Consider the following 142803-nt stretch of genomic DNA (forward strand, 5'->3'; position numbering starts at 1 on the left):
CTGTCGAGTGCATGATGAGCTGAAACTCTTGTCGCAGAGCGAGCACTTGTAGGGCTTTTCTCCGCTGTGGACTCTGTAGTGACCCTTCAGTTCTCCAGCTCTTCTGAAACTCTTCCCGCACACAGAGCACACGTGAGCTTTCACGCCGGTGTGAATCTTGAGGTGCAGTTTAAAACAGTCCCGCCGTGAGAAACTCTTCCCACACACAGAGCAGAAGTAAGCTCTCTCGTTGGCGTGAGCCATCATGTGCTTCTTCAGATGTGAGGCCAGGATGAACGCTTTACCGCACTCCTCACATTTAAAGGGTTTTACTCCGGTGTGACAGCGCAGATGATATGAGAGCGTGTCCGGCTGCGTGAAACTCTTCTCACACAGATGACACGTGAAAGGCGTCGCTTCAGTGTGAATCCGTAAGTGATAGTTAAGGTTTCCTTTAAATGTGAAGCTATGTCCGCACTCGCTGCATGTGTACGGCTTCTCTCCGGTGTGGATTCTCATGTGGGACTTCAGGTTTTCTTTAAGTGCGAAACCCTTTCCACACTCCACACACACGTGAGGTTTCTCTCCGGTGTGACTGCGCATGTGATTGCTCAGGATGCATTTACGCATGAAACTCTTCCCACACTGATCACATGTGAACGGCTTCTCTCCGGTGTGGATGCTCATGTGAATCTTGAGGTTTTCACTCAGTGAGAAACCCTTCCCACACTCGGAGCACGTGTAAGGCTTCTCCTCGGTGTGACTTCGCATGTGTTCGTTCAGGAGATGTCTGCGCGTGAATCTCCGTCCACACTGATCACACAAATAAGGTTTTTCTCCGGTGTGAATCTTCATGTGATCATTCAGGACTGTTTTACGCACAAAACTATTTCCGCACAGATCACATGTGACGGATTTTCTTTTCTGGGAGATTTTCTTGTCAGTGTGTGAGGAGGTCACAGATTCTTGATGGTTTTCCTCTGTATCGTCTAGTTCTGGACGTTCTTCTTTCACCTCCATCAGACCTAAAGTGAACACATTAAATAGTTCAAATTAATTTCAAGAGACAAAAAAACTGAAAAAAAAAAAAAAACCTGCTATACAAATCCAAGAAATTGTAAATGATTTTACTATCTACTTGGAATAAAATAATTTAATTGTTTAAAAAAAAGATTCAATTCAATATCAACTTTTTATTTTATTTTTCACAAATAAAGAACAATAAACACGAATAAAAAGTAACCACTGTAACAAGTAACAGTCAAATGTTTCCGCTCTCATCAGATGTAACAAAACATCAGAGCGCGCGTTTGTTACAGTGTTTCAACCGCGGGAAAACGTCACATAACGTTACATTTGAAATTTATCTGTTCATTAGTTAGACCTTATTTACTCAACCTTTTCATAACATATGTTTGAATAAATCTGTTATGACATTTAGATGAACAAAAAAAAAAAAAATACATAATGTGGCATAAATGTTTGAGTATTGATTATTATATCTGAAGTACAGCAGTTGAATGTAATGTTTTGTGATTTGCTTTTTCATTTTAAATTAATATTTATATTGTACCGACAGACCGGAACCTATTGTTATTCAAAGATCAATTCTTGACATTTATTAGTGTAATGTTCATTATACATAAATATTAGTATCATGAATGGACACCAACCGCTTTGTTCCTCAGTGTCTTCATCTTTCACTTTACAGGGTTCTTCCTCATTTATATCCATGAACTCTGATTTAATGCGCTCCATTTTTTTGCAATGAAAATTTCCGCAGATTTGATTAATGCTCCATAAACCTTTATTAATCTCGTTCTGTTTCCAAATCAGTGCTCCAGATGTGTCTTCTTCTGCCTTTTAGATTAAGTATAGCTCGCCATTACCGCCACCTACTGGACTGGAGGATTTTATTTTTACTGGAGGGTTTTATTCCACTACAAAAATACAGCATTCCAGAGAACAAGAGAATACAGAAAGAAAAAATATGCAAAAATTAAAATGCAGTTTCTTTAAAATATATTTTATATTAAGCAGATTATTTAGGTTGTTAGTGGTAAATTTAAATCAGAGGCACAATTTTTTTTTCAAAGTCAAGAACACGTGCATAATTTTTCTGTGATAACTGAAACATTTCAATGAAACACACACAAACACAAAAAAAAACTCCCCTGAACACAAGAGGAAATATGAAGGGCAGTCTGATTGTTTCAGGAGATTGTCGAGGGCCTTTTCCTCCATCATAAGGAACAGGGCTCTTCCACTGGCCCCGGAGCAGATGAGAGAACTTCTGTCTGAGATTATTTGGATCACCTTCATTACAGGATACTAAAGTAAAATGTAACTTTAATTTTTCTTAATAATGTGTTTATATATATATACAGTATATATACTGTATATTTAAGTATAGCCTGTTATCCACGTGGAAGGGCCTCTTGTAGGGTTTCTGCTCTGTAATATACATGTATCTTAGTTCATTTCAGACTGGTCAGAAGAGTGTGAAAATGTAATAATGGTAGGCTGGAGGAAACGTCCAGTGCCTATCAGAGAAAACTCCAGAAGAATAAGAGTCCATCATCTCTGTATGATTGGAGTGTCACACTGGAAGACAAACACAGAGAAATCTTTAAATATCAATGCTACAACATCATGAAGGTCAATTACCTTAACTGATAACTACTTACAGATGTCAAATCAAAGGCTGCTCCCAAGACAAGATGTACTGGAAAACAACAACAAATGAGAATATTATCCCTGTAAACAGCACAAAAAACAATAATAATATTCAACAAACAAGATATTCATACCTCCACAGACAAGGGCCTTGTTGAAGTAAATCTGAAGACTATAATTTGACCAGTTTGGCTCTTTGACCTGGGCCAACTTCCTCTACAGCTTACTGGGCTCGGTCTGTATATGGAGGTCTCCTGCAGCTGTGAAGTCCAGTATTCCACCCGACTTTGATGGCAGCTACAGCGACACACAGTAGTGCTTGATTGTACAGAGCTACGGTGTCAAACACCTTCATCCCTTCTCCTTCAGAGTCAAGTTTTTCCAACTACAAGTCCCACCTCACCTTTAAGGCTATGGTGGGCAAGTCCCCTCACGGAGCCCTGACTTTTGTGTCAGCACTCTTTGAGGGTTCCATGAGCGACTGAGAGGTGTTTCGTCTGTCAGGGATTACATCACTCTTAACAACTGACATGGCCATATTCTTGGTTGATGACCATTGCCAAAGACCGCTACCAGCTCCAATCTGTTTATGTGCCGCCCACGTTGTGCACGTTGTCCATTGTCCCATAGGCTGGGCATCCTTAACAAACAGCCCCCTAACCTGTCAATGATGCATCTGTTGTGACAGTCCCGCGGCAAAACAGACCCCTGGTTGAACTCCTTTCCAAAGAAATTCGTCAGACGTCCAGGTTTTTATCGTTAGAACACACCTCCGTGTCACCGAAATCGTTGATGCGGATAACAACGGGGCGAAATCCATTGGCTTTTCGTCCACCTTTGAAATGGGCACATTTGAAGTAAGCCTAGTAAATCACAGGGGAAGTTGCTGCCATTAGACCCAAAAGTCTGAGGCACAAACTAACAGTCACCGTGAAGTGGCTAAGGCATGACTTGAAAGACTGAATGCGAGGGGGAGACATTTGTGTCCTCATCGTGCAAGTTTCCACATCTATCTCCACAATAAAAGGTTATTCGCTGGAAGGGGATCAAAACACCCTTTTTGGAGATTCGTGCATAAGCCCAGGCTGCTTAGGTGATTTAGCACGAGATCTCAATAAAAGCATGCTTGAGTCTGTAATTGTGCTAATACCAGCCAATCGTCTAGGTAATTATCACAGAAACGCCCTGGAGCTGCAACGGGACCAGAACTGCATCCATCCTTTTTGTTAAATTTCATGGAGCCAGTGCTAATCCGAAGGGAAGAACACAATATTGATACGCTATGCCCTCTAAAGTGAAGCTGAGGAACTTCCTGTCTCTTGATGATCTGAATATGAAAACATGTGTAACGAGTTATAGTGAATACAGTTTGAATGTAATACATTTTTCTTTTTCACTAAAATCCTTTTATTGTATTATTGATTTATTTCTGTTTTTATTTGAGCAGTATATGTAGATACTGTTGTTTATTTATTGTTGATATTAAAGCAGGAACTTATAGGTAGCTCAAACCCACGGATTGGACGAAGGAATGCGATCATGCATTATTTAGTCTCAAGGAGAATTTGCTACAAAGTGTGGTTCTGGCACATCCTGACTTCACTCGACCTCTGATTCTTGCAATAGATGCTTCGTTAGACGGTTTGGGAGCTGTATTATCTCAAGTGCCTGCAGGTGAAGAGTGAGCTCATCCAATTCCATTCGCAAGTAAGACCCTGAGCAAATCACAGAGGAACTATCCAGTTCATAAGCTCGAGTTTCTGGCACTTAAGTGGAGCGTATGTGAGAAATTTAGCCATTGGTTGAAAGGCCAAACATTTACTGTTTGGACAGACAACAGTCCACTCACATACATTATGTCCAAGGCAAAACTCGATGCTTATGAGCAACGTTGGGTGTCAAAACTGGCAGCTTACACTTTTGAGCTGAAGCATATAGCAGGGACGAAAAACTTAGTGGCAGATGCTCTGAGTAGAGACCCTTTTGTCAAGATTGTGAGCGCCAGGCTAATGAGGGAGCGCTATCGTGATTTGCTTGTGGAAGCCGAAGAGGTTGATGGAGATGGAGTTCGAGAAGCTTTTCGTCAAGGTGCTCAGAACCTACAGTCCTGTCTTGCCTCCCCCTTTGACAGCACCACTGTCAAAGCCTGCTTAAGTTTACATGATCAGTGGGAAGAAACATCAAAAGCAAGAGCTGTGCAGATAATTTAGTCTTATCAAGATCTAGTACCTGCTGGTGCTGATACCCTTCCTATGATTACTGCAAACGAAATCAGGGTCTTGTAAGAGGCTGATTTGGTCATTTCAAAAGTTATGTCCTTTATGAATTTAAAGCATCAACCATCAAGGCGAGAAAGGGCCAATATGAATTCCAGAGCATTATCTCTTTTCAGGCAATGGGATAAACTTAAGATTGTAGATGGAATACTGTACAGAGTCACACAAGATCCACACAGTAAACATAAGCAGTATCAGTTGGTCTTACCTTCCAGCCTTAAGGACCAAGCTTTGACAGGATTACATGACTTGGCGGGCCACCAAGGGCAAGCAAGGACCACCCATCTCGCCTGCCAACGATTCTTTTGGCCAGGAATGGGGCATGATATTTGTGGATATATCAAGTGCTGCCAAAGGTGCATTCTAGCCAAGGCTCCAGAACCATCTGCGCGGGCCCCCCTTGAAAGTATCAAGACCTCCATGCCTATGGAGCTGGTATGTCTGGATTTCTGGACTGCTGAGGATGGGAAAAAACGTTCTGTTGATGTGCTTGTTATGACAGACCATTTCACGAAGTTGGCTCACGCCTTTCCTTGTGCAAATCAATCAGCAAAACAAGTCGTAAGGAAACTGTGGGACCGTGTATTCTGTGTGTACGGATTCCCATGTCGCATCCATACAGACCAGGGAGCCAACTTTGAGAGTACCCTTCTAGCGGAGCTTTTCAAACTGTCAGGAGTTGCCAAGTCTCACACCACTGCATACCACCCAATGGGAAATGGGGGGGTAGAGATGTTTAATTGGACTTTGGGGGGTATGCTTCAAACTCTGCCTCTAAAAGAGAAGCACAAGTGGCCAGAGCAAATTCAAACGTTGACCTTTGCCTACAATGCTACAGTCCATGAATCAACTGGGTATGCTCCTTTCCAGCTTATGTTTGGTCGCGTACCAAGATTGCCGGTGGATGTTATGTTCAGACAGGTATTACATGACCCTGTAGTTGTTGATCATCGTACTTACCTAAAATCATTGATGTCGTACCTCCATGAAGCTGCTGAGATCGCACAGCCACATTCTGAAAAAGAGCAGAGGAAACAGGCAAATGGTTACAACAAGAAAGTCAGAGGGACATGTCTGGATATTGGGGATCGTGTGCTAGTAGCGAATAAAGGAGAAAGAGGAACGAGGAAATTAGCAGATAAGTGGCACCCTGTAGTGTACACCGTAGACACTTACAAACTCAAGGATGAGAAAGGGAATGTGAGGATAGTTCACAGGAATTTGATGTTGGACATAAGTTTCCTACCTGTTGAGTCACCTGATGAGGAGGAAAGCTTCCTGATTTCTGCAGGAGAGTCAGAGGATGAGTCCTGTAGGGCTAGGAGTGAGTTCTGTGTCGAAAACGTCGATCCACCAGACCTGGAGGAGAGAACCATGAGATGGGTTAATCAAGAGTCTGAAAGCCCTCTAGTCCAGAACTTGGATGTTGAGGAAGCCATGGGCACAAATCATAAAGAGAATAGTAACGGGGATCTTCCTCAAAGTGAAACTGAAACCAGTCCAACATCTCTTGAGGTTAACCTTGACAGTGACATGGATACACAAGTTCAGGCTGACATTCAAATTGACACTGACACTCAAGTTCCAGTTCCTGATGTTCAGGGTGTCAGAACAAGGGCAGGTAGAGTTGTGAAGAAAGTGAACAGATTAATTAAGTCAATGGTGAAGAAGCCTTTTAACCTCCAAGGTGTAGGGAGTCATTTGAAGAAGAGATCTGGATCATTTCTTTCTCTGTTTTAAGAAGTAATCTATTGTATTTTGTTTTGTGTGATGGAAAGACATAATGACTCCAAACAAGAGATTTGAGGGTAAGGTCATATTATGGTGTACCAGGCATCGTAATGTTCCAAGATGATCTTAGGCTTGATCACCCTGAGGTTTTTCTTGACTCATTAATGGGTAACTCACAAGTTGAATTAATGAATGTTTCATTGTGGACCTGTACCAGGTGATGTGGAGTCAGTGAGGATTTTAGTGAAATCCGGAAGGGGTGAATGTAACGAGTTATAGTGAATACAGTTTGAATGTAATAAATTTTTCTTTTTCACTAAAATCCTTTTATTGTATTATTGATTTATTTCTGTTTTCATTTGAGCAGTATATGTCGATACTGTTGTTTATTGTTTAGAGACTTTTATTATAAAAGTTCCTGTTGGCGCACTACTGACGCCATTTTCAAGCCAGAGCGCGCTTCTCTTCAGTTCGCATTGTATTTGCTGATGAGAGGTAAGCGTTTGTCAGAGATCTTGATTTTATCAGTGAATTAAGTTTGCAAAGTGTATAAACTGACTAAATATTCTATTATATGTGCTTCTGTGACTGTATGCAGGGTTGTGTTATACATTTTATGCGTGAGTGGATTAAGAATATGAAGTTATATCGTGTGGGCTGTATGATATGGTTTTGAGTCATTAATTAGCTAACAAATATTATATCATACAGGAATGTCTTTGGAATGCCTATGAGAGAGATTTGAACTTTATTCATATTAATCCTCAGGTATTTCACTCTAATTGTTTATTTTCTTTTATATTCTTGTACTATGTTAATACTCTGTTTCAGTGTTGATTGTGTCTTTCTCAATTGTTAAAGTGAGTTCGCATTGTATTTGCTGATGAGAGGAATGTCTTTGGAATGCCCATGAGAGAGATTTGAACTTTATTCATATTAATCTGCAGATGGAGTAAAGTTATTGATGGGTGTTACTGTCAATAAATCCCCTTTGGTGAGCAGAAGTGAACGTGTCCTGAGCCTTCTTACACACAACGCAGTTGATATTAGCAGTGGTCAGAAAAGGACCGGTTACACATGCATCCTTCAGATCGATCGTGACAAACCAGTCATTTGGTTGAATCTGAGACAGAATAGATTTTACCCTCAAAACTTGAATTTGCTCATCCTGAGTGCAAGATTCAAATGGTGTAAATCCAATATTGGTTGTAAGCCACCATTTTTTTTGGAACAAAATATCAGATGCAAAAACCTTACTCTATCTGAGTGGGGTATACTTCTTCTATAGCCCCTTTTTTCTCATCACAGCACTGCAGTTTCTTTCGAAAAGGCTTTAATGGCCTCAAGACCTGTGATGTCTTCACATAGAATTTCTGAGCATGGAAAGCTCATGCCGTAAATAAGAACAGGGAATGCATGTGTCAAGGTCGCTGCGTTTCATTGTATGTAATCCTGAAGCGTGTTTACGGCAAGATTTATTCCAACAGGATGCACAATAAGGGCCTGCTGCTAATAAGAAAGCGGCAGTTTTGTAGGCTGTCATAAATGGGCCGTCTTTGTCAGACCCTTGGGCAGTCCCCCGTTTTGAAGCTCAATCCTTTCTTTATAAAGTTCTGGTGTAGGAGAAGTAGAGTATTGACTGTAAATTTTGGATATCATCTAAATTAGCTGTTGGCTTTTGCTTTCCCTCTCTTTGTTAATAAAAGGATTATATGAAATAATGTCCCCCCTGAGCACTACTTTCAGTGTCTCCCATAGGAGAGAGGGGGAGACTTACTTCTTTGAGTTGAATTTAAATAAATTGTCAATTGAAGAGGATACATGTTTCCAAAATGAAGAATGTAGAATTAAATCGCCATATGTGGGTCGTAAAATAAGATGGAATGAAGAGATCTAATAGTAAGGGAGCATGATCAGATTCTACAGTAGCAGAATATTCAACTCCCTTTACTGAAGAAAGGAGATTTTTGCCATTTTAGAAGTTGTCTGCGGTTTTGGGTTGGATCGGTCCAAATTTAGGTCCATTACACAGTTTAGATCACCACCTAAAATCAGATAATGTGAATTAAGGCTAGGTAAAGCAGCAATCACCTTATTTACGAAATTCTTATCCCAATTAGAGGTGTACACACTATTTCAACACCAGCAAGACCTGGGTATGAAATAGTTTTCCAGACACCATGATTAAACGACGCTGAGGTTCAATAGAATTCTGATACAGTTATTAATGAAGTAACCAGAAAGAGAGCCATAATGACAGAGAAACAGAGAGCTTGTGTGAATTAGGGTAATGTACCTCTATGTTACTAAAATAAAGGATCACTGCACAGTAAGTCAAAAAATCTTAAATCTTAAATGCCAAGGAGAAGAAATAAGTTTTAAGAGGAGACTTAAAAACAGATAGAGTTGGAGAAGTTCTGATATGAATTGGGAGACTATTCCACAACTTATAGCCAGCAACAGAAACAGCATGATCACCTCTCATCTGAGTGCTCTTGCCTGAGTGTATGGATGTAACAAATCAGATAGGTACTATTGAGCCTGATAATGGACAGATTTATATACAAACAGTACAAGTTTAAAATCAGTTCTATATTTGACTGGCAGCCAATGCAATGAAATAAAACGGGTGTGATACACTCATGTTTGCGCTTCCCATAAAGAAGCCGAGCCACTTCATTCTGAACCAACTGTAAATGAGAAAACCATGACTGAGGAGCACTGAAATACAATGAGTTGCAGTAATCCAGTCGTGACGTTACAAAAGCCTGCATTACCATTTTAGACTTCTTTAAAGATAAAAATGGCTTCACCTTTGTCAGAAGACGAAGATGATAAAAACAGGACTTGACCACCGCAGTTATCTGTTCCCTCTCGAGGCGGTAACTCAACATTACGTCAGCTGAGACGTATATGGGAACTTCTCCCTTCTCCACTTTTGCTGAAATCTTATTGGCTCACGCCAGCTGGGGACAGCTGGCCAATTGACGCGAAGCATGCAAATACTGACAGGTTCGCGGGCAGTATAAATTGCATGGGCACGAAAATTACGTCAGAATCTCTTTCTTCACTCTATGAAGTTATCTTCACGCTTGAAGTCTTTTATCTACCATCGTGGAAGTTGCATCAGAGGATTACTACCGTTCCTCTCCGCATCCGATGGCAGCTACTTGCCAGATTTGTGCGGGTCCCCTCGACCCGCAGGACCCTCATCTGTTCTGCGTCTCCTGCCTGGGCCTCGCCCACGCAGAGGCAGCTTTCTCGGATGACACGTGCGCCCACTGTGCCGAGCTGCCAGTGCGCGCCCTCAGAGCCAGGAGGGAAGTGGCTCGGGCAACGGCAGGGATGAGACCCACTGCCGCCAGCGAGCCGCTGGTGGGCTCTCCCCCGCCCCAAGACGAGATCGGCGCTGTTAGTTTCCCAGACGATAGCTCCCCCCCCCCCCGGGCCGTCGCAGACTTCGTCTCCTTCGGAGCTAGCGAGGCAGACGACTCCATGTCGCTCTCTGCATCTGAGAAGGATTGGGCGACTCAGTCAGACCGCCCCGACCACGAGGGCCCTGCAGACCTCCAGGAGGAGCTCGTCAGGATCCTAGGCAAGGCCGTCACGGAGCTGGACCTCTCCTGGAACGCACCTGACGAGCCGGTAAAGAGCAAGCTGGACACATGGTTTCTCCAGTCGAGCCGCCGCCAGGCCGCATCGAAGAGAAGCACCCCGTTCTTCCCAGACGTACATGAGCACGTGGTGAAGTCGTGGGCTGCACCCCAATCGGCGCACACCCACTCTGCCACGCAAGCCATGTTCGCACACGTAGACTGGGCGGAGGCCCACGTGTATGTGCGCATGCCCCCCGTCGAGGAGACTGTTGCCGCGCACCTGTGCCCGTCTTCCTCAGCGTTGGGTTCCGACCGCAGCCTGCCCTCCAAGCCGTGCAGGTTTACAGCTCGCCAGGCGGACAAAGCCTATGCTGCTGCAGGGGAGGCAGCTTCTGCCCTTCACGCCATGGCTATACTCCAGGTGTTCCAGGCGAAGCTTCTTCAGTCCATCGATGACGGCGCGGTTGATACTGACGTCATAAGGGATCTGCGCGCGGCAACCGATCTCGCGCTGATGGCTACCAAGCGCTCCGCTCAAGCCATCGGCCGCTCCATGGGTTTTATGGTCGTCCTTAACAGGCACCTATGGTTAACCCTAGCTGACCTGAAGGACGAGGATCGCAGGACGCTTCTAAACGCTCCGGTCACTCCCTCCGGCCTCTTTGGTGATGCCGTGGAGTCGGTCACGGAACGTTTCTCCGAGACTCAGAAGCGCGCAAAAGCCATGAGCCACGTGATGCCTCGTCGCTCACTTCAGCCCTCATCCGCGAGGTCCCGCTCTTCATCAGCGCCTCGTCAGGCCCTAGGACCGGCTGGACAGCCCGCCGTGATGCCTCGCCCCGAGCCGAACGCCCGTTTCGGCCGAAACAAGCAGTGGTCAGGGCCTGGGAAGAGGCATCGGAGTGGGAAGAAGAGCCCGCGCCGCGAGAGAGCCAGCGCATCATCCTCGGCTGCAAAGCCATCCTCCTGACGGGCCGCTCAAGAGGAAGAGAGAGCGCGCTGGTGGCCCCACCCCCAAGCGCCGTGTTCAAGAGCTTCGTGTCCCCCGGGTTCCTTTGGGCGACAAGCTAAATGTGTGTTTAAATGCTGTTTGTGTGAGTTCCACAATAAAAACATGTATCTCTTCACAAAGAGAGCTTTCTCTTCCTCGCGCACCCAACACTGTGTCACTCGCCCTGTCTCAGGACAGTGCAGAGTCACAAGCAATGATTATAATGGCCTCTCGAGGGCGCGAGAGTGCCAACAGCACACTATGCCCGCCACGGGCCGCCCCCCAGCCAGTGCTTCTAACCTCGCGGGGGCGGGGCCCAGGTCAAAGTGCACCCAACACTGTGTCGCTCGCCCTGTCTCAGGACAGTGCAGAGTCACAAGCAATGATTATAATGGCCTCTCGAGGGCGCGAGAGTGCCAACAGCACACAATGCCCGCCACGGGCCGCCCCCCAGCCGGTGCTTCTAACCTCGCGGGGGCAAGGCCCCGGTCAAAACAAGCCTTCAGTGGCTACAGTAGCCTTAGAGCTAACGCGTCCGCTGTGTCATTTTCTGGACGCGTGGAAGGCTATCCCAGGCATTTCACCGTGGGTACTGGGAATTATTCAGCAAGGATATTCTCTTCAGTTCAAACGCAGACCTCCCCGATTCAACGGCGTGGTCCCGTCACTGACTTTGCCCCACAACCTTTCAATTCTGAGACAGGAAGTTTTCAGTCTGCTCGAGAAAGGAGCGATAGAGCGTGTCCCTCCAAGCGAGCAGAAAAGCGGTTTTTACAGCCGCTACTTCGTGGTGCCAAAGAAGGGTGGAGGACTCCGTCCTATTCTGGATCTGAGACCCATCAACCGAGCACTTCACAAACGCGCATTCAGGATGACAACACTAAAACAGATCTTGATGCAGGTACGACCCGGGGACTGGTTCGCCTCAGTGGATCTAAAAGATGCGTACTTTCATATTCAAATAGCGACGCACCACAGACGCTTCCTCAGGTTTCCTTTCGAAGGCACGGCTTATCAGTATTCGGTGCTTCCGTTTGGCCTGGCCCTGGCTCCCCGCACGTTTTCAAAGTGTGTGGACGCAGCGCTTTCTCCCCTCAGATAGAGCGGAATGCGCATCTTGAATTATCTGGACGACTGGCTGATTTTGGCCCACTCAAGAGATGTGCTAATCAGTCACGTGGAAACGCTGCTCCGCCATTTGGATACGCTGGGACTGCGTGTAAATATGCAGAAGAGCGTGCTTTTACCGAGTCGGACTATAACATATCTGGGAGTATGTTTGGACTCGATGGCGATGCGAGCCCATCTTTCTCGGGAGCGCATGGAGACAATTTCATCGACTCTGCGCCATTTCAGACCGGGCAGGTCGGTTTCACTGAGGGATTTTCAGAGGCTTCTGGGTCTGATGGCGGCGGATTCTTCAGTGTGCCATCTGGGTCTGTTACATATGCGACCACTACAGCTTTGGTTAAAAGCTCGAGTTCCGCCGAGGGCGTGGTCGTCGAGCCACAAACGAATTACGGTCACTCACAGTTGCGTCAGCACTCTGAGACCGTGGAACAGCACAGATATGTTCAGCGCAGGAGTTCCTTTGGGTTTAGTGACTCAGCGCACCGTGGTCTCGACGGACGCGTCAACTTCAGGCTGGGGAGCAGTGTGCCTGGGCGTACCTGCCTCAGGCCTGTGGTCGGAGTCACAGAGGACGTGGCACATAAACCGTTTAGAATTGGAAGCGGTCTTCCTCGCCCTGCAAGCTTTTCGGTCGAAGCTGGAGCGGCGACATGTACTGATTCGAACCGACAACACGTCTGTGGTCTCGTACATAAATCGCCAGGGTGGCGTGCGGTCCAGAGCTCTATTCAATCGAGCAGCGAGTCTCTTGTTGTGGGCGGACCTACACTTTCTCTCCATAAGAGCGGCGCACATCCCCGGTATCCTGAACCGCGGAGCAGACATGCTTTCGAGGAACGGGATTCCTCAAGGAGAGTGGAGGCTTCACCCAGGATCAGTTCGAATGATTTGGGATCGATTCGGCAGGGCGGAAGTGGATTTATTCGCCACAAGCGAGAACACGCACTGTCAGACGTTTTTCTCGCTATCTCACTCCCCTCTACCGGGAGATGCTCTGACATCGCGTTGGCCGGAGGCCAGGCTTTACGCGTTTCCTCCGGTGAAGATTCTGCCTGTGGTTTTATGCAAAATCAGGGAGGAGAGAGCGTCAGTTATACTCGTGGCCCCGAACTGGCCGAATCAGCCCTGGTTCGCGGATCTGAGAGAGTTAGTGATAGCTCCCCCATGGCAAATCCCCCTCAGGAAGGACCTGCTGTCTCAAGCGAACGGCACGATATGGCACCCCAGCCCCGAGCTGTGGAACCTTCATGTGTGGCCGCTGCGGGGACCTTAAACGAGCGGGACGCCCTGCACTCACGGGTGTTGAGTACGCTTACGGAGGCTCGCGCTCCATCTACGAGACGCCTCTACGCTCTGAAGTGGGGAGTTTTCAAAAAATGGTGTGAGAACATCCAAATCGACCCGGGGACCTGTTCCGTGTCGGATGTTTTACGCTTTCTACAGCACAGAATGGACTGTGGGAGTTTGCCGTCCACGCTTAAGGTGTATGTGGCCGCTATTGCCGCTTTTCGTTCCCCGATTGACGGGCAATCGATCGGTAAGCATGGCCTGGTAATCAGTTTTCTCAGGGGAGCGAGGAGATTGTGTCCTTCACGGCCACCCTCCGTGCCGCCGTGGGATTTAGCTCTAGTTTTGAGGGCTCTAGCTCTACCGCCGTTCGAGCCTTTAGCTTCTATTGAGGTTAAGGAGCTTTCCCTGAAGACTGCCTTGCTTCTTGCTCTCGCCTCGTCGAAGCGCATTGGAGACCTACATGCATTTTCGGTGAACGACGATTGCATCTGTTTCGGACCTGGCGACTGTAATGTCACTCTCCGGCCGAGACCAGGTTACGCCTTATCTGCTGAGCCGTCAGCCTCGCACGATGCTGTTGCTCAGAGCGCTGTTTGCCCTGTTAGGGCTCTGCCGATGTATATGGACCGCTCGGCCGCCTTTCGTCAGTCGGACCAGCTGTTCGTGTGCTTTGGTGGATGTAATAAGGGACGTGCTGTTTCAAAACAGAGACTTTCTCACTGGATAGTGGACGCTATCGCGTTGGCTTACAAATGCCAAGGGAAGGATTGTCCCCTCAACATCAAAGCTCATTCTGTGAGGGCTATATCTTCCTCCTGGGCCTGGGCTAGAGGTATGTCTATCCAGGATTTATGTCTTGCTGCTGGCTGGTCTTCCCAGAACACATTCGCCAGGTTTTACAAGCTGGATGTACCCTCTGTAGCGTCACATGTACTTTCGGTGAGTTAAGTTTATTCTGAAGTTTATATTGTAACCAGCTATACAGTAGTTACCATGGTTGCTAACTCTGTGTTATGGTTTTACGGTTTATGCAGTTGTCACCGCAAAGCTGTCGACTCTGTATTTAACTCTAATGCTTGAGTGCTTATGTGCTATGTCTGCCCTGTTTAGTGCAGGCTTCACGTTTAATTGCATAAGATATGCAAATTTCGTTAGGGTCGGAGCAGATGTCTCATTGGTCTAGTTCCGCCTATTAGGTGCGAGCACTCTTAGCGACACGGCCATTGGCTGGAGCTGTATCGCTTATGCGTGGAGGTGATTGACTCCGTTCAGGGCTTATCTTCACTTCTCTCACGGCGGGATTTTATACAGTTCCCATATACGTCTTAGCTGACGTAATGTTGAGTTACCGCCTCGAGAGGGAACGTCTCCGGTTACTATCGTAACCTCGGTTCCCTGAGAGGCGGGAACGAGACATTACGTTAGCCGCCGTGATCGCTGTTTGATCAGCTGTGCTAGAGTTCAGTCGTGATTCTGACGTAATTTTCGCGCCCATGCAATTTATACTGCCCGCGAACCTGTCAGTATTTGCATGCTTCGCGTCAATTGGCCAGCTGTCCCCAGCTGGCGTGAGCCAATAAGATTTCAGCAAAAGTGGAGAAGGGAGAAGTTCCCATATACGTCTTAGCTGACGTAATGTCTCGTTCCCGCCTCTCAGGGAACCGAGGTTACGATAGTAACCGGAGATGTTTTTCAAATTTAAGATTATTATCGAACCAAACACCAAAGTTTCTTGCACATGTAGTTCTATGAGAAGTAAAAAGTTCAGATTCAAAATAATATACACAGTGGTCATTTGAGCCAAACAAAACAAATTCACTTTTAGTTTCATCAAAGGCATAACTGAACCAGAGCCATACTGCCCAGGGTTAGTAATTAGCATAGTATTGTGATTAGCTTGTGGGCATCTCCGTTAATTGTCATCATCAGCAGCTGTCACTCATTACCCTCTCTATATTATGGCTTGTCTCACGTCTTGTGTTTGTGAGGGCGTTGTTTCATGTCGTTAACCATAGCTGTGTCCAAATTCAGGGTCTGCATCCTCCTTAGGATCCTTCCTACCCGGTTGAAGGAGGATGGGTCCTCCGACGACCGCAAAAACCGGAAGTCGGTGTTTGTGAATTTGGACAGCCTACCTTTCTTTCAGTTCCCTCCCTTACCCGTTGCTCATATCCTGTCGCCTAGCAACCGTGACAGCGCTAAGCAAGACGTGGGTGAAGAGTTCATCGTTCTCTCCCCGGAGCTTTTTTAAACACTTCTGTCTGCTCTTTCGTCCTTAGAAGCGTTAAAACAGCTTCAATCACTAACAAATAAGCTGTGTGTAAGGGGATATTCACACAGGCAGTAAGGAAGAAGCTAGTTTACAAAAGTAAACTTTTTTTTTTTTTTTTACATATACACGTACAAATGTAAAAAAAAAAAAAATGCTTAACGCTAAAACAAAATGCCTAACTAGAAAACCGCTGAAAATATATATTTTTGAAAAGCCAGTTTTTAAAAAACATCGAAAATAATAGAGGTCGGGATCGTTGCGTCACGTCGCAATGCATTGTGGGAATCGCGGTACAGAAGTAGATGTACTGTATAGTAGGCATTAGGTAACGTTGGTCATTTGGTCATTAATTTTGATTATTTTTTGGGAAATGGTTCAGTATTGCTGTATTGTGAACTGCTGTAATCGGTTTCATGATCGACAGGGCAAACGCATCGTGAATCATATTAGTTTTCAACATTTTCCTACTTGGAAAAAAAAACACAAGGTGTCTGAAATCACCAAGAGGCGTCAGATGGCTTGGGTCGCCACTGTACGGAGGGAAACCATCACCTTCGATAATATTATAATACATAGTTATGGTGAGACATGTTGTGTATGGTCTCTCTCTCTCTCTCTCACATACACACACACAAACTCAGACACAGACACATTACGCTTTCTCTAGTTTTTGGCCAGTAAGGGAGTCAGTTTAGTGTCTGTATTTTTTGTTTAAACATTTTCTTTTGACCCAATCCTGAACTTAATTTGCTTTTTGATATTTTTGTGCTGACTGTATTTAACAAATTTGAAAAACTTGTTTAAAAAAATAAATAAAAAAACTGGAACGAACTTCAAAATAGGAAGTTAAGCGTCTTGTTTTGATGAATGGAGGGTTGGTTCTGAGGTGAATGTTCGTCAATATTATACCGGATTACAGAACTACCGGAGGAAAACGGTGGATTTTTGCAAGTATGATAGGTGAGTAATTACTCCTGAAGTGTAACAAACCTGCATAGACAAGCTTCATAGCTCGCAGAATCTGATAAGTGTGTGTGTGTCACCACTGATGCTTGGTTAATGTTAACATTTCCTTAGTGAAAAAGATTGTTTTCTCCACGTTTAATTTGCAGATCCATTTATGATCTGCAGGTGAGCCTCCAGTGACTTTTTAAAAAGTGAAAGTGACATTTTTAAATTGATCGGAGGTGTAAGCGCTCACTCCACAGACCCGGTAGGATAAATTATCAGGGAAACTGAGGCTTGGTAAACTTTCATGTGTTCATAGGGATCGATTCCGCCTACAACCTCTTTTTTTTAAGTAGCGTTGTTTGGCTTCATTATTAAGTTTGTCCGTATAGGTATAGGCAACTTTTTTTGTCACGTTCTATAACTTTTTCTGGAGACTGGCTATTATCTTATTACAAACCTGCTTTGCGATGCCTCTAAAATGGCCGCCGTTACCCACAATGCACCATTCCATGACGTCTACGCCCGAGCTCTATACTCCTCCCCCTCTCCGCTACCGCTCGCTTCGTCCTGCCGAAAAGAATTATGGGATAGGTAGGATGCGAAAGGATCCACCACACCCATCCTTCCAATTCGGGGAAAAGGAGGACGCATTTGTGGGCCGCATTTGAAGGATCCTACGAATTTGGACAGCCTTCGTCGCGGCGCTGTGACGTAACATCCTTCAAATGAGTACTCCGAAGGATGTAGACCCTGAATTTGGACACAGCTCATGTTTGCCTTCTGTTGTGTTCTGCATTTGTTGGATGTCCGTGTCTTCCCCCAGAACCTCGTCCACTCTTCGCAACCACCACAATCATCACGTCTTACCTTCGGCTCGCTTCCCCGCAGTTCCTGTTCCACCCTCTCCTGCTGCCAACTCACCACATTCCACCATCTTGGATTATCGTCTTCCCAGCGTTGTTTGTGTTCTAGTTTGTTTTGTTTTTGTCTTCATTAAATATTTGTTCATACTCGCACTTGTTTCCAGCTTCTCCTTCACCCAGTCATCACAAATATCCTTCAAAACTCTTAAGAGAGCTGACTCAGTACTGTGACAAGATTTAATACCAGATTGACATTTTTCAAAGATTTAATTGATAGTCAAATAAGACTGTAGTTGATTTAGAACTGCTTTCTGTCGAAAATTTTGGAAAGAAAAGTCAAGTTTGAAATAAGATGAAAGTTAACAGTAATGTAAGAACCAAACTTGTTTGTTTTTTTAAGATGCACCGTGGCAAGTCTAGTCACCAAGTAAAGTGCCAGTATAGATGCATTTGTTAATAACAGACAACAGTTCAGGGCCAACAGTCTCAATAATCTGTCCAAGGAAACGTTAAAGAATTACATCTTGGGGACACATAGGTTTCAGAGTAGACATAATCTCAATCAGAGTATTCAAGTTTACAGGCTCAAACACAGACCGGAGGAAGGGGTGATTGGAATATCAAGTAATTTTTATGCCGACAGATGAACCAAAGATCTAATTTGGGAAATCTTATCATTAAAATGCTTTGCATTTTAAAATTTCATATGAAACTTGTAGTTTGTCTTTTTTCCATTTATGTTCAGCCTTTCTACAGGTCTGTCTGAGAACGAGTAAAATCATTTTGCCAAGGTATTGTTTTGTTTTTTTCCTATTAGAATAGGTAGTATTTAATAGACTTAGATGTTCATCAGCACCCAAGTGATACGTAGATTAACTGATATCCTGATTAGGACTAAGATGAACGTACATGGAGGAAAATTGAATGGTCAGTGAGTATACAAGTCCATCATGGAGGTGGACAATGTCTATGAGTAATTCCATCCATATAGGTTTACGATCAGACAAGCCTGTATCATCGATAATAATGTCCAACATAAACCATGGGATAAAATCAAGTCCAGAATGTGGCCCTGAACATGAGTTTGTCCAGACACCCATTGCAGAAAGTCAAAAGTGTCCAGTAAATAAATTAAGAAAATCTTTTGAAAGTGGCTTATATTTAAAGCAGACGTGAATGTTAAAACCCCACAAGATCAGGATTGTATCATGATTGATGACAATTTCCCCATGAATTCAGCAAATTCATTAAGAAAATCCTTGTTTACATGAGGTGTCCTAAATATAATTGCAAAAACCACTGGGTTGTCCAAAGCGAGTAAAAACAACTGACTTCAAAACAACTATGAGTCCAACTGATAAAGAACGACAGAGGTGAGAGTCTATAAAAACATTTTTGCTAACCCCCTGCACCCCCCCCCCCACCACCACAGTCGGATAACCAAGGACAATTAAAAAAATTGCAGCCCTGTGGCACCAGCTCAGTGAAAGGACTAAAGTCTACAGGTTTAATTCAGGTTTCTGTGATGCATAGTTTATTCAAGGCATGTAAAGTAAAAAAGTTTTGTTTAGCAGAGAGTGCGTGTTATATAAAGAGGAATCTCCCTGAAGCTGCGCTGTCTGACACAGCGGTCGAAGATTAAGGGTATTCACTCCACAGTGGAGAACATGGGGTGGAGGACAGTGTGAAGACATGTAGAGGATAGTGGGTACCACAGGTCGAAGCCATTGATATGATGCATCATCCAGCCGACTCACTCGAGCGTTGCATTTACAGGTCAAATCAGGCCTTTTAGACAATGGAGACGACATCTGTGCAAAGGATCTTAGTCGAACAGCAATATATATATATATATACACACACACACACACACACACACACACATGTAAGCATTCATTTAACATACTCTAACAGTGAGTTGTTCAATGTGCATCTCACCTGATTTCAAATGTCACATCACACTTGTAGCTAGTTATTATTTGATGCAAAAAATTTACTCTAAATCCACGTCAGACGGTGGGGGTGGTAATTTAGTATGCAAATTTATTCAAAGAATATAGGAAATGAGAATACAACTCATAACTTACAAACAGATTTAGTAAGTATTAAAATCAGCTTCAAATATAGAAAATACAAATCCCAATATTAATATAGTTTTAAAAGCAATCCATATATGATGGGTGTTGCCCAATTAAGAGTAATACAAAATGCATTATAATATTCAAAAGGAATCAAGATGTTAAAAATAATAATACAAAGTATACAACAATACCTGTATATCCAAAGTCAAAAGTTATACTAATATTCATATAATAACAAATAATATAATAATAATCATATCTGAGATGAATAAAACCTGAGAGAAGTTGAAGTATTCAAGTGAGCCCGGAATCAAAGATAAAGAAGAAGGTGAGCAAAGACTAAGTCCAGCTAGAAGGGTCCAGTCTGAACTCAACCTGAGCTAAACCAGGAGGGGTACATTGCCTCCTCTTATAGCTCTGCCAAACAAAGGAACTCGTGATTAAAACTAAAAACCGTCTATGCAGCAAATATCAAGAGGTGTTAAATCATTAATCCAAAAATATCTGATGAGCTCTGCAGTCTGGTTTCAGTTCCCTATTTCAGAACAGTCGGCAGATAGTTGTTGCTTGTTGGACTTTGAGCATTGCTCAGAAGACTGTAAATTAACCTCAAATTTAAATACATGATGCACATACGTCTTCTAAGGTCTAAAGTTCAACTGAGACCTTCAGAAACAGACTGTTCTGTACTTTTAAGCACGTAGCCAATGCCCTCAAGACAGAGGTCCAAATTTGGGTTACACCATTATTATTATGAAGTTTATTTATATCTGCTTGGTTAGACGCTTAATCACACTTGTCTAAATAGTCTTGATTTGATCAAAAATACAGTAATGTTATAATAAACCTTAGTATGCAAAATGAAGTTGTATTGGGTTAAATTAGTATCAGCATGACCTAATTATATAAATGATATGCTGTAAATTTGTTAAATGGATGTAACTGAGGGAAGAATAAAGAACACATCACTGTGTTATTTTATTGTTAAGACATTTTTTATTTATTTTAGTAGTTTAATTAAATTCCTGATCAATCACACTTATGAAGTGGCATAAACCTGTAGGAGTGAGATTGCCGATTTAAGTGTGAGTCAGTGAAACTTTACTGCCACTGTCAGTTTTGTTTACAAACCATAAAATATTAATTGTATAATTTATTACTATGCATACAGTATGTTGTAAAACATAACCTGCTGTAAATGTAAATATAGGTGCAGCAAAAACACTAAGTTTTCATTGGTCTAAACTTGTTTTCATTTTACTGCCATTCAATAAATTGTTAAAACCTGTACAGTACATGTGAACATCCTGTTCTGATCTTTATCTTGGACACGTAAGCAAAACGAGTACTGTTCCTCAAAAGGAATCAAACTGAAATTATAGTCAAACGTTTGCCTTATATCATATTGAGAAAATAACTGAATACAACAGTAAAGTGATAAATGTTTTGAAATGTAATGTATCATGATTGTAGCATTCAGTTGTAAATTTCAGTTAACGAAATAAGAAATACAAGATCACATTTAGTTAACTAACAGAAATTGAATTTGAATAAAAGCAGATGCTACTTGAATACATGTAGTTTCTGTGTCACATTCTGTGTTTACACTTCAGTCTGCACTGAAGCCATGAGCACGATTCTGGCATCTTCTGCTATGTCATTCAGAGCTCTCTTCAGCATTTCTGAGACTGTCATATATGACATTCCTCCTGCCGCCACAGAACCAAGTAAGGGTACTAGACTCACAACATACTCAACTGCATTTTCAGCCAGAACCAGGGATGCAGCACCCGCTAAGGATAATATTGAAGCTGGATTTATCCCACCACTCAGTGGCGATTTCATAAGACTTTTGAATTCCTCAATGGTCTTTCCAGATCTTTCACAGAGCTTCTGCAGGGAAGGATCATCCAGACCAAAGACACTGTAGTATGTTTCTATCTCCCTGGTTATAATAGCTAAATCCGCAATAACTGAAAGACCAGGAAGAGGGACTGTAGCCACCAAAGCAGACAGTAAGGCAACTTTTCCAATGTTTTCCTCTAATACTTTCTTCTTTTTCTCATTGATCTCCAGTGTGATATTCGGCAAAGCCAACAGCAGCACAAATCTCTTATGCTGTGGAAGCTCTTGCTCCATTCTATCCTGCAGAAGATTTAAATCATAGTTGCCGAGCTCAAAGCTAGAGATCAAAAACACGACAGCATCCTCTATACCGATGTTTCTCAGACCTAGACAGAAACAGGAAAGTGCATCATGAAATAAGTCAATACATTTTTTATAATAAACTATTAACAAAAACCATGTGAACCAACTGAACAACCAACCTTTTTCACAGTCCTCTCGGATGGAATCCAATGTCTTTTTCTGGTCAAAGCTTTTCTTCTTACTCTTCTTCTCAGCATCAATGCTTTGGTCAATCTTGGAACGAACAAAATAAAACCTTTTCCCCATTCTCACGATCTCTTTGGCCAGCAGAATGTGGCATTCTCTGAACCGATCTGAAGCGATGATGATGAAAAAATCATAGCGTTCAATCTTAACAAGTTTAAGATACTCATCGGCTTTGAAGTTTGGTGTTCCAATGCCAGGAAGATCCCACACTTTCACATTTTTATATTTTGGGTGAAAATAAGCTTCAGGCTCCATAGTGGTTTCTACAGGGCCAGTTTTAGCAGAGTCCTCTTCTTCATCCCCTAAACCCCTGAATGCATTGACAAAGGTAGATTTTCCAGAACCTGACTCCCCCGTCACACCAATGTTAAGTTCTACAAGATCCTGTTTTTCAAGGACTTCTCTGATTGTGTTTACCGCTGTTGGGAGATCCTGAGTAGATATGGATTCTTTAATATCTTCAAGGTCCTCCAGAGTTATTATATCATAATCATCAAACATAGCCATCTAAAAACAACAACAACAACCACAAAAAACATGTCAAATTCAAAAATGTTATAAAAAGAAATTGCTCTATAACTAACTTAATCTTTATACCCTGATATTGTGAGAATGAGCATTATATTCATTTTAACATTATGGGAAACTCAGTTTCTCCAAAATACTGAGGCCTGATTTGACATTTATGAGCTGCATAAACAAATGGCATTTTGTCTCAGTCAGTGCTGAGCGCTGTTTCCTCAGAATATTTTGACTGAGAAGTGGCAGTACTGTAGCATGGTCAGCTATGCAATGCTCATTCCCGTTATCTCTGGGAACTGAGGTTATATTAGTAACCAGAGTTTTCCCTATAAATACGGTTCACTCACATACTACTCCAATACTATGGGGAACAATATCCAATAGTGCCATGCTACAAGCGCAGAGCGAAAAGCCATCCTGGTTTGTGTGGGCTAATATTAGGCTGGAACTAACCTAGAATAAGTGAGGCCCAGGGCCAAAAATGCATCGGTTGTTTAGGCGAACAAAATCTGTGGCTGAAGGCTGTGAAACCTAGAAATGGTAGACTGCGAAGTCCAGCTGGCTGATGCACAGATAACACCAATGGAAACACTGTTGGACCATGCCTATGATGAGGCCATACCCCTGGTGGAGTGGGACCTCACTCCAATGGGGCACTGTAAGCCCAATGAGGTTTAAGCCAACACTATGGCATCTACTATCCAATGGGATAATCTTAAGCTTTGTAACAGACGGCCCTTTAGACCGGCGTCCTAGCCACATGAAGAACTGCTTCGCAAGACTGGCTAGTGAGTTCCACATATATCCTGAGAGCACAACTGAGCAGAGTAATTGTACACCATGCTCATCCTCCAAAGCAGGAAAATCAGAGAGGGTAATAACCTGTGCTCTGAATGGAGTAGAGAGCACCTTAGGCACATAGCAATGCCTTGACTTGAAGATGACTTTGCGGTCATTAGTCCCAAACTCAGGGAAAGAAGCACTCACAGAGAGTGCCTGTGGGTCACTCAATCACTTAAACAATGCAAAAGCCAGCAGTAGGACGGTCTTAAGTGAAAGAGTTCTCAATTAAGCAACAGGGCCTCAAAGATCCCTGAGGACCATGGATAGGTCCCAGGACGGAACATTAAGGACGATTCAATCTCCTGGCTCCCCTCAAAAACTTCACAACTTCATGAAGTTGTTCTTTTATACTGACTGACTGGTCAAGGGAGCTTGGTTTTCCACAAAAGCTGGCACATATGCCTTAAGTGTGGAAGGGGTGTGCCCCTTATCCAGCAGCGTTTGTAGGAATGACAATATGGACGTAATGTCACAAGACAAAGGGTCATCCTTTCAAACGGCACACCAGCCAGAGAAGACAGACCACTTGAGGTCATAGAGACATCTAGTAGACAGGACTCTGCCCTCTGAAATAGTTTTGATGGACCTTGAAGCTGCAGAGGGTCCTATCAAGGGGCCTTAGATGCTGGGGTGAAAAATTGCTCCATGTGCCTGAGAGAGGTGATTCTTTATCAGCAGCTGTACTAATTTGGGGAACCACAGTGATTTTCACCAGAGTGCCCTCTGGTTTAAATTGTTCAGCACATGCACTACCTTCAGAAAGTGCAGGTCTCTCTATGCCCATATGAAGAGGCACCCAACCATCTTGTAAAGAGGCCATGACCTAAGACCACCTTGGTGGTCTATGTCAGCCAAAACTGTCACATTTTCCAAATTGACCAGAACGTGGCACCCCTTTCACAGGAAGATTTTGAGTGCCAGAAAATAATGCCATTATTTCCAGGCAGTTGATAAACTGGCATTGCTCCAAGCTGGACCAGGAGCCGAATGCCGGTCTGCCTAGTTCAGTGCTCCCCTACCTGAGTTGGAAGCATTTGTCATGGTTATCTTCATTCTGGAGACCAGCACCATCTCAGTACCTGTCTGATACAGGCAAGGGACCTTTCAACACATCTGTGGGTTATTCTGAGGTAGAGGTGTCCCGAACATCTAAGTTGAGTTGAGACCTGTTTCCAGTAAAGCGATTCACTAGCTGGGAGACAGGGAGCACTTGGCTGAATTGATCCTGAGCCCCAGGCATTCCTAGTGGCTGAGGAGCAGAGATCTGTGTGCACAATCTTGTGCTCCGACTTGGCCATGCCCATGCATTTTTTAAAGGTGCGTGGTGCCAGGGACAGTCAGAATGGAGAACTGTATATTGTTAAGCTACTCCTTTGAAAGCAAATTTCAAGAACGGTCTGTTATGAGGGGATATCTGGATGTGAAAGTAAGTATCTTTCAGATCCACTGATAAGAAGCAGTCCCTTAGTCAAACATGAGAGAGGATCTATTTCAAAGTCAACATTCTGAATGGCCACTTCATCAGGGCATGGTTCAGGTGCCTCATTTTGAGAAAGGCCTGAGGCAACTGTCCTTCTTAGAAACAATTAAGTAGTGGCTGTAAAAGCCTGACTCACTGAGAGCTGATGGGACTCAAGCGCCCTTGGCCAGACGATACTGTATTTTTGGGATCAGAGAACATGAGTATCTTTGCCCAGGACTGAAGTTTGTCAATGAGGCCTGCAACTTGAAGAGCTACTGGTGAAGGCGGCCGAGACTGAAAATTGGACATGGACCAGGAAGGGGGCATGCCAAGACCTAGTAAGCTCATTGTGAACTTCAGGAAAGAACAGAGCAGGTCTCTGACTTGGAAGTCACTGGCGGCACCCAGCCTGCAGAAACCATTCATCAAGCCAGCTGTGGCAGTGTCATATGTAGTAGACCACTACAAGCTGAGCTCCTCAACAACCTTTATGAGGATGAATATAAGTTCAGAGACTAGACTGGTTTTAGCATCACTTGGCTTTCTATGCAGCAAGGGGACAGGTTCCATCAAAAGCTGTCAATGACACAGTATCATCAGCAAAATCTTCCTCAAAATCTTCCCGCTGTGGGGGGAGTGAAAATGCGGGATCTGAGCCAGTGTGAGTCACTCTGACCTGTCTGCTTTGCCCCATAACTCCAACATTTTCTCATACGAGGCTCCTGAGAGGAAGAAAACCGGAGTCCAAGTGCAGGGTTGCTATCTTTAAAGAAAATCATCCGCACGTGCAGAGAAGCAAGATTCATGCTCTCACAATAAGAGCAGCTTGTCTCATTGAGGAGTGCCCTGCATGTGCCACATTCATGGTGTGATATTTTGCAGCAAACATCAATAGAAATAAGCTCTTTTAAACAAGATATGCTCATATAGTCTCGCTGGATAGCCACATGTACTCTTTGCTTGAAGGGTCTTTCCACTGCTGGGGCTCTTGGGGCTGTTGAGTAGTAGGCTTATTCGTTCTTCTTTCTTCATTCAGAGTCCAGCTATGAGATGATCTTTGCACAGAAGGAAAAAGATTCTAATGTTATGGCATTTTGACAGCCTGAAATGCCATTTGGTCATGCAGCTACATGAATGTTATCAAATCAGGCTTTCCAGAGTTTCCCCACTGTGTTAAGGTTAATGCAGTGCTAATGAACAGTTTTAGCCTATTTTTTATTTGATGTCCTGTTTTATCTGTTGGGAGGTCAAATGGTCTGTCAACTAAACATTTTATTATGCAGTTACAAATATACAAATAAATATGTACAAATATATTTAACTTATTTTTCAAGTTCTAAATTAATTGCCCTGCACGCTTCAAAGTAATATTGTGCTTCTGCAAATTAAATATGCACATAAATCTGAAATGTCCTCTATTTCCAGCAATTGACATTTCAAGTATATTATGTAAATATATATGCATATTCCTATTTATACAACTGTACAGTAAATAATGCACAAATCTGTACATAAATCTTATTTTCCAGATTTTACCACATTATTATTTTTTGTTTTTTCTTTAGACTTATTAAATTGTTCTTTCTGTTCTTGTGTCATATGTATGTACAGGTGCTTCTCAATAAATTTAGAATGTCGTGGAAAAGTTCAATTATTTCAGTAATTCAACTAAAATTGTGAAACTCATGTTTTAAATAAATTCAAAGCACACAGACTGAAGTAGTTTAAGTCTTTGGACTTTTAATTGTGATGATTTTGGCTAACATTTAACAAAACCCCACCAATTCAACAAATTAGAATATGATGACATGCTAATCGATTCAAAATACCTGCAAAGGTTTCCTGAGTCTTCAAAGTATCTCTGACAACCATTAACACTCTTCACAAGGAGTGTAAGTCACAAAAATTCATTGGCAATAAGCTGGCTGTTCACAGAGTGCTGTATCCAAGCATGTTAACAGAAAGTTGAGTGGAAAGAAAAAGTGTGGAAGAAAAGATAAACCAACCGAGAGAACCGCAGTCTTATAAGGATTGTCAAGCAAAATCGATTCAGTAATTTGAGTGAACTTCACAAGGAATGGACTGAGGCTGGGGTCAAGGCATCAAGAGCCACCACACACAGACGTGTCAAGAGATTTACTGAACCACAGACAACATCAGAGGCGTCTTACCTGGACTAAGGAGAAGAACTGGACTGTTGCTCCGTGGTCCAAAGTCCAAAGCAAGTTTTGTATTTCATTTGGAAACTAATGTCCTAGAGTCTGGAGGAAGGGTGGAGAAGCTTATAGCCCAAGTTGCTTAAAGTCCAGTGTGAAGTTTCCACAGTCTGTGATGATTTGGGGAGCAATGTCATCTGATGGATTTGATCCATTGTCACTGCACCCATTTACCAAGAAAATTTGGAGCACTTCATGCTTCCTTCTGCTGACCAGCTTTTTGAAGATGCTGATTTAATTTACCAGCAAGATTTAACACCTGCCCATTCTGCCAAAGTGCCAAAAGTTTGTTAAATGACCATGGTGTTGGTGTGCTCGACTGGCCAGCAAACTCTCCAGACCTGAACCCCAGAGAAAATCTATGGGCTATTGTCAAGAGCAAAATGAGAAACAAGAGACCAAACAATGCAGATGAGCTGAAGCCCACTGTCAAAGAAACCTGTGCTTCCACACCACCTCAGCAGTGTCACAAACTGATCACCTCCATGCCATGCCGAACTGAGGCAGTAATTAAAGCAGAAGGAGCCCCTACCAAGTATTGAGAACATGTACACTAAATGAACATACTTTCCAGAAGGCCAACAATTCACTAAATGTTTTTTATTTATTATGAGGTATATGGGATTATTTTCCCGCCAAATGTATTGCAGTCACAGATCGAAAAATAATGCGCATAAATAAAATATTTAAAAACACGTGTAAAATAATAACGCACAAAACCGAAAAACAAATGCAATTTTTTAAAATAACAAAAAGCGCAGTCATGGATCGAAAAATAATAAGCGTAAATCAAAAATGTAAACGCATTTAAAATTATATTGCACAAAACTGAAACATGAATTCAACATTTTCCAAATCTCAAACAAAATCAGGTTTCCTGCTCATATGTTATTTTTTTGTGTGCTTGTGGTTTTTTCCCCTTTGCTTTTGTTTCCACGTTCTGCGCTTGCGTTTCTAAAAGTTGCAGTTTGAGTTTCATGTAAATCAGGGGAGGCTTCAGCGTCACCATTGGCCGCAAGTTCTAGATTGACATCTGCGCCTCTAGCCAATGAGTCCAAGGGGGAGTTGACGTCACTCCAATGCGATTCGTGGCTGCTGTGGCAGGCGTGTGTGTGTGTGAAGTAGAGGGTGATGGTGACACAGGAGTGGGTTTTCAAATCTCTCCCGTCCCCCTCCCGCGAAAAAAGATCCCTTCCCGTCCCAATCCCACGAAAAAAACTGGGGGAAAATCCCGTCCCATTTTCCCGGAATGACTCACGATCTCTCCCTCTCCCATGTTGTATTTATTTATTTTTTTCTGCCGGAATCTGCCAGTTACAGTGAAACTATACAGCACAGATCACAGCATGCCCACTTTAGTTAAATAATTTTTTTGTTATTTTATTGAACTGAAAGCAGTCTTAAACAATGCACATTGTGCATTCCACACACGTTTTCTACTTTATTATTTTTCATTTGAGCATAGACATTGCTCTCTGAGAGTGGCACTCTCTATAGATTTATTTTTCATACATGGAGTTTCTCGCTCAAGTTCACATTTTAAGAGCAAGTGAGAGCACTGGTGCCTCCATCTGTCCTGCTGTTCAGTGTCCACACACACTTCAATAGCGCACATTTCTGTAGGTCAACATTAGATTGAGCGGCCATATAAAGTTATTACTACATATTTATTTTCGATGAAAAGCTATATTTGAGGTCTATGAATGATAAGTGGGCCGTTACCGATCTCTGCTTTCCCAGCCACATTAAAGCAAACAGGAGGACAGCATAAAGACACAGGGCGAGTACAATTGAGTTCAAAATTAAAATATATAGTTTATACTTTATTTATTTAAAAGGTAGGCTATATTTGTGTAGAAAGTTGGGGATCAAAGTGTTATTACGATTCCAGGTCCCACCAACATTTTTTCCTGTCCTGTCCCAATCCCATGATAGTGATTTTGTTTACAATCAATGTCAGTCTCTAGTGTGATTGGTCTTAAATATTTTGTTAGTGGGTGACAGAAACATTCCCTTCGTGTGATATTTAATGCGCATCTTGTCAGTAAAGCTGGTTGTGTAATCAGCGGTAAATCTCCATCACCTGCGTGCTTTCACAAGGAGCATCATTAACGTTCGACTTGAAGCAGCTGCACAGAATGATCAGCAGCTGCTCCTTGTGAAAGCGCGCAGGTGATGGAGATTTACCGCTGATTACAAGAACCGGCTTTACTGACAAGATAAATTAAATATTGCGTGTGATTTATCATGCAGCCCAACTGCCTAAAATATAAAGTATTGGTAAATAAACCAAACTAACAAGACACGTGTTAACAGGATATCGGCCTACTCGGACTACATAGTGCTTGCAGAAAATATCATAATACACAAAGGGAATGTTTCTGTCACCCACTAACAACATATTTATGGCTAATCACCTGAGATCATCCGGGATTTGTCTGCTGACGCTGGTTATCCATCTTCACACGCCTGCCACAGCAGCCACGAATCGCATTGGAGTGACGTCAACTCCCCCTTGGACTCATTGGCTAGAGGCGCAGCTGTCAATCTAGAACTTGTTGCCAATGGTGACACTGAAGCCTCCCCTGATTTACATGAAACTCAAACTGCAACTTTTAGAAATGCAAGCGCAGAACGTGGAAAGAAGAGCAAAGGGGAAAAAACCACAAGCACACAAAAAAAAAATAACATATGAGCAGGAAACCTGATTTTGTTTGAGATTTGGAAATTTTCATGTTTCAGTTTTGTGTAATCCATGACTGCCCTGTTTGTTATTTACAAAAATTGCATTTGTTTATCAGTTTTCTGCATTATTATTTTACACGTGTTTTTAAATATTTTATTTATGCTTATTATTTTTCGATCTGTGACTGCAATATATTTGGCAGGATTCTAATCCCATAGTGGTATTCTAATTTGTTGAGATTGAATGTGAATAGGTAGGTTTTTGTTAAATGTGAGCCAAAATCATCAATTAAAAGAACAAAATAATTACATTTTGACATTCTAATTTATTGAGAAGCACCGTATGTGTCTAAAAAAAAAAAAATTCCTTGTGTGTTTTCACACTGATTCTAAAATGTAAATCTTAAATGAAAATGGAAAAATAAAACAATAAATTGCTATTGTTTGAAAACTGACTCTTACATGTTTTCAATCTCACCTTTGATTCAGGAATTATAAGACTGAGAAGACAGTGCTGTTTCCTTCACAAATGTCAAATTCACTTCTGTACAAAGAAAAGTTTGAAGTAAGTTCAATCAAGATGTGCAAATAATTGCAAAATGACCCTTCAGCATCCATGCGACATTTATAGAGAACCGTTTTCGACACTTAATAATAAAAAAAAAAGGTCATTGCGATTTTTCTTTTATCTCCCGGTTATTCTTTTTTTTTTCAGAATTGCGGGAATATCATCGTGACAGATATTGTAAACTCGAAATTACGAGTCATAAACTCAGAATTAAACTTTTTGCGCGATATAAACAAATCTGATTTTTTTTCTCTCTCTCGCAATTGTGCGTTTATATCTCGCATCTCAGTTATGCATATTCAGGCTATGTCTCGTAATTCTGACTTTAGCTAACTTATAACTACAGTATTTCGCTGTTCTGAGAAAAAAAAATCAAAATTACGAGTTTATATCGCGCAAAAAGTTTAATAAAAAAACATTCTATAAACATTTGTAACATCAGTGAAACAGTAAAAATACATTAGCCTGTATCTTTCTTACCAAATTCTTCTGCGCAGCAAGGAGACCCGTCTGATCTGAAGTGAAGCTTGTGAAGCCCGGAGCTAAACTTTTCCACTTAATCCAAAACAAGTTCAGAGCATACGCCCAATAAATACTATCACTTTCGTTTTCACTGCTATGGATCACACCAAGCCGGCATTTCAACGTTGATTCAACGTTGAAACAACGTCAGGTACCAGGGTTGAAACAACGTTGAATAACCTTTCGATTTTGCAAATTGGATCAACGTTGAAATCGCGACGCTGTTTCACCGTCTTACCTGCATTACGGGTGAATTAGGGTCGTGATGCAGACCTGGGATGAAAGCTGAATGAGGTGTTGATTTTGAAAAGTTAATCAGCGTTGATAACACGACGTTGTTTCCCCGTCGTACCTTGCACCGTGTGTAAATACACCTAGATCCTAGTTGGCATTTAGATCAACAATGTACATGCAAGGCTAAAAATCTAATGACTGGCAGCAATGGCTTTACAAACAACTTCAATAAACTACCACATGCTCAAAATTGTCAAACAGCAGTTTAATTTTGGAAACATACTGTATAAAACAAATGAAAATAATCCCACACTTTATTATGCAGAGTATGCATGGAGGTAATGCTAAAAACAGGTAGTAGAACAATCCAAATACAGTAATATATTAAGGTTTTTGTGAAATAATTTGGCACATAAATGCATATTTTTTTGCAGCACTTACAAGACAAACCCTTGTACCTTTATGACTGAAACCAGTGGATCTTTTATTTTGGTGGAAACCTACAGTTTCTGTCAAAAACATGTTTTAGTAATGTGTCTCATTACAAGAGTTGTGTACATTTGTGCAGTGAAAATGTGTTGAACAGTTCGAGAAGGGAACCTTCCACCAGTTGATTTCTAATGGGAACCCCCCGGACTGTGTCTTCTTTACCGTGGGGAATGCAGAATGAGATTTCTACCGCAGGGCACTCTAAAATGTTAGAACCAGCAGCCTCGTGTATACAGTGTGGTTGTGCTTCGGGTGATCCTTGAAAGTGTCCCAGCGCTAGGTCCTTTCTGACGCCGTCCCCTCCACTCTCTCCCACTTGTGCACTTTCTGTACCGTCCTGTATAAACATTTACATTTAATCATTTAACAGACGCTTTTATCCAAAGCGACTTACAAATGAAACAACAGAAGCAGTCAGGTGTACAAGCGAACAACAACAGTATACAAGTGCCATGACAAGTCTCAGTTAGTCTAGTACAGAACGCATAGCCAGGTTTTTTTTTTTTTTTTAATATGAAAGACAAGAAAAGAAGGAAAAGTGTTAGCATTAGTTGGTTAAGTTCCGGTGAAAAAGATAGGTCTTAAAATGTTTCTTGAAAATGAGTAAAGACTCAGCAGTTCGGATTGAGATTGGGAGGTCATTCCACCAGCTGGACACAGTCCAGGAAAAGGTTCTGGAGAGTGATTGTGAACTTCTTTGGGATGGCACCACAAGGCGTCGTTCACTTGCAGAGCGCAAACTTCTGGAGGACACATAAGATTTAACCAGTGAGTTTAGGTATGTTCACAATGTTTCACAATAACTTTGATATTGTGAAATATATTTAACTGAAAACTGAATGCAAAATAAATCACACAATATTTTCACTTTACAGTTCAGTAACAGTGAGGTTGGAAACAAAGTGGACAACACTATTCATTAAACACTTATTTAATGTACAATATTAACAAATTATTCACAAGCAATGTTTTCAGAGCCCCCAGTTACACTGTTTTAATCAGAACACTAGCAATACAGTGTAGTAAAATAAGTAAAATCTAATTCAGTACATTTTTATTAAACTAAGCACAATCAAAACCTATCACAAAAGGTCAAAGCATCTCTAGCAGAAGTGACAGTGCAATGTAGCAGAAGAACAATTTCTTACCAATGTTTCAAGAACAAGCTGGATCCTCGATGACTCTACAAGGGGAAAGAAGAAATGGTTTACTGAAAAGTTCTTAAAAAGCAGGATTTCATATTATACCATTTCTTTAAACCACTGGTTCTCAAACTTTTTATACCAAGTACCACTTCAGAAAATATTTGTTATTAAATATTAAGTTGCACCATAATGACCAACATTACATTTCAGCAGCGTAGTAGACCAAACTATTCAGCTACAGGTCTACAGTTAAAAAATGAGGCAGTTTTATTCTAATAAGAATATTAATTGTTGTCAGACACTTTACCATGGTAAATACAGTTTGAACATTAACACTACAACTGTGCTTACATACACAGGTAAATGAAAAAAAAAAGTTTAAATTAAAATGTAATTTTAAATGTAATTATGTAACAAAAGTTACAAAACTGTACTGTACTTTAACTGTAACATACTTAAATGTGCAAAAAAAAAACTTACTCAAAGATTAAGTTAAAATATATTAACATTAATTAGTTTAATTTAGTGATTCACCTGCATAACAACTAGAGGGGGCCTGACACCTGAGAACCATGGCTTTAAACAATCCTTTTATTTTTTTTTCATTTTCATTAATTCATTAAAATTATATTATTTAAATACCGACATTTGCACTTATATGTTGCAGAAAACACTTTGAAACTAATATAAGAATACAAACATATATAACACACCTAATGCATGGGATTCATATCAGGAAAATATGGGAAAATCTCTAAAAGACAGACATTAACACATAACTCACCAGCAACACATTAGGTGAGCATCTAACTTGATCAGCTGTGATAAAGCAATGCAAAAATAGACACACGGGTATTTATTTATCTGCAGGTTACATGTCATTTAAACTACCCATTTGTAAACTCTGGTAATACTTTACTATTTTCAAAAGATGATAAAGATAAAGTTAGCGATTTTCTTACCTCATTTTGCCAGGATGTTTTCAGGACCTCGCAGAACACCTGACCCTTTGTTCTCCATTGACATGTCACGACTCAAATTCGCTCAAAATAAATAAAAAATGTACAGGCAAATATGAAATAATTCGGGACCGACCGAGCAGTCAGTTATAACGAGCAGCAGCTCACAGTTAGCCGCCTCACTCACAGAAAGACGACAATAACGGTCATATTTTTAAATGTAGAAAAGCGCGAACCGATTCATTGTCCAGTTTCCTGAATGACAGCCAGATTAACCAATCATGATAGAAGTAATAAAATAAAACTACCAATGGGAGTTGTTTCAGTGTGATAAAGCAACGAAATGTATAGTTTTTTTGTTTTTAATGATGATAATATTGAACATATACCTTTAGATTTTAGAATAGGTATCATGACTAAAATATTTTTAAATGCTATTAAAATAATAATTAATTTAAATAATTTAATATAAATAATTTAAAAGCTTGTTAACCTTTTTCTACCATTTAGCATTAAACATTTTTAACGTTGTTTCATTAAAACAACTGACCTTATTTCAACCATATTTCAGTGTTGAAAGTTGGTCATGTGCTGGAAGTTTTTCAACAGTTCATCTTTAAACGTTGAATCAACGTTGTTTCAACGTTGAAACCACAACTGACCTTATTTCAACCATATTTCAACGTTGAAGGTCGGTCATGTTCCGGCTGGGCAGTAACACAGAGGCTTATCTGCGCATTAACACTCAGAGGCAGTGCTACACACATTTTTACTGCAGTGTAGCCTATTTTTATTTACTGAAAATATTTTGCTTGTGAAGTGTGTTGTCTGTGCACATCGATTTTTTAAAAGGGACAATACACATTAATTAACATGAGTAAACACGTGTAAATGTGCGAGATTTAGTCATTCAGGCTAATTTTCATCTGCAGTCCCTGGCAGGTTGATGGTAAGAACCATAATCCACAAATACACAAAGCAGAAACAAACATATTACAAAAACCAACATACAAAAAAAAAGAAAGAAAGAAAGAAAGAAAGAAAGAAAAACACTTCAAATTATGCTGACCTATTTGATTATCAAATAACCACCCTTTTACCAATTCAAAAAAAAAGAGCAAAACCTGTAATATTGAAAATACTGATTGCCCAAAAGTACTTCTTCTATGTGGTATTATACAGTCCACTCTAATAAATGCTGTAGTAAATTAATTTAAATTTTTCCTGATCAATTTATTAAGTGGAAGTGGAGCCAAACCATGCAGAATTTTGAACACAAGTAAAATATCAGCAAATTTAATCATATTTTCCCAACTTAAAAACCCATATTTAGTTAAAATTTATACTCATAGTTTCATACGATGGTATGAATTAGACCTTTTATTTTCAAGTCTTTCGTTTGATTGCAGAATAGTCCCAGCTGTCTGTGTCCAAGACAGTAATTCATATGTGAAAAAAAATCATAGCATTAATGTATAACTTTGAGGCCTCAGTGGTTAAATTATTTCTAATATATCTAAAATTTGCCAAATTAAAATGTATTTTATTCCCAACTATTTTAACTTGTTTTTTAAATGTTAGTTGTAAATAAAGTATTATACATAGATATTTATACTCTTGAACTACTGATAACCTTTTACCTGCAGCTGTGACATCTGGATCCGGATCTCTATTTTCAGACTTAAAAAAAAAAAAAAAAAAAAAAAAAAAAAAACATGCATACAGTTTTGCTAACATTAAGATGTAAACACAAGTTTTTTTTAACCAATTTGTAATCTTATCCATTTCTGCTGATTCATTCATCTGCCACTTGTTTTTTAGTTTTAGCATGCAAGTATTTGTATCAACAGCATACATCTGACAATTTACAGCAGACGCACAAACATCAGTCAAATAATTAATATACAAACTGAATAACAGACGACCTAATATTGATCCTTGGGGTACACCAACTGAATTAATAAGTGATTGTGAGATTTTATTGTCTACTCAAACACACTGTTGTGTTGTCTATCCATTAAATATGATTTTATCCTTGTTGGGAAATTATAATTTAGCAACTTTGTAATTAAAATCTGATGATTTACTGTGTCAAATGCTTTCCTTAAATCCAGAAAAACAGGTCCCACCACACCACCTTTATATAATTTCGCCTTGAATGGTACTTTCGAAAACCAAACTGCATCAGATGCAATGACAATGATGTGTTATGTGAAATTATTTGTTCAGAGATCTATTTTTCAACAATTTTTTAAACTGCGGGAAGAATACTAATGAGTCTATAATTACTAATTGACATATTATCTCCCGATTTAAACACAGATGTAATAACTGCAGAAACACTCCTTCATTCATAAACTTATAATTTTTAAAATTGGAGGATTAAGTGCCTCTTTATAAGTTTTTTTAAACATTATATCCATTCCATACACATCTTTTGCCCTTGAACTATTAAGAAAAGTAATAATAATCTTTATATTAGTATTTGTCAGTTTTTTAAAAGTCAAAGTTGATAAGTTTAGATTTATAAGTAAAGCTAAATCTTTTGAATCAAATACATTCTTAGTTGAAGTTTTTGTAGAATCTATAAAATGATCATTAAACACTTCAGCCACCTTTTTCTGAGTCATTAATCATATTTCCATTTATATTTAATTCTATGGTTTTATGTATCCTCCATGTAGCTTTATAAGTAATCAAATTGTTTCATTTAACCAAGGTAAATATACTCTCTGTCCTGGTTTTAGTTTTACTTTCCTTATATAACTGTTTAGAATTTTTTGAGTTTCAGTCATAAAAGATGTACAATTTTGATCTAAACCCTCATATGTTAAATGTGTCCCAGTCTATTTTTTTTTTATTGTTTTTCAAGACTATCCAAATTACTTTTAGGAATTTTATACTTTTCAGATATTAAATAAAATCTGATTTTAGTTATCTTTCTTACAATCAAAATTATATTATGGTCAGATAGTCCAGTTACCAGATTAATGTAACATCACCTGGTGGAACGCTGGCCTGAAATGTAGTCACCGTTGTTAAATCAACAAAGACTCACCCACTTGACCAACATCCAAAGTAGGATGTCAATTAAATCACTGTCAATTAAATGACCATATCTCAAGGTAATATCCTCTGAAGTCGAATGCTGATACACACTCCCAGCAAATGTAGTTTGATGGTGCCAATCTTGACCCATCTCGTCCACACATGGGCCCGGATTCAGATGCACATCCCCTGCATCTGAACAGGCAAAAATGTGTTGATATAGGTATGAAGGACGTACCAAAAAATTTGAACAGGTGATCACATTTTCTGTATATTTTTGTCACAGGAAATAAAAAAAGTCCTGCAACAGGAACTATATTCACACAGGAAATCTACTCTTACACTATTTACAGTGCATTCAGGCTATAATTTTTTTATCAGTTTATGTGTTCCCTGGGAATTGAAACCACAACTTTTATCACTGCTAAGGCAATACTCTACCTCTGAGACACAGGAAAACTTTCTTGCATAACATTTCATTAATAATTGTTATGGGATCACGATGCAGTCATGAGGCCTTAATGTTACGTTCTGTGAAAATAAAGGCCGTATTTGTGTGCCATCATGTGCTTCACCATATGCCTGCACATTCCATTCTCATACAGATTTTCATACACGCAGATGAATAATGTTACACATAAATGGCTATACTGATAAAACTTGAATGATTTAAATTTTGATTAATACAAATCTACCACAGAAGTAGTTGAATGAGGTCAGTTCTATGTTGAATGAGGTAGTGATCAAAAGTGTCTAGTGCAGGTCACTGTTTCTTGGTGGGAGATAGGGGGAGTGGAAGGACCTGGGGATATGGGAGTTGAGGGGCGGTGGCAAAAGAGATGAGGGGGTTCAGAGTCATGGGGAAGAAGAGGGGGAGGGGGGGCAGGTTTGGGAGGGAGTTCAGCTTCCTGACAGCCTGGTGGATGAAGCTGTCCTTCAGTCTGCTGGTCCTGGCCTGGAGACTCTGCAGTCTCCTCCCTGATGGCAGCAGACTGAAGAAGCTGTGTGATGGGTGGGTGGGATCACCTGTGATGCAGAGGGCTTTACCCACCACCGTCGTGTCATCTGCAAACTTAATAAAGAGGTTGGAGCTGTGTGACAGTGTGCAGTCATGGGTCAGCAGAGTGAAGAGGAGGGGGCTCAGCACACATCCTTGGGGGACCCCAGTGTTCAGTGTGATGGTGCTGGATGTGTTGCTGCCGACCCGTACTGCCTGAGTTCTTCCAGTCAGAAAGTCCAACAGCCAGTTGCACAGCGAAGTGTTGAGCCCCAGCTGACTCAGCTTGTAGATGAGCTGCTGAGGGATGATTGTGTTGAATGCTGAACTGAAGTCAATGAACAGCCATCTGACATATGAGTCCTTTTTGTCCAAATGTGTGGGTGCTGAGTGGAGGGTAGTGGACATTGCATCATCGGTCGAGCGGTTGGACCGATATGCAAACTGGAAGGGTTCCAGGTGGGGGGGGGGCTTGATGTGGTGCATGACTAGCCGTTCAAAGCACTTCATGAGGATGGGGGTAAGTGCAACAGGACGGTAGTCATTGAAGCTGGATGGAAATGGCTTATTCGGGACTAGAATGATGGTGGTAGTTTTGAAACATGTGAAAACAACAGCCTGATTCAGTGAGATGTTGAAAATGTCTGTGAAGACATCAGTGAGTTCTGCTGCACAGTCTTTCAGTACATGCCCAGGGATGTTGTCAGGACCCGGAGCTTTGCGTGCATTATCATAAAATGATCAAATGATCAAATGTTATGTAGTAATTGTGTTAAATGCATTAAATACATGTGATGGAAATATAATTAATTGTATTTATTATAAAGTCAAGGCAAGCTTTACTTATATAGCGCTTTATACAGTACAGATTGTGTCACAGCAGCTTAATAGTGTCACATATTGTGTCAATGATGCAAGAGGACAATAGAAAACAGTTTCCAGCTAAAGTCATATCAGTGTTGATTCCGTGATGTCATCATCCAGTTCTTCTCTCTTCAGTAGTGTCTATGCAATCAGTCAAGCGTCCCAAACTAAGCAAGACAAAGGAGCCAAACCTCCATCAGTGACAGAAATGAAGAAGAAACCTCAGGTTCAGTCAGGGGCCAGTTCCTCTGTCCAGACAAAACCAACATTACCACAATAGAATGAAAATGATTAATTCCTTTAACACTTCATTGATTTAATAAAGAGTCATAAATATCTGTAGATTATATATTTCTTTTGCCAGTTTTCATATCTGTAAAACATCATAATCTTAGTTGTTAATGAAAAGCATTACAGTGAGTCATGAATAAAGAGTGTCAGGACATTTGTCAAACACAGACACTGTCTCAGCGACTGTACACAGCCAGGTTGGAAGTTACTCTGAAAAGGTAAAATGTTTTCACCATAGTAATGAGAGTAGACTTGCTAGACAGGATTACAACACTGTTGGGTAGAAATAAAAACAGTTCAAAAGAATCCCCAGAGTAGAAACTGTGATCCAGAGAAAGAGAAAAGAGGGATGTCAGAGCTAGAAATCGATCTTCATTAGAACACTTTCTATAGTCTTTTTTTTTATTTTATAAATCCTGATATGTGTGTGACTAAGTCAAACCTGTCTGGTTGACACAGATGTGTTTTGTGAATGAAGAACAGCAAACTGGAGATGCTGCTGTGACCTTTATTTAACTCCAAACGAAACATGATCTGAAACATACTGCACTTCCTTAAACGGCATCAAATTAATATAACATCTTGCCCTATACAGCACATTTAGACAAGATCCGAATAAAACACTCATCTAAAGGTGATAAATGTTTTAATGTACATATTAAGTGTAATTCAACAAGAAAGGCCAAAAGCTAGAAAGACATAAAATAGCAGAAATAAATGACATTTTTGAGCAAATACACATTTGCAACAAAAGTAACCCTACTTGATTCTCTAAATAAGGTTAAATGTGCTGTCAGCTTGGGCACCCTTGTGTTAGAATGTAATTTATTCATGCAGCTACACAAACAGGCTTCAGTGTTTGGAGAAACGTTTTCCCCATAGTGTGGTAAATACAATGCTGGTTCCCGTTATCCCAAGGAACCAAGATAACATTAGTAAACCATAGCACTTTATTTAACAGTTTATAGACAGTTCTTTGATTCAAAAGTGGCTTGTTAAAAAAACATGTTAGCAAAAGGACATCAGATCATGTATCAGTTTATACAGCAGGGATTATTACAATTAATTTGGAGTGAAAGAAACTCCCTTAAAATATACTGATTCCATTTTTGTTCGTCTAAAATTTACTGAATGGTAAATCTTCATCAAGACAGAATTTATACAAGATACATCAATATGGAAGAAATAATTATTTCTTATGGGTATCAGCTCACAAAGCAGTGGAAGGAAATGAAGAATGGATGATTATTTCATGTCTAAATATTTCTGGTTGTTCATATAAATATATTTTTATTTTACCTTTGATTATCACTGTAGCATGTTTATAATTTTGTAAGTAAATTATTAAATTCACTCATTAGTGAAAGTGAAGTGACATTCAGCCAAGTATGGTGACCCATACTCAGAATTTGTGCTCTGCATTTAACCCATCCGAAATGCACACACACAGAGCAGTGAACACACACACACACACACACACACACACACACACACACTGTGAGCACACACTCAGAGCAGTGTTCATCATTTATGCTGCGGCGCCCGGGGAGCAGTTGGGGGTTCCATGCCTTGCTCAAGGGCACCTAAGTCGTGGTATTGAAGGTGGAGAGAGAACTGTTCATGCACTCCCCCCACCCACAATTCCGTCCGGCCCGAGACTAGAACCCACAACCCTTCGATTGGGAGTCCGACGCTCTAACCATTAGGCCATTAGCCAGTAACCTCACATTTGCACTTAAAGATGTGAAGAATGACTCAAGTACAGTGCTCATGCTTTAATAAAAGAACCTCTACTGTATAATAATGAAAACACGGATTCTAAGAGTGTAGCTCAAATATATTTAGACTTTTTGTAAGTATAAGTGTACATAAATGTCATTTTAAGTATATTATCGAGGAGTACATAAAAAGCTAACTAAAAACATACTTTCCTAATTTTATTTTAAAATAAGTATACTAGTAGCACATTTGAAGAAACTTATTTTCCGTAAGGGTACTGTTCACATATACAATCCCAAACGATAAAGTAAAACAAAGGTAATTGCTGGTGGGCATTGCTTCTTTCTGTGCATCAGTGCAGTTTTGGAAAGAGTGAATCTCCTGCTGCACTGAAACGTTTTGTCTCCAGTGTGAATACGTGTGTGCTCTTCTAGGCTTCTTTTACTTGTGAAGCTCTCTCCACATTGATGGCATGTATCTCATTATTTTCCTCTTCAATAAACTCCATCTTTATGACACAGCTCCCTGTAATGCGGAATGGAGGACCAGATCTGTAAGAAAAAATACAAAAATAAACTTTGTATGTGTAATATAGGCTACAGTATTAATATATAGAGAGAGAGAGAGGGAGAGAGTTCTGAGTCCACTTTAGTTACAGAGATACACCTTATAGACATTACAATTATTCACGTCTAAACTATGAGAACAATGATTTAACTAAACTAAAACCGGCACTTACCAAACACAACAGAAGAGGTCCAGTTGTTATTGTTCTTCTTCTATGGACTGTGTGTGTTGTTGTTTTTTTGTCGGTGAGCAAAAAAATTAAGATGAATTACTGCCACCTACTGAACTGGAGGATGGGACAGGGCTTAAAGGGACAGTTCACACAAAAATAAAGGAGTTCCCCATAGCTCACTCCTAAGCCACCCCTAGGTTTATACTTTATTGGACTAATGAATATCATCCAATCACTGACTTATAAAGCTTAGAAGAGCCAGGAACAAAACATTAAATTAATATAAAAGTGTGAGACACAAATTATCACAACGAGGGCTGAGAAAGATTTCAAATGTATTTAAATGTGCTTTAAGGAGTTTATCAGATATTAGATGCTTTCCAGGAGAAATGCTAATGACCTATAGGTGAATCATGCAGTATATTAAAAGTAGAGTTTCAGGCTTGAAGACAGTTTGCAGTAAATACAAACTAAAACAAAAACTGTGTCCATCTCCATTTCAGGCTGCAAAGCAATATCATTATTTTTATTTTAAAGGGGTTGATTATTTTCTATAGCCACTGTATGATTTGTATACCGGTTAAAACACACAGACATTTAATAAAAATAAACTGTGTTTTGCTGTGTATTTTGTGGCAGTATATAGTTTAATGTAGTAAAGGGATATCTTTACTAAATATTTAAAATGTGAAGTGTGAATTCTACATTGAAAGCTAGCATAGATCTGATGTTTGCAAACCCAGTGCACATATATGAAAAAGAAACTGTATCCACAAGAGTTTCTGAAGGTGAACAAGCATTGCACTTTTATTAAGTCTTTTGTTCAGAGCGATGCACTGAAGCTTTTATTTTTTTGAAGTGTCCAACGTTGCTCCAAACTTCTCTTCTTGCACAGAAAACAACTCTCATCTATTCATCTTCACTCTGAAGAAATGCTTTTAAACATTACACTCAGATGATGTTTGATATGTCAGCTTCTGTTTAGACAAAACACGATATAATAAAAGATACAGTAATCGACAGATGTTTTATTTTTAATACAATTATTTTTCTTTTATAGAGTTTGTCAGCTGGACGTTCACTAACGCTCAAAAGTCTGGAGTCCGTGAGACTTGTGATGTTTTTTAAAGAAGTCTCTTCTGCTCATCAAAGCTGCATTTATTTGATTAAAAATACAGAAAAAAATAGTAATCTTGCAAAATGTTATTACAATATAAAATAATGTTTTCTATTTTAATACCTTTTAAAATATAATTTATTTCTGTGATGTGCAGCTGTATTTTCAGCATAATTATTCCAGTATAAAGTGTCACATGATCTTCAGAAATCGTTCTAATATACTGATTTAATATTATAATCATCAACGGTTGTGCTGACAAATATTTCTTTGGAAACTGTGGTACTTATTTCAGAATTTTTTGATAAATAAAAAAGAAAAAGAAAAGCGTTTATTCAAATGCAGCCCTGATGAGAAGAAGAAACTCCTGTAAAAAAAAAAAAAAAAAAACTTAAAAAAATCATTCTGCTCCCAAACTTCACCTTAGTCTTCTCATATAAATATTAATGTCTCAGTCTGATGTGTTATTGTGGCAGAAGCTCCTCCTTCGGGTGAATGGTGAGTGTTTGAGCTGAGGAGGACTGCTCCCCCGGAGGCCTGAAGAGGAACTGCGTCAGCTTCGGACAGCTCTGGTGTTTTAGGTGTCTCAGTAAGTGGCTGAACTGACTGAAGCTGGCAGCACATGAGGGACACTGGTAGGGCTTCTCTCCGGTGTGAACGCGCTGGTGTTTCTTCAGGTTTCCAGACTCGGCGAAGCTCTTCCCGCAGCACGAGCAGGTGTAGGGCTTCTCTCCGGTGTGTGTCCTCTGGTGCATCTTCAGCTCGCTGGCTCTCGTGAAGGCGCTGCCGCACTCGGAGCACACGTGAGCTTTCACACCCGTGTGCTTCTTCTGGTGGTCTTTGAAGTAGCAGAGCCACAGGAAGCTCTTCCCGCAGAAGGAGCACACGTGGGGTCTCTCGTTGGTGTGGATCCGCAGGTGTCTCTTCAGGTGCGCCGCTAGGATGAAGCTCTGTCCGCACTGATGGCAGCTGAAGGGCCGCTCTCCGGAGTGAGACAGCAGGTGAGTCTTCAGACTGGTGGCGTGTGTGAAGCTCTTCCCGCACTGATCGCAGGAGAACGGCTTCTCTCCCGTGTGGATCCGGATGTGATCCGTGAGGTTGGCTTTATGTGTGAACCTCTTCCCGCAGTGCTGACAGGAGAAGCGTCTCTCTCCCGAGTGAATCCTCATGTGATCCTTCAGGTTTCCCTTGTGTGTGAAGCTCTTCCCGCACTGGAGGCAGGCGTAAGGCTTCTCTCCGGTGTGAGTCCTGATGTGATCCTCAAGATGACCTCTCTGTCTGAAAGTCTTTCCGCAGTGAGGACAGACCAGTGCTGTTTTCTGCGTGCCTTTATTTCCAGTCTCTGAGCTGTTTATGATCGCACAAGGTTCTTCCTCCACTTCATTCAGCTCTTGACTTTCCTCTTTCACCTCCACCGGGTCTGAAACAAACACAGAGTTCTTCTGGTGCATGCAGTGTGTTCACACTAAAAACTAGAACAATTAAAAGTGCACTCTGAATGGCCCTTTGAAATAATCAGCATTGAATTACATAAATGATCTATATAAATGAGTAACATAATTGTAAACCAACCTTTTTGTTCCTCGGGGTCCTCCTTTAATATCGTGAATGGTTCTGGATCACTCACGTCTCCAATCACCACTCGGACAAACTCCATCCTTCAATGGTTTACAGTGATTTCTGCCTGTTGGCCTCCTCAGCTTCACTCTGGCTGTGGGAGGAGCTTCACTTCAGCTGTGGGAGGGGCTTCATTTCAGGTGGGAGGAGCTTCACTTCGAATGTGGGATGAGCTTTACTCCAGATGTTGATCACATGTGCTGTGGAGATCCAAATCTGACAAACCAAATATAAATAATGAGAAAATCGGTGAATCTTCAAGTAATACTACACAATTACAATGAGTTCTATATAACTGTGTTAAACATAGACTTTTGTCCTTTTTAACGCAAATGCATTGTAAATAAATGACACACTAACTATACATATCTATATCTATATCTATATATCTATATATATATATATATATATATATATATATATATATATATATATATATTTGTATGTGTGTGTGTGTGTGTGTATAATAGTAAATTGTATTTTGTTTACACTACATTTAAAGTTAAACTAGACACTTAAAATCCAATTCTGCAATAATCTGATTGTCTTCTTTAAGAAGAGCCCATTCTTAGGTCTATATCCAAAATTAATGTTTGGAGAGTGCACTTTCATGTCTATGTTTAAGGGGGCTGACAGTTAAAGAGTTAAGTACAACAGAATATATTATTTATTTTATTATGTGGTATAATATGAACTATAAATGATGACAGGTTACAGTCACATCCAAACTGAATGCTGCAATGCTTCACAGAATAAAACCTCCAATACTTCACTCGCTTTAAAACAAGACACACACACACACATATATATAGTGACACAAGAATAGTGAGTGTGAAGATTATACAGTGAACTGATCTTAATAATAAACGCTGTAGATTCGCTTCATTCTTGATGTCAACAGGCCACAGATCATTGCATTAACACATTCCCCAATTAAACACATCCACTACACATTACTGAGGCACAATTACTTCAGAAATATTCCGTGTTTTTAATAGCACATTTGCCAAAACTATAATAAACCTTTAACGTTTCATTTCGTTTAAACACTGAAGCGCCAGAAACCACAAACCTTTCGTCAGCGCACGCAGCACGCACCGTCTCCGTGACGTCACGACGTCAAGCTAAAATAAAAGCCTCTCGTTCAAGAGCAACAGTTGTTTAAATCTTCATCGTGTCTTCTGTTATGTCCTCTTCAATTCAAAATTCTTATTTCATCCCTTAGAGGACACTATATCCGATTTCTTTATGAGTTTATATAAACGTGATTTTATTTGAATACTATATTTGTGAAATTATATTTGTGATTAAAATGAAATGAAGTGTTTCTTTAACATATTATATATAACATATTGCAATATATTACATTTATTTTCAACATCTTAATACTCAAAAAAAAGTTTAAATGTAAAATATATATATTATTATTATTATTTATCGTGCTGTTACTGACCATATAACTCTACTAGAAAACTTTTTTTATTAAAAAGTTGCATTTTCAAATTCTTCTGCATTAATACAGATCTAACCTGAAAGCACATGACTGGTTATAATTATAGACTTCAGAAATCATGTTATTGTCCTTATGAATCGAAATATGCATTCAGATGTTTTGAAATGCCAGGCACTTCACAATATTCATCAAAATATATCAATAAGGGGATTTTTCTGTCATGAAAACAAGGCTGTTAGTGACAGAAGTACAGTGTCGAACGAAGCAAATGTCCAGTCTTCTTCCACAACCGTGGCTTACATTTATTTTAAATAAGTTAATCTGAATGTAGGATTCAAAATCAAAGCAAATCATTCTCGATGAGGTTCGGCAGTCATCTCAGAGAGGATCAGAAGCACACACACATCACAGACTCCTGTCCTCGCTCCGGACTCAAACACGCTTCAGGTGTAAACACGCCGCGCTGGATCCGGATCCGACTCCGATATTAGCTCGGATTGATCCCTGACTCTGGACACGGATCATTACCCAGCAGTCTGTCTGAACGCACACATGAGCTGATTCTGTGTGGAGGACAATGACTCATAAACCCGTGTTTCTCCTCGGTTTACTGCTCGGTGAGTTCCGTGCTGATCTACAAACGCTCTCTTTCCAGATGCATTTAATAAGAAAAACTGTCCCTCTTCTCGATCTTAATTAATGACATCACACGTTTAATCAAACACATGTTTGTAGCTTATCAGAGAGTTTGAACAAGATCTTGTTTAAGAATCACATGTTCTGAGCTAGGATTAAGTTAGATGTATTAACTCTTCTGTTATGAGCACATTTCAACCATGTTTTTAATGTGTGGGCTCAAATTGACGCCAAATATTTAAATACATAAATTAATTACTCAGATTTGATAATATAATTTATTTTTATTTACTTTACCTACCTGATATTTAAAATATTTTTAGGACAAAGCATAACCTTTTTTATTGCTTCATTTACATAGAAAAAAATATATAATTTTTTTTTCTTTTTTTGGGGGGAAATGTAAAAATGCAGAAAGTTTTGTGTGATAATTAGGGGCATGACATTACAGTTTGCACAGTACAAGAATTATTATGTCTATGGAAAATATTCATATAATATGGAAACTCAACAAAAATAACTTTGATAGATGCTTGTAAAAATGTGTGTGCTGTACAGTTCTTGTAAACACATAACTGTATGAAATAGTAGATAAAGGTATGAAACTCAAATAATGTTATTCATGTGCAGTAATAGTAAAATGTAAATTGCTTTAGGCTGGGTTTGTGTGTGTGTGTTCCTCAGGTGTGTTCGGAGCAGACACAGATAACACTGAGAGCGTGAGGGTCATGCTGGGAGATCCGGTCACTCTTCACACTGACCTGGACACAGTCCGGAGAGACGATCACATCGTGTGGGTGTTTGGACCGGACAGTCCACACAACCAGATCGCAGAGCTCATGAAGTGGTCCTACATGCTCTCCATATACGTGAGCGGAAAGATGCCGTTCAGAGACGCCCTGAAGCTGAACCATCAGACCGGATCCCTGACCATTAAAAACAGCAGATCCGAACACTCTGGACCTTACACTTTAACAATCACCCATGACAGAAAGACCTCCCGCAAGAGGTTTGATGTTGTAGTCTATGGTAAGCAGATATTTCAGCCGGCCAACGCTGTGACTAACGGTCAGAGACTCACGGATGGTTGTGTTTATCCCAGCTCCGCTCCCGGTTCCCATCATCAGCACCGACTCCTCTCAGAACTCCTCCACAGCTTCAGAGCGATCTGTAGGTCCAGCGTGTGTCCTCATGTGTTCAGTGACCAATGCGTCCCGGGCCACTCTGTCCTTCTTCAAGGGCAGTGATCTGGTGTCCAGCGTCAGCGGCTCTGACTCCAGCGGCTCGCTCTCTCTTCCTCTGGATGTGGAGTATGATGATGGAAACAGCTACAGCTGTGTGGTCAGTAACTCCATCAGTAACCACAGCACGCTCCTGAACATCAGTGATGTCTGCCAGCCGCGTCCAGCTGCCTCAGGTGTGCTCTCGTCCTCTCCTTTAACTCTTCTCACACCACACTCGTCTGCATGTGAGCACTGACGTCTAGAAGCAGAATTCAGCCCAGCGTTCAAATCCTGTCGTCATTTCCTCACCCTCTGCTGCTTTATATACGAAAGAAGAAAATGTCTGTACAATCTAGCTGTTTTCTTCAAATCAAAATATTTTTTTTTGCCATTTTTGACCACTCACTATTGTCATATAATGCAACAAAGAATGCTAAAGTGAACAGATGTTATAACAGAGCTTCAGTCTCGGTGTAAAAATATCATCATCGTGCTGCCGTCTTCCTGAAGTCATTTTGACCCTCCCGTAATTTGGCTTCGAATCTCAGGTGAAACTTGACATTTTGTCCCTACTCTACAAAATAGTGCATTACTCAGTAACTATACATCTGTGACATTTAATATTTTGGCTTTCCATCATTTATGCATGTCTTTCTTCTTAAAACAAAAAACAAAAAAACATGTGGAACCTCAATCCAGTCTGGCATCAAACATGATTGGTTGTTGCAGGTCACATGACCTCAGATCACAGTGTTGTCATAAATAGAAGAACCAGATGTAATTAATGCTTTGCCACATTTGATTTGGGCTCTGAATACAGGACTTAATCAGTTCCTCAATCATCTGAGACAGCAGAAGTTTAATCTGTGGCAGTAAATGCACAGAGGAATGCATTGGTTAATAGTTGTGTGTCTGGATCTGTTTATGTCTCCAGACGACTCTCTGCTCTTCTGTCTGCTGCTGATTCCTGTGGCTCTCACAGTGACCGCCGTCATACTGTGTGTCTGGAGAAAACACAGAAAAACAGAAGAAGAAGAGCGTGAGTATCACAGACCGCTCACTGCAGCTCAAAGATCTGTGTTTAATGTTTCTGAAAGAGTCTCTTCTGCTCAACAAGACTGCATTTATTTAATTAAAATACTGTAAAAACAGTGAAATATTATTATGATGTAAATCATCTGTTTTCTGTGTGAATCTGTGTTAAAGTGTAATTTATTTCTGTGATGCTCCGCTGTATTTTCAGCATCATTCCTCCAGTCTTCAGTGTCACATGATCTTCAGAAATCAGAATAATATGATGATTTACTGCTCTCTGATTAAGTTGAAAACCCCAATGTTTTTGTGGAAACCGTGATATATTTTATTTTTCAAGATTCACAGATTAACAGAAAGTTATTTTGTAACATTATAAAATTTTTGATCGATTGAATGCATATTCTAGTATTAATTTATTTTGTAAAAAAGGATTTTGCTAAAAAAAAATAATAATTCTCAAATGCTTTGCCAAATGTCTGTATGTTTGTTTTGAGCAGCTGATGAGAACTGCTAGCGCTGTCGAGAGCTGAGGATGACCAGCCTCGAGAGAAGATGAAGAGACCTGCCACAGACTCACAGAACTGTGTTTTAATAACTATCTGATCTATTTATCGCTCACCAATGATGGAAACCATGGTCTGATGCAACTGTTTTTACAGAATCCTTCGGTTGATCTGAACTGAAGAGTTAAAGCAGCGTGGCTCATTATATTGGACTTCTGTGATGATGCTGGAACATTGTTGTGAAGGGAAACGTGATTGAAGATGTTTTAATCCTCACTATAAACTATAAACTTGTTTGTATTTTAAGATCGTAGCCATTGCAGTAGCTGCTCTTGTTCAGAAGGAAAAACATTTGTCTATTTATCTGTCGTTCTGTCTATACTTCTGTTGTAATCTTAATTTGTTTTAAATAAATGACTTAAAATCAGTTTAGTCATTTGAGAGTGTTTTTGTAGATGAGTGTGAGGCTCAGACCTTTATGTAAGTTCAGTATCAAAAAACAAACAAAGAAAAGGTTACGATAATGTTTAATATTATTTGTTTATTAAACTGCATAATGCAAAGAGTAGATGATATATGCACTGGAGTGGAATTAAATGTATTTTTGTCTCTTGTTTTATGTATTTGAAAATATAAAAGACACAACTCCATATTTGAGCAGATTCCAGTAGGCGGCGCTACCGCCAGCAGGCTTCCCGCCAAAAGCGTCGAAGAAGAGATCAGACATGGCGGCGTCCTGTGCGGCACTCATGAGGGCTCGCGCACTGGTCACTTTAGGGAGAAAACAGATTGAAATCAAGAAAGACGTCTGGTCAAACTGGACGTCGGTGTGTCATTACAGGACTAAGGCTGGTGTCACACATAAACACCGGCGTTCTTCGCCGGAAACGGATCCAGAAGGTAAGACGCGTGAGGTCAGCCCATACAAACACATCTCAAGACGCGCGTTATCATCTTCTGACATGTGCGTGCAGGTCCAGATCTGCTCCGAGAGTTTCCCCAGCCGAAGAACCTGCTGTTCGCCACTCTGTCCAAGTGTCTGCGTGTGTCGGATCTGTCGCAGTACATCCAGTACAGCTGCACCGATGGAGAGGTCAAGGTGAGATCATTCTGACTGTCTGATGACGGTGTGCAGATGAATTTCTCGTGCTCCTGACCTGTTACACACGTGACGCGGGGGTACTGTGTTGATTGTGTTTTGTCAGCGGGCGACAGTGACGCTGCAGTGGCCCGTGAGGCTCGAGACCGAGGGCTTCGGCGCGCGCAGGGTGGAGGCGGAGCGTCAGGCGGCAGCTGCGGCTCTCTACAAGCTCAGAGTAAGAGAGGGTGACCTTCAACCCAATATTAACATTTGCTTGATGTATGATGAGCCTGAGGCCATCCCAGATCAGGATGAGTTTGTGTCTTCATCAGGTTTGTAGAAATGTAGCACTGCATCAGTGTCTCATCAATGGATGCTCTGCAGTGAATGGGTGCCGTCAGAATGAGAGTCTGATAAAAACATCACAATAATCCACAGCACTCCAGTCCATCAGTGAACATCTGGAGAAGACAAAAGATGAAACACATCCAGCATTAAGATGATTTTACTCAAACACATAGAGTCTATAATCATAATGACACTTCCTCCAGTGAAAAAGTGCATCTGCTGTTGTCTCTCACAGATTAGTTTAGAGCTGTTTAAAGTGTTATTATGGATTATTGGAGTGCTGTGGATTATTGTGATGTTTTTATCAGACTCTCATTCTGACGGCACCCATTCACTGCAGAGCATCCATTGATGAGACACCGATGCAGTTCTACAATTTCTACAAACCTGTTCCCATTGCATTCAGTGTCACTCATCTCTTGGTGAACTATATGGTGATATTCTCAAGGCAGTGGTTTATTTTTTATTATATATATATATATATATATATATATATATATATAATTTTTTTTTTTTTTTTTTTTTTTTTTACCATGAAATAATAACCAGAAATGGAGACACAAAGGTTTCATAAAACTTTTTCCAAATCTATTGAAAACACATTCTGATTCACTTAACCAATACAGTGCAAAAGTAATTTCACAAATAAGGTTTGTTTTCTGTGTGGTTTACAAAAAAATGATAGATTATTAGACCACTATTTGAATGTTTAGCAATCCTGAAGATTCTGCGTTGTGTGTTTAGGAGCTGGGCGTCCTCAGTCAGGGATCGTCTGTAACAGGAATGACGAGACGGAAAGGGAGGCAGACGTCTGTCTCGGAAGATGAAGAGGATGGTGCGGTCCTCGATCGTCTTAAATATCTGCCATCCCAGAAGAAAACCCAGAAGGAGAGAGCCCAAGGGTAGTCTAATTTTATTATTATTAGTCTATTATTTTAAGTTTGTCATTCCAGTCATATACAAGTGTGTAGGGGAATGATATGCACAATAAGATTGAAGTCACCATATATTCAAATACTCTTGTGCTTTGGAAGTGTAAACTGGGCACATTGAACATAATATGGTGAAAAAAAAATCTGTAAAATTTTTTGAATAGATCATGGTCAAATTATGCTTGCAAGGATGTGCACTTGGTTGTTGGATATATTAAAGATGTTTTCATGTTAACATCAGCTTGTTAGTGATGTAATCAAACACAATGTGCCTGATTAATAAGGCCTAGTGATTTTTGTGTATGTTAAAAAGTGGATGGGGCCTAGGAGCGAGCCCTGAGGTACCCCATTTATTAATTTACACGACTTGAGTCATATCAGTTATTGTTTCTGTAGAAGTATAAGTTTTTCTCTTATGTTGAACACAAAAAAGTATATTTTGAAGAACTAAGCAGTTGTTGGTCCCCTTCCACTTCCATAGTAGGGAAAGAAATACTGTGGAAGTCAATGGGGACCATCAACTGTTTGATTACCAGCGTTCTTCAAAATATGTTCTTTCATGTTTAACAGAAGAAAGAAACTCATACAGGTTTGGAACGAGATGAGGATGAGTAAATGATGACATAATGTTCATTTCTGGGTACACTGATGCTGGATGTGTTATAGGCCTATAGAAGAGGATCCAGCAGTGACTGAGGCGCTCTCCATATTTCCAAAACCCAAGGCAGTTCTTGGCAGCGTCATTCAGGTGGCCACGTCATCCAACAGAGTCAGAGTAAGTTATAAACGTCTCTGATCAGCGCACACATCTGAGAGAGAGAGAGAGACATCGATTTCCTGTTTAATCCTGTTGCTTTCATTCCTCTGTGTTTCCGTCTCTCTGTCCTCCCGTGCAGGAGCTGCTTCAGTACAGAACGACCGGTGGAAAGGTAAAGACGTGTGAGTTGACCGTACGCTGGCCGGAGGAGATGACCTTCACTGCTCATGGCCGTCGCAGACTGGAAGCAGAGACAAACGCAGCAGCACTGGCTTGCCTCCGGTTTAAGGTTGGGATGAAAACATGCACGTACAGACATCTGATCCTGAATCAGACGACACAGCTCCTGCTATGATTTTATTGTAGTATGTCACTGCTGCAGGAAACACAACTGTAATCTGGTTGTGCATCTTGTCAGAAATATATTAACACAAGTTATGTGCACCGATGAGCTTCACTGAATCTGAGAACGGTCACTTTGTCCACAGGAGCTGAATCTTCTGGATGAGCAGAACCATCCTCTGACTCACGCCGGGTACCATCAGCGGGATGTGCGTGAAGCTGGAGAGAGACACCGACGGCCCTGTCGCGTCCTGATCGCCTCGGATCTCCAGCGCAGGATTCAGGAGTACCTCACACAGGTCAGACACACACCGTCTCACTCCCAGCCTCGGCCAATCACAGGCACAGAGAGGAGGTTTCATAATCATTCATGTTAGAATACAGATGGATAGATGATTTTTGGCTTGTGCTTGAACTCTTACAACTTAATTACAAGTCAGATGGAAACCAGTGATGTGCAATAATGACACACAATTCTCAATAGTTTGTGGTCAAGGGTTAAACAATATTTTGCTGAGTGTTATTGTGCTGGTTTAGGCATGTCATGGAAAAGTAAATGACATTAAAACTGCCAGTAGGGGGCAGCAAGTCCATGTATTAATGATTGATTCATTGAATCATTCATTCAAACAATTTGTTCAAAATAACCGATTCATTTAGAAACAAAGCAAGCGAATATCTGTATGAACTGATATTTGAATCATTGACTAAAAAACGAATCCGTTCGGCAACAAAACACTGCACAAATGTTCTGATCCGGCTTTATTTGGAACTATCTTCATTGGCTAAATAGATAAAAAATTATAATGTGTCTAAAAAGCATGCAATTTACTAAATATTAATAAATTGTTTGGTAAAATGTTGTGTAAAATCTATGAAGTCAAGCTCAAGCACTAATATTCAGGAAAACACACTCTTGCTTGTTTCACACCATGAATTAAATGTGCATTTAACTGCATTCAGGTTTTTGTTGTTGACGGTTTGATGTGTGTTGTAGTATCCCGTGCAGGCGGAGGTTCAGAAGCTGTGGGATGAAGAGGAGCAGCGGTCCTTCAGCACTGGTGATGAAGAGGATGATGACTTCATCACAGACGCTATCACTGGTAAGCCATACCGTGCTTTACGCCCCGAGGAGGCGGAGTCTCGCAGCGATCACCTGCTCAGCCTGTGGATGAGGGCGGGGCCTGGCCGAGGGGTGGAGCTTCCCGTGGACTCGTATAAAGAGAGCGTGCTGGAGGCGGTGAGGTCCTCGCAGGTGGTTGTGATCGCAGGAGAGACGGGCTGCGGGAAGACCACACGGATCCCGCGCTTCCTGCTGGAGGGGCAGGTCAGGAGAGGAGAGGGGGCCGAGTGTAACATCCTGGTCACTCAGCCTCGCCGGATCAGCGCCGTGTCTGTGGCACACCGAGTGGCGCAGGAGATGGGACCCGCGCTCCGCCACTGCGTGGGATACCAGGCAAGAACATGCTTCAGCTCTCAGTCTGTCTGTTTCATGTTTGAGGGTTTGTAACCCTGTGTGTGTGTCAGGTGCGTCTGGAGTCGCGTCCCCCGGAGCGCAGCGGTGGAGCTCTGCTCTTCCTCACCGTCGGGGTCCTGCTGCGCAAGCTCCAGTCCAACCCCGGTCTGAAGGGCATCAGTCACGTGATCGTGGACGAGGTGCACGAGAGAGACGTGAACACAGACCTGCTGCTGGCGCTGCTGCTCTCCAGCATCAAGGACAACCCAGCGCTGCGAGTGCTGCTCATGAGTGCCACCGGAGACACGCAGCGCCTCTCGCAGTATTTCGGAGGATGCCCGGTGGTGCGTGTGCCGGGGTTCATGCATCCGGTGCAGGCCCGGTTCCTGGAGGAGGTGCTGACGGAGATGGGTCGAGCGCCGCCGAGGAGAGACCGAGCGGTGAGTCTCAGACGCTTGCTTCACGCTGTGAGGACGTGTGGTCATCTGCAGAGTCACGAACCGTCTTCCTTCTGTTCTGTGTCTCAAGGAAGAAAAGGATGTGGCTCCTGATCTGGATCTGGTGGCTGATGTGATCGATCACATACACAGAAACAGAGAGCCAGGTAAAGATGCTTCAGACTCATGTGATCCTCTGCAGTCAGGTGGTCGCACAATGATCACAAAATCTCTCAGTCTATAGCCCTGATGGGTGCCGTCAGAATAAGCGTCCAAACAGCTGATAAAAACATCACAATAATCCACAGCACTCTAGTCCACCAGTGAACATCTGGGGAAGACGCATTAAGATGATTTTAACTCAAACACATAGTATATAACACTCCTCCAGTGAAGAAGTGCATCAGCTGTGGTCTCACATGAGTTCAGAGCTGGTTCTTGATCTGCAGATGTCTCTCCTGGTTCAGTCCAGGCTCTTCTTCCTCTCGTGTACTGACTAAGGTGTTTGTTCTCCTCTGCAGGAGCTGTGTTGTGTTTCCTCCCAGGATGGCAAGATATTAAAGCTGTGCAACAGAAGCTGGAAGAGAAAGCATCCTTCAGACGCGGGTCCCAGTTGATCTTACCGTGTGAGTACAGCGGCAGCCGGTTCCTGGACTCTGTGCTGTATTCGACTCTGTTAGATGATGGGTTTCTCTCTAGTGCACTCCAGTATGGCTGTCGTGGACCAGCAGACGGTGTTCCAGCGTCCTCCAGACGGACAGAGGAAGATCGTCCTGACCACAAACATCGCAGAGACCTCCATCACGATCGACGACATCGTGCACGTGGTGGACGCCGGCTGTCAGAAAGAGCAGAACTACGACCCCAGAACCAAGGTCCTCCACCCGTCCTGACACTCTGAACACACTCTGAACACACACACACAGAACACACTCTGAACACACACAGGAGAGAGAGAACTGAGAAGATTCTAGAAGAAAACAAATGAAACTTAGAATATTACTTCTAACTTATATTTATATATGACTCCACAGACTATTTAAGAAACACCTAATAGTACTCCATAAATACCAGAGACAAACTGACCTGAACACAGAACTTTTATTTTTATTTTACTTTTACTATTACTTGTTAAAATATTTATATTTATAAAATTATGAATATATATTTAGTATTTTCCTCTATCTCTCACAGTTTTGGACTGAGTTTTGTTGATGAAGGTGAATGTATAGATCTATTGACAAACCATTGCAAAAAAAGACAATGATCACTTCTTTTCTTCTGAAGGTCAAATTAATTTAATTTGAAAACTTTTCAGAGTAATATTTGATATTCTGATGTTTTGTTTAAACTATGTAGGTTTCATTAATTTGGGCCTTTTTGAGCAATCATGAGTTATAACTTAATTTTAATTAATTTAATAAAATGGTATTAGTTCTGATGGGGTTAATAATACTGATAATTCCCAGATTATATTTTCTCAGTTTTTTAGTTAATAAAAGAGGAGTAAATGCAGTAATAAGATGGTAACATTGACTCATCAGTGAGAGGTTGCTGATCACATACAGTCTGGATATAATTATTAATAATAATCCCTTTAGTGTGTCCTGGGATGCAGAGATGGCAGGTGTTGAGTGTGTGTGTGTGTGTGTGTGTGTGTGTGTGTGTGTGTGTGTGTGTGTGTGTGTGTGGCCAGGTGTCCGCTCTGAACACGGTCTGGATCTCACAAGCGAACGTGACTCAGAGAAGAGGGCGAGCGGGCCGCTGTCAGCCGGGTCACTGCTATCATCTCTTCCCTGGAGAGCAGCTGGAGAACATGGCAGTGTTCCCGGTCCCAGAGATCCTGCGCACCCCTCTGGAGAGCGTCCTCATCCAGGCCAAGATCCACTGTCCCCACAGCAAAGTGAGCGGGACACGAGCCTCTGGTCAGCTGTGTGTGAGGACTGAACATGTTCTGAACCGGTTGTTGTTCCTCTGCAGGCGGTGGACTTCCTGTCACGAGTGCTGGATTCCCCGGACACTCAAGCTGTCCGAGTCGCTGTGAAGAACCTGATGGATATTGGTCAGTGTTTTTATACAGTAGTGTTAGTGTAGTGTAATCTTTTAAAGCATGTGTTCAGTGTGAAATGATACAGGCTTCATTCTGTCCTGTGCCTGAACTAAAGACGGCTCTGTGTTCATCCTGATAGTCCTGTTGTAGACAACTCGTGTGTGTTTGTCTTTCATTCATTATTTATTTTAAGTTTTAGGTGAGTTTATTTTTGTACTTCAACATATTTAATTTTATCAAGGAAACGTGTCCTTTTTTGTGTTCTTTTTGTGTGTTTGTTGTTTTAGTGTATTGTAATTTTTGTTCATATTTTACTTTGATTTTATTTTTAGTTTTTTTTTTCTGTATTTTATTGTATTTTTGTTTTTGTCATTCATACATTTGTATTAATTTACTTATATTTTTAAGTTTTAGTTTATTCTCTTTTTTCATTGTTTTAGTGTCACTGATATACTGTAGTAGGTTTTCTTATTTTGCTTGAATTTTATTGATCTTTTTAAAATCTGTATTCATTTTAATTTTAAAGTTTAAAGTTCTGTTTTTGTCTATATATCTATATATTTTATAAATTTTTTTTTTTTTTTTTTTTTAGGTCTCTTTTAGTACTTAAACTTTCTAATAGCTGCCAAGGAAAATTTCTCTTTATTTTTAAATGTTACCGCTCTTCGTTTTTTCTTCGATTTAGTTTTCGGTTAGTCTCTGTTAGTACGTGATCTGTCCAGTAGCGGTCGAGGACACATCTCGTTGTGTTAGTGACCCGTGCTGACCCTGACAGAAGCACAGCTGCCTCCCTCACATCACGGCTGTGTGTGTGTGTGTGTGTGTGTGTGTGTCAGGCGTGCTGGACGCGTCGGAGAACCTGACGCCGCTGGGCGAGCGTGTGGCCTGTGTGTCGTGTGACCCGCGTCTGGGGAAGGTTCTGGTTCTCTCGGCTCTGTTCTCCTGTGTTCTCCCGGTCCTGTCTGTGGTGGCCTGCCTGACGCGAGATCCCTTCTATAACAGCATGCAGAACCGGGCGCTCGTCTCTAAGGTCAGAGAGCCCTCACACAGCAGCGCTCGACTGATTCTGTGCCTGTGTTCATCTTCCTGTGGTCTGCTGTGTGTCTGCAGGCCAAGGCGTCTCTGAGCGGCTCCAGCTGCAGCGATCACCTGGTCTTCAGTCGGGTCGTCCAGAGCTGGAGAGAGCAGCAGGGACAGGACAAGCAGGAGTTTCTGGACACACACACTCTGTCTGGAGCCAGTCTGCGCTTCATACACGGTGAGACCGGCACGCAGTCAAAACATGACGCTAAAACTAGAGGGTGACACGGGATTTCAAATCTGGGGGAAAGTCCCGTCCCAAAACCAGAAGAATGATTCCCATTTCCACCCACTCCCGGATTGTATATGTTTTGGCTGGAATCTGTCAGTTACAGTAAAAGAAAGAGAATACAGTAGCATGCCAACTTCATGATCTGAGCCTGGTTTGTCCTGTTTCCTCTGACAGGCCTGATGCAGCAGTTCAGTGAGAATCTGTGTGAAGCCGGTCTTCTGGAGGCTTCTGCTGAAGCTCTGCGTCTGTCGTCTCGTCTGAATCTACACAGTCATCAGGAGCAGCTGGTCAAAGCCGTGCTGAGCGCCGGCCTCTATCCTCACCTCATACAGGTGCACACACATCACATCACTTCTTATTTCTGATTTGAAAAGCATTGCATTCATTAAACGTGCACTACAGTGAAGTTATTTCTGGTGCAGAAGGCTGAATTGTAAAACCGTATAGATTTGTAATGTATCTGTATCTGATAACTGTATCTGACCTTCAGGTGAAAAGAGGCACAGTGACCAAAGGGGGAAGATTTCGTCCGGAGAGTGTGTCGTATCGTACCGAGAGCGGCCCTGTGCTTCTGCACCGCTCCTCCGTCAACCGGTAAACACACACTAGTACTGGATCTAGTTCTGGATGAAACGGGTCTTATTGTTTTTTGAGCTCAAAACCTGAGTTTCTACAGGAAAATACGTTTTTGAAGACATGATACACTGAGCATTACACACATTGAATCAGAACTACGTCTGTTTTCATATTGAAGCTTTATAATGCTTTCTTATGATTGGTTTACCTGTTTATTTCTCATTTTCATTTAGTTTCATGATGTACTAAAATAAGGAAAGCTTAAACTGAAATAAAAATTTTAGACGTTTAGACAGAATTTAAATGACGGTCTAATCTGTTGGACTCTCTGATTCTGGATGAGCATCGTTCGAGTGTCTGTGCACTGTTAAATCATGAAGCGGTTCTTCTTCTTGTGTTGGTGTCTTTCAGAGGAAATCCGGATCTGTCGAGTCGCTGGCTCACCTTCTTCTCTGCGGTCAAATCAAACGGTCAGGTGTTCATCAGAGACTCGTCGGTGGTTCATCCGCTGGCCCTGCTGCTCCTCACAGACTGTGACCTCAGCGAGAGAGGTCAAGCACAGCTCCAGTGCTCCCCTAGTGGAGGAAAACTGACCTGTTGATTAATCAATTACTGAGATGAGACAACACTGTGACTATAGCCAACGGTCACTATCATTAATGAAAAAAGATGAAGCTAAAATCTAGTTTCAACCTTTTTTTTTTACTTTGTAAAATTCAGACCTTCACAAGTTTGTGTGCGGTTGCCAGATACCAGACATTTAATCCCCCACACACTCAGAGCTTCGCTCTATAAATAGATCAGTTTAACCAGTTTTCCTAATGTAGAAAGTGTTTATATTTCTGATAATATAATAAATCCGTAAACCAGATGAGGTTTAATACAGCATGTGTGCTTACCGGAGAAAGTGCAGTTATTTTCATGCAATTTCTCAAATCATAATTTTGTGCAGAATAATTGTGATTATTAGTTTAACTATTATGCAGCATGACTACGTTTTAATTGACTAAAACTAGACTAGCGTATTGGTCAGTGTATGTGTGCTCTGAAATGCTGTCTGTGTGTGTTGCTCAGTTGTTGGAGACGGTGTGGAGGTGGTGTTACCGGGTCACTCTCTCATCCGATGGGAGTTTCCTCCTCACGTCTGGGAGTTACTGTGGGATCTGCGCACGTCCCTGCAGGCCATGATCCACCGCAGACTGCGCTCCGACCGCAGAGCCTCCTCGGACGACTGGAAGGACCAAGAGCTCATCGCTTTATTAGTGGAGCTGCTGAATAACACGGATCCGGAGTCTGCCAGCGATCAGGAAGAGTTCAGCACAGAACACACTGGATCTGAGCGTCTGTAACATCCACATTCCCAACACTTCTGCACATCGCACACAATCAGGGCTCCATCAGTCAAGCTGCTTTATTTATTAAGTTAAAGATTGGTGGCATTTCTCATCAGCAGACCATGCAAAACCCCAGAATGTTTTTGCACCGAGGTATTTTCATAAAGTTCGGGAGACTTGCATGAGAATACATCTTCACTTAATATCAGCGTGGCTGAGGATGAATGAAAACTGCTATAATACTAAACTCTTATGTCTGTGAGGGCGGGACAAATAATGTAACACTTTGCTTAATTTATTGTCCAATTAAACATGTTCAAAACATATCCTGGTCATTTGATGCAAAAGTATTGTTTTTCTTCTACTTTTTTATTTTTTTTAAGCCTTAAACTTGACTTGTTGAAAATGTTCAGGTGGCTCCGTTCAATTGAGCATTTGAACCAGTTTAACATTTTCAATGAAACTATCAACAAAAACTAGGATTTCTGCACAGAAACACCGTTCTAAGTAAGAAGCATCTGGCTCTCAGAGTCGATTGCATCTGAAGCAAATGAGTTTCTGACATGAGACACATGCACACACTGTGTAAAACTGAATTTAATAATACATCTATGATTCAGTGTAACTGAAATCTTTCGTTTCATTGCGTTCCATGTAAATGCATCCTGACCTACCAACACAGAGATAATAACATGAGAAGCTGTTAATGGAAAAGTTTCGTCATACAAACTACTGAATTATAAAATCAGTCATGGATTAAATTAAAATGCTTTCTGCCATATCTTTACAAATCCTCAGAAAGGGAGGGAGTATCTATAATTACAGAAGAAGAGTAATGAGATGCACTGTGTAAAAGTCAAATATTTTGAATGAATAATTGTTAATTTTTCAGTGAGAAAAAAAGTGTAAAGTGGTCCTTCAGCTATTTAATTCAATATGATCTCCCCTCCCCATCATAAAAACACAAATACAAACAATACCAGTCAAACATTTTTGAACTGTTAGATTTTTTATGTTTTTAAAGTCTCTTCTGCTCATCAAGCCTGTATTTATTTAATTAGAAATACAGCAAAATTGTGAAATATTTTTACCATTTCAAATATCTGTTCTGTGTGAATCTGTGTTAAAGTGTAATTTATTTCTGTAATGCCCCGCTGTATTTCCAGCATCATTCCTCCAGTCTTCAGTGTCACATGATCTTCAGAAATCAGAATAATATGATCATTTACTGCTCAAGAAACATTTCTGATTATTATCAATGTTGAATGTTTTTCAGGATTATTTGGTGAATGGAAAGATAAAAAAAAATCAGCATTAATTCTACTAAGCAGTTTTCAGAATAATCAGAAATGTTTCTGACCTTGACAGTGTATTTTACTCTGCAGTCTATGAGACCAAAATATCTTAAATTGTGTTCCGAAGACGAACTAAGCTCTTAACAGTTTAGAAACAACACGGGGTTAAGTGATTAATGATAACATTTTCATTTTGGGGAGGATTATCCCTTTAAGATTCCCATTACTGGAAGCAAGTTGCCCAGCACAACCCTTGAAAAACAGCCCCATACCATCATCCGTTACAGTTAGCACAATGTAATCGGACCGCTATCATCCACCAAACTCAGAGTTGCCCATCAGACTGTGGTATTGGTCACCCCACAGAACAGGTTTCCACTTCTCCAGGGTCCAGTATCGGTTTATTACACACTCCATATGAAGCTTGGCATTGTATTTGGTGAAGTGAGGCTCCTGCACAGTTTTTGTGGTGATATTAGTGTTTTTCACTATTGTTTGTAAATGCAGACTAAAAGGCTAGTGCTTGATTTGAAACACATGTGGAAATGAGTCTGATTGAAACACCAGAATTCGGTAATTAAGAGGTGTGTCCTAATAACCTAAGAACAAATTATTTTAAATGACACTCTTCCTGTGTAGTCAGTGGCTGCCAACAAAGCTGAATGCAAACCAAATAATTTTGATACTCAAATGTCTCTTTACAGCATGACTGGGGTGGAGCTTAAAGTTTGTCTAGGTTTAGTGTTCCCTCTCGAGAATGGTCTCTCGACCTGGCGTTAACGCCTTGGGGACTTCTTTCCTAACGTACCTGAAATCCTATTGCAAAACGCCAATGAAGTTGCAACTCTCACTGGCCAATGCCAGCCAAGACGGTAAATGAGGGTGGGCCCCGCCACTATATAATGCACCAGATTGGCGGCATAAACTCAGAATCTTCCTCTTTCATTATCCTTTGGAGACGGCTGTTGAGAAGACTGATTTCCCTCTTGGGGACGACGAGGTCGCTTAGGCGTGGGCCTCCGCCTCAATCGGCTTGCACTCACGCTGGTGGGTCGGAGATTTTCACTAAAGTCGACAGAATGGAAGCCCGTGAATATACGCACATTCCGACCATCGCTGCAGACCTCTGCCTCTCTGAAGACAGGTGCTACGCTGCCATCTACGCCTTGCCGTTTGACCGCACATGTTTCAGACAAAGCGTACACTGCCTCGGGAGAAGCAATTTCAGCTCTGCACACGATGGCAGTGCTCCAAGTTTTCCAGGCACAGCTTCTGAAATCGGAGCATGGGCTACATGGTTGTGCTCCACCGGCACCTGTGGCTGGCTCTCACAGAGCTGAAGGATGCAGACAGGAGGGCGCTGCTCAATGCTCCTCTATCTCCATCTGGCCTATTTGGAAGTTCTCAGAGGCACAGAAATGCTCTAGGGCGATGAATCACTTCCTGCCGCGGCTGGCTGCAGCACAGCCTCCTGCGTGCAGTAGATCCTCATCTGCTTCTAACCGGCCTTTGAAGCGACCCCCCGCTGCTTCCACTACATCAGAACCAGATCTGCAGCCATCTGTTCGCGCCAAAACTCCGTGGCAGAGGACACCGAAGGAAAGGAGTCACAGCTCCGAGAAAGGCTGGAAACGTCCCGGGGAGCTCCTCCGTCAGATCAAAAACCTCGTTCCTGATCCTCCATCAGTGATAACGGCCTTACAAACAGCCATGAAACCGTCAATAGAATCAGGCTTCCCCGTGTATCTGGCAAGGCTGTTAATGTTAAGGGCATTTCGGTTTGATTACGGAACATCATAGAGAACGGCTACATGCTTCAGTTTCGGCGCAGACCACCCCGGTTCAATGGTGTGGTCATGTCGACAGTTCCAGCTCATAATGAGCTGGTTCTGAGGCAGGAAATTCTCAATCTCGTCACGAAATACGCAATAGAAGTGGACCCGCCGAGCGAGAGAGAGAGAGAGAGAGTGGGTTTTACAGCCGGTACTTTGTTGTTCCCAAGAAAGGTGGTGGTCTCTGTCCAATATTTGACCGAGACCCATCAACAAGCTTTCAAAATGACAACGCTAAAGGAGATACACAGATTCGACCTGGAGATTAGTTTGTTTCGGTGGACCTGAAAGACGTATATTTTCATATCCAGATCGCCCCTCGTCACAGGCGCTTTCTGAGATTTGCGTTCGAAGGTATAACGTATCAGTTCATGGTAATGCCGTTCGGGCTAGGACTAGTGCCTCGAAAGTTTATAAAATGTGTGGATGCAGCACTTTCCCCTCTGAGAGCGAGCGGAATCAGCATACTGAATTTTTGGACGATTGGCTGATCTTGGCAAATTCAGAGGATGTGCTCAACAGCTACAAACGCGCTCTGTTACGTCACCTGGAGAGTTTGGGTCTTTGTGTGAACGAACATAAAAGCGTGTTATGCCCCAGCCAAACAATCATATCTAGGGGTGCAGTTGGATTCTATCCATGAGGGTGTGTCTGAGCCAGGAGTGCATACAAGATTTAATGTCTGCTTTGAACGCATTCAGACTGGGCCGTCTTCTTCTAGAAATGCTAACGGCTCCCCCATGGTCGATCCCGCTGAGACGAGATTACCTGTCTCAGGTAGACGGCTCGATACGGCACCCCAACCCAGAATGGTGGAAACTTCAGGTGTGGATGTTGTGCGGGAACCGGTAAACCCGGGTTCGTTGTCTCAACACGTGACGTACACTATTACGGAGGCGCGAGCCCCTTCTACGAGACGCCTGTACGCTTGTAAATGGACAGTGTTTGAGAGATGGTGTGAATCGAATGGTTGGGACCCGGAAAGCTGCCCCATGTCTGACATTCTGGATTTTCTGCAACAACTAATGGACGGTGGCAGTATGCCCTCCACGCTTAAGGTTTACACTGTATCTATCTCAGCTTTTCATGCTGCTGTTGACAGGTGCTCAGTGGGGAAACACGATCTAGTGATCAGATTTTTGAGAGCCACGAGAAAATTAAAACCCTCCCGCCCCCCTACAGTGCCATCCTGGGATCTGGCTCTGGTGCTGGGAGCACTAGCCCTCCTGCCATTCGAGCCACTTCAGTCTGTCGGCTTGAAAGAGCTCACGAATAAAACCACTGTGCTGCTTGCCCTTGCTTCGTGCAAGCGCATGGGGGATTTGCAAGCGCTTTCTGTGAATTCGTACTGCCTTCAGTTTGGACCAGGTGATTGTAACGTCACGCTGCATTTTGGCATTTGGCTGCATGCCTAAATCGCTCTCGACACCGTTTAGAGCGCAAGTGGTGGCTCTTTCTGCCTTCTCTCCAGAATCGGAGACTTCATTGGACATCGGCCCGAGTCAGGTGTTGTGTCCGGTGAGGGCTTTATGACTCTGTCAACCGCACGGCTGCGTTTCGGCTATCCAAGCAGCTGTTTGTATGCTTCGGAGGCAGCGGCTGTCACATTGGGTCGTCTAGAATATTGCTGTGGCATATTCTAGCTGTGGTATGGAATGTCCTATTGGTGTTCGAGCCCATTCGACGAGGGCTGTCACCTCCTCGTGGGCGTGGACTAAGGGAGTTTCTATCAAAGATATTTGTATGGCGGCAGGATAGTCTTCGCAGAATAGCTTCGCCAGATTCTACAATTTGGACGTGCAGTCATTAGCCTCACAGGTCCTATCAGTGAGCACGACACGTGGTTCTTTCACTTTTCCCACGGATTTGTTTTATACAATGGCATGTCAAGAGACAGTTCTCGAGAGGGAATGTCTCCGGTTACTGTTGTAACCTCGGTTCCCTGAGAGATGGGAACGAGACATGGCATAGGCTGGCGTGTTCACTGCTCTGATCTGCTGTACTGTCGACTCAGTCGGAAGATTCTGAGTTTATGCCGCCAATACGGCGCATAATATAGTGGCGGGGCCCGCCCTCATTTGCAGTCTCAGCTGGCATTGCCCAGTGAGAGTTACAACTTCACTGGCATTGTGCAATAGGAAGGGAGTTTCCAAAGCGTTAACGCCATGTCTCGTTCCCGTCTCTGAGGGAACCGCGGTTACAACAGTAACTGGAGAATTCAAGTTTAAACTCCGAGTTGGTTGAACCATGAAACGGGCCCCTGGACTATAAACTGAACCCAGACAATAATTTCTCTTCTGTAAGCTTATGCTTCAGGTGTTGCATTTTTTGCACCAACAGTATCTGTAATCCACACAACACACAATGCTATAAAAAAGCTCCAATACTTAATTTTGACATATTTCCTAAGTTTGTTTACATTAAATTAAATTCCCATACTGCTTTCCGCTCGTTTGCTTCGCACAAACTTTATGGCTCATTTGAAATCTTTTTAAATTAAAAACTACATAAATTAGTTCATTGTTAAAATTACAAATGACCTGCTTCTTGCGTCAGATCAAGGCTGCATCTCATTGCTAGTTTTACTTGATCTTAGTGCTGCGTTCGACACCATAGATCATGACATACTCATAGATCGATTACAAAACTATACGGGTATTCAAGGGCAGGCTCTAAGATAGTTTAAATCCTACCTGTTCGATCGCTACCATTTTGTTTATTTAAATGGGGAGTCATCTCATTTATCACCATTAAAATATGGAGTGCCACAAGGATCTGTCCTAGGTCCTCTGCTATTTTCAATATACTTTTTCCCCTTGGTAATATTATTAGAAAATACAGGATTAGTTTCCACTGTTATGCTGAAAATACTCAACTATATATATATCTCAACGAGACTAGATAATTATTCTTTAGCTTGGGTTAAACTAATTAATTGTACTTTGTTGGAACAGCAGCTACGCTAATCATTGCTATATTTGTTTCTATGTTTTGCTGCGGGATGTCTAGGATTTACACAAACTCCAGTCTGGATCCAGAACACCTGAGAAAAGATGATGCTGACCCTCAGATGATGCTAACCCTGAATCAACAAACAGAACTAAGAAATATTGCTACAAGTGTGACTGCATCATATAATAATTGCACTTATAAGCTACTACTTAATATTGTAGAAAATTAATTTTCTGTAAAGATGCTTTGCAATGATTCGTATCATAAAAGGCGCTATACAAATAAACTTTGAAAAATTAAAATGCTAATTATGCAATGTCTATCAGCCTTAAATCCAACTCAGAAAAAACTACAACCCTGTTTCTACTTTTATACATATTCAAACATTATCAGATTAAATAGTTTCAATTCGTGGCAGTTAATCATCAAGCCGTTAATCATTTCAGTTAAAAAAAGCATGACTGTACACCCCCACAGAGGTAAAAATCTCTCATATTTTCCACAAACTTAAGATTACTCTGAAGCTTCTCCGTTTATTATGTTTATTCACAGCAAAGCCATGGAGAAATGCAGGTAGACTTTAAACACAATCATTCACAATACACACATATTCAATGCAATTATAATTCATTTCAAAGCAATTGTTCATTAAATAACACGCTATGTAAAAAAATAAAATAAATGTTTTTCATAACCCTGTATCTGAATGTCTTCGATGAGAATTCTCAGTCGATTAGATAAGGAATAATTAACCATAAATTTGACATAACATGCATTTATGCAAGTTTCATTCAGTTGTTCTTCTCACCATGTACTGGCCTCGTCACATAATGACATACAGTCACATTTAAAACTGAAGCCCCTAAAATAGAGCTTGATGAACATATATTAAAAACAAATATTTGTCCTGTTCTAGTTCTAGCAGACATGAACACCGATTTACACTCCATGAAGTGAGGGAAGAAGATTCCTAAACAGATGCACGAGCAGAAATTACAGTACAAGCTGGTGAATAAACAGCAAGAGAAGCACAGTCTGCAACTGGACTGAAAACTAGAAATTCTAACATGTGCATCGTCTCCTTTGTTTTTTTTTTAGCTCAGACAATGAACCTGAATAACTCCTGGTGCCTAATACTGCTCAACACTTAAAGGCGTCAGGAGAAATCACATTGTCCTCGATCTTTTGACATATAAGAGGTCTTTGTACAACTAAAACATCCTTCAGGTTTCACATCTTAAAACATTCTCCTCCTTATAAACAAAGCATTTAATCGAGCTCAAAAGCCAATCCACGTCACGACTCCTTCAAGGGAAGCCAAGCAACAAATCAGCTGGTCAGTTACTCGTTACTGTAAACTAATAGAGATGAAATATGCTGCAGAACCACTATGAGAGTTTGAAGCTTTGTTTGCAGTAACTCTTATTAAAACTAAGCATTGTAGGTCCTCACGTGTTGTTTGAATGTGAATGAATGGGAGATTATTTTAGGGGTTGTGTCTCTATCTGTGTGTATTACAGCACAGTTTCACTGGTTCAATCTTCTTGCTTTTTCCTAGAACAGACACAGAGTAAATATTAGCACACGCAGTGTTTCTGCACAGGGAACAGGTGTAGATGAGAGTGAAATCACCTGCTGAACGCCGCTGTGATCGGGAGGATTGGGTCGATCTGTGCTGCAGATTTCACAGCCGGGTCTCGTAGACTTATTTATGAATGTACAGGAAGGACAGGACCAGCCTGACTAAAGACAGAGAGATGATTTGAACATTAAACTGGAAGACAGATCCATATTCGGGGATACTGATCCATGTGTTTTCTATGCTTTGTAATATTTAAAGCTGTCTGTGGACGTGATCCACTTATTTACAAGCTGTCTGCATCTGCTAGTGTCTAGAAATGGAAAATGTGAATGTATCTAATTATTACCTGTGTGTTACTTGATTTCAGTTTGGATCCTCCAAGTTGCAACATTTCAAGGTTAATGATGTCACTGACGCTGGGTTTCTCTGGGCCACACCCACTGCTGCCTGCTGACCAATCAGAAGCACACACTGAAGCAGTTATAATGGTGAGTAAAACAGCGGACAGAGGAACATCCACACACTACCGTTCAGAAGTTGGAGTCAGTATATTTAGCTTTTGTTTAAAATAAATACTTTTTTTTTTTATTCAGCAAGGCTGCAATAAATTTATCAAAAGTTATAATGTTACAAATGATTTCCATTTCTAATAAATGCTGTTCTCTTGAACTTTGTTCATCTGTGAATCCTAAAAAATATCAGTTTCCACAAATATATTGTGCAGCACAACTGTGTCCAACACTGATAATAATCAGAAATGTTTCTTGAGCAGTAAACATTATATTATTCTGATTTCTGAAGATCATGTGATACTGAAGACTGGAGGAATGATGCTGAAAATACAGTGGAGCATCACAGATATAAATTACACTTTAACACAGATTCACTCAGAAAACAAATATTTTAAAATATAATAACATTTCAGAATTTTCACAGTATTTTTGATCAAATAAATGCAGCCTCGCTGAGCAGAAGAGACTCCAAACATCTGAACAGAAGGATAAGTGCTAGAATAAAAAGCCGCCTGATTTAAAGGCTTGTGATGATACGGACACAATGTCCTGAACAAACCAGGAAACACTTAAATAATTCCACTGTCACAAGGAAAAAAAGTGTTATGTTGCATTTTTTCATACAAGTAAAACGTCCTGTATTCACTCATCTTTGGCTGAGGAGCAAGTATCGAACACACCTGTGCTGCTGTGGCTCAGGCGGGGGGGAAGCGTGCTGTATCCTCTCCAGTCGTGGCTGACGGGGCCGCTGGGGGCCGGCGAGGGGCCGAGCGTGGTGTTCAGGGGCATGGACACACCGTTCTCCTGCTGCTGACCGAGGCAGTGCCGAGCAGACAGGAGGTAGAGGAACGCAGTGTCACCGTCTCTGTAGATGCCATACGACGCTAAAGAGCGTCCGTCCGAGCACAGACACTGAGCGATGACCCAGCGCTGCACCCTGGGGTGGAAACCATACTCAACAAACATCTGCAACAGACAAACACACCGTCACACCAGCAATCACACATCAGATCCACCTGGAGACGGCTTGACCTCACACCTGCTGCTTCAGAGAGGCCACGGTCACGTGAGGGACGACTTTCACTGTGACACAGCAGGAGGACGACGCGTCTTCTATTACCACAGCCAAGCTGAAATACAAAGATTACATTCAATCTGCCACCATCAGGATCTCTCTGTATACTGGTTTAAAGCTGCTGTCTTTCAAAGCTCGTTTCTCTAGACTTCGAAGACACTAACACATTCATACAGACGACACGGTTGTGCATCTTTGCTAGTGAACTTCACTGCTGAGACAATCAATAGTAATATTAATAACCACACAGTATCGTTATTACCGTGTTACACACATCAGAATATCATCGCTAGGGCTGTGTATGGCCATATGATTGTGACACTGTAACATTCCCAGAAGCGTGCAGCTGTGGTTAAGACACGATCAACAGAAGACTATCGTATCTCCAGACCTGATCTCGGTGTGGTCCGTGTCCCGCGGCGCTGGCTGGATGCTCAGGGTGATCTGCTGCTTGGCCAGATCTGTGGCGTAGTGCACAGCGGCGTGAGCATCTCCAGCCTCGATCGCTCGAGACAGCTCCAGACACAGCTCCTCTACAGCACACAGAGCAGAACAACATCTGAAGACCACACTCAAGCTCTTTCACAACCAGGCAAACCAAAAACCAGCTGGACACCAGACAGAACTTCTTTTGTTACTAGTTTCTCTAGGTCATTTATGTAAGTGAGCAAAAATTCTTCATAACGTGATTCAGACACTTTAACCATTTTACCATTTTCTAAACTATTAGCAAATAAACTGTGATATAATGTGAGAAGATGTCTGAACAGATTCTGGCTTGAGTGCATTACTATTTTTTTGTTACAATTAATCTTCATAAAACGTAGTAAAATAATGTTATTTTCTTATTATAAATTCTTAATACATATGAATATATTTATATGACCACAACAACAAGTCTAAACAAATTGATTTATATAAAACTGAAAAATACAAATCTAATTTTTCCATGAGTCTAGCAACTCTGAATAAATTTATTAATTTGTTTTAAAGAGTTAAATAAAGCAATAAGCCCCAAGAAACGGTGGTTTATAGTGATTTTAGAACAGCTAAAGGGCATGACTAGGGTAAAAACAAGTTTGAAATAATTACAATTATCTAAAAAAAAAGATACTGAAAAGGTCATGTTGTAAACTACTAACCTATATGTTATATAAATAATAATTTTTAATAACTATTGTCTGATTTGTGATGAAACCAGGTTTCTGTCGCTGTTGGTCAATAGATAAATCACAGCTCAGCATCACAAAAGTCTGCCTTTATCTGATAATATATATCCAGGTTATTTTGTGCCTTCAGCAGCAGTGGATCGGTTTAACCATTTCAACACTTCCGTTAGAACGCTAACCTTTCATTGACAGTGACAAGACTGATGCGTTTCTCTCTCCACACTTCGTTTTCTGCTCTCCATCATTTGAAGGATGAGAAATGTTGGCAACTAAGACAGAAAAGAGTGAATGAACATCAGAAGTGGATCATCTCACAAACAGAGAAGCAAAGAATCTGTGGAGTGTGAGGCTTTTGTGTTTTCACATTCGGCTTGTCATGCATTTAAGATCCACGGGTCTGCTTAAAATCCAACAAGAGACTACACAAAAAAAGATGATTATTATGATTATTGCTGAAGAGATAAATGCTCCTCAGAAGATGCGAGGTGTTCTGGAGTCTTGTGCAGATGATTGACAGTAGCAGTGACCTCTGACCTCTGTGAGACTCTCGGAGCGATGACATCATGACGGTGGCCCACTCCTGCGCCTCCTGCTCGCTGCGGAAGGTGAACGTGAGGCAGTCGTGGGGCGGCTTGCTGAGACGCATTTCGTGACATCGAGCCGTTTTGACCTCGTACTTGACTGAGCGCAGATCGAACTCTGCCAGAGACTGAGAGAAGAGATCACGACACTGAAGAAGAGATCATAACCAGCTTCACGACAGAACCACAACAGTGCACTAGTAGCTTCTGAACCACTATTCTGAGAATGTAGAGATACTGTTTGTAACAACTTAATCAAGATGTTTAGAGAACTTTCTATTTAGCTACACAAGACTAGACTACAGGTGTATAACAGTGTTCACATAGACTGACACATTATTCACATAAACAGACAGAACTGATGTGATGCATGAGAGGAAGGACAGTGAGCCTGTGTGTGTGTGTGTGTGTGTGTGTGTGAGTGTATAATTGTGTGTGTGTGTGTGTGTGTGTGTGTGTGTGTGTGTGTGTGTGTGTGAGTACCACGCTGCGTCCTCCGCGGTCGGTGTGTCGGAGTGTGAGCGTGAAGAGTCCCGCGCGGTTCGGGTTCATGCTGAGCTGCAGTCGCAGTGAGTCCGAGCCCACAGACAGCGGCCGAACCGACACCCGCACCGACATCAGCACCGTACTGCAGCCCGAGCTCACAGCCATGTCTTCAGCAGGACGCTCTTCAGCTGATGACTCACATCATCACCATCTTCACCAACGACAAGCAGCCCGATTCAAAACAGGAAGCGCGTCCGTCTCATATTTACTGCCCCGTGCTTATTACGCGAACTGTAGTTCCGACAGAGGATGTGTTAAAATAAAACCGAATCATTTAAACCTGAATAATAACAACTTTAATAATTGATCAAAAATACAAATTTTTCTAAGTATTTTTGTGCAATAAATCTAGAACATATTATTTTATTCTTACGTCCATATACAATCAGCTTGACAACATGATTGCTACTATATTAAACAATACGGAAGTTCTAAGTGGCCAAGCCATGCATTATAATTTTTTCCTTCTTGTTTGATCGTTATAACGACTTAATTTTATCGTTATCTCGACATAACGAAAGTTTGTTTTCTCGTTATGACGACATGACAGTTTTACTGTTGCTATAGTAACGAACTCAACTTTGACCCGCATCTGATGGACAGTCATGCAGGAGCTCTTACTGTAGCCTATTTCTGCGAATTCTGCTTCGCCTAGTTAATAACGTCTACAATACTGTATATAAATAAAGGCTGATCAGTCACTGTTGATTTTTCCAGAGACAGAACAACGAACGTTTTGTTTTTGTAATTAACATGTTTAAATGGTAACACCGCGATCACTTCAGAAGGATGCAGAACTATTCTAAGATCTTTTAGAGCTGCTTGGATTAAACTCACTTTTAATTTTCCCTTTATTTGTATGTATTTGAAATAAAATTATATATAATTTGTCATTTTTAGTAGTCATTATATGCCGTGACAGATATCATATCATGTGCATCATTTTGGTAAGCAATTATTATTTTATGACACAGAACGCGTGGGTGAAACTCATGCATCTAGCAAGAATTTAATACACAAAATAATCATATTGATTCAAGCATTTAGCATTTATGAATTAATTAAATGTCAGTAATGAACAAGACTGCACAAATTATAGCGATCACGAGGAAGGTCCGCGTACAGTGAAGTGGACAGTGCACAACACCCATCAGTTATATTCAGGTCTATAGCGCCACCTGCTGGCGCAGTTTTGTACCTTCTTAGAGAAAATTAAGTAGTTATAACGAGAAAACAAGAAGGAAAAAAGTTATAATGCATTGCCGCTTAGAACTACCGTAAAACATACAAAAAATACATAAATAGAAGCCTTGGAGTTATGATTGATGATCAGCTGACTTTCTCAGACTACATTACTAAAACTGTCCGTTCCTGCAGATTTGCTTTATTCAACATCAAGAAGATCAAGCCCTTTCTTTGGGAACATGCTGCACAACTCCTTGTTCAAGCTCTTGTTCTGTGGCTGGACTATTGCAATGCTCTCTTGGCAGGTCTTCCAGCCAATTCTATCAAACCTTTACAATTAATTCAGAACGCGGCAGCAAGATTAATTTTTAATGAGCCAAAAAGAATACACGTCACACCTCTGTTCATCAATTTGCACTGGCTTCCAATAGCTGCTCGCATAAAACTCAAGGCATTGATGTTTGTCTACAAAACTACCACTGGCTCTGCTCCATTTACCTATATTTGTTACTTCAGACTTATGTGCCTCTAGAAGCTTGTGTTCTGCAAGTGAACGTCGCTTGATTGTTCATCCCAAAGAAGCACTTTTCTTAAAAAAAACAAATTCTAACTACCTTTCTAATCTTTTTGTATTCTATTTTCTTTTCATTTATTATGCAATTGTATATGTATGTGTGTGTGTATGTGTAAAGACCTCTAACTAGCTTGCTCTATTCTTTTATTGTTTTTATTCCATCTGTTTTCTTTTTATTTATTTTATTATTTAGAATCCCATGCTACGTGTACTGTGTTTAGCTAACTGAGACTTGTTATAGCACTTATATATCATTGCTCTTTTTGTTGTTTTTGATTGCTTCCACTGTCCTCATCTGTAAGTCGCTTTGGATAAAAGTGTCTGCTAAATGAATAAATGTCAATTTAAATTACAACAGAAAAAGTAACAAATACATTTAATTATGTAAAAGCAGGTTAAAAAAATCTTAACATTGAAAAAGAGGATCAACTGATTCAAGATTTTCTTTACAGAAAGTACAGTTCGTTTAAACAAAATTTTCAACACTGTAGACGAAAACCATTTCAACTATTCACACAAAATCCATGAGGTGTATTTCACCTGTAGGTGTCGTGGCCCCAAAGCTTTTTGTGTACCTCCAGAGCATGGAGCCAATGACACATGATACGTTTCTGATAATACGATAATGTGTTAGTAAAATATGCTATTATACAACAAAAATCTAAATTGGATATTGTTTGACCCTGTATGCTGCACCAAATCTAAAAAGTCCAGTATTGTGATTTTTGGCCAAACCATTTAAATGTTATTAGCAAAAAGCCCTTTTCATATCTCCTGAACGCTAGGTAGTGCTGTGCTGAAACTGTGTGTGTAGCCTCAGGCCATAATTGTTATAACACACACCGAGTTTGGTTTGAATTTGCTAAAGCTTTGCAGAGATATACCCTGCATTACATTCAGAAGGGCTCTTTGATCCCTTCAAGGGTTAATCCTCCGGAGTGAGAGCTTCGAAGGGTTGAAGGGTGTAGGGGAACAAACAAGTGCCCTTCTTTGTCATCATCACGTGCTCACACGGAGATGCCATCATCATGCAAAGGATCTGCACAAAGGATCATGGGAGCCTGAAGTGTCCATCAGTTATACCCTTCGAAGGGGCCAGTTTTGAGCCTGTAGTTTTGGAACGACCCTTCAATATGGCAGCTTCATTGAATTTGTTTGCGTGTTATTCAAGAATGGTTTGACTTGTCAACTTGCATTCCATATCTTTTTGTCAGCAAAGTCTAAAGATGATCTGAGCCAATTTTGGTGGAAATCAGATAAACCATCTAGGACGAGTTCAAAAATAATTCAAATTTTTTTTAAATCTCGACCTGTAGCAATTTTAGTTTTGGAATCAAGGAAAAAGATAATTTTGTTTCTAAACTCTATGGTTCAAAAGTAATTGGCATAAACATGAGTGCAAATTTGAACGGTTGGTGGCGCTAGAGCGTTTGAGTTAGAGACACCAAACTTGCTATGGTTAATGTTGAGTTATGGCTAAAGATGTGTGCCAAATTTCACAACTTTCCTGCAAGAGATTCTTGGACTGCCATGGACACTCAACAGAGGAAGAAGAAAACACACAGACACATTAGGTACCTACAATCAAATAAATTGCACACTAATGTTTAAACAAAAGATTGATTTTATTAAAACCCCTCTTTCCCTGTCAGCTGCTTTTTTTTTTTTACCATCACCTTTATTATTATTTTTTAAGTTGCCAGCCAACGCCAACATTTTCAATAATTTTCACAAAAAATGTATGGCCTCCAGAATATTTTGTTGAATCAATATCTGAACATTCAACACTTCAAATAAGCTACAATAACAAATAAGCTTTTATTCAAGCTTCATGCATTCTTTTTTATCAACACTTAGATGTAGGTAAGTTTCATAAAAATTTAACATTTTGATCAAAAAGCTGAGAAAGTCATGTTTTTGTCAAAAACTACATCCAGATGGGATTCAGACGCTGATCAAGACAGATCGATGTCCTCCATCAACACCCCAAAGCCCCAGTCCTAAACCAGTTCCTGCGTCAACATTTCATTCGTTAGTGTTTGATGATTGTATTTATTTTATAAGTTGTAAAAACAATAGTTTTTACATTTTAGGGAATGTCTGTTACTAATATAATCAATTTTATATCAATGCTAGTCCACAATCCAACATGAATAAAAAACATCCCTTTAAACATTGTGGTATCGCACAACCATACAAGTTTACTAAACTAATATTGTGACCTCTTTTAAGCGTTCTATGCAGAATTTGCATCAAATTACTGTTTATTTGGAGACAATATATATATATTTTTTACACCATTTACATTTATTTTGGCTTCTTCTGACAGTTCCTTTTTTTATGAGCCAACAGAAAAATTGAAGTGTTGAAACTCATCCCACATGAAGCGCATCTGTACAGTTCTTGTGTTTGTGAGGAATCCTCGTCTGTGTGGATCTGTTGCTGCTGTTTCAAGCGGCTCGCTCTCACACAGCCATTTACACCTGCATGCATTTTCTGGTGTGACTTCAGATTGCAGAGCCATTTAAAATCCTTTCCACACAAAGAACACTCATAAGTTCTCTCGTCAGCGTGGCTTTTCATGTGCATCTCTAAGTGAGACTGCAAAATAAACTTTTTACTACAGTGATCGCAGTTAAACAGGCGTCCTCCAGGGTGAATGCGCAGATGGTTGAAGAAGTTGATCTTGTCTGCAAACGTCTTGCCACACTCCGAACACTGCAGGACGTCTCCACAGTAAAGTTGCAAATGCCTTTTCAGCTGTTTGTGTTGAGCGAAACTCTTTCCACACTGGAGACAGGTGTAAGGCGTCTCTCCCGTGTGAAGGCGTATGTGACACCGCAGATTTCCTCTGTGTGAGAAACTCTTCCCACACTGAGGGCAGGTGAACGGTCGCTCTCCGGTGTGCGTTCTCATGTGGATACGAAGGTGTCCTTGTCTCTGGAAACTTTTCCCGCACTGCTGGCAGCTAAGTGAGATCTCTCCTGTATGGATTCTGTTGTGGCTATGAAAGTGTCTTTCCCACGAGAAACTCTTTCCACATTGATGACAAGAGAAAGAACTCTTAGATCTTGTTTTCTGAGTTCCTCTTTCCGAGCAATTCTTTTCTGTCTCTGAGCAACTAAGGGATTTTTCTCCTCTTGTGAAATCATGGTCTTCTTGGCTTTCCTCTTTCGGCGGCATCGGGTCTAAAATCAACAAAATAAATGTTCAAAAAGAATGGGAAAAAAAAACTGGGAATCATTTTTAATGCCACAAAGCATCAGCCATTAAATAACTTAAAGCTAATTAAGTAATTCTGATGTCAGTGGTATCAGATAGCTGTTTATATGAGTGTAAAGATTGTCATAAATATAAATTTCTTTATAGAGAGAATCGGTGTAATGAGAATAGAAACCCACCTATTTTCTTCTCCGTATCTTCATCTTTGACTCTCCATGGGTCTGGAATTCTTATTTCTTCACTTTCTTCTTTAACAAACTCCATGTTTACCACATTATGTAATGTTTAGGAGCATGAGAATAAAGAACTGGGGGGAAATAATTAATTAAAAAAGATAAACACAAGGTAAGGTTATGTTGCACTAGTCACAGACAACACTCCACCTTAATCACTGTGGGGTAAAAAAATCGATGTAAATACATTTAATACTGATGGATTTCATTTCACACAGTCGAATCCCAGCACACACTGGCGCAGCATTATGACGTCACACGCCCCAAAATAAAAGTCTTGTTCAAACGCTGTTTCCACATTACATATACGTCACAGGATAATTTTATTTGGTGTAATTAATATTTGTGAACATACGCTACCAAGCGGGATTCCACTCAGCATATTCTAATGCGATTTAAAACGTTAAAAGCAACAGTGGTGCAATGAAAGTAGAATGATTGTACTGCTGTTATGTATAAATGATTAATAAAGCGCATCCACACACAAGTAACAGAAATATTTATAATTCTGCTTTTATTTATTTCAGGTAATTATTCTCATCACGTGACACAGTGATATAGCAGAGATATATGTAACATGATATTATAAACATGGAGCTAATTAGAGAAGAGGGTGAAGGAATAAGTGAATCCAGGCATTAAGGAGCAATCAGGTCTAGCTCCTGTAACAGCACATTCTTCATGAAACTATACTGAGAAAGATGGAGTTTATTAAAGAAGAGAGTGAAGACACAAGTGATCCAGAAGAATCCAAAATAAAGGAGGAGGAGCAACAAACAGGTTTGATTCATCATCAGTAATGACTTCTGTAGATGTCAATCAGGGCTCAGCCAATCAGAATCAAGGAGTGGAACTCTCCGCTTTATAAGATTAATAGTTTCTCTTTTCTTTACAGGAAAAGCTTGCTCAGCTGGAGGAGGAGATGGGAAGTCCGGCACTGAAGCTCGTTCAGGAGGTGGAGGCCCGCTGGAACACCACCTTTCAGATGCTGCACCGTCTGGTGGAGCTCAGAGAGCCTGTGGGGGCAGTTTTAGCCAGTCTGACCGCTGGGACACCCCCACTGAGCCCGGACGAATTTACCTCCGTCAGCCTCTCATTGCTCTCAAAGCGATGGGATTTTTAACTCCTACAAAAGCCAAGGAGGCCATAAAAAGACTCACATCAGAGTGTGCTGCCATGGTAACCACACCATCAGCATCACAGGGGGCTGAACTTGTAACCCCAGGTAATGCAGTTTTTGGTTTTTGAGCTCATTCTGGATTAATAATGTCACTCACTAACAAGGTCTTTGTATACCTGTCAGGTAACAAACTGTGGTGACAGAGTGATGGAGTCCAGAGGAAAGCACAGCGTTACAGCAGACGCTACTGTGGAAGTCCAGCGGTACCTTGCTGAACCAAATATTGGGCAATCGGAGTGTAATATTTATTAATTAGCCTCGTCAGACTCATAACTGTTGTAACAGACAGTGTACTGAAGTCCAAACACTCCATAAGTTGGCTACTATCACATTCACAGTGTTTTCTAGTACAGCGTTTATTAAAAGTAAATATGAACTCTATCGAATCTGTATGTTTGTTCTCTACTGAAACTTATTAAGCTGTAGATGCACAAATACACAGATGAAAATACATTCATAGCAAAGTTCTTCAACAGGGAGGTTTGTTTTTGGACAGTGTTTTTGATTTGCATTAAACCAATAAAAGGAGCTACAGCTCAGATATTGATCAAAGCAATTCAGCAGTTCTGGTTAGTTGTATTAACTTATGAAAAGGTGAAGGAAGATATGAGATGATGAGATGAGATGTGCTTGGTAAAAGAGGACAACCCATACTTTTGTCCTTTGTTCTCCCCAAATCAACTTCCTGTTTGTGGACACGCTTTCTCAGTACGTGTCAATAATCTGATGCATTCAGCACCATGGACAGTGATATTTATTCAGGATTGTAAACATAATTCAGTGCACATTTAGTTTATTATTAATCCAAATAAATGAACATTTTATACGCAATTCAAGTTCATAAATCTTAAATGTGTGTCTATAGAACTGTTTGGTAGGAGCAAAAGTACCAAATTATGTATCAGTGACATTGATGTCTGTTTACTTAACTGTTGTTATTTCCATTTAATACCATTTTTTGTCAAACTGAGCCGTTGAGCAGTGATGTATTGAGAACTACACCGTGCTTTCAGCTGATAGAGAGAATGCATTCATACTCCAGTAATCCACGGACACACGACAAAAGATATCGTCTGAAGTCACTCTTTAAAAAAATATATACACATTATAAATAATTTAATGCCATTGTGTGAATATGTAATCATGTAATCCATAATAAAAACACTAATCTGATTACGATCATAATAAAATGTAATATAATCTAATTATGATGAGTACATGTAATCACTCAGTACCCAGCACTGTGTTCATTTATACCTCGAGGGAACGAGTTCGAGTGGCCATGGTATAATATTTATAATGTCATTTGTAATGTTTGCTTAGTTTTCTGTTGCAAAACTCTTGCAATCAATAAACAGGCATATTTCGTGAACTTCAAAGTTTTTTTTTTTCTTTCCTTTTTCCCAGACTTGTTTAACTAATGAAACTGACTCTGTTAAACTCAGTAATGAACTGCAAATCATTTCCCATTACTTTTTTTTTTCAATCATTCCTGGGTTTTGGAAAGATTGAATGAATGAAAACATACATGCTTTGGTATACATGACACATCAAGGGCATTTCTATAATTATTGGCTCTTCCCATAGACGTAATGGTTTTTCTTCTGTACAAACAGGCATTTTTAGATTTTTTAAACACTTCAGTCTGTATAATTTATAAGCTTTTATCCTCATGGGGACCTAAAAATGTCCCCACAAGGTCAAAATGAAGGGATTACTATCCTTGGCACGTCCTGATTTTGCCAAGTCCGATGTGTTCCTAGGTCAACATATTTTGTTGACCCTGGAAGAACATTTTACTCCAAAAATATATTCTTAACCATATCCCTACACCTAAACCTAACCTTAACCATGAGTAATCCCTAAAATCAGAGGAAATGATAGATGAATGACACTGATGTACAAGCACCGAACACTGATTTTAAGCGTAAACTTCACAAAATCTATAAACTGGTTCTTCAAATCTGATTGGTTAATCACAATGTTGTCCCAGGAACATGTCTCACTTGGTAAAATCAGGTTCTGCACTATCCTTGCGAGGCAAGATATTTGATCCCCCAATATAGTGGATACCAGTACACACACACACACACACACACACACACAAAAGTGCAATATATGCTGTATGTGACTTCTTTTAGGTGTCTAAAAAGTACAACTTTTTCTCTTGCTTTTAACAGTGAGTGTAAAACCAAATGCTGTGTTTGCTGCTTGAAGATCATGGTTTAACTAACAGTGCTGATTTAGGGTTTAGATACTCTCTACTGACCTCTAGCTACAAAGAAGGGCACTTCCTATGTAGAAATACAGACAAATGAAAGATGATTTCATCTCAGAAAAAAATACATTTTAATAAAAAAGTCAGATTTAGATGATGGATAATTGATAAGATGGGTGACGTATGAAAAGACAATCCTGGCTGTTATGCATTGACCATCATTCTGCTGACATGGTTTGTGTCCCTGCAAACCAACACAAAGCTGATCGATGAACCAGCATTGATGAAACACATGGGTACATACAGTAATGTCACAGATGCACCGCTCTGGATTCCTCAAAGAACCTTTAAGTGATCCGTTCTTCAGAGAACCATTACTTTTTTAATCATCTGAAGAACCTTACGTTCAGTATACAGCACTTTTTGTGCAATGGAAAGATTGCATGAAATCCATCCATCGTTACCAATAAAGAAGCTTTAATTTTAAGAAATTAGAGTCAATGCCTAAGTGCATTAAAGCTTTGGTGGCAAATGATGGCCCAACACCATACACTTTATGTTGTTTTTTCTCTTGATTTGTTATTATCATATCTTTCTCATCATCTCATTGATTCACAGCAGAGTTATTCACGCACGGATGTGGCACAGGATTTACGCCAGATGCCTTTCCTGATGCAACCCAGCACTGAGACATACTCATAGAGAGAACATGCAAACTCCTGTCACGGATCTATATACCAGTATTTAATCTGAAAGACATCCCTAAACATAAAAAAATCATTAAGCATCTTACATTCATGAAGACTGGGTCAGAAATATAAAGACTGATTCAACTGAACAGGTTCAGGAAAAAGGCACTTTTTTAAAGAATCTACGATGAACTCAGATCACATGGCAGAAAGATAACTTCTGTGCTATGAATAGTTCACAAAATTGTAATCATTATGACGCAGCATCCAACACCATGAACACAGTCAGAAATACTGTATGTCTTTGAAACGTTTCCCTGTTTGATGAAGGTTGTTAGAGTTGTATAAATGCCCCTTTACCCAATCTGATTCCCTCCAGTGAAGAAGATACTGATGGGATTATGACACAAGCACAAGGTGGTGCTTCAAGGCCCTCCAGCGGCGTCTTGAGACTTCAGCAGCAGCTGCAGGAGGACGTTGGGCTTGATGCAGCCCTCCAGCGCACGGCACAGTTTACCCACGGTGATGCCCAGCAGACCCTCCTTCATCTTCCAGCGCTCCAGCGTCTGGTGCACCTTCTCTGCCAAGCCGTCTCGGTCGTAGTCGTGCTCGATGGTGTCCACATCTATATCTGTCAGCCCCAGTTTCCGAGCCACCTGCTTCCAGTTTCCACCCACGTTCTGACGCACGACCTCCAGGTGGCTCTCAGTGACTGTATACTCCTCTGATCATCACAACACAATCAGACAGAGGAAATCAATCAGGTCCGGCACATATGAAGCAATGAGAGATCACTCATTTGAACAGGATTACTATTAAACAAGGGCTTTGTTGAGGCAAAAAGCATGCATTGGTCAATTTTGGGCTGTTTTCATAATTTGTTGTTTCAAACTAGTGTTTTAGGTGTTGCTTTATTTACACTTCATCTATTTGCATCAGTCACAGTCTCCAGCTGCACGTACATACACCAAACTTTACATTTGTATTCTTATTTTCTGAAGGAAATTGGTATATTAAAGTATATTGCATATACAATTAACATTTTATCCCTAAATATTTGTGATATTTTTTCTGGCGGTTGGCAGAATATTTTGATTAATAGAGTGACAAATAATAGAAATCCAAAATGACGTCCGTGAAGACCTTTTATGTGTCAAAAAAACATAACAAGTTAACTTAACGAAACGAGTTACTTTATTCAGTGTTCAGATTTTGGTTCTGAAAATGTATGCAAATTAGTGAATACTTAATTAGATAGCAGCTCACTAGGTCTGAAACAGAGTGAGTCTTACCGTACTTCAGTAGAAGCTCATTATATCTGGTTCTGCTGATGGATCCAGTGGATAACGAGCTTAAGGGGCTGTTATCAGAGACTCGCAGATTCATGGTGTTGTAACTCCCGATCTGAATCGCACTGGCGTTTGAGATGGCCACAGGCCACCCTAATGGAAAACCAAACAGATCAGGAAAAATGTATATATATATATATATATATTATATATACATTCATTTAACTACCCAAAATCGACCACCCCCATCCCGACCCAAAATAAAACTTTCTTGGATCAGACTTTTGTTAAAGGTATAGTAGATGATTTCAGAGAGGCTAGCAATAGCAAGCTGGCTTTGAAAGCATAAGATCCCACTCTTCCTGCAGAATCACTCTCCGAAGCCACGCCTCTTCTGAAACACGCGCAAAGATGAAACTAACTAGTGACACGATAACAGACGGCATCAACACTGGCAGATTAGCTCATGTCTCTTTTCCCGATGAGGAAACATTGTATCAAAAAGCACACAGCGTAATGAACGTAATCCTCCGACCAAGGACCGAACATTTTATGGTCCTACACCTTCCACAGACGATATAAACACATTAAGCGCACTTAACTTAAGTGATCGCTATCGAGATGTGAACAGACTTTCAACCAGCATAACAAAATTTTTTTCTGAACCAAATCATCTACCCTGCCTTTAACTGAAACTAAAACCATAAAAAACATCAAACAGATCCATTTATGAAAACAGCTCTTATTGGGGGATTTAAACTCTTGAAATCTGGCAACCGCCAACATGGAAGCTTGTAGAGGTCTGTTACCAGTGCAAGATTAAAATTGACATGAAATGTTTTCAGGATAAATAACCAACAAGCAAATATTACAGATGACTATGCTTCATAAAATTGTGCCCTTTCTGGACAGAACCAACACTAATCTGACTTGGGGTGAGTGAATAATGACAATATAGCCTTTTAGAGCTGCTGATATTTCCTATTTATCCCTGTGAAGCTGCTTTGACACAATCAGTATTGTATGAAGTGCAAGAGAAATTATTTGTTAGTTGTGAACTGTACCTGAGTCAGATGGAGGACACACGACGGGCGAGAAACGCAGGCCAGGCTGAGAATCCAGCATGAAAGATTCGGCTGCAGGAGATGCACTATCTGGACAGGACTTGATTCGATTGTACAGCGGATGATGAGGGAGTCGCTCAGAATACGGCACGGAGAGCTGACTCGCTAATTCTGGCCTGTGCAAGCCCTCAAAAGAGCCTGCAGGTCTGGGATGGAGCTCTTCCTCTGGGTTTGGATGAGTGGAGGGTTTAGTCCAAGACTTGACAGAAGAAGCCTCTCCGGTCCACCTGCTGCTAGCCGGCTGCTGCGGGAGCGGGTTATAAACGCTGCCGTCCGGCTGATCCACTATACGACTGCCGAACTTGTGGTAGTTGTACTCTTGTGCCAGTTTGAGCTCTAGATTGGGAGGACTGGGAGGCGCGGCGTCTATCTCCAGCAGAGACTCCTCAGGGGTCCTGAAGCTGAGGTCTTCAATGCTGGCCTCCACCGGACCGATGTCTGAGCTCCTCAAGGGCCCTGGAGAGTCTCTGGAACACAGCGAAGGATCTGCACACACAAGAACAACAATCAGCGCTGCATTTACAAGCACCTGATCCCAGGTAACAAAGTTGGGTTATACAAATGTTGTGGAACCATTGTTTTTAAACGTTTCTAAAAACGTTGAAACGCAATTACAATGCTATTTAAAGGTTACAAATATGTTTCTTACAGCACTGTGCTAACTTTATTTTAATCCCAAAATATAATGTTATTTGAACATTTATTTTCACTGCTCTACGAATGTTAAAGTGTGTCGTTTTCTTGCTGTGATCAGAACATTATTTACAGGTTACACAAACATTTCTTAGAATGTTACAAGTAACATCATAATCACCAGAATGACAAGTTATGTCAATGTTATGAGAACGCGTCTCAAATATGAATACATTTATAATAACATTATATAAACATTACCTTAAGAATGCTTTGTCCTAATATTTATATAACTTTTAAAAAAGCATTAGTGAAAGTTGTGAGAATGTTTCCTTTTAGCTGGGATAACATTTTTACTGATTAGGAAACAACTTATTTTAGATCACTCCGTTATCACTCTTAGAAATCCATGGTCACATGATCAAATTTTATTATTGCATTCAGAAATGGACCCTTAATAACCGTTTAACTATTATTGTGCAGCCCTAACCTTTATAACACCATACTTTGTGTTTTATTACCTTGGCATTAAATTACAGAAAGCTTGTCTTTCTAATACACCAGTGACAGCTACTGACAGCAAATTCAACATCTTTCACTCTTCTCACTCTCCATATGGTTAAAAAGTCCTAAAAACACATTTTTGTCTTTTGATATTGGACAAATGGGTACACAAAAATTATATTTGTTGCACTTTCTGTTCAGCACTATAGAAGTTTATCTAATTACTACGACAAACGCTTTGTAAAAACTTTGTGAAATACATGCATATTAATTACCATTACTACACAATCAATTATTTCAATATAATGGTATTCAGAATAGAAAAAGAAGGACAAATGTAAGTATAAAACAAACATGAATTAAAGTGGCATTCATTATAAACAACATATATATATATATCTAAAGTGAAACTGTAACAGATGGTAAATGCTTTAGATATTGTAGAAAATACGGCATATACTTGATGTACAAGTGGTCTGATGTCACAATGATAATTAATAGGAACGGCTGCTGGTGAATACTTCAGCATACCTTCAGGAGCGAGTGAGTCTGTTGTGAGGGACTTCAGCTTTTCTACCATCTCCTCTGGGCCCTCATACGATCTCTGTGCAAAACAACACTAGCATCACGGTCTTATACTTCACTTACAGACTTCCTGACTGCATCTCTTACATTAGAGAGTGTGTCAAACACAGATAATCTCCAGGTTAAACAACGGCTGTCTGTGCATGTGTGTGTGTGTGAAAGCGAATAAAGCTTAAATTGTGATAATCATGACACTTCAGAAGAAATCATGTTTGCAGGTTGAGTAAAGGAACACATAAAGTGTCACGATAATGATGATTATTTAAGATTGAATAATGCACATACTCCAGAAATTATCTATTCAAAAAGAACTAGAATGCAATTAAATCATAAACGTGAAAATTGAAATATCGCATGTAATAGAATATGATAGTAGACTATTCAAATGGTCCATATTGTGTTATGCACCATAATCAGATCAAATTATATTAATCAATTAAGCGTAATTAATGTAATCCAATAAAAGCAGCAATATATTAAATACCTGTGATGAATGATGTGTTAAACAAATCAATATATTCTGATGTCCAAACACTCACCATTAGACTTTCCAAATCCGCTTTTACATTTGCTTCCAGCTTCTCCTGGTAAAAACTCACAAAGTTTTCATGGCTATCTGTAAAAAAAGAAACATAAGACTAATTAGATAAAATGAGTCCAATGAGATTGTGATCAAGGCCCAAAATCAATAGACAGATGTCAAGTGAGAGGAAACACTGCAGAGTTAAGAACAATCAGTTTTCACCTGTTAATTGATTAGAAATACCAAATCAAATGACATTTGAATCCTGTGTGTGAGTATAATAATGAGTGCTGTGTCTAGGATTCGGTTCCATTCAGAATCAGACTCAATGAATGTTAAACCCGTCTGGCTTTAGGCTTGTACCTTTAAATGTGGGCCGGTCCCGAGGGTCTTCCTTCCAGCAGGTCTTCATGAGCTCTGTGATGTCTTGAGGAGTCTCTCGAGGGATCAGCGCTTCGTCGGGACGCTCGCCCTGACACACACAGTGACAGATCTGATCTTCACTCCTGGCATCTGAAGAAACACCACAAATATATTCACACTTTCTGAGTACTCAGTCTTCGCCTTGAGTTTGTTACATTGCAAATATGAAACAGATGTTTAACTGATCAGATGCATCTGAAATGGTCATGATGAACTATATCAGTGCAAGAGGCTTTAACTGAAGATAGCTGAAAAAACATGGTTGCCGGGTTTAAAGATTAAAGGGATAGTTCACCGAAAAAAAAAAAAAAATGTCATAATTTACTCATGTATGCGTTTCTTTCTTCTCTTTGAATTTTCATTTTTGTGTGAACTATCCCTTTAATGAATCCACTGGACAGAAAACGGGTTGATTTCAGAGAAATGCTCTGATTGGGGGATTACAAATCTTGATATCTGGCAACCGCCGTCAAAACTTGTGGAGGTTATGCATGAAACCACAAATGGCAAATTAAAATGACACATTTTTAGGACAAATAACCAGCAGGCAAATATTGCATAATTATGTTTAATGAAAAGAGAGAAGCACTATTAAAATATGATCCATCGTTCAGCTCTTTAAAAATGTGTCATATAATTTTCGTTGAGAAAGAGGAACTGGGCTGTGCAAACTGACCGGAATAGTGAAAATGAATTTAAATCATATTTAATTCTGTTCCTCACGAATGCTCTAAACAACAGAATACATCACATGACTTTTACACCCTTCTAAGAGATTGCTAGTACACGGTCCAGCGGATGTGAAGCAGACTCACTCTCGTAGGGTTCACGGCCGGTGAGGATGACCCACACCACGATGGCGAAGCTGTAGATGTCAGATTTCTCGGTGGAGCGTGTGTTGATGCTCTTCAGGTGCTCAGGAGCCATGTAGCACAGCGTCCCTGCGGCGCGAGCACACGACTTCTTGCCCAGACGACTCTGTCTGCGAGACTCCTCTCTCGTCAGCTTGCTCCACACCTGAGACGTGGCCAGACCCAGATCAGCGATCTGAAGCAGAGCATGGAAACACTGGTCACTGTCAGCAGATTAGAGCTGTGCAATAACAGATATAACCCCACAGTGTTCAGTTCTTTAGTATGCAGAAAATAACTTTAACAATAAATGTTACAATTGTATCTTCAGGTAGACATTCATTCCCTTCTCTCTAGAAATCATTTTAAAAAGATGCCTTATTTGCCTCTAAATCTCTTATGACTAATTATTTTCAATAATGTGAATATTTAACGTTTTTTTAAAAAGACATGTTCTGTGGGGGATTTATAGATAAACTTTATACTTTGATGTGGAAGTCCTTGTCCACCAGGATGTTCTCTGGTTTGAGATCTTTGTGGATGACTTGGTTCTCCGTGAGATAAACCATTCCCTCCAGGATCTCCAGAATGATCCTTCCTTTCACAGATATTGGGACAGGCACCTGGACACCGAACATGAGGAAACTATTGAAGACGTCAAAAAGTGGCACATCTTTCACTTTGAATGAGGTGTTTATTGCATGCACTGTCTGTGTTTACATGATTCTCTAAATGAATTGTGCAAATCGGGGAAATGGAGCAAACAGTGTTTGTATTCTAGAGCATGCAAGGGCAGGTGGATTGTGAATACAGGGATAGAAATGATGAAGCATTCACCTGAGAGAGTGCAAGCATTTTGCACATTTAAGACCCATGACCTGAAACTGCATTTACATCAAGATACCAACCCTGCCACAGATGCTGGTGTCCTTTAAACAGAGTTTACTGTAGACAAGCACGTTCATGTTTATGAACAATTAACCATTTTTGCATTTTTTATTTTATTTTTAATTTTTATGTGTGTTAATGCAAACAGCATAGATGGACAAAAATGCTGCAATAATAAAAAAAAAACATTTAAGCATCAAATCAAGCCTGTTAATAGGCTTTCATTCTGTTGGCTTCAAATGAATCATTACTTGTATAATATAAATGTGCATACTGAAAAAATTTACTTTTTTTTATTTGACTCTGCACTAAAATAAATGACGCACCAAAGTGAATTATGTAGCTATTCACTGACATACAAGACGGTAATAATCCAAAACAAAACTAAAAACTAAATCTGCTAAACATTTAGTGCATGGAAAATAACTGAGGTTTGTGTTTTCTGTTTCATAAATAGCAACAGTGGCATTATGTAAACAAACGTAAACATTTAAAGGGCTGACATCCTGAAAATTGATGTTTTGTTAGTTATGATCAGTACTGAAAACATAGAAAGTCAAATTGGAAAAACATAGTAAAGTATAATATTTTAACAGCTAAGGCTAATAATGTTTTGGTACATTCAGTGTATTTTTGGACAGATAAATGTGTGTGTGCTGTTACCGTCTCCAGCATGGTGAGCAGGTTTCCTTTAGGAATGAGCTCCATCACTAAAGAGTAGTCTCCGTCCTCCAGAATCACCCCCAGCAGCTTGACCACTCTCTGATGACTTAACCTGCTCATCAGACTGCCTTCGTCCAGGAGAGACTGCTTCTGACGCCTGACACACACACACACACACACACACATCAAACTCAGGCAGTGCCCACAACATCTGAGCATCTCAAGCTGCACACACACACATGTGGTTTCTGGGGAATCTCCAAAGGTGTAATGGTTTTTATGCTGTAGAAACTATATTCTGTGGTCCTTCACCAACCCTACCCCTAACCCTAACCCTCACAGGAAACTGTGCATTTTTACTTTCTCAAAAAAAAAAAAAAAAACTAATTTTGTATGATTTATAAGTGTTTTGAAATACAGGGACACTGAAAATGTCCTCATAAATCACCTCCTGATTGTAATTCCTATGTCATAACCATGTCATAACCAAATTTGTGTCCTCATCAACCACACACACACACACACACACACACACACTCTCTCTCTCTCTCTCTCTCTCTCTCTCGAACACACACACACACACTCACACACACACACTCTCTCTCTCTCTCTCTCTCGAACACACACACACACTCACACACACTCACCCGTTGCGCGGGGGTCCGGTGTAGACCGTCTTCAGCACCACCTGGCCCAGGGTTTTGTGGTAACACAGGTACACTTCCCCAAAGCCTCCATAATCCAGAGGCTCTTTCTTGATCAGATCTCTGGACTTCATGAGACTCAGGCTCGCTGCTGTACTCATACTTCCTCTATTCCTGAAGACCACTTCCCTAAGAGCAGCACAAACCTACATCAGACGCAGATCACCAAACATTAAAACACACTCTGTATGGAGGACAGCGGAAGTAACATGGAGAACGTGCTTTCTGAAAAAAGAAAAATGTTTTAAATATTTCCCGACGATCAAAGACGCAGATTTGAATTAAGTGTCAAAAACAAACAGTACTTCAGAGAAACACATTAGAAACCAAAACGAGAAAAGAAAAACGAGATCGCTATTCGAAAGGTTGACATTTCTGCTTTCCCTTTCATTACTCGAGAGAAACAACCAAACTTTTTATTTATTCGTTAGTTGACTTCAGATATTAGATTTCTTCTACTGCCGAAAAACATCTTTAACCCGGATTAGAAACGCAACAGTGTATCAGTGTAACACTTACCTTGTTACATTCCGCCTAGATCCACTTCTCCTTGGCTTCCGGGTATTAGTTTACAAAGTGAAAGTAAGAATCAGCCAGACACACATAATCAACAGCAGAGAACCAGAGCACGTTTAATCTCGTGCTAGCTTATGTAGCTGACTGAGAAATGAACATTTACACGTTGCATTTTAATAAATAAGAAGTAACGGGTTTGTAAAGTTTAAAAATGCTTTCAACGAAAATTTCGAAATTCAATGCTATGAGTAAATAGAAACTGCAAGGGATAATGTATGAATAAATCGGATTTATTTATTTATAAATAAATACATATTTAAAATAAATAAATAAATACATAAAAATGTTTTAAAATAAATATGTTAAATAAATATTTCTAAATGAATAAATAATTGAACATGTATTATATATTTAAATTGGAATTATTTTAGTTTTACTGGGTTGCATGCAGAAACATTTACAAAGCAGCGTTAAAATGGATTGACCGATCATAAAACATGTTATAAATCCTTAAAATGCCCTCTGTCGTATGCAGGTTTATCTTTATTCATTTATTTGTCCATTTAGCAGAAAAGGATCATCGAAGGAATGCAAACCTTTTTGCTTTTTGCAACAGATATTTACTTTAAAACTGTCCTGGATGCTAGAATGAAACACTTTGCTAGTGATTGAATCAGGCCTCCGAAGTATCGCGAGAATATGAAGAGCGTGTCTCGGTAATAGAGTGCACTGCGCCTTTAAGAGAGGCTCGTCACGAGCTCAACACGACGATAACAGCAGCGACTGAACCCTGTCGATGCAAGCCTCGTTTCAAGCGGACTCCTGAAACACTTGTCACTGTGGCATGGGAAACGGAATCAATAAGGTAGATCTCCTTCTGTAGCTCCGAGAGGGAAGACGATCTTGACGTTGGAAGGGTGTTTTTAGGGATGCTGGTTAAGGAGAGTTTCACTGTTGATCGTTTACCAACGCTATTGATTTCAACAATAACGAAACTTAAGCGCCGGCTGGAACACGCTAACTACTAGAAAGGCTTAGCAACTGCATAATAATACCCTAGCAACCACAGAGTAACGCGCTAACAGTTGCTCACATCAACATCACCACATAAAACACCTTAGCAATGTATTTGAGTTTATGTCTTCATCAGGTTTGTAGAAATGTAGCACTGCATCAGTGTCTCATCAATGGATGCTCTGCAGTGAATGGGTGCCGTCAGAATGAGAGTCTGATAAAAACATCACAATAATCCACAGCACTCCAGTCCATCAGTGAACATCTGGAGAAGACAAAACCTGAAACACATCCAGCATTAAGATGATTTTAACTTTTAACTGCGAGTCCTTCACAATGGGAACTTTCTGTATTTTGACACTGATTTCAGAATAACTTTTTAATCCAGAAATTATTCATTTCAAAGGGGGTTGGCAAATGTAACAGAATAAAAGAAGAATCGATAAATAATAGATAATTTGTTGCAGTTGTGTTAATAATATGTAATGATGTAATCCATAAAAAAGTGGCCAAACTTGACATTTCTGAAGAACACAATTCAAGCCTTCGTGATGAAGCTGACTGTTGTCCCAGTGTTTTACAAAAGCATGATGTTACAGCATCAGTTTGAACTGATGTCTGAAACCAGCACACAAACACAGAAAACTGAGTGATGTTACGTTTTTAATTTTGGTTTGGTTGTGCCTGAACAAACCTGCTTGTGTCGTTCCAGGTTCTTCCAGACCTGTACTTGGGCAATTTCAAAGGTAAGAATGAACAAGGCTAGAATCCACAACTCTATTTTAATAAAGTGCATGGTTAGGAAAGATGATAAACGTGTGGATTTGTTCTTCCAGATGCCAGAGACAGGGAGCAACTAGCCAGAAACAACATCACACACATCCTCTCCATCCACGACACCGCGGCGCCCATTCTACAGGTACAGACCTTCATGCACCTTTACAGACTGACGTTAAACTTAACTTCAAAGCCTAACAAAAGACACTTCTACAGTAAAACCATATTGAAAAATTTTCCAGATCTAAAAAATGAAATAATATCAAAACAACAACTCTCTCTGTTTCATTACCTTCTAAACAAAAGGTGAAACTTATGGATCATTTTGCACTGTAATATGAACATGGAGTTTATTTTTAAATCCAGGCTTTTATGAAGTACACTACTCACTCACTGTTTTGCAGGTTTCCCCGTCTACACCGTGACAGACACACAAACACTTTCTGCTCCGGGAACTTTCTCGCTCTATCTAGGGTTCAGCTTCAGTTCTGTGTAGATGAATCAAGCAGCAGTAAAAGTCTTATTAGCATTTTAAGAGGTCTTAAATTTGAGTACCACAGTACATCCTAATGTTAATATTAAACTTCAAAAACATATGATTTAATTCAATAAAAGTCAAAACACAGAGTCGTTTGGATTTTACAGGTTCTCCGTTTCATAGCAGTTATCAGTCAATGAATACTGTGCTTTTATGTCAATAGATTATCGAATTATGACAGTGTTTATGTTGATTATATTTGAATATATTGTAGATGGTTGTAATTGTGCATATTTTGTCTCTCTCATCTGTTTGAATGAGCCGGGATATAGAAGTAGTAAAGCATATACATTTCAATATAAAAGTCCCGGAGTATTTTGGGCTTGTTTATAATTAAATGCCCCACATTATGCATGAAGTCTTTTTTTGGATGTTATTTTTTATAGTCCCCGTCAGAGAGCAAAGACTAAAAACACAATTTAACATGCAATATATAGATATTACAACAATCAGCACAATAATCTTTAAATATTATTGTATCAGCAAAATCCAGCATCGATTGACCTCTAATTCTTATGTACTCATATATTCATTCTATACATTTAGTAGAACACGTCTTGAGTATTTCACACTTGCAATGACACTTTTTTTGCATTTTAATGTGCTGCAGCCAGTTGAATCTAGATCCAATAAAGACCTGAGAGTAAACAATGAAATATAGTGCATTTATGCATGCATTGTTTTGAGTTTACTATGACATTAATAGAGGTCTTGACATGACATGAAACAACAGCTTTACACGCCAGGTCTTTCTTTGTTTAGCATGTGATAGTGAGGTGTATTAAAGCCCATCTCTGTCTTTCCTCTGTTTCTTCAGGAGATGACTTATCTGTGTATCCCAGCAGCAGATTCGCCCACACAAAACCTGTGAGTAGCATGCATTTCTCATGGGCTCGTTCACTAATAGCTCTATATGAACTCTTTTGGCCGCCAGTGGGCAGCGCGAGGCACTGTAGCAACATGAAGATGTAAATGATTTTTATAAACAAACGCTTTATAAGTTCTGCATTCACACGTGCTGTTCCCTCTTGTCTTTTCTTCAGTCTTCACTAACGCTAACGCTGTGATGTTAGTTTTTCATGCCATATCAGACTAGTTACACCCTTGAGCACGCATGCATTCACACACACACACACACACACACTCAAGACCCGCACGTACGCACACTTCCTCTTGTGGCCCTCTTGGTGCAGGAAGGAAGTCGTGAGCTGGGTTCTGCAGTGATGCCTCGGTCTCACTACGCCTTTATTTTTATCCCCCCCCGTTACCATCAGCCCTCTTGTCACCCTTACGAGCCTGCGAAACCCGGCCATGCGTAATGTGAAACTGACCCTCTTTAACCAAACTGGACCAGCCCTGCCCTTCTCATCCTGGTCCTGTCAGAAGGATGGATGTTCTGGAGGAAATGCCGCCGTACCTGCCGTGGTGTTGTTGTCTCTGCATGCTTAAAAGAAACCACAGTCAGATTTCTGGATTTCTTGCCACTATCTGGACAGTTTCAAACCAAAAAAATCTTTATTTTTTCCTTGCAAGGAGAATATGCAGACAGAAAGACAAAATGTTTTATTTTAGTTTTTTTATGGAGGTATTCTCACACACACACACACACACACACACACACACACACACACACACACACACACACACACACACACACACACACACACACAAGCCATTAGGTTTTAGCAGGAAGATGTTAACCCAAGATTGTCAGTGATCAGTAGCACATGTTATTTCCCCAGTTATGGAAAACATGTAAATATCAGGGGATTTTATAATTGGTATTTTAAGACCTAGAAAAGTCCTAGAAATATCTATAGTGAATCTGCACTTTTAAAAATACAGGTACCAAAAGGGGTTTTCGCCGCGACGCCATCGAATAACCATTCTGCCCTTCTTCAAATAACCTTTCAATTCTTAAAAGATCTATTTTTTATTAGTATGAGATAGAGGTCTTCTCAGGTCCTAAAATCTTTAAAAGTCAAGTGAAAGAAAAGAAGAAATGTTCTGCACGAACACACACACACCATAATGAAGCGAGTGGATTCCTGATGGATCTCATATCTGTAAGATGGATTTCTCAGTGCTAGGTTACAAACATTTTTCCCTTTTCTATGTGCACTTCTCAAAAACGCACTTAACACGAACATGACAAGTATGCGCTTAAGTGCTGAAACATAAATCATTTTTCACTCAGTGATGATCACGGTAACCTCATTACATTCTATAACTTCTGGCATAATGTTTTTAACCTGACCAGATGAATAAAGAATCCAGGAGTTATTGAGTCCATTTGGAGAAAGCACATTTGTTTTAAATTCCCCCGAGATCCTTGGCCACTGGTGCTGAACCCAACCCGTGTCTGATGCACTCATCAAAGCTTTGGATCCAAACACCCTCAGAGTTTTGGATCCAAGTGGACCTGCGAAGACTTCTCATTTGAAGAACATTTGATAAACTCAAACGAATGATACCCTACATACAAATGAAAATCTGCAATGTCTTATATATATATATATATATAAATAAAAGAGTTTGGAATTTCTCTTTTAAAAAAGTAAAATTTTTATCCAGTTATTTCTATTATACTAATTGCAGGGGAAATCTATGCAACCTGGGAACAATAGTTTTAGACCATTCCTTACCAGTCTTTATCAGCTTCAACCACTATGACTGTCCTCTAATTGTTTGCACCTGTTTCTTGTTAATCGGTGAATCTTGTGTTTCTCTTGTTCTTTGTCAGAGATGAGGGAGAAAATGATCCAAATGTAGTGTTTTAATAATATTTTAACAAAAGAGCAAACAACTAGGAAACATAACGTCCACAGGAGGACAAACCTGACTAAAAACAAGGAGATCACAAGGACTGTATCTACACACAAAAGGTTATGGGATAGTTTACCTAAAAACAAACATTCAGTCATCATTTACTTACCCCCATGTGGTTCCGACCCATTGTAAAATAACTTCTCAGCGTATGAATCAAGCAACTTATTCCAAGCCTTCCAAAGAGACATAATTACTTCATATAATGAACCGATTTAGTTTAGCTTTTTAAACCGATTTACCTTTATAAACTAAAAAAAAGAGTCTACCAAACAAGAGACCAGACCCATTGCAGTTCAGTTGCTCCAATCATTCAAAGGCCTAGAAATAATAGAAACTTTTAGAAATTTTTTATTTATTTATTTTTTACGAACTGTAGTAATCATTTAGATTATCATAAAAGGGTCATGAACTGCTTCTACATCACTACCCGTTAAGCCCCGCCCACCGAGTCTACATCACTGCCCGTTTAGCCCCGCCCACCGAGTTTATCACTGCCCATTTAGCCCCGCCCACCGAGTCTACGTCACTGCCCGCTTAGCCCCACCCACCGATTCTACAGCACTGCCCGTTTAGCCCCGTCCACAAATTCTGAAAATGTAGCAAAATAAATGTCTACGCATAAACCAAATGATAAAAATGCCCAGAAGACAGCAAGACACTATGCAGTGCTGAGCGTTGTAAAACGAGCATCGCAGTCTTTGTGAGGAACTGTTTTTAATATATAATATACTTATGCTTGGTCTGTTATCACAGATTGTTTGATATGTACTGAGTATTTATGGGTTTTTAACTTAAACCACAGCAGCATCCATCTGTGAGGGATGGAGACTGTCAAACAAACACAACTGTTAGCCAATCACATCAGTGGGCGTTTACTTCTGAGTCTATAATCACGCCTATTCAAACAGAGCGTTCTGATGAGGGGGTCAAGACAGGTCAGAAAATAGCCTGATACCTCTCAATTATGATGTGTTTTTGGTGTAAAAATCTAGATAACATTGCAAGTGGACCTCAGAGAACAGTACAAAATACTAAAAGAAGGCAGTTCATGACCCTTTAATAACAAACTTGCCTAACTTTAATTTTGGGCTTTTGCTAGTAAATAATTATTGCTAATTAATAATTGCATATTCAAGCCAGTGTTTTAATGATGTTTCATACTAGCTCCAGTTGAAAATCTACTGAAATATTTTGAGCACTTCAATACACTCTTGTTTGTATCAGCATCAATCCTAAATACAGTTTTAACAGGAACTGCGAAGGCAGTAAATACTGAAGTTGTAAAAGCTCGAGCGACCGGCTGCTGTGAGTAATCTGCATCTGGAAAACATCATGTACACAGGATGTCTCGTAATTCTCTGTTTACTGCTATGGTTACGACCTTCCTACCGCTGGAGGAACGGCACTGTCAGCGTCATAGTCTGAAGAAAACCCTCCACAGAATCTAGATCAAACTTCAACTGTACTACAGTGGCCCCAAAAGGTTGTTTTTTTCACAATTAACAGGATATTTAACCTAAAAATGGATATTCTGTCATTATTTTTTTCATCCTCATGTCGTTCCTAGCCTGTGTGATGCCGATATTTAGATTATTTTTTTCTCATACAGCAGAAGTTTATTTGGAACACATTGACATTCGCATTAAAAACAAAAACTGTTCAGAAACATCCTAGAAAATATATTTTGGGTGATCGATCCTTTTAAGCCACACTGAATGCCTGAATGTTAATGCAGTAGATAATAAGATATTAAAACTAATAACATTAACTCTAAAATCGATTTGTTGTAAAAACAAAAAATGAGGATTTTTTTTTGTTTTGTTTTATTTAACTAGGATTTTATTATTATTATTATTTCTCATTTAGGGTTATGGACCAGCGTTGTTGTGGGATGTGTGTGTGTGCATGCAAAATATTAATTAAGATTATGATGTTCGCGAGTCAGTTTGACCTCCAGTTCCATGTTTAACGGCTTTTTTTTCCCTTGGCATACATTGTTAGCTTCTCAGCTACTGTCTGAGAGTATTAACATTTAAAGAAATATCCACTGCACTGAAGGCATACATTTTTATCACAATCAAAATCAGAAAGAGTTTTATTGCCAGGTATGTTTATACATAGGAGGAATTTGTTTAGGTGACAGAAACTTCCACAGCACAAGCAGATTACAGTGACGAGATACAGATAGTAAAAATACACAATATATGCTATTTGTGTGTACAGGTATGATATGTACAAAAGCAGGGAAATGTGAATAAGAAGATAAATATTTTTATAAATAGTGTTGTGTATTGAAGTCCACTGTTTTCGAGCTTGTTGAACTATAACTGCACCACACAGCCAGCTCTTTAACCTCTGTAAGAAGACTCATCTCTGTTCTGGATGAGGCCGATGACTGTAGTGTCGTCTGCAAACTTCAGGAGCTTGACAGAGGTTTAGTAGAGGTGCAGCTGTTGGTGTAGAGGGAAAAGAGCAGTGGGGAGAGTACATATCCTTGGGGGGCGCCAGTGTTGGATTTGAATTGGCCAATTCTCACTATAGCCCCTTTCACACTGCACGTCGGACCTGCAATATTTCCGGAACATTGCCGGGTCGCCTTCTGTGTGAAAGCAACCACGTCCCGGGATTGATTACCGAATTGAACCCGGGTCGGGGACCTAGTAACATTGCGGGGTTCGACCCTGGACGAGCGCTGTGTGAACAAAAGCCAGATCTAATTCCGTGTCGAAGTGATGACGCGCGACTCTTTTACCGGCTGTTTTGAAGGAAGATCAACATTCGCGACGAAAACACATGTGCAAACTGTAATGAAGCAGAGATCAGTTAGTTCCTCACTTTCCGCGCTGACGCCGAGATCGTTCGCTTGCTTCAGTGAAAGTGTAACGTGCCTATCGTTGTCGACTCGTAGATTACACTTCACGCGCTGATGTCACGTGTCGTTACGAGATCTTCAAGGGTTGTGTGTGAAAGCACGCACATATCCCGGGTCAACACTGATAGTGTGAAAGTGCCAAATCTAGTGACCCGGGAACAATTGCAGGAACACTTTACCCCTGTATTTGCCAGAATGGCAGTGTGAAAGGGGCTCTAGATAAGCCAACAGAACAACTTCATGACCACAGACATTAAAGCCACAGGTCTGTAGTCATTAAGTCCTGTGATTTTGGGTTTCTTTGGGATGGGGTGATGGTGGAGCATTTGGAGCAGATTTCATTGCAGTATCCTTCACATTGTTTCTCTCTAAAGAATTGCATGAAGTTGACATAATTAGTCTCTTTCCCCTCCACAGAATTCAGCATTTTAAGAAGAGCATTAAATTCATGCACGAGTCCCGACTGAAAGGCGAGGGCTGTCTGGTTCACTGGTAAGTGAAGGGTTTGTACAGTATGTGCTCCAGATATTGAATCAACACCGTAAATTAAACAGGGTTGGGTTTCCATATGATTGCATGCATTTATATATATATATATATGAGTCTACCATAAGAGGAAGCAGAATGTGCACTCAACCCAGATACCAGCCCTAATCGAGCCCAGTGTGACCATGTGAACAGCTGATAACTAGGTGTCAAGGGTGGGTGGGGGGCGGGTATTTTTAAACTTCCCAAAACAACAGTAAACACGAGCCTCTGTTTGTTGAGAGACTATAACACTGCTGTGTTCAGAGCGGTTCATTCTCAAACACATTAGTCTGTAATATTTTCCTGAAATCTCATGCTCTTCCCCTGTGATTTGGAGTTGCACGACTAAGTTAGGAGCTTGTATTGATCACTAACCTACAGTATGAACAATCATGAGCAAACGCCTGTAATTATTCTAAAGGCAAGCGAAAGTGAATCTGCTGAATGTGATCTGTGATCTGATGTTCTCCAGTCTGGCCGGCGTGTCTCGTAGCGTGACGCTGGTGGTGGCGTACGTCATGACCGTCACGACTCTGGGATGGCAGGAGGCTCTGTCTGCGGTGAAAGTGGCCAGACCGTGTGCTTCACCAAACGTGGGCTTCCAGAACCAGCTGCAGGAGTTTGAGAGCAGCCAGCTACAGCAGGTGATTCCTCATCCCTTAATGACTCAATTACAGTAAAGCTGAGCTGCTTCCGTCCAGGAAGAGTTCACCTGGAGCACAATCCAGATTGATTCATTGATTGGTAACTGTGTATTTGTGTTCAGTTCAGAGAGTGGCTGAAGGAGGAGTATAAGGAGAACCCGTTCAGTGATGAGGAGGACGTTCGTGACCTGCTGACACAGATTCCCAGCTCGTCTGCGCCCGAGGACGAGGACTTTGAGTTCAGCTGAGAGCTCGGACAGACCATTCCTGACGTGTCTTTATATCAGTCATCTGGGGTTAGGAAGATAAAAGTGTTTGTAATGGCACAGCACTGTTTATTAACTTATGCACACTTTCTGTAAATAAGACATATTCAAGGTTTTAATGTTTGCTACTGATGCGATGTTAATGGGGTTAATTCACATTTTGTTGTATTATAAAAACTGATTTATACTACTATAGTCTCTGACTTTCTGCTTTTCCTTAAAGAAATAATCAAGATGCGCCCCTTTCCAGCAGTGCGTATTTTGCTTTTAATTTCACGTGCAAATCAGTAAGATCATCTACCTTGACTTGCAAAATGGGACGTGCTTGATATATTCATGTTTAAAAGCTTGAAAGAGCACTTGCGCTGTGAAGAAGATTAAATTCATCATTTAGCTTATAGCTTAATAATGTGCGCCCTTATTCACATAAACTCTTGTTTGTTATGTAAGAAGTGAGTAAATGTGAAGCAGTAAATGGATCCAGTGCAGCTCTTAAAGTGACAGTATCCTAATATTCCTGCTGCAGACTGTGTGCTTGATATTATTAATCAAACAACAAAAGACAAAGAAAATCATTTACTGCCTTTGAACGAAGGACTTTTGTAGCTTTAATAAGAAACAAAGGAAGTTTAATTCTTACAGTGAAGACTATGCTGTTTTATTTTATATTCATTTATTCAGTTTCTGTGCTGGGATGTTGAATACTTTAGACCTACATAACAAACTCAGAGGACTGTTTGTTCCATTTGTATCTTTTTTCTTTTTTTATTACTGACTGTTTATTTATTTTCAATAATTTCTGAGGATTAAAAAAATATACTTATATAACACTAATTTTTAGCCTAGTATTCTGCTGTGATATTGAGAATTGCAAAATCTCTAAATGCCTATAAAATGTAGATGTCATGTTTACAGAAAATATTTTTTTGGGTGAACTATCCCTTTGGAAATATTTAGTTATTCTAATATGGTAACTCCGTGTTATTTCTCTGTCGGACAGCAGGGGGCAGCATATTCAACACTGATGCACTCGAAACAGATTGGTAACAGATTTGAAGTTACTTGATATCAAATACTTGACGAGTTCATATGTAAGCGGTTTTCTTATATTATTTTGGGGGGTAAACGGACCCCGAGAATTTCAGTGGAATTTCAAAGCACTTTCTGGCCCCTTGTGATGGGAACAAGCGAGGGACCCCCGTGCGCTTCGGTGAATTTCCTCAAAGCAAACAAACCTACACATCAACAAACATCAAACACCAGGAGAAGTGATGACGAGCGCCGGGAGATTTTCTGGCATGTTTTATCGACAGATATTTGTTCCACGGTGTGTGTGTGTGTGTGTGTGTGTGTGTGTGTGTGTGCGTCTCGCAGGGATTTCCCGTATGCTGGATGTTTATTCTTGCGGTTCTGCCGCGTTTCTCTGAAGTCTTCATTCAGCTCTCAATGGTGCTGGAGACACACACTTCCACGTAACGCTCCACCCATCTCTCCACCTAACGCGCATTATTTAAGAATAGAAACACCTTCCTCTGACAGGACTTGAGCAGTCGGCTTTGAAAGAGAAGTCAAGTTGTCTGCATTCACAAAGGTAAGACTCGAGAGCCTTGATCTGTGTGACAACTGAGCTGAATAACACTTGATTTAATCAGACTGCTAAAGAAAAGAAACTTTTATAAGCATGCAGCTTATTTATTGAAAGTGCTTGTGCTTCATGCATTATAAGCTACGAATACCCTTACACAGGCTACTCATTATTCCTTTTACAAAATGTGTCTGTTATTAAACTGCATGTAAAACTTCATTCTTTGAACGCATCATTTTCATGCAACATTTTCTGTCGTTTGAGAACTTGCTGTAAAAGTGTGTGTGAATGCGGAATGTGCATGCATGAACTGATCTGAATCACTCTTCTGCTCACTGCATGTGCACCTGCTCTCGCATGCATCCCTCCCTCCCTCCCTCACAGACATGAACTTAGATGGGGACAGCAGCATGTCAGTCAGTTGTGGGAATGGCAAACTTAGACAGTGGCTCATCGATCAGATTGACAGCGGGGAGTATCAAGGCTTGGTTTGGGAAAATGACGAGAAAACCATTTTCAGGATTCCCTGGAAGCACGCGGGGAAACAGGACTACAACCGGGACGAGGACGCCGCGCTGTTCAAGGTGAAGGAGGATGAGGATGAGGTACACCTCTGAGGACTCTTCAGTGATGGAGTGTCTTCAGACGTGTACGAATGTGTCTTTATTGAAATAAACACAGCGCTTTTCAAGCTAGACGAAACCGATCAAACAATAGCTCTAGTGTTGAAGTGAAGCCAGAAGTAGTGGATAATGCCATAGTTATTCTGCTCAACCACACTTGTTCCTCTGTCGGACACCTGTGTGAACTCGACTCGACGGATTCAGAGTAAAGTGATAAAGAAAAGCGCAGTTTGTTCCGAGAAAAACTTGTTTGTAACCATGTGGTTTGATATTGTGTTATCTGATGCGATGACATTCATGCACCTCTTGAGTGGCTTGAGTTTCCAAATACATTCTGGGGCGACTGTATGAATGCATATGTATTATTAATACATCAAGGCACATTTTTCATATACTGTAGGATCAATTATCAGGAGTAATTTCCTATCAGTGTTGTGCTGAGCTGAAAAAGACCCTTGCATGTTAATAGACTGGCATTCTGTGGTTGTAGAAACACAAGCAATGACAGCTCAGTCATTTAGACACATTGGACAGTATTTTATTAATGACTTAATAACACACTTATTATCACCATCATTGTTAACAAGAATCATAGTACGCATCCAGCTTGACGTTGCCTGTATTCTGAGTGTTCTTCTGCTTCCTCGCTCACTCTTCATCTCTTCTCATCTTCACGCCGCTCTTGTGGTTTGTAGGCTTGGGCTCTGTTCAAAGGCAAGTACAGAGAAGGCTTGGACAAACCAGACCCTCCAACGTGGAAGACCAGGCTCCGCTGTGCCCTGAACAAAAGCAATGACTTCGATGAACTGGTGGAGAGAAGCCAGCTGGACATCTCAGATCCTTACAAGGTCTACAGGATAATACCAGAAGGAGCCAAGAGAGGTAACTTCCATTTCTGGAAATGCATTTAAATGCATTAAAACATGCATGAGAGGAAGGTCTCTTGGACCTGTGCATTGGTCACCTTCTAATCCACAAATATACATTTAGTAGGAAGTCGCATCTTGGAACAGTGCAGTTTATTTCTCGAGGTTTGATGCATTGCATCATTCCAACTCTTAATGAAAAGCAAGCACACAAAAGAGCATTGAACAGAGCTAATTTGCTACACAGAGGTGGAGGCATGCTATGCATTCACATTAAATATTGCTGCTTGGCCTCAGTATGTGTAGCAGGAAGCTAAGAGGAAGCCACTACATGTGCTAAAATCCCTCAAGCTTTTTATAGAGAGCTTCGGTTACCAAGTGCACAGCAGTAAAGCAACGCAAATCACCCATCAGACCTTGCTTAAGACGAGCTCGTGCTTCGAGATGCTGGGCCAAGACCATGAAGACCTCTGCTGTGACCCTAAAGCATTCAAGAGTTTCTGGCATTTCATACAAATGATATGAATAACAGTTTCACACCTTAATATAGTTGCTATAATGTGTGCTTGTGTACTACCTGTGAAGTGAAGCAAGAACTGAACTCTGATGAGTGCAGATAAAATACTGTCTTTGAGTTTTGAGGATGAAGCAGATATAGACACTAAAATGTATGACCAAAAATATTGATCGCTCTCCTCGGACTGACCTTTGAGTAAAATCAAGTGACCTCTGATGGATGGAAACGTCCTCTGATAGCAGCAGCTTATAGTTATCGAGTCTGTGCTGGAAACTATTTAGTTGGCTATTTACAGAAAAAAATAAAATCATGATGAACTGTTCGATATGTGTGACCTCAGCTTCTTTTACAAAATAAATCCATCAACAAGGGAAGGAAAAGTGCACTCGTCAAATCTGAGAAAAGACTTCAACTTAAAATATAATAATGAAATGAAATGTTGGCTACAATTGTCATATACCAAATAATCAAACAGTGTGGATATTTATTCATTTATTTGGCTTTTTTGCATGCTTTGGAGCCAGAGATTGATAATGATTGTTGTGCAGTTCTATCTGTATATGAATAGTTTTGTTGTTGTGTTCTAGGCTCTAAGTCCAGCAGTTTGGAGGACAGCGCAGGACACGTGCCTCCGATCAGTTATTCCATGCATTCCCCATATCCTCCTCTCCAGTCTCAGGTGAGATGTGTTACCACTGCGGTGCCACATTATTATTTACTTCATTTCCTTTAATATTTTTTTATATTAATTTCCGTGGGAGACGTCCAGTTAGTATTGCATTTCTATCTAGTACTTTAACATTTGCAACTTGTTCCTAGCAGATACTTTCAGTGTGAAACAGTGTTATTACTTACTTTTATAGTTTTTATAATTATTTTTCATTAGTTTTTATTTTTATATTTTCTTTTATCATTTTTAATTAGCTTAAAGTTTTTGTAATGCGCTATTGAAATGTGTGTTTTTTTTTTATTAGGTTTTTTATATGCCAATATTTTTAATTTATTTTTTTATTTACTATAAATACTATTTTAAAGTTAAGTACGTTTTTTTGTATTCATTTTTATTGCATTTTAGTTATAGTTATTTAAGTGCATCAAGTTAAACAAAATGAGTTATTTTAATGAAAGTTTTTAAAATATGAATGTAATTTTAGTTCTAGTTTATTTATCTCTACTAAAAAGTGCACAATCAGCCGAGCTGTTTACTGCTGATCTGGTGAATGTTACACTAGTTAAGAACTCTAATGAACCCTAGCTGGTGAGCAGAACACTCTTCTTCTTCTTCTTCTCCTTCTTCTCCTTCTCCTTCTTCTTCTCCTTCTTCTTCTTCTTTTTCTCCTTCTTCTTCTTCTTCTCCTTCTTCTTCTTCTCCTCCTCCTTCTTCTTCTCCTTCTCCTTCTTCTCCTCCTCCTCCTTCTTCTTCTCCTTCTTCTTCTTCTTCTTCTCCTCCTCCTTCTTCTTCTCCTTCTCCTCCTCCTTCTCCTCCTCCTTCTCCTTCTCCTTCTCCTTCTCCTTCTCCTTCTCCTTCTTCTTCTTCTTCTCCTCCTCCTCCTCCTTCTCCTTCTTCTTCTTCTTCTCCTTCTTCTTCTTCTTCTTCTTCTTCTTCTCCTCTGGGTGGTCAGTGATAAGTCCTCTGTCTGTGTGCAGATGGCAGGATACATGCTGCCCCAGGAGAGACGAGACTGGAGGGAATACAGCGGCGATCCGTCTCATCCTCATCCTCAGGTTCCTCACACAGAGTTACCGTACGGCCAGTGTCCGTATCCACCCACACGCTCCTTACCGTGGCACCCATCGGCCTGTGACAACGGTACACGCTCCACTTCTGAGTGCACTAATCAGACCATGTCCTCACATCTGTCAAACAGCTGTGTCTAATGCAGTGTTGGGGAAAGTTACTTGAATTACAATATTACCTTTTGTAAGTTGTCCCTTTCACACCGAGAGTGAAATGAATGATCCTCAGGTTGAAGGAAGTGCGTCCGTCTCTGAACTTCCACACGGGACAGGACGGGTGTCAGCCCATACACGGGAGAACAAGAGTAACCCAAAACCATTACAGGACATCATTTAAGGCTGTGCACCATATTTAGGATATTATTTTCAGAGAAGCTAGAGCTATTCTTGGTCATAGATGCTCTCACTTGCTCTTGTAAGAGCGTTTATCAAAGGCGAGCAACATGAGATGACTTTAAACAAAAGAGGAAATCCTTCATTTAAGCACAGCGTGTCTGTATTTGTGCTGGTTTATTAATGGCACTTCTCACTCGAGGGGTACAAGTGAATATGAGTCACAGGACACACTTTGTTCTGCTCACAGTCAGTCCCTTCTTTAACCTTTGCTAAATACAAGTCTCAGATCGAAAACAACCAATGCAAATCACAATCATTACAATTACAGTTTTTATTTGTTGACTTTACCACCAGAAAAATCTCCTCTGATTTTAAAACGAAGGTTAAAAGTTGTTGTGTCTGTGTTTCTGGGTCTGGGTCTGCTCTCGACTCTCACAATCACAGAAGTGGAGAGACACTTACTTTATTTCACTATATGCTCTTTATCATATTGTATTTGTGACTTAGCTGGTAGTCTAATAATCTGAATGCCTCTTCTCTTTCAGGATATCAGATATCTGGCTCCTTCTACACATATTCGCCCACAGAAAGCCACCCAGTGGCGATGGACCCCAATATAAGATCAGCGGAAGCCATGGCCATCTCAGGTAGACTTCACCACTTCTACTCACGCTTCATTACTCATAAGCAGCACTTTTAGAGAGTACGGTGATCTAATTCCACTGTTGAAGATGTGATCAGTAGTTCTCTGCTAGAGATGATCTCCTGGTGTGTGCTCCTCAGACTGCCGTCTGCACGTGTCTCTGTTTTACCGTGAGTCTCTGGTGAAGGAGGTGACCACCAACCGTCCCGAAGGCTGTCGAATCTCCTCCTCTCCGTCTCCAGGATCCCCCTCGTCCCCGTCCTCTCCGGGCCCCGAGGAGCGTCTGTACGGCGGGGCCGAGGCCGTGCTCTTTCCCTTCCCGTACCCTCAGTCTCAGCGGCGCGGGGCCGAGAAGCTGCCGAACGTGCTGGAGCGGGGCGTGCTGCTGTGGCTGGCTCCGGACGGGCTCTACGCCAAGCGTCTGTGTCAGGGGAGGGTGTACTGGGAGGGTCCTCTGGCCCCCTACGCCGACAAACCCAACAAACTGGAGAAAGAGCAGACCTGCAAACTGATGGACACGCAGCAGTTCCTCTCAGGTCAGAGATTCCAGCGACTAGACAGTGCTGATTAAGTGCGTTTGATTAACTTAAAGGGTTGCTCCACCACAAAATGAAAATGTTTCATTCACAATTCTAGTCATTTGGATGAAACCCGGGAGGCTTGAGACTGTCCCATAGACTGCCAAGTAAATAACAGAGTCGCCAAAGCATTAATACACCTAAAAAACACATCCTTTTGGCGCGGCTGATACAGAAGAGTGTATGCCATCTGCGAACAGCTCAGAATTGTCAAATGGTTACTCTGATTTGGAGAGAAACATGCGCTTCATTCTTTCCTGGACCTCGACTCTGTTATTTATTTGTCAGTCTATGGGACAGTCACAAGCCTCCCGGCTTTCATCCAAAATATCTTAAATTGTGTTCTGAAGACGAACGAAGCTTAAGTGCTTAATGACAAAATGTTCATTTTGTGTTGGAGTATCCCTTTAATTAGAAACCTTTTGAACAGAATCACACGCTTTTCCCGTACAGCAGAAAAAAATAAAAACATTTTAAATATATTTGCTGTAATGTGTTTCAGAATATATAGAAGTTAATATATATTCTGCCAATATATATTTTAAACAAATTTAAAAAATATAAATATATATTTTTAACAAGCATTTCAAAACAAAGTTTGTCCTCCATATAGTGCTGTCGAACAATTCATCTCGATTAATCGCATCCAAAATAAAAGTTTTTGTGCACATAATATATACACATGCAGTATATATTTTGAAAATATTTAATATAAACATACATATTTTTTCTTAAATATATGCATGCATGAGTGTGTTTTTATATATACATGATAAATATAAACAGTGCACACACATATATTATGTGAACTTTTATTTTGCATGTGATTAATTGTTTATCAGCAGTATTTTTCTTGTATTGAAATAAATGAAAAAACATTAATATATGTCACATTTGAAGATAAACATTATTTAAACATATACAACATTGGAATAAAATTCAGCACTTAACAAAAACACTATAAATATATGTATTTTGAAATATAGTTTGGTACAAGAATGTAAAAAATATTTAAAATCTCAGAAATATGATTCATTGAGCTTCACTGTCATTGTCCTTTGAGTTTTGGATTGGAGATGATTGAGATGCTTCCACAGATCAAGAGTTTTTTATGAAATGAATTTCAGTGTAAATGCTTCATGAAACCATTGGGATTCATGCATGAGTCACGCTTATCTTTGTAAATTGTTCATAAAACTATGATTATCTGAGCCGACACATTCAGCCGTTTAATCAAGAGCGAACATGAGACTGATTCACAGACTGAACTTCATCAGCTGTAGACTCACTGTAGAAGTGTGTTGTATTCAGCTCTTCTGTGGGATCAGGGAAGGGTTCATTAGGCTGTGTGTGTGTGTGTGTGTGTGTGTGTGTGTGTGGTTTGCCACATGTCTCTAACGTCACACGTCTGTTGTGTTTGACACTGTGGGATTTTCCAGCGAGCTCCTGAGCGTCTGATCACACACATGAACACACTCTCATCCGTCTGCACCTGCTGAAGTTCATTTGCATTGCAGCTCTCTGCGAGTCATCAGTTTGTGAGGGGTCTTGTGCTCACATTATTGCTCATCGGGAGTTTCTTAGTCTTTGATGGGAAGAGTTTGACATTAAAACCCATCAGCGATTTTAAAAACTCTCACACCACTTTATCTTTAGAATTAGGAATCAAATATAAATCTGCCGGTGCTAATATAGAAATAATGTCATCAAACACAAACACAAATCTCATTCTCAGTACTGTAGCTGGAGGAATTATGATCTGTGTGCAATGCAAATGCACTGTATTGAATGCAAAAGCATTGGTACATCATGATTGATGTATGTGTACTGCCTACTGAGTTCATACTGAATACAAACATTTATTCTCAAAGCCAAAATATAATGAGAACCATTGATGCAAAATGACAAAAAGTAAATGCATTGAGAATTTGCATTGAAAAAAACTAAAAGTGATGCATTTCCTTCATGCAAAATGTTGATGTATTTTATTATCTCTCTGTAGAATTGCAGGGCTTCATTCACCACGGCCGTCCCATGCCACGCTCTCAGGTGGTGCTGTGTTTCGGAGACGAGTTTCCAGACCCTCAGCGACAGAGCAAAATGATCACAGCTCAGGTAAGATGTGTTGTCCGAGCATGGACTCAGTGTTTCTATGTTCAGATGCGTGTCACACACAGTGCAGTTCACCAGCAGGGGAATATCTCACCGTGTCGCTCTGCGTTCGCAGGTCGAGCCCATGTTTGCCCGACAGCTCCTGTATTTTGCCGGCCAGACCAACGGGCATTACCTGCGCGGATATGAGCTTCAGAGTCAAGGTGCTTTACCTGTAGAAGAGTATCAGAGAAGCATCCAGAACTTGCAGGAGTAACAGCCTTCACACGAGCCGCTCGGACAGACAGAGGAGACGAATGGAGGACCACTGACATCAAAATGAAGACTTGAGACCGGATCCCTGACCAAGTGCCCACTTACACGTCATACAAAGCCATTCGGACACCACACACTCTATGAAATTGTTTATAGTGTCAGGTGAATTATGTCTCATTAGGTTCAAAGGTTTGAGAGATTGTTGTTTATGGTTTTGTGTTTATGTCAGCTTCTTTGCTGCTGTCATGAAAGAGAAACACAAACCACATGCTAAACCGGTCAGATTGAGTTCAGTTCAGTTCAGCGTTTCACTCAAATCAAGCTGATCAGATCATACGCAGTGATAAAGGTTGCATTCAATTAGAAAAGAATGCAGCGTAAAGAAGCTAACCAAAAATAAAACTACAATCCAGCTATTTTTCTCATCACCTTTAGTAATTGTTTGTTAGTGGGGCAGATATTTTTGATAAGTTGATGTATAGTTTCTTAGATGTTCTTTTATTGATCTGTATGCTTCTGCTTTTCTAACACAATTCTCTGTTTTCCTCGTTGTTTTTAACTCCGCGCTGTGTAAGTATTTATAATGCATGCATGCAGGTTTCTATATGCACAGCAGAATGTACTGTATAGCTGTATAGATATCTTGAATGTAATCAAAGTAATTATTTCTCTGAATGGCATCTGACAAGAAGTTATATAATGCTAAATACTAAGAAACAGTTTGTGGTTGTGTGTGTGTGTGTGTGTGTGTGATTGTAATCTGCCTACAAGTAAAGATTTAAGTCTCAATTGTAATCATGACAAAATCTGCTTCTCCCCTATTTTTACACGTGTGTGTGTGAGAGAGAGTGTGTGAGAGTGTGTGTGTGTGTGTGAGAGAGAGAGGTGTGTGTGTATGCGTGTGTGTGTGAGAGTGTGTGTGTGTTCATGTGCTGATGGGAACGCAATATAGCAGGCAACTGCCACAAAACTGTGATGATGTCAGATTTGTAAATGAAAGAGGCACGAAGAGAAAGACTTTTTCAGATTTCTTGTTTCCCTCTCCGTCTCAGAACTGTTTTTATTGTATTTTGTGTTGTTTTGTCTGTTTTATTTCAAATCTGGGCCTTTTTTTCCTTAAGTCAATTAAAGATATTTTTGTATGATCCTGGTTTTGTCCTGTATATTGTTTCTTCTGCTTGGCTTTGAGTGGTGCAGGTGTGTATTGATATATGAACAGACTCCGCTTGTGTTCTCTGGTTAAACACAAGTCAGTAGAACCAAATAATGCTGGGTTGTTTCAGCCCAAGTTTGGGGCAAATATGGACTAAGTTGGGTTAAATTTCTACATTTAATGTTTAACTCAAAAGTTTGGTTAGTCCATATTTGACCCAAAGTTGGGTTGAAACAACCCAGAATTATTATTTTTTTTTTTTTTGAGTGTAGCACCAAAGAGAACTACGAAGCAGTTTTACTCAAGACCCCTTCAAGGTCTATTATTTAATACGGCTGTTCTCCGAAAGGTCATGTGACGTTCGATGTATATACAGCTGCTCAACTTCTGGCTTCTGTTATGTCGAATAGTCAATTACAAGAGATTAATATAGATGATTATTAACATGTTCTCTAAAGCTTCTGTCTATCTTTGAATTAAGATAAATGTGAGCTTCTTACTATAAAGTCTTGCTCTGCTCCATTATTATACAATATGTATATTATTCTGGACTTCGCTTCCTTCAATAAAACGCTTAGAATAAACTGGTTTAAGTGATTTGTGAATAATTCTGAATCTATTCCCCATTATATTCTTTTCTAAAGTTGGTGGTCTCCCTTTTTATTGGTATGTTGGCTACTTATAATTTCTCTAAATTGCCTATGAAATATCTAATTATTAATAAACTTAAAGAGCTATACGTGTACGTGTTTCTAACTCAGACAATTTTTCTTTGGTGTTTAAGGATGTCTTATTTGTTTTTTATAACTCTCACAAGAATTTAAAAGACAGGTATTTTCTGCTAAATCTATTTATTTTCTGTAAAGACTTGAAATGTTGCTTGGATAGTTTTCCAGAAATTTCAAAGACTTAAAATCCTATACATTGTGCTCAAAGTATAATATTTATGTGTTTTATTTTATTTTTTTTTAATATTGTGCTATTGACTAGGTGTTGGGCAACATTTTATTTTATTTTATTTTGTTTATTATTTATTTATTTATTAAATTGTATAAACCGTGTGACCATACTATAACTGGCCAGCGATGCTTTTAGGAAATGCATGCGCAAGCAATATTTTGCTAGCTCGACCTGCTTAAATTTAATGCACAAGAGCAATTTCCAGGGGGCAAGGAATGTGTAGTGTTCAGGCGGCAAGGAAGTCGACCGGAAGTTGAAGTCGGGTGGGGGCTGCCATCTTGTAGCAGAACTTCACTTGCGTTAGCATTCCCATTGACTCCCATTCATTTTGGCGTCACTTTGACAGCGAATAACTTTACATCTGAGGCGTTTAAAGACTCCGTTTGTCCATTATTTATTTCTAAAGATACACGACAATGTATAAAGGGCTCCATTACCTTCTATGTTACTTTATGGCCCTGTAGAAACAGTTTTTGTAAAAAATAGGCTAACGATTGCGTCATAACCACTCGACTCTCTGTCACATTACCGTACAGACAGGAGGAGAAGCTCACAGGCAATTAACTTAATATGGCGTACTGGCGTTACATTTTAAAATACTATACAAAATAATTAATCAGAATACTTACTCCTGCTCACTCACGACAAAGAACTCCCCGCTCAAGCTCGCCGTCTCTGCAAGATTAACGATGGCAGTTTGCACGCACAGCTACTGAAGATTTACATCTGTCAGACAGGTTGCTCCAATGGGGTCGCGTTGTCCATTTCTGTTACTGTCTATGGCAATTTCTTGACACAAATGTTGTTGTGACGAGTGGGGCGGGGCCGAGAGATGTGGGAACGAGCGAGGCCGGTAGAGTGATTGGGAAATGAACGACACCTGCGCCCCACCGCCAGTCTTGAGTCCCACAGAGGAGATGGAAGGATATAAAACTGGAGCGACGACAGTGAAGGACGAGAGAGGACCAGGCCTGGGCCATTATTTTATGTTTTGCTTTTTATGTTGTGCGCACCAGTCGTCTGTGAGGAGCTGGTGCGCTGTTTTGTGTTTATTTTTGTCATTAAAGTTTCATTTTGATTGTGCGCCGGTTCCCGCCTCCTTCTTCCAGATGAATATGGAGATTTTATCATTACAGTTGTATTTTGGAATAATTACAACAATGGCATGCTTCTGTCGCGAGCGGGTGACAATAAGCGTTAGACATTTACAAACGCTAGCTGTAAAAATGACTCTGTTACTTGCATCACTGACAAACCACTTTCCTGTTTGACTCTGTAAAGCTGCTTTGACACAGTCAGTTACAGATAAAGGTGACTTGATGGCATAGATCATGTTTGTAAGTTGCATTTCAGACGCCGTTCTTTCGCTTTCTTGGGGCCGGGAGTCGGATGGCTTACTGAAATCTATCAGATCTCTTTTCAGTACATCTTTAACACCTCAGTTTAGGCCGTCTAACAGTACAGGTGTCCTTCTTGAGCACATGGGGAATGCGGCAAGAGGACATTCTGGTCACATGACCTGCCCATCTAATACATTTCAGGCGGGAGGAAAGGGGTTCACTTTTTGTCACTGTAAACAGATCTTCATTTGTCATTTTATCCCTCCGTGTCAGACCTGAGGGATCTAGTGTGAAAGGCACTGACCTGACTCTCTTGACACCTGTCGGCCGTCCAGCATTCAGTGCCTTACGACCCATGCTTCACACACTATTACTGTGGTGCAAACAGACAGATGCTTATACCTTCACATGTGATTTGTCAGACTGATTCAAATCTCATCATCCAGGGTAGCACTGCAGGTCACGGTAGATCCAAGATAAGTGATCTTTTACACATCGTCTACAAGAACTACCTTTTTTAAACAGAAAATGATGTGTGTTGTGTTGGCAGCAAGTGATATAGTCTTTTCGTTTCGTCTGATTGTGAGCCCAGAAACATCACGAGCAGAATCAGCAGCTGCTCTGGTGAAGATCTGCATCTGTGCACAGCAGTTTCTCTGACGACAATCTCTTTCTGAAGTGGATAGTCCTGTTAAGTTAGTTATACTTTTATAACAGATGGCACTATTTGAACTGTATAACTCACTATGCAATGCACAAGCTTTTCTGAATTATCGTTAGTGACGGATTCATCTTTCCTCTTGAGCACACCACTGTCATTTCATGGACAACATCCTCCCAGCAATTCACAAAATGCATTTTGTGAACAAATTAATTTAATATTTCGTCCACAAAAGGGAATCATGTGAATGCATTTTTGTGAACTCAACTTGTTGTTTGCACAAAAAGATGTTTCAGTTGTCAAAACATGCCCAGCTTTCCATGTACGAGTAAAGCATAACAGCATTTTGTCTCAAAAAATAAATTTTCGTCCACAAGATTAGGCAGGTCACACTTGGCGAAAGCATATAGTGTGTTTGATTGTGTCTGATATGGCAGGCGTGTAAGCGTGTAGCTGTCTTTTAGTTACGCTCGAGCGAGAGCAGAGTGGTTTTAGGGGACAGTGTGAGTGCAGAGAGAAAGACACAGGAAGCCTGATTCACAGGTGCACAGGAAGACTAGCCCACAAGAAAAACAATGAGACGAAGAGAAGCGGGTGGGGGGCTGCGCATGTTCAGATCTCTGTTCTACTGGATTACTACACAAACACACAGTACAAATTCATCTGCACCTTCCTGTAGTGTGCATCAACATCATTTGCTAATTCTTTCAATTGTTTATTCTTCTTTCTGATTTGAGTCGTACTGTACAAATGTTTAACTGTTCACATTTAAAATATACAGTTGCTGCATTAAATGAAATCGGTCCAGATTACTTTCTTAATAAACACTCATCACTTTATTGTGTATGATCAACACAGTGTCAGCACGGTTCATGATGAATTCATACAGTCGGCTCTCTGGGTAGGTTTCACTGTAAAAATAGTCTGCACAATGTACTGCATTTAAATGAAGGAATTTTCTGTATTGATTTTTACTGGAAATTTTTCATACAAATTGTAAATTTTCATACAAACCATCTCTTATGAAATTTTAACACATTGCATTAAAAATATATTTTTTTTCTGGATGAAGTGAGTGTATAGCTGTATACACACACACACACACACTGAAAATAAAATAATGGTTTCATTCATCCAACTAAAAAAATTTAGTGTAACGATTCACATCTATATTTTTTAACTTGAGCCAATGAAAAATAAATAACTTGCCCTTATTTTTACCCTAACATTACCCACATTTTTATAATTGGATTAATGAAAAAAAAAAATTCAATGTACAAACACACACACACACACAGACACACACACACACACGTGCAAACAAACACACACACAAATTTCGCTGTGGCGGGGTGGAAGGAACACGCAACAGCAAAACTCAGGTGAAAGCCCCAGAGGGTGGATTTTATTAACAAGTGCTCTCTGGCAGAGAGATCTGCAAAAGCTGACCAGATCCGGGAAAGGCCGTCTGCATTGGAGTCGGCTGCTCCGGCTCGATGTTGCACTTCAAAGTGAAAGTAGGAGGTAATAGCGCAGCTCCAAGAGTGCCCACTTGATGGCCAGAACTTTCTTCTCGACGGTGGCGTAGTTCTTCTCGGCCGGGGTCAACTTTCTGCTGATAAACAGGACGGGATGCTCCTCACCCTCCTGAACCTGGGACAAGACGGCCCCCAGTCCTATGTCAGAAGCATCCGTTTGCAGGAGGAAGGGGCAGCTGAAGTCCGGGGCTCGCAGGAGCGACTCCGAGGTGAGCACCATCTTCACCTTTTTAAATGCCTCCTGCTCTTCAGGTGTCCAGCACACGTTTTCTGGGTGCTCCTTCCCGGTCAGGTCTGTTAGAGGGGTGGCTAAGGAAGAGGAAGAAGTTAGAGATAAAACAGCAATAGTATCCTGCCACCCCCAAAAAGTTATTACCTGGGCCTTCGTGCTGGGCTTCGGTGCGGATCGCACCACCTCAACTTTTTTTTTTTGGGGTCGGATGAGGCCCCTTCCGACCTGGAAGCCCAAGTACTTTGCCTCGGTCAGGCCCAGGTGACATTTCCAGGGTTGGCAGTGAGCCCAACCATACGCTGATCCGGCACCCTCTGCGGACGGTCCAGATGGTCTTCCCAGCACTCGGAGTAGATGACCACATTGTCCAGCTTTAGTTAGGTCCAGCGTGGAGATGTACCGGGCCCTTCCCAGGCGGTCAAGGAGTTCATCCACCCAAGGCATCGGGTATCCGTCGAATGCCAATACTTCATTCAGGCAGCCAAAGTCATTGCAGAAGCAGAGGGTTCCATCAGGCTTGGGTACCATGATGATAGGGCTGGATCAAGGGCTGTTCGATGGCTCAATTACCCCTACCTTCAGCATCTGTTGGATCTCTTCTTCAATAGCCTGCCGATGAGCCTCTGGGACAGAGGCCGAACAATGACTCCGGCTGGTGTGTGGATTTCGTGCTGGACGATTTGCGTCCGCCCGGGGACCGAAGAGAACACATCTGGGAACTGACCGACCAGGTGCTGCAGATCTGTTTTTTGGGCCGCCAAAAGCTGTTGGTTTATGTCCACTACGACCGGGTCCACGGTGGCGAGGGCAGCTAGCTGGTCTCTTGTCCATATCCACTTCTTGAGCAGGTTAATATGGTAGTGTTGGTCCGCTTTTTGCCACCCCGGGTGGTGGACACTGTATGTGACTGGCCCGACTTTTTCGGTGACAGTATTTGGACCCTGCCAGCTGGCCAGGAATTAGCAAACAGAATTGGGGAGAAGGACCATTACCTGGTCTCCAGGCTGGAACTCGCAGGGATGGGCGGCCCGGTTATACTGGCGTTGCTGTGCTTGTTGGGCCTTGGCGAGGGGCTCCCGGACTAGTGGCATGACCCGGTCGATCCTATCCCTCATTGATTTGATGTGCTCAATGACTGAGCGGTGGGGCACAGGTTCCTACACTTCCTTGGCGACATCCAACAGCCCTTGGGGTTGGCGCCCGAACAGCAGCTCAAGGGGGTGAAGCCAGTTGACGCCTGATGAACTTCCCGAATCCCAAACAACACGTAGGGGAGCATGAGGTCCCAGTCACGCTTGTCTTCAGCCACGACCTGCCGCAGCATTTGTTTGGTCTGGTTGAACCATTCTACGAGGCCGTCAGTCTGGGGATGGTAAATGGAAGTTCTCAGTTGCTTCACCTTAAGGAGGTCACACAGGTCAGCCATTAGCTGGGACATAAAGGGTTTACCCTGGTCGGTCAGTATCTCCATGGGGATGCCTACCCGGCTAAAGAGCAGGAAGAGCTCTCGGGCGATAGACTTGGCGGTAGCCTTTCGGAGGGGCACTGCTTCAGGTAATCCATAATCACAAGGATGTGTTTGTGGTCACGAGCAGACTTAGGCAACGGCCCTAGGAGGTCCATCCCAATGCGCTCGAAGGGCACCCCAATGATGAGCAGTGGAATCAGCGGGCTGGAGGGAGTTTTCCGTGGCGGTGTGCGAGTGTGCCAACTCTAGCACCTTTTCAGTCTTCGTCTGGGGTACCACCAATAAAGTCTTTTCCTCCCCCCTTCGCTGTGCAACACAATAGAGCAGGCCATTTCGGATAAGGAAATGTGGGAGAGGATGGGGCCCGGTTGAACCTCTTTACCCTCCACCATTTGCACTTGGGCCCAGCAATGCTTTAGGCGACCGCCCTCGTTCACCTGTTAGCACAGATCATGGTAGAGGTTAGTGTTAGACTGAGGGGTCTCACCATCTCTCCCACTGTCCGAGGCCAGCACGGCCGGGCGTCGAAGGGCTTCTATCGACAGCTTTTTCCCGCTGCGGCTCCCTTTCGTGGTGACGGCCAGTATCTTCCGATAAGGACGTGGACCAGCAAATCCTTTATCCACGCCCACTTCAAGGGGCCACTTGCCCGGGGAAGTGGAGATCATCGCTCTTCAGGTTGGGACGTGCCGTGTGTCTCCGTGCATGCAGGTGATAGGGAAGATAGCCTTGGTTTCTCTGCGTGGTGTGAGGATGCGGGACTGGACCAGACTAACCACGCTGCCAGAGTCTAAAAGAGCTCTGCGTCCGGTGCCCCTCGGGGCAGGTTGAGATGTTCGAAACAGCCCGCCAGCCACTTCCGTGCGGGAGATGCAGGGTCTGCTGTGGGCATCGGTTCATCCTTCGTCCAGCATCCTGATGTTGGGCAGCATCCGCCAGCTCCAGTGCCTCATCGAGCTCGGCCACGGTGGCAGGGTTCTGCATTTGCTTGGCGGTGAGTCCCCGGGAGGGCTCGGAAGAACCGGTCGATGACGACAAGCTTTGAGTCGGTGCTCCTCTTGAGTTACGCAAAGCAAAGTGTAATAATTTGTAAAAATCCCCCCCCCCCCCTCTTATTTCCTAGCCAAATACATACTTTTCTTTATTTTAACCAGAGACTTTACTTTTCTTGACTCTTTATTTCCTTCTGTCTTTTTTTTCTTAACTCCAACCAATTCTTTATGGATAAATCCTGAGTATGATTTAGAGAAGTCTTGAATTTTAACATCCTGAATCTTCTATCTAAACTAAAAGTGTTTAGTCTCACATGTCGGGGAAGTATAAATGTCATTGGCTGAGATGCTGTTAAAAGGCAGAGGGGGGATCCTGGTTTCATCTGTCTCTCTCTCTCTCTCTCTCTCTCTCTCTCTCACTCTCTCTCTGTCTCTCTCTCTCTCTCTCTCTCTCTCACTCTCTCTCTGTCTCTCTCTCTCTCTCTCTCTCTCTCTCTCTGTCAGGCTTGAATGGTTCCACTAGAGACGGCACTCATGATCGCTCTTCATGTCTGCGTCATCAACCCACTCCGAACTGAAGCCCACGTCTGTGGCCTGTATTAACAAATAATCGAAACAAAGCATTTCAAAGAAACTTTCTCAGTGCCACAAAATAAAATTACTCCCATGACTCTTTGGTCTTTCTCAGAAGAAGCTCTTAAAGATGAGGTACAAGTATCTAGAAGTAAAAGGGTTGATTTTAAGGCTGCACTACCATTAGCAGGTCAAAGAACTTGTTAAATATTAGGGATTAACCCTATCATAGCTGTGGTTTGTTCCTTATAAATTCTCACTGATTACATAATTCAGCTGGGACGTCCCCAAATACTGTAAAGATAAACGCAGACGTACTTGATGGAAATTGTTCATATACTCTCCTGATGTTTAACCTTTGCATGCAAGTCAATCCCAAGAGTCAAAAATTCAAATGAGAGGCAAAACGGGTTAGTTTTTCAAAAGAAACCTCAATCAAGGTTATACCAAGGACTTGTTTTATGCAACAAAACTCACACAGACTTAAATTCTTCACTTTCAAACATCCAAGCATGTGTTATTTCATCTAAACATGCTTCCTAAGTTTTCATCAGCTGCCTGATTGGAGGTTTTATTCGAATGTCTGTCAGATTAAGTGCAAACAAGTTAAATACTAAAGCTTAGTAATTCAAACAAACCTCTAACCCTAAATATGATCAAGCAAACACCACTGAACACAACCCAGGCTCACTGCGAAAACCTGACTGTGATGATATTTCCAAACAATTGCAACACTTTAAAAGTCAAAAGACTGAAAGTTGTTGGTGTTTTACTGCCGCTGGTGTTTATTTTAAGATGAAAACTGCATGTAAAGGCATGTTTCCAATGAGCGTGTGTTGTCTATATACAGTATATATGGCATCCTTACAAGCAAATAGAAACATAGCTGACAAAATATTGGTTTCCAAATGATTGTTTCGTCTACAGCCGAGTAGATCTGCAGAATATCAAAGTAGCCTCATAAGCGATATTGACAAGCCATTGTCAGCTGATTTAAACAATTTTAAGGAACAACTTTAGTGTGATCTGTAAAACTCACTAACGGTAAAGCGTGTAAATGTGAAACTACAAATCCGTGTTTGTGCTGGTGAACCTGATTTACCAGGTGTTTCACATCCACTTTCCCACAACCTCTTTCTGCGTCTCCACAGAGACTCAGTGCACCACAAACCCTCTTCCATTGGATGCAATGTTGACTCTTGCCATGTTCAACGCAGTTGGTAAAAGGTTAAGATTCTGCACAATTTCCTCTGAACAACAGAGCAATACCTGTGTAACCTGCACGTTCAACATCACAACAAGCTACTGATCTGTGCATATGATGCGCACAGTCAGGAAAACAAAGAGCTTTCAAAGATACGAATGTTATCGATAGATTAAATACAAGCTACAGAAACCACAAAAGCATGGGTTTTAAATATGAACACACCATATTTTACCCCCATAAACATCTGATAAAGATCATTTGAAGTTGATTTGCGCAGATGATAAAGTTTTAATTGATTTGTGCAAAGTGAATTAAAACTTTTTTCTAAGGAACATTAGTAGTTTTTGTGTTGTTAAATGACAATTATGAATTTGTGCATTTCAAGGCATGCACTAATTTTCATCACTTCTGATTTCAGATTCTACGTGTTCTCTTTACATCCTAAATGCTGCTTCTAGTTTTTCTTTACATTTTGTGGTAAAATATGACCTGGACACATTCCTGACATTGTAAGTTGTATTGATGGGCGTCTGGTGAATAGCAGAACCTCGGGTCTCTTGTGGTCCACATTCAGCGGTATCTGTTTACTCAAAACACACTTCCCCAGACACAACAGAAACCTGAAGCACTCGTCTGACATCGCTAGAACCTCACACTGCTTCACAGATTGTTGTGGGATACACACTCAAACCAATAGTCTAATTTAATAAAATTATGACACCTATTTCCACACAGTTGGACTGATTCATTTGATTTATTATTATGAGAACGAATATCCAGCACTTGTTCCCATGTTAAGTATGTCTTACAGCATGCAAATCATGATTAAGTGGCATTAGCACAGTTAAAGCTCATTGTAAACCACATAGTTTGATCTCATGTAGTCATAGCCACAAGGTCCACACTTCAGCATAATGGTAATCTCAGAAATCCACATAACATAAACTCTTTTAAATATCAAATACAGCTGAACAACAAACTTTAGCAGGTCTTTCCCTTTACAAAACAACACATTAAACAGCACTTAATTTTAACATTTACTCTCCTGATCTAACCTTATCCCTCCTTACAAACCATATATCAATGGAAAGATGATTTCAGATGATGCATACATCTCAATTTCAGAAAATGTGCACTTATTACTGGTTTTGTGGTCCATGGTCACATTTTATTTCATAGAATGCATTAAAATTAAGTGCAGATTAAAACGGAGTAAAAAAAGATTTGTGCTGATTTAGCTTATTTTGTTTTCGGTAAACTGAGAAAACAACTAAAATCATTTATGTAATGACATGCATTCACACAAACTGTCCTACATTTCACCCACTTACGTGTTTAGTTGCAATGGATTGATTTTCATTGATTTTAAAGTAAGATTATGAATAAAAGAATTAATTTGGAATCAAAAGGATTCGATCATGAAACTTATGCCTACAAACTGTGGTTTGAAACTTTGGATTGATCAAATTCTTAATAAGACTTAAGAGAAGTGAGTTTACCAAGTATCACTTCATACACTGCAACACTGTAAACACACACACACACACACACACACACACACACACACACACACACACACACACACACACACTTGTGTGCTTAGTGTTTGAGATTTTGTGAGCTCAACAATATTAAATAGGTTTAATCTGAAATCATTTACTGTACCTCATATATTTGTTGATTTATCCATTTATATTTCTGCTTTTCACTGTTATTACAATCCTGCTTTACTGTTGTAGATTACATTTTTTTATTTGTTAATATTTTACAGGTTCATTATGTTTTATTGCAAAAAAAGAAGAAAGAAATAAAGAAAGAAAAAGAAAGAAGAAAGCATGTTCTAATATTTAATTGGACCACCTGTAGCTTGTGCATTTGTTGTGCCATTTTTCTTTATGCAACATCACAACATTTGTTTTTGTTAAAAGTGGCTGTAGTTTTTGGCTGAGATCTGCACTCCAGCACACCCCGCACACTTTCAATAGGGTTAAAATGACTCCTCTTGCTACCTGAACTACTTTTTCACAAGCTCAATGAATCTTGTCATTGTCCAATCCCAGACTCCTCAGTATTTGCTTATTTAAATCCAAACAGCTACTTTTTTTGGCCGGGCAGTGTATTTGAAACTTGAGTTTGATGGATGTGTTGAATTATGTTGATGAGGTTGATGACACTACACTAGCTTGAGGAATGGCAATCATAAACAGGTCTTTTCCCCTCTAGGTTTTGCTGTGATGACATGAGAAATAAACAAGGATTTAGTTTTAAAGGAGTGAAGCCATTTTCCTAATCTGCAAGCATTAATGCTGTATGATTTTCCAAGAATGGAATTTGGTTACGAATCGTTCTGGCCTTCTTCTCCTCTCTCTCTCTCTTTCTCTTTCTTTTTGTTGAACACACTTTCATTTCTTCTATGACAACATGACGTGCTCAACTCAACTCAGTAAAGATTACTGGATTGTGGTCTACCAGAAAATACCAGTTCAGTTTTTATACTCCGAAATGTAACATTTAAATGTGTTACTTGGTGTTTCTTTGTAATTATTTGTGAAGTATACAAGCAATTTCTGATTGAAAATAGTGGCAGTGAGCTGTAATTGAAGACGATTAGACTTAATGCGCAGATAAAGATCTGACAAATAGATATATCTCAACTGGGAAGTTTTGGGTGAAGTAAAATAATTAGTAATTTTTTTGGATCACAAAAGAAGAAATGCTTGCACTTGTCCATTTAGTGAATTGTAACCTTCTTCAATCTTTTTACAAAAAGGAATTAAATGTCATGAAATAATCCCATGCAACATGTGCTGTATTTTATGTGTTCTTTAGGCATACGGTAGGGTTTGCCAAGAAACACATAGACAATGTGATCTATTATTAGCATTCATGCATTTGAGTGCACAGTAGGAAAAGCACACAAGCGAGTCATTTTGAAACATCAAGACAAATAAAATCATGACACAAAACAAGACGCTTTCTATTCTGAGGTTAATATATCCGTTCTGAGACAGTCAGACAGGATTTTATAGCATAGGAAATGTGCAAAGTGCACTCCCACTATATAATCACTAAAAGCTGTCACTCACTTCAGTTCACTGCGATCTCGTGATGTTCTGTTAATCAGTGAATCTGTCTGCATTGGATAATCAATCTCTCGTTTACATCATATCTACAGGTTGTTATAAGGAGAGGATTCGTCAGCTTGCAGAACTCAGTACTTAACAAAAACTCATCCTGAGCAGTGAGTGAACATTTGACGCTTTCCAGAACACGAAAACACACTGGAGCGTGTGCCAAATATGTTTTGCCAAGATCAGATGGGCCCTTGATTCCCAGAGGCCCTAGGCGGCCGCTTACCTCGCTTATTGGTAAAGTCCGGCCCTAACTGTAATTAAGTCATTTTTTCAGAAATTGTTTTATGAGACATTTTTGAGTAGTTTAAAAAAGTGTACTTTTACTTTCACTCGAGTACATTTAAGTGATGTATCAGTACTTTTACTCTGTTTGTGGTCGTTACATGCTTGTTTTAATTTTATTTTTATCCATCATCTTGATTGGATAGAGAGAGTATTTGGTCTCGTGACTCTCGTCAAATCAAACCGTGCATAGAAAACTTAAAAACATACCCACTCCCTTTTACTGTAGTACAGAGCAGCTTATTCAAGCGTGTGTTTTCTTTTGAAGAATTTCCCCCAAAATACTTCCCTGTTTAATGCAAACTTTTCTTTACAAATTGTATTATCAGCATAAAAATTTGAGTAAATCTCATATGTGTTTCTAATGGTTTTATGTACTTTCCAGTGTAATAAATATTGATATTGTATGTGCAACAATAGCATGCTCTGGCTCATTGGCCTTACACCAGTGGCCTTTTTTATGATTTAAATGGTGAAGAGTGTACCAAAAATATCTCTTCCATCTTTTTATCACTTTTTATCATAACAGTTTTGCTGTGCTGTTTAGATGTATTTTGACATTCTAGGTATTATCAGAGTTTTGAGAACGTAGCGGATGTAGAGGAGTATAATGTAAAAGGAGCTCATTCAAATACTGAGGTGCTAAACCAGGGCTTTATAAGTAATAAGCAATATTTTAAAATCTATATGATGTTTGATAGGGAGCCAGTGCAGTGTGGACAGGACCGGGCTAATATGGTCATACTTCCTGGTTCTAGTAAGAACTCTTGCTGCTGCATTTTGGACTAGCTGTAGTTTGTTTACCAAGCGTGCAGAACAACCACCCAATAAAGCATTACAATAATCTAACCTTGAAGTCATAAATGCATGGATTAACATTTCTGCATTTGACATTGAGAGCAAAGGCCGTAATTTAGATATATTTTTGAGATGGAAAAATGCAGTGTTACAAATGCTAGAAACGTGGCTTTCTAAGGAAAGATTGCGATCATATAGCACACCCAGGCTCCTAACTGATGACGAAGAATTGAAAAAGCAGCCACAAAATGTGAGACAGTGTTCTAGATTATTACTTGCAGAGGTTTTTGGTTTGATAATTAACGCCTCTGTTTCTTCAGAATTTAGCAATAAGAAATTACTCATCTTCCAGGTTTTTATATCGACTATCCATTCAGTTATTCCAGTTGGTAGGTTTCGCTGGGCCATGAAGAAAAATCATAACCATAACAGTGACCAGGAACACTGTGTTTCCTGAAGATATCTCCCATATGTAACATGTAAAGTTTAAAAAGTAAAGGCCCTAGTACTGAGCCTTGAGGTACTCCATACTGAACTTGTGAGTAAGCAGAGGATCCATTAATGGGCAAGTGATGCAATGCTAAATTTCTCCAAATCTGAGGAAGAAACAAACTCATCTACTCATCTTGGATGACCTGAGAGTAAGTACATTTTCAGCTCTTTTTCATTTTTGAAACCGTATGAGTCATAAATCAAAGTCAGATTCTTGAAATATTCCTGACCTGAATTCTCCATCCAATTTTCCTGTCCACAGACAGCATTTGTTCAAATGTTAAAACCACAAAACGTTCAATGCTGAATGCTGTGTGTGTGTGTTTGTGTGCGTGTGTGTTTTTCTATAAGCTTGAAGTTCGAGTGCTTACTCATTCTTATTGAATAAGAAACACGGCCCTGTCTTTCTGTTCGAGTAAAGACTTTGAGTCATTGCCTCAGATGCATGTGTTCTTCGTCTCTATGCATGTGAAATAGTCAAAGCCTCATTAATGCTGTGATATTGACAGAACAAAAAGGGAGAGATAGGGAGAGAGAGGGAGAAAGAGGAGTATGTACAGTAATGTACACATGTTGACTTGGCTTTATTGACATTTAGAAGACATGTGCCTCCCCCACCCACAAGCCTGATAACCCGGTTACTAGCCTAGAGTTTTCTCTCAAATGCACATTCACATTTACTGAAAATGATTCATCACTCAACAATTAGTGCCTTTACATTTCTGTAACAACAGCTACTTATCAACAACAAGAGACCACAAAATATCCTCTTGCATTACGACAGCGTGTCTCATGTTTGTATTGACACTTGACTTGTGTGCACTCATTAAAATAGAACAGAATAGAATCTAGAAAGGTATTTTTAATCTAGAAAAGGGTAACTGAAATGTGTTTCATGTCATCTAAATGAACTGTTTTCAATTGTTATAAACAGGACTAAATTAACCGCATTACATCATGTTTCACTAATGAAAGCGATTGTGAGGGTCAAATCTAGTGATAATGCTAAAAAAAGCCCATATTTTGCCATCCATAATTGGGCGGTCCATATTATATTTGTGTAGTTTTTCAAAATAACATAGGATTGGATCAGTTTGAAACAGACACTATTTTTTTCCAGATTAGCAAATCTAGATTAACAGTGCTCTAAATGGGACCACATATCACAAGACTGAAAACAGCACAATAAAATAACACAATCATTGCTTTTATTTTATTTTATTTTATTTTATTGTCAGCAGTCTGACCCATCATGTGACCCACAATTAACAATTAAATCGAAACAAATATAAATACAAATGATGCAACTATTATTTAACTCTTTTTGACTGGTTCATCTCTGATGATTGTGTCATTGTAATTAATATACAGTGATAAATGACATTGTTTTTCTTTGATTATTTTATGGGGCATATTTGTAAATAACTGTACTGAAAGGCTTTATAGATAGACAATCTCTACTTTATCTGCTTCATCACTGTAAATGGCCAAACAAATCGAGTCAATATATAAATGTGAAAATACACTAGAATACTAGAGTTTACCTTCTTAACATTTTTATAACAGTTTGTTCTTGAAATCTTATTTAGTTATATTTGACCATTCTGCATTAATCTTAACATATACACTGTTGTTCAAAGTTTTTGTTGTTGTTTAGAGGTTTTGTGTATGTGTGTGTGTGTGTTTTAAAATGAAGTCTCTTATTAATCTGATCAAAAATACAGTGATAAAAAACAGTAACATTGGGACATATTATTAAACATTATAAATGTCTTTACTGTCACTTTAGATCAATCTAATGCATCTTTGTGAAGTACTACATTAAGTAGTATCTAATCTACTACTGTAGATTCAGAGTATCTGATCTAGCATTTGTCATCTGTTATTACATGTAATTCCATGTGTTATACAGGTGTAATAACACAGTCTGATCTATTGTATTACAGTGCGGTCCAGTCATTCCAGCAGAAGAGTCTTGTGGCTTCATCTGCTTTCCAAAACAGGCTGCATCATTCTGTAACCAACTTGTAATTTCTGATAAGTGTATTTATAGGTATGAATGAAGATCCATCATCAGGTTATTCCCCGCGGCCCAGAGTCAACCTCCATCCGCAGGCAGACTGGCACTTCAGAGAGCACCCATAGGCCCGAGAGAAGACCGCAGAGATGCATCCTTTCATTCAGCAAAGCCTCGCAAACTCAAAGGGACAAACAAGCGATTGATAAACAGGGCCGGACCTCTTTGAAATGGTAGACGAAGCCCGTGAGCGGGAAGAGGTGCACAACCGCCTGCGCGCGGGTGCTTTCCCCCGACAGGAAGCCGAGGTGACGGGTACAATCTTTCCGTGAGCTTTCTCTCGCACACACACACACACACTCAGTGTTTTGGGTAGACCTGGAGGGAAAGTGTCGTCCGTCTCTGCCGATGTAAACAAACGATGTTATCGTCATCTTCAAGGAAATGAAATCTGCCAGAACGCGTGGGACAACGCTGGGATATTGATTTCCACTCCATTATTAAGACTACTTAGTCATTTTCCAGTTTTTCAACCACAAGTGTTAAGCGGATGTAAACATGATGAGCGCATACGTTTGTAGCATATCACTGAAGGAAAACAAGCGAGGCTTTAGAAGAAATATCCATTGAATCATTTTATATGAAATATGATGAGAAGTCATTGATGAATTAAGATTACAATATTTGTGTGCTTTCTACAGTCGTGATATTCTTAACGAGAAAAATACACACACATTTATATTTATGCAGTAGTTAATCAATTTCACACCTGTTAACAAGTTTTCGAGCATGAAAATGAAATTTCCAACTTAAACCATCGTAAAACTTAAGTGGAAGACACGTGGCAGATTATAAGTGAAAAAAAAAAGGTTATACAACTTTACTATTATGAAAAATGCCAAAAAAAAAAAAAGCTATACATGTTTTTGTAACACGTCGATGCAAGGAAGAGGAGAAGCAGCATCCAGAGCGAATTTTACTACTAATAAAAGCAAATCCACAGAATAAGAACCAGGCCAAAGAACAACACGCTTTACAAAGACAACGACTGACTGAAACACTGGGCTGTTTATACAGAGATGCTAACAGGCTAACAGGCTAACAAGACACACCTGGGAAAGGAATCCAGACAGCCAATGAAACACCAGGACTACAAGTAGACTACACATGACACTCTAGACAGGAAGTGGACCTTTTCAGAAAACAGTTCAGGGTTAGTCTCTGGGATAGGAAACACAGAGAGTTCACAAACGATTAAAAACGACTGATCGACACCAGAGGGTTCAAATCCATCTGGCTCATAGGACTCACACACTCGAGGCCTATTTGTGTAAGAATTCAAATATAGTAGTATGTTCACTTATAGTGTTCAGCGATGCTGTAAAAACAGAAACATTTAGAAAACTTGAGAATGAAAATATTCAGCTGTCATTTAGAAACCAGCAGTAGCTCGAGACGGAGATGCGGCTCTTTAGGAAGTGACTCATTTGGGACAGAACCCAGGGATAAAATCAGTCTAAAGGTCATGACCTACAGATGAATGTATTGAATCATCAGCATTATATGTTTTCTCTCAAGAGAAGCTGCTCGGTTCATTGTCATAATGTGAAATAACACAGGATGCCTCTGATCACTGACAAGAAACTGCAAATCTGTTTTAATCCCCGAAACGATTTTAAATAACTATTTCCATGTGTAATATCTATCAGAGTGAGTAAAATCTATCGGAGATGAAATATTGTAGAGAGAATGGAATATTATTTGCTTTTAAATTGCACTCCAGTCATATTTGTTATAATGTTCACTCCATATTCAACAGATATTACAAAAATATGTCAATATTTACATTTTAATTTTGAGGAAAGAATTAGCAAATTAAATAATTATTAAATTAATAACTCAATGTGTGAAATCTGCAAAGGAAACCACTGCTAGAGAAAACAAGCATTTCTACAATTGGATTTGTGAATCAAAACTTATTTCTATAGCATTTCTACAGATATCAACAGTTCTCTAAACAGAAAAGATCATATTTTCTAAGCAAGCGTTTCACTGCTCATCTAGAATGAACACTTGCATTTCAAAGACACAAAACTTCTGCTTTTGTTTGAAACACACACACACACACACACACACACACACACCGCTGGAACAGAAAGAGTAAATCACTTCAGTCGAGGGGGTTGTGCAGTTCCTTTAAATCGTGCACATGTACAGTAAACTGTAGTGTCACAAAGGCAATAATACACCCTCACATGCTGAGCTAAAATTATATGAGTATGGTGCACACTGTCTCTGGGAAATCAAGAAGAAATCCCCCGGGTTAATATCGACCAGCGCTGGTTTGGAGGTGAGACAGGGGACTGAGATCGTGTGTGTGTTATTGTGTGTAAAGCGAGTGTGGGGGCAGACTGGAGAAAGAGGGGGTGTGTGTATGTGTCTTCAGTCAACCTTGAAGCATTCTGACACATCACATCAGAGAAACACATCCAGCCGTATCTGTCTGTGAAAACATGCTGAACACAGACCCACGTCCCTCATACATATTACTGAAAATGAGAGAAATCTGCACAGATCAAGCAGCGTTTAAACAGATCTAAACTAATCTGTGAGAGACAACAGCAGATGCACTTTTTCACTGGAGGAAGTGTTATTATGATTATAGACTTGAACGCAGTTTATTGTGATGTTTTTATCAGACTCTCATTCTGACGGCACCCATTCACTGCAGAGCATCCATTGATGAGACACTGATGCAATGCTACATTTCTACAAACCTGATGAAGACACACACTCATCTAAACGAAATAATATTTTCTTCAGACAATGTAAACATCAAATTGCGTTATTTGACCTGTTCAATGTACTTCAGTGCGTGACTTGATTTTAATTCTACATTGTGGAATTGGGAAAGCGAACAATTTTTAGAAATAGACATTTGCAGATAAACAGGGCCGCAGGTCGAGTGCAGGCGTTCGGACTGATTTCCATCAGGTTTTGTTTCCCATAGAACAGGAGCCGCAAACTGTCCCGCTTCTTATTTTTGGAGGTAAAAATAGCAGGAGGCAGAAGTGTGGACAGGAACCTCCTGAAAGGAGTGTCACTTTCGCTGCGATCACGTCTCACCTGGTAAGCAGAAGTGCTACCTGAGGAGAACCAAGAGCGTTTGAAAACTGAGCTTACTTTCAGCTGATCACACATTAATTACAGCGAGCGGTCAGATACGAACAGTGTATTCTGTGTCAGAAGTGTCCTCAAATAATGTCCATATCAAAATTTGACTTGTTTTCATAAAACAGCTCTGATCTGAACTTCAAATTCACATTTTCTTTTTATGAACAAGTGTTGAAAGCTGTCCTGAGGTGCAGATAAACTCCCAAGCCTGTTGAGCAAACTCAGTTCATTCAGATTTCACTTATATTGTACAGGAATGCTATCAATCTGTCATAAATTTTGACCAAACATCTAATGTGTGTGTATATATATATATATATATATATATATATGTATAGTTAATACGAGCTAGTGGGTGAATCTGAATGTTATGCATACTGAATAAAAAAATAAATAAACAAAATACAACAATTTAAATAAAGATTATTCAGTAAATATGCCTACTTATGTACTTAGATCTAAGATGAAATGAGATTCTCAACAATATTTTTGTTTTCAGTATGCACTTAATTAATGTAAGAATTCAGAATAAGAACAAGCACATATTGCTTTATGTCTAGTGACTCGTGTATCACCTCGATGAGGATGAGGATGAGGATGAGTGTGAATCAGTGTTTTCTGCTGCCCTCTTCTGGTCACTTCAGAAACAGCTCTTCAGGAATGACAGCTCGACTGTGAACGCGTCTTCATGTCAGCCTTCTTTTCCTCTTTAGCAATGTTTTGACACAGAATAAAGACTAAACATTATATTTCGGTTGTATTAAATGAATAATGTTGCACGTGAGCATCATTAATAATCAGCTTCGTCTTTTAAAGTACACTGTAGTACTGTGACACAGTATTTATAACACAATCAGTTCCCGACACAACATCAGCTTTTAAAATGCGTTATCATTAATTTGACATCCAGCAGTACAGTGATGCATTTGATTTCATGCTTTATCTGCTGCTGGAGTCACTGGAAACAGAAGTAGTTTACTTCACAGCTAAACCGCCAAAACAAACTAACAAAAGATGTGAAATAAGCGGACTCTTTTTAGATTAAGTGTATTTAACTACTGTGACGAAACAATTAAATTAATCATTTGACACAGTCCACTTATAAAAAAAAGAAAGAGAGAGAGAGAGAGAGAGAGAGAAAATTTCTGTAGTTACATTATTAACACTTAATCTACCCGTATCAAACCTGTCTCTAAATTTACCCATAAGTGATAAGAAAAGGTGTTCTGTAATACAGTAAAGGCATTCGACCTGACGATATATATTTTTTTTTTTGCCCCAATACATTTGTAATTTTAAATATTTAATATAACTCATTTAGACACCTAATATAAAGAGGGACCAATTAAGTTTCCTTCCTCTTACAAATTTATCAAATATATTTTCTCTGTTCAGTCTTTCAATATAAACACAGCTCTTCGATTTCATTGAGAAAGATTTTCATAGTAAATAAGGACCAAATGTATACATATGTGCTTATAAATTTGCTTAGACATTCGAATACTGTAGAAGTTTTTTCCAAATTTTTTTTATTGTAGGCTAGTCTGCATGATGAATTCATGTCTGATTAAATAAAACATATTAGATAAAGTACAATCTGTTTATTTGGTACACATACTGTATTTAGGTGACCTGCAAAAATAAGTGAAGCAGTATTTCATGGAGGAATCATAATCTAGTAACAAATGCAAACCCGTGCATGCAAATAAAATCCAGCGCGCAGCAATCGATATTCTTCAGGTTGAGTGTGTGTGTGTGTGTGTGTGTGTGTGTGAGGCTGGCACCGCTCGAGCTGGGTGGTTTGTGTGTGTTTTCAGATGACAGCTCTATGGGTGGTCCCAGCGGCGCGAAAGCCCCCAGCAAATGAAGCAACATTGTACACTCTCTTCTGCTTTAAAAGCCGACAGCTGCTCGTGCGCCTCAGATGTTTAACTTTTAGGTTAAGTAAATCAAACACCGAGATCAAGGCGAATGAATGGATACATCATCTATGAACGAGATCAGATCAGTGAAGTGAAGTCAGCATCACATGAAGGAAAGAGCTGAGCGAGATAAAGCTCGGAGAAAGCCGATGGTGTGTGGCTCGGTGCATTCTGGGACGGAGGTGGCAGAGATCTGTCACTCAGAGGGACTGGCACGGGTCCAGGACATTTTCAATTTCAGGAACTCGAGGTACAACAATAAACAAGGCCCCTTCATTCTGGGATCCCTGATGGGAGATAAAAAAGGGAAGGCATGAACATAGACAGAACAAGCAGAACATGCAGCCTCCCGCCGTCTCTTTCTCTTCCTCTGCCGCTTTTCCGCTTCTCTCGCTCGCGCGCGCGCGCACACACACACGCTCACGCACGCACACACACGTCCACGAAGAGTAAACAAAAATTATGCTCTTAGATTTTCAAATAAATTTTTATCAGTTTTCTATTTATTAAACTAAAATATGTTATTCCACTGGAAGATTGTGTTTTTTTTTTTGCTTTTAGAAATATAGGCCTATATATATATATATATATATATATATATATATATATATATATATATATATATATATATATATATATATATATATATATATATATATATATATATATATTAGCCGGTCCTTTAAAAATATTTCTAAACTAATTATGCCTTGATAAAGTGTTTCCAAGTCACGCTAGACCAATCACATTTATTTAAAACATGACATCATTGCAGTTTTCAGACGACTTCTACAATCATTTAACATTTCTAAGTTTTAGACCTATTTATTTATTATTATTTTCATTGTCAGCGTCACATATTTACTCTGAATCATTAAAGAGACAGGACAAGAGTTGTTTCAGTCTTAGTGTTGATTCTAACAGAGAGACCAGCAGCCGAAAACTCACAATATCTCAACATATACATTTGGATTCATTTACTTTGAGAAAATGCATTAAAAAACAACAATAACAACAACAAAAAAAATGCTGTTCTCTTCATGACATTAATTATATTATAGGCTGTTTAAAATCTTATAAAAAGTTAATTTTGTAATCACTTTTCAAAAATGAAAAAGGCTGTTTCATAGCATTTTTTCATGAAAACTCTTCTTTTTTCGTTTGTCCCTTTTAGATTTCTTGAGAAAAAAAAAAAAAGAAAGAAAAAAACCCTGTTTTGGTGAAACTTGGAATAGTCAAATTTATGCTGCAGTTGTAACACATATACTAAGTGTGCCACAGAAATAAACCCACTAAAAATGTTATATCTAACCCACATTAAACATTAAAATATCATAAACCTTTCCATTCCCGCTTCATAACACAACACACATATAAATAGGTTCTGTGGCAGGAAAGGGTTGTGTGATGCAACCAGCAATTTCCATCAACTGGGTTCAAAACAAGGTCTGAAACTCTTCGAAAATAAACACTCTCAGGACGTGAAATGGTGAGTAGTATTATTATTTCATACTCATTTTTACTTTTTTTTTTTTTTTGCAACCATAGCCTTTTATTTCACAGCGGTAAAACATTAAACAAGCAAAATAAATCAGGAAATATATGAATTCTGCAAAATGCAATATTATGAATAATGGCATATTCTATATTTGTCTCTGAAAAATAACAAACAAAACTCCTGTTTTCATTTCACGTCATTGCCTCTAATGGTTTTTGGAAATAACAACAGACAAATGTACTCTTTTTGTGAAATTTTCAATTATAAAAAAAAAAAAAACCCTACATCTACAATGATCACCATGATTTAAAAAATGAAGATGTTGTTTCTCTGTTCAGTGACGTTTGAAACGCTTTTTCACATTTTCTTCATGAACTGTTTTAATAGGACTTAAAATTTACACACCAGTCCATCCTCTGCAGGCGCAAGCACACACACTCTCTCTCTCTCACACACACACACACACACACACACACACGAGCGCAGAGGTCTGTTCTTCATCAGCGTAGGCCAGCACCAGCTGGAAGCTCTCTCACTGTCTATAATCCATTATCGGAGCAAATGGATGTACTCCCAAAGAGATCCTTCAGAGCTAAACATGGACAAAAGAGTCGACCCAATCCCTCCAACAGTGACTCAGCAGCACAGAAACAAACCTCACATTGTTTCAGAGCCCAACGCGCGGCGTTCAGGAGGCTTCGAGATCACATTTAGCAGCAAATGAAGATTTTACAGACTGGACAAGTTGAGAGATCTTTTGGTGAAGATCCTACAAACATCTAATCACTCTCTGTAGGTCTGTGAAGGTTTGCGCTAGACCTCCCAGAAGAGAACCAGGAGATATCATCTGTTTTAGTTCAGTTTAGCTTAGTCCTGCTGTCAGGCTTGTGTTTATTAATTATAGGGTGAATTCAGGTAAGTTGGGACATTTTAGATTACTGGGAAAAATGTTCCAGTTACCCTGAATTAACCCTAGGATTTATCAGCAGTCCAAAGACACGGTTTCAATTCGGGAAAAGTCACTGAGATTGCTCCAAAAATACATGCTACATTTATTATTTTCCTATTGTAGCAAATGCATTAATTGTACGTTTTTTTTGGGAAGCAAATTGATGAAGCAATAGTGCTGTGTTCACATATTTATATTTTATTTTCCAAACAGAAGGTGTATCTCATTAGTGTTGATAATTTTAAATATTTTAATTTTATATAATCTTTTTATCATTACAATGTACAGTAACACGGAATGCTACCGAAGTCATAAGTGCAACTTTTGTATCTAGTGATTTTTTCCCGTTCAGACTCTTTAATAAACTTTTACCCTCTTGTCGACACCTAAAAAAAAAAAAAAAAAAGAAACAAAGAAAACACTGGGGTCAATCGCCCAGCGTGACCTTTGCTTGTCCTTTCATGACCTCGGTGTTTGTCAGTCTGTATCGTGAGCCGAGCTGAGACCGTCAGCTCTTTCTGAGGTCACACATGAGATTTATGACCTCCGGATCTGTTGTGTCACGGCAGAGTCATGGCTTTTCTCTTACTCATTCCTTGCATTAGCTCAAATGATTGATTTGAGATTATTTTAGAGTATGTTTTTGGTCTCACGCATCCATTTGTGCTTCAAAAAGGGACAGATAGTCTCAGTTAAACTGATAATAATTTTAAGGTTTGTTTTGTCTTCTTTATTTCACCAGCAGACATGTCCTCGAGTGAATCATCCCAAAACTGCGGTGAAGTGAGTGATTGCAACATGACAAGCGCTCTGAGATCCCAGCAGAATCAGATCCCATCAGCCCGATACAAACGCAGGAACCCACGCACATCCCAAAGACGCATTGTTCTTTCAGAAAGCACAGAGCAAAATGAAATAGTGGCGATAACACTATTTGGATACTTGTGTTTATTTGAACGACGAAAACAATGAGTCTGTGTCCGCATCAGGAAAGCAATAACTGGTGTACGATTGTAATAAAATTGTAAGAATGGTGATTGTAAGCAACTGATTGGCACGGGCTATCTGCATAAACAGATCGGGGAGATAGAGGAATTATTTGGACTACCTGCTAGAGGTGTGTGTGTGTGTGTGTGTGTGTGTGTGTGTTATGAATCTGTGAGAACTCAGCAGAGGATGCGTTCTCTCCAAACACTGCTGCTTCTGGAGACGAGCCCGAGATTCAGACGGGGAAGCTGTCTGCTTTCCTGAGGTTTATATTATTGCATCACGCCGTCTAGAACCTCAACAAAATATAATAAACCATTTTTCTTAAGTCATTAATTCTTATCCTAAATCGCTCCAGTACGATCTGGTGTTTTCTAGTTTTCTGAACACAAGGTTTTTTCTGTGTGCTTTGTGTCACTCTAATGTTTCTGTAGGTAGCCTGATGATAACATCTCAAAACAAGAAGCCAATCTAGCCAGTCTGCTGTATATTTTCATAGCATTTATAACCTGAAGGAAAGCTGCCTCTTGTGATCCTAGGGTTAAAGAGAGAGAGAGAGAGAGAGAGAGAGAGAGAGAGAGGGTAAACAGAATTAAAAGCACTCCAACTTTTTAAAGGGCCTTTATTTGTGTTTTATATGAGCTGTGTTAATTTGAGAGCTTTGCCGATGGATTGCAGCTTTACGATGTCAGTCTCTAGAGCACTTAGCTGCTTTGTCACAGTGATCCTTTTTCTAGTCTATATATAACAGCGGGGCATGTTGTCACACAATAATCAGTATCCACCTTATTTATAACATAATCTTGCTTCCAGTTTTACCTGAACAAAACAGTCTGATATGCTGCTCGATATCACAAACTGGTATTTGTTATCATACTATCATCACAAACACAGTTTTAGTTACACAAATAATTCACTGTACATTATTTTATTATTTAGCTATAGTGACTAATTAAATAATTGCATTGACACACTGTTTTCCTATTTTGATACTGTGGAGCTGCTTCGACAGTCTGTATTGTTAAAAGCGCTTTATAAATAAAGGTGACTTGACTAATGATTCGGGAGTGTTGCACAGTCACAGAAAATATTAAGCTAATTAATATACTAATTCTGCATTGCAAAATAACATGTAACTTGACAATTATATACAATATTGTCCTGACACTACCTCATAGCTGCTGTCTCTTGGTGAAATCCATGTCAGTGAGTTTGTTTGAGAGGTTTCACAGGGTAGTTGTAGTTTGGCTCAGGGGTCCTGCAGTAGGGGGCAGTGTTTGGGTGGGATGGGCTCTTCTCCAGCGGGAGTCCATGTTTACTTGCACTCTGATCTCTGTTAATGACCCGTGACTCAGCTCTTCTGACATCACTCATCTCATCTCAGCTCTGTCTTGTGCTCAGATGAGATTCGGAGATATGGGAGATATCTGCCAGATATGTGGATCTGTGCTTCCCAGTTGATTTTTTTTGGGTAATTTTTACTTTTCAGATTTTTAGCCCATGTGATTAGATTTATTTATAATTACTGATAGATATGACTATATATATATATATATATATATATATATAACAGCAGGCATCTCACAAAACAAATATTCAGTGTCAGGAGATTCTGCTATCTGTATAATCTAAGGGTCAGATTTTTTTCTGTTCATGTCAGTGATAACAGGATTTATTATTGCTTGGCTGTGTATAAATAATATAAACATGTCAGATAAAATATCCCATGAGTGAAAATCTACTGGCAGAATAAAAAACAAAACAAAACAACAATATACAGTGGGGATCGAAAGTTTGGGCACCCCTTGCAGAATCTGTGAAAATGCAAGTAATGAGAGATCATACTAAATGCATGTTATATTTTATTTAGTACTGTCCTGAGTAAGATATTGTACATAAAAGATATTAACATTTAGTCCACAAGACAAAAAAAATGCTGAAATTATTAAAATAACCCCACTCAAAAGTTTGGGAACCCTTGGTTCTTAGTACTGTGTTCTGTTACCTGATGATACTCGACTGTCTTTCTGTTTTGTGATGGTTGTGCATGAGTCCCTTGTTTGTTCTGAACAGTTAAACTGAGCAGCGTTCTTCAGAAAAATCTTTAATGTCCTGCAGATTCTTCAGTTTTCCAGCATCTTTGCATATTTGAACCCTTTCCAGCAGTGACTGTATGATTTTGAGATGCATCTTTTCAGACTGAGGACATTTGAGGGACTCAAACACAACTATTTAAAAAGATTCAAACATTCAATGATGCTCCAGAAGGAAACAAGATGCATTATTTCACTGGGGGTGAAAACTTTTGAACACGATGAAGATGGCTAAATTTGTCTTATTTTGTTGAAATATATATATTTTTTCCATTTAGTTCTGCCCTTCGTAAGCAACAGAAGATACTTGTATGTTTCCCGGTACACAAATTAAGTACAGTTTACCTTGCTCTTCAAATTCTGAAAGTTTTCACCCCCAGCTCTTAATGCATCTTGTTTCCTTCTGGAGCATCAGTGAATGTTTGAATCTTTTTAAATAGTTGTGTTTGAGTCTCTCAAATGTCCTCAGTGTGATAAGATGCATCTCAAAATTTCATCAATTTTTTTGTCTTGTGGACTAAATGTTAGAACTAAAATCTTTTATGTACAATATCTTACTCAGTACTAAATAAAAATAACCTGCATTTAGTATGATCTCTCTTATTTTTTGAAAATTACTCATATTTTCACAGATTCTGCAAAGGGTGCCCAAACTTTTTTAATTTGTAGTTACCATGGTTTAACTTTTGTAACCGTGTTTTTTGTTCACTTTGAGTCGTTCACTTTCTGCAGTAGCCGGAATGGTTTTACAGTGACGGTAAGGAATTCCCCTCCGAGGGCTCCTCCTTCTGCCCAGGGAACAGGCTGGACCCTCTTGTGGAGTACCACTTGTATCCTTCAGTGCTCCCCCTTATGGTCAGCTGTGGATCACTCCATTGGAGGGTGAGCAAGACCTTTCTGCAAATTATGATCGGATGATCATCATCCAATCAGAGTCTATAAATCTCCAGTGGAACAGTCAGTTGTGATGCAATTGTGTCCCAATTCTCCTGCCACCAGGCCATGGCACTGAAGGACCTGCACGAGGGTGTGCACGACTCAGAAGCTCTTAAAGAGCTTCGCACCACTACTGATCTTGTGCTACGGGCGACGGTCCACTAGGGTGGTCCAGGAATGCCATCTCTGGCTGTGTTTGGCTGACATGAGGTAGACCAATCAGATGCAGTTCCTAAATCCCCCGGAGAAGGGACGTATATATATATATATATATATATATATATTTATATAATATATAAATATATATATTTTTTTACCACCACTGACTTTGTATAGTTGTATCTTATATTTTATATTTAATCTAGATTTTTAGTCTCTACTGTTAGTGTTATCTGTATGCACCGGGGGTCTGAGAGTAGCGCAATTTCGATTCTTGGACAATAAAGAAGACTTGAGTTGACTTGACTTGACTTCACGGTCAGTGGTACCCAAAACCTCAGCGAAAGAGCAGTTTCTTTTATCTCTGGGTCAGTGGAGTTGTGGACGGGCCAGTCTTAGATCACACTCATCCTCCTCTCTTGCCAGTGAGGAGTTGCTGGGCCGTTTGAGAGTACATTCAAAGGCACTTCTCATGTGTCCTCTGTCCTTTTTATTGGACTTACACAGGTAAGTGTTGCACACATTCTAACCCTGCTTTGAAATGACAACAAAATGCCCGGGCCATGTCCCTGTGTACCACCTTGCTGCACCACCACGTGTGCGTCGTTGGTTCCATTTGTGTCACTTATATCTGGGAGCTTGGATAGCACTCCCCAGTCCGTCTCGTTGGCTCCTTCAAACCATCAGATTTGGCTATGCAATTCAGTTTAAGTTCAGGGTCACCCACTTCAATTCAGTGAAAGCTGCAGATGCCCCTATCTTGTGTGCAGATATTGCAGTCCTACTGGTGAAGGATGCTATAGAACCGCTCACTCCAGTCGGTATAAAGATGGGGTTTTACAGCCCTTACTTCATAGTACCCAAGAAAAGTGGTGGGTTAAGACCAATCTTGGATCTGTGCGTCTTGAACCGGGTGCTTTAAGGGGACGCACATATCAGTACAAGGTCCTGCCCTGTCCCTGTCACCCCGTGTCTTCACAAAAGATGCGGAAGCAGCCCTTGTTCCCCTAAGAGAACAGGGCATTCTCGTTCTCAACTTCTCAACTCTCAACTCAATCTCGAAGACTGGCTCATACTAGCTCAGTCTCAGGATCAGTTGTGCAAACACAGGGTCTTGGTGCTCTTGCACCTCAGCCAGTTGTCCGGTTGGGTTGACTGGGAAAAGAGCAACTCTCCCCAAAGCAGAGGATCTTTCTCAGTATGGAGTTGAATTTGGTCAAAAAGACAGCATGCAGGAATGTATTCAGTCGTTGCTGAACTGCCTGAATGTGTTCAAGAACAGGACCGCGGTCCCACTGAAACAATTTCAGAGGCTCCTGGGGCATATGGCAGCAGCAGCAGTCACTCGCTGGACCTGCTTCATATGAGACTGCTTCGACACTGGCTCCATGGCCGAGTCCCGAGGTGGGTGTTGCGGCACTCAACTGGTCCAAGTCACACCAAACCTTAACCCCGTGCACCACACCTTGCATTTCTCTAGGCAGGAGTGCCCATAGAACAGGTCTCCAGGCATACTGTGGTTCACATGGATTCCTCCACCAATGGCTGGGGGGCCATGTTCGACGGGCTTGTACTCTCTGGGGGTTTGGATGGGTCCCCTCAACTGCATTGGCACATAAATTGCCTAGAGTTGCTGGCAGTACGCCTTGCCTTTATCCATCTCAAAGGGCACCTATGAGACAAGCAGGTACTAGTCTGCATGGACAACACTGTGACTATTGTGTACATCAACCAACAAGGTTGTCTACGCTCCTGTTGCATGTCACAACCTCCTCTTCTGGAGTCAGAAGCATCTGATGTCACTTCTGAGCTTGCACAGACAGGCAGCTGACAAGCTGTCACGAGCTGTGTCCAGATGATTTGAAGACGTTTTGGAGCTGCTCAGGTAGATCTGTTTGTGTCTCAACAGACTTCTCACTGCCAGTTTAGCACTCAGCGCAGATGCATGGGCACACAGTTGGCCGACAGGCCTTCACAAATATGCATTTCTCTCAGGGAGCCTTCTCGCACAGACACTGTACAAGATCAGGGAGGACGAGGAGCAGGTCCTGCTCGTGGTGCCTTGTTGGCTCACTCGGACCTGGTACCCAGAACTGATGCTCCTCATGACAGCCCCTCCTTGGAAGATTTCTCTGAGGAAGGATCTACTGACTCGGACACGGGGCACCTTGTGGCACCAGACCTCTGGAAACTTAATGCCTGGTCCCTGGATGGGATGTGGAGATTCTAGGTGACCTACCCCAGGAGGTAGTTGACACCATCACATCGGCGAGAGCACTGTCTACGAGACACGTTTGCACCTTGAAGTGAAACCTGTTCATCCAATGGTGCTTTTCTCACTGAGAAGTCCCCTAAAGATGCCCAATCAGAGTCGTGCTGTCCTGTATGAAGCAGGGGTTGGAGCGAAGGCTGTCTCCCTCCACCCTTAAAGTGCCTGCCCTTTCTGTTGCGAGCCCTGGCCTACACCAAAAAAAGGGGCACTGTTACAGGACACTGTAAGGGGCAGCATCCATGGCACTTTGGTAGGGAGTCCCATTTTCACTGGCATGACGTCGAAAGTGACCGACTGAAAGGGAACGTCTTGGTTAGGTATGGTAACCCTCGTTCCCTGAAGGAGGGAAAGGAGACGCCACTTCACTTCGCCACGGCTGCTGTACCACCACTGAACGGCCGGGTCACTGGCTCGGCTCCTAAGCGAAAACCTGGTATGCATTGCACATGCTACCTTTTATGCTCATGCTGTGATCAGTGGCAGCTGGCTGTAATCAGTGCATGCCAACGTGCATTGGCTCATTTAGTTTACACTCGAAGTAGATTGGTCTCTCTAGCAAGATTCCCAATTCGTCAGTCACCGACGTGACATCTCTGTTCCTTCCTTCATGGAACGAGGGTAACAATAAGTAACCTAGACATTTTTATTTGTGGTAAAACCATAGCTAATTTGTGCTTACCATGGTTTAACTATTGTAACCATGTTTCGTTTTTGGTTTTATTTGTGGTAAAACCATGGTGAATTTTTTGTGGTTACCATGGTTTAACTATTGTGACCATGTTTTTTTTATTGGTTTTGTTTTTTTGTGGTAAAACCATGGTTAATTTTTGTGGTTATCATAGTTTAACTATTGTAACCATGTTTTTCTTTTCTTTTGGTAAAACCATGTTTTTTGGTTTTATTTGTGGTAAAACCAGGGTTAATTTTTATAAAGGACATACTCTCATCACTCCAGAAAGTCTTTCTCCACAGCACATTTCAGTGAATGGCCTGTATATTTGTTCTAGATTCACAAGTCAAATGTAAGCATTCACACGTGACCCCGAGGGCAGAATGTGGAGGGTAAAGGGCCAGGAGGTGCCGGACGAGGTGAAACAAACCATCAGTCAGCAAACAGCGTCTGGACGTCCCGCATCTGAACGACTGGAAAAAGAAAGCACCACTTTCGCTTAAGGCCCAGTAATCTCAGACAACTAAATTGTTAGACTCTTGACTTGACAATGAAGCAGCACATAAACTAATCATTCAGCATGCAATCCTGTTCATTTAGTGTGTGCATGTGTAGGCGTGTGTGTATTTATCCAGTTTACCACTCGCATGTCACGTGAAACAAAGCAAAACTGAAAACGCTGTCTCTTACAATTTTAAATTGACACTAAATATAGACGCCACCAAACGCTCTGATCATTATTTAGATACAACGCTTTTAAGGAATCAAATGACAGAATACATTTTCATAATCATGCTGGTTAATTTCATGAATCCAGACTGTAACTGATGGAAAATGTTCCATCTACTTCAATTTAAAATGCAAAAAAGTTTTTAAACATAATTTAAACTCACTTTTAAAATATTGTCACACATTTTCCCAATCCAATGCTTGTAATTTCATTTCAATTTAAGCTGTAATTTACATACAAATATTCTCACAAACCCAGTAGTGCTTGTCATTGCTGAAGAAAAGCAGGAACGATATCAGAAATAAACAGCTGCAATATGAAAATATTCCTCATCAGTATTTTTAGCTCTGTGACTGAACTATGCTCACAAATATGCAACCAAGACAAGTACAAGTCAAAGAATAAAACAGTTATCCGTGGCTGATATTGCAGAATGATTCTTAAACTCTGCTATTTCCATAAACACAGCTGTTTGCTAATTATCATAAAACACAATCATATCCATAGAAGACAAAACTAAAATGAAACTATAAAAGTGTTCTTTTGAAACACCTTGTGAGCAAATGAATAAGTCGTGTTGTTCGTGCTTTCTCATGAGAAATCCATTAGACGCTCTTTGAACTGTAATTCATTTAATGTACATCTCAACAAAATGCAGTTCACTCAGTGCTTTATGTAAACACACATTCATGGAAAACACCAGTGCGGGAGCGCGTAATGAAACGTGCCCTCTGCAGCGAGTGTGCGCGGGCTTGTGTTGCGTGCGAGGGGCCGGGGCCGACCCAGACTCTGTGTGGTCTGACTGTGTGGTCTCCAGCTGACAGACTGAGAGAATGAGAGAAGTCAAGGGAGAGAGAGAGAGAGTGTGTTTACTTTAAGGAGGCCCGAATCTGACATCCTACAGCCGCTCCTGAGAGCCCAGATAGAGCGAGAGCGGCCTCATACATCACACACACACACACACACACACACACACACACACACACACACACACACACACAACCGTGTGTAAACAAATACCTGCACAGAGGCACAAGGAAATACACTCATTCACTTAGCAAGCGTTTAATACTCTCTTGCAAATGCAAATACGTGAATAATATATTTATACACTTATATGTAACAACTTAAGGTTTACTCTATTGCTTTATTTTGAACTTTCATTGATTTGCAACTGAATGTCATCTAGTATTAGTAGACTATTAGGTTATGGTTAGAAGAATAAGTTAACGTGTTGCAGAGTTACTTATAGTCAGTAAAACATCTAAAATGAAATATGAAGCTAAAGTGTTAGCATCTTAAACTCATTTGCTGAATTAAGTTTTTAAGAAGAATCAAACTTGCTGTACAAAATACAACTCATTTTTTAAATCTTGTCTAGTTGAATCTTGTATAACTAAAAAAATTGAGCTAAAATTGAACAAATGTAATTGTAAATGGTTCAATATGTTGCCAAAACTTGATTATACAATATATATACACACACTTTTTTGCACACTTGACATATCGCTTAAATACTGTTAAATCAGTAACCTTCATTAAAATTGAAATTGCTATATTTTTCATGTTTTGAAAGTGTATGAGAAGCCCCCATGCATAAAAGTATTCAATATAGAAGTATATGTTAAACTTACAAACTAAAATGTTGTTTACTTTTTACGTTTTATGTTTTGTATGATGTTTCTCATTTTTTAAGTTTGTTAATGTGCTATATGTAAAGCACTTTGTGATTCTTTCTGTGATAGGTGCTATATAAATAAAGTTTACTTACTTACATTTAATACCTAAGCACATTAAAAATCAAGAACGTTTGAGTAAAATTGAAAAGGAGTACTTTGCCGTGAAAGGAGAAATTATTTATAAAGGTGTCTGTACTTTCACTCAAGTATTTGATTTTTGTACTTCATCCTCGACTGTAAATGACAAAACTCTGAAAATACTATAATGCACTATTTGTTAACACATTATCATAATCCTCTGTCTACTGTTTGTATTTTTATCCTGTTTGGTAACATGTGTACTGTATTTTAATGTATGCATATTACAGTGGGTCTTCTGCAGTGAGTAATGCATGCATTATTCTGTGCCAGTGAATAACAGAGACGGCGTTTCTTACGAATCCTCATTAGCCAGCCTGGGCTTCTCTGTGGGCTTCAGGCGGTGCTCATGCATCTGTATGGTGTTTATATTTCTGCAGAAGTGTTAGTCAAGCTGTTTGGAGCAACTGACCATCCAATCACAACATTCAAAAGACTTCTTCAGATTTGGGCTATAAGTGCGTTCAGACCCACTGACCGTCCGGTGATTGAACAAAACATGCTGTGGACAGTTGCAAAAATAGAGCAAAATGTCTCATAAGAACATTTAAATTCCCATTACTTGCATTTAAATGCTATAATTGCTTTATTGATGCAATTCTATGAAAATGATATTAATACATTGCATTGTAAAGATATATAAATAATCAAATAAGGAATCGTAATGCGATACAAATATACAGTTATGAATCTGAAAATATCATTTTAAATCTGAAACACGTTGCTCTTAATCTTGTG

General features: G+C 40.3%; 10 protein-coding genes across 15 annotated transcripts in view; 4 read left to right on the forward strand and 6 right to left on the reverse strand.

Annotated features, from left to right (window-relative positions):
• The window catches only part of LOC113039483 (gastrula zinc finger protein XlCGF8.2DB-like), a 3288-nt gene extending 1432 nt beyond the window's left edge, over nucleotides 1-1856 (reverse strand). The window contains exons 1-2 of the mRNA XM_026197380.1: nucleotides 1653-1856; nucleotides 1-1004 (exon numbers count right to left, since the gene is read on the reverse strand). The exon at nucleotides 1-1004 is cut by the window's left edge and continues 1432 nt beyond it. Coding sequence (XP_026053165.1) covers nucleotides 1-1004; nucleotides 1653-1737 — 1089 coding nt within the window. The 5' untranslated portion in view covers nucleotides 1738-1856. The remainder of the gene's footprint in view (nucleotides 1005-1652) is intronic.
• Nucleotides 1857-19779: 17923 nt separating this feature from the next.
• Nucleotides 19780-31160, reverse strand: LOC113039464 (interferon-inducible GTPase 5-like). Of its 3 annotated transcripts, XM_026197362.1 has the most exons (5): nucleotides 31008-31160; nucleotides 30438-30503; nucleotides 26012-26113; nucleotides 22165-22738; nucleotides 19780-22068 (listed from the first exon to the last, which is right to left on the reverse strand). In XM_026197362.1, the coding sequence occupies exons 4-5, from the start codon at nucleotides 22736-22738 to the stop codon at nucleotides 21440-21442; spliced, it is 1203 nt and encodes a 400-aa protein (XP_026053147.1). In that variant the 5' UTR covers nucleotides 26012-26113; nucleotides 30438-30503; nucleotides 31008-31160; the 3' UTR covers nucleotides 19780-21439. The 3 variants fall into 3 exon arrangements, with proteins under 3 accessions (XP_026053147.1, XP_026053139.1, XP_026053154.1); XM_026197354.1 differs by lacking the exon at nucleotides 26012-26113 and having other exon boundaries at nucleotides 31008-31159; XM_026197369.1 differs by lacking the exons at nucleotides 26012-26113; nucleotides 30438-30503.
• An 11153-nt stretch (nucleotides 31161-42313) lies between these two features.
• Nucleotides 42314-45444, reverse strand: LOC113039491 (oocyte zinc finger protein XlCOF26-like). Its single transcript, XM_026197390.1, has 3 exons — nucleotides 45341-45444; nucleotides 44224-44484; nucleotides 42314-44071 (listed from the first exon to the last, which is right to left on the reverse strand). The coding sequence occupies exons 2-3, from the start codon at nucleotides 44306-44308 to the stop codon at nucleotides 43116-43118; spliced, it is 1041 nt and encodes a 346-aa protein (XP_026053175.1). The 5' UTR covers nucleotides 44309-44484; nucleotides 45341-45444; the 3' UTR covers nucleotides 42314-43115.
• Nucleotides 45445-45877: 433 nt separating this feature from the next.
• LOC113111199 (SLAM family member 9) lies at nucleotides 45878-49527 on the forward strand. The gene is made up of 5 exons (XM_026275736.1): nucleotides 45878-46338; nucleotides 47042-47386; nucleotides 47460-47774; nucleotides 48515-48619; nucleotides 49113-49527. Exons 1-5 carry the CDS (start codon nucleotides 46299-46301, stop codon nucleotides 49127-49129), a joined length of 822 nt encoding a protein of 273 aa, XP_026131521.1. The 5' UTR covers nucleotides 45878-46298; the 3' UTR covers nucleotides 49130-49527.
• A 159-nt stretch (nucleotides 49528-49686) lies between these two features.
• Nucleotides 49687-60069, forward strand: dhx30 (DEAH (Asp-Glu-Ala-His) box helicase 30). The gene is made up of 20 exons (XM_026197427.1): nucleotides 49687-50018; nucleotides 50093-50217; nucleotides 50324-50434; nucleotides 51292-51449; nucleotides 52146-52254; nucleotides 52376-52525; nucleotides 52725-52877; nucleotides 53576-54034; nucleotides 54106-54474; nucleotides 54563-54638; nucleotides 54993-55097; nucleotides 55171-55346; nucleotides 56168-56374; nucleotides 56452-56533; nucleotides 57358-57551; nucleotides 57632-57779; nucleotides 58008-58165; nucleotides 58324-58427; nucleotides 58821-58960; nucleotides 59484-60069. Exons 1-20 carry the CDS (start codon nucleotides 49844-49846, stop codon nucleotides 59756-59758), a joined length of 3474 nt encoding a protein of 1157 aa, XP_026053212.1. The 5' UTR covers nucleotides 49687-49843; the 3' UTR covers nucleotides 59759-60069.
• A 6332-nt stretch (nucleotides 60070-66401) lies between these two features.
• Nucleotides 66402-71505, reverse strand: sharpin (SHANK-associated RH domain interacting protein). Of its 2 annotated transcripts, none has more exons than XM_026197439.1 (9): nucleotides 71225-71505; nucleotides 70695-70869; nucleotides 70340-70429; nucleotides 69383-69524; nucleotides 68956-69046; nucleotides 68597-68882; nucleotides 67751-67854; nucleotides 67455-67565; nucleotides 66402-67376 (listed from the first exon to the last, which is right to left on the reverse strand). In XM_026197439.1, exons 1-9 carry the CDS (start codon nucleotides 71390-71392, stop codon nucleotides 67350-67352), a joined length of 1194 nt encoding a protein of 397 aa, XP_026053224.1. In that variant the 5' UTR covers nucleotides 71393-71505; the 3' UTR covers nucleotides 66402-67349. The 2 variants fall into 2 exon arrangements, with proteins under 2 accessions (XP_026053224.1, XP_026053230.1); XM_026197445.1 differs by having other exon boundaries at nucleotides 67751-67851; nucleotides 71225-71504.
• Nucleotides 71506-74697: 3192 nt separating this feature from the next.
• On the reverse strand, nucleotides 74698-76744 carry LOC113039547 (gastrula zinc finger protein XlCGF8.2DB). Its single transcript, XM_026197452.1, has 2 exons — nucleotides 76448-76744; nucleotides 74698-76234 (listed from the first exon to the last, which is right to left on the reverse strand). The coding sequence occupies exons 1-2, from the start codon at nucleotides 76530-76532 to the stop codon at nucleotides 75354-75356; spliced, it is 966 nt and encodes a 321-aa protein (XP_026053237.1). The 5' UTR covers nucleotides 76533-76744; the 3' UTR covers nucleotides 74698-75353.
• A 3262-nt stretch (nucleotides 76745-80006) lies between these two features.
• On the reverse strand, nucleotides 80007-89386 carry LOC113039554 (receptor-interacting serine/threonine-protein kinase 1-like). Of its 3 annotated transcripts, none has more exons than XM_026197465.1 (11): nucleotides 89295-89386; nucleotides 88719-88921; nucleotides 88072-88228; nucleotides 87006-87143; nucleotides 86485-86716; nucleotides 85610-85759; nucleotides 85263-85339; nucleotides 84670-84742; nucleotides 82942-83487; nucleotides 81881-82030; nucleotides 81014-81312 (listed from the first exon to the last, which is right to left on the reverse strand). In XM_026197465.1, exons 2-11 carry the CDS (start codon nucleotides 88874-88876, stop codon nucleotides 81014-81016), a joined length of 1980 nt encoding a protein of 659 aa, XP_026053250.1. In that variant the 5' UTR covers nucleotides 88877-88921; nucleotides 89295-89386. The 3 variants fall into 3 exon arrangements, with proteins under 3 accessions (XP_026053265.1, XP_026053250.1, XP_026053257.1); XM_026197472.1 differs by having other exon boundaries at nucleotides 88719-88904; nucleotides 89295-89379; XM_026197480.1 differs by lacking the exon at nucleotides 89295-89386 and having other exon boundaries at nucleotides 80007-81312; nucleotides 88719-88876.
• A 633-nt stretch (nucleotides 89387-90019) lies between these two features.
• dusp22b (dual specificity phosphatase 22b) lies at nucleotides 90020-98954 on the forward strand. The gene is made up of 7 exons (XM_026197499.1): nucleotides 90020-90156; nucleotides 91018-91051; nucleotides 91142-91224; nucleotides 92438-92487; nucleotides 97739-97813; nucleotides 98322-98493; nucleotides 98616-98954. Exons 1-7 carry the CDS (start codon nucleotides 90136-90138, stop codon nucleotides 98739-98741), a joined length of 561 nt encoding a protein of 186 aa, XP_026053284.1. The 5' UTR covers nucleotides 90020-90135; the 3' UTR covers nucleotides 98742-98954.
• Nucleotides 98955-100130: 1176 nt separating this feature from the next.
• Nucleotides 100131-109156, forward strand: LOC113039569 (interferon regulatory factor 4-like). Its single transcript, XM_026197490.1, has 9 exons — nucleotides 100131-100350; nucleotides 100729-100928; nucleotides 101663-101849; nucleotides 102938-103029; nucleotides 103998-104160; nucleotides 104969-105070; nucleotides 105207-105602; nucleotides 107647-107759; nucleotides 107872-109156. The coding sequence occupies exons 2-9, from the start codon at nucleotides 100731-100733 to the stop codon at nucleotides 108010-108012; spliced, it is 1392 nt and encodes a 463-aa protein (XP_026053275.1). The 5' UTR covers nucleotides 100131-100350; nucleotides 100729-100730; the 3' UTR covers nucleotides 108013-109156.
• Nucleotides 109157-142803: the final 33647 nt, after the last annotated feature.

This window comes from Carassius auratus, chromosome 2, assembly GCF_003368295.1.
Source record: "Carassius auratus strain Wakin chromosome 2, ASM336829v1, whole genome shotgun sequence".
Classification (NCBI taxonomy): Eukaryota; Metazoa; Chordata; class Actinopteri; order Cypriniformes; family Cyprinidae; genus Carassius; species Carassius auratus.

Excerpts from the sequence above, each read along its gene's own strand:
- LOC113111199 (XM_026275736.1), top strand. The coding sequence starts at position 46,299 with ATGACTCATAAACCCGTGTTTCTCCTCGGTTTACTGCTCG. Across the intron at positions 47,387-47,459 it reads GTTTGATGTTGTAGTCTATG|CTCCGCTCCCGGTTCCCATC; the intron begins GTAAGCAGATAT and ends TGTTTATCCCAG. Across the intron at positions 47,775-48,514 it reads GCCGCGTCCAGCTGCCTCAG|ACGACTCTCTGCTCTTCTGT; the intron begins GTGTGCTCTCGT and ends TTATGTCTCCAG.
- LOC113039569 (XM_026197490.1), top strand. The coding sequence starts at position 100,731 with ATGAACTTAGATGGGGACAGCAGCATGTCAGTCAGTTGTGGGAATGGC. Across the intron at positions 105,071-105,206 it reads GGAAGCCATGGCCATCTCAG|ACTGCCGTCTGCACGTGTCT; the intron begins GTAGACTTCACC and ends TGTGCTCCTCAG. Across the intron at positions 105,603-107,646 it reads CACGCAGCAGTTCCTCTCAG|AATTGCAGGGCTTCATTCAC; the intron begins GTCAGAGATTCC and ends ATCTCTCTGTAG.
- LOC113039464 (XM_026197369.1), bottom strand. The coding sequence starts at position 22,738 with ATGGCTATGTTTGATGATTATGATATAATAACTCTGGAGGACCTTGAA. Across the intron at positions 22,069-22,164 it reads CCGAGAGGACTGTGAAAAAG|GTCTGAGAAACATCGGTATA; the intron begins GTTGGTTGTTCA and ends GTTTCTGTCTAG.
- sharpin (XM_026197439.1), bottom strand. The coding sequence starts at position 71,392 with ATGGCTGTGAGCTCGGGCTGCAGTACGGTGCTGATGTCGGTGCGGGTG. Across the intron at positions 69,525-70,339 it reads CTTGTCACTGTCAATGAAAG|AGGAGCTGTGTCTGGAGCTG; the intron begins GTTAGCGTTCTA and ends TGTGTGCTGTAG. Across the intron at positions 67,855-68,596 it reads CCTGAGCCACAGCAGCACAG|CAGGCAGCAGTGGGTGTGGC; the intron begins GTGTGTTCGATA and ends CTGATTGGTCAG.
- LOC113039491 (XM_026197390.1), bottom strand. The coding sequence starts at position 44,308 with ATGGAGTTTGTCCGAGTGGTGATTGGAGACGTGAGTGATCCAGAACCA. Across the intron at positions 44,072-44,223 it reads GGACCCCGAGGAACAAAAAG|ACCCGGTGGAGGTGAAAGAG; the intron begins GTTGGTTTACAA and ends TGTTTGTTTCAG.
- dhx30 (XM_026197427.1), top strand. The coding sequence starts at position 49,844 with ATGGCGGCGTCCTGTGCGGCACTCATGAGGGCTCGCGCACTGGTCACT. Across the intron at positions 50,019-50,092 it reads GCCGGAAACGGATCCAGAAG|GTCCAGATCTGCTCCGAGAG; the intron begins GTAAGACGCGTG and ends ATGTGCGTGCAG. Across the intron at positions 54,475-54,562 it reads CGCCGAGGAGAGACCGAGCG|GAAGAAAAGGATGTGGCTCC; the intron begins GTGAGTCTCAGA and ends CTGTGTCTCAAG.
- LOC113039547 (XM_026197452.1), bottom strand. The coding sequence starts at position 76,532 with ATGGAGTTTGTTAAAGAAGAAAGTGAAGAAATAAGAATTCCAGACCCA. Across the intron at positions 76,235-76,447 it reads AGATACGGAGAAGAAAATAG|ACCCGATGCCGCCGAAAGAG; the intron begins GTGGGTTTCTAT and ends TGTTGATTTTAG.
- dusp22b (XM_026197499.1), top strand. The coding sequence starts at position 90,136 with ATGGGAAACGGAATCAATAAG. Across the intron at positions 91,052-91,141 it reads GTACTTGGGCAATTTCAAAG|ATGCCAGAGACAGGGAGCAA; the intron begins GTAAGAATGAAC and ends TTGTTCTTCCAG. Across the intron at positions 98,494-98,615 it reads AGAGCAGCCAGCTACAGCAG|TTCAGAGAGTGGCTGAAGGA; the intron begins GTGATTCCTCAT and ends ATTTGTGTTCAG.
- LOC113039554 (XM_026197480.1), bottom strand. The coding sequence starts at position 88,876 with ATGAGTACAGCAGCGAGCCTGAGTCTCATGAAGTCCAGAGATCTGATC. Across the intron at positions 85,760-86,484 it reads CGGCCGTGAACCCTACGAGA|ATGCCAGGAGTGAAGATCAG; the intron begins GTGAGTCTGCTT and ends GTGTTTCTTCAG. Across the intron at positions 85,340-85,609 it reads GGACCGGCCCACATTTAAAG|ATAGCCATGAAAACTTTGTG; the intron begins GTACAAGCCTAA and ends CTTTTTTTACAG.